The sequence below is a fragment of the Talpa europaea genome (assembly GCF_964194135.1).
Source record: "Talpa europaea genome assembly, chromosome: 7".
Taxonomy (NCBI): Eukaryota; Metazoa; Chordata; class Mammalia; order Eulipotyphla; family Talpidae; genus Talpa; species Talpa europaea.
The window spans coordinates 127678233-127822411 of NC_140074.1; the positions used below are offsets into that span (position 1 = coordinate 127678233).

The 144179-nt window shown below is 49.6% G+C and overlaps 1 protein-coding gene across 2 annotated transcripts; it reads right to left on the reverse strand.

The window, feature by feature from the left end:
* Window positions 1-65539: 65539 nt before the first annotated feature.
* Window positions 65540-115885, reverse strand: RGS9 (regulator of G protein signaling 9; the record flags this gene model as incomplete). 2 transcript variants are annotated; one of them, XM_084238904.1, is made up of 19 exons in its annotated part: window positions 65540-66035; window positions 67012-67448; window positions 75298-75415; window positions 77420-77514; window positions 78030-78168; window positions 79638-79725; window positions 81496-81611; window positions 82464-82577; window positions 83772-83833; window positions 84582-84611; window positions 92598-92660; window positions 99323-99404; window positions 101379-101455; window positions 102455-102513; window positions 102771-102822; window positions 103023-103129; window positions 104524-104574; window positions 107037-107133; window positions 115829-115885. In XM_084238904.1, 19 exons carry the CDS (start codon window positions 115883-115885, stop codon window positions 65885-65887), a joined length of 1995 nt encoding a protein of 664 aa, XP_084095030.1. In that variant the 3' UTR covers window positions 65540-65884. The 2 variants fall into 2 exon arrangements, with proteins under 2 accessions (XP_084095030.1, XP_084095029.1); XM_084238903.1 differs by having other exon boundaries at window positions 92589-92660.
* Window positions 115886-144179: the final 28294 nt, after the last annotated feature.

The following is a 144179-nucleotide window of genomic DNA, read 5'->3' on the forward strand; positions in this document are numbered from 1 at the left end:
TAGATTTATTCCCAAATATTTGACTTTTTTTGTTTCAATAACAAAAGGGATGGTCTTTTTGATTTCTTCTTCTTCAGATTTATTGTTTGTGTATAGGAAGGCTACTGACTTTTGCGTGTTGATTTTGTATCCTGTAACGTGGCCATTTTTTAAGCTACAAAAATGTGGGTGATTCTAAGAACAAAGGTGATTTTGAAGTTTTCTGCAGAAAATCCAACTGGGGCCCGACCTTCATGGAGTCAGGAGACCTGTTTAACTTCCAGCTCTTCATCTACCTGTTATGACCCCAGACAAGTCACTTCTGCAGGAGTCAACTTCCAAATGTGAACCCAGCCTATCTGTGAGGATCATGCCATAAGATTTCAAGGAGGATATTCTAGAATGTGTGATTCAACTGGAGATACACAATCCCCATCAAGAGGGGAACCAGCCTTTTCACAACCATTAATTCAAGTTCAGCTTAACTTTTTTTTGCCCATATCTCCCTGCAGAACTGATGTGCCATCTTCAGCCAACACCACAGGCCATGCTTTATCCTTCTGAAACTTCAGCTTGTAACACCTCAAGACTGAGATTTCTCCTGAATCCCCCCAGCCAGCTGCTCCAACAAGTTGCTTCAACTGCTCTTCCCTCCACCCCATAGGTCAGTAGATTGTGTGGCTGTTTAGTTTTAGGAGTGGCTAGGAATCCTTTCTAGACCCGGTCTGTACTCCATTTCAGGATTCCCATCGCTGTCTTAATAACCAACCACCTGTGTAACAATCCACTTCTCTCTACCCTTCCCCTGTCCATATTACCACCTTCTGCTTCCATATTTATTCAGGGGTGGAGTAGGGCCTCATTTCCTTTCTGGACAACTCTTCTTCACACCACCGATGTGTTTGAAAAGTGTATGAACTATTTCTCCCTTGGAGTTAACCTAGACGTAGGAACAAGTCTTATGTCCCATCCATTTCACTGTCCCCCACGTGTTGGAACCCAGCACTTACATATCTCCAAGCTTTCACTATCTAAGCAAAATAGCCCTAACATCTTTAGCCATTCTTCAATTGACTAGTTTCCAAACCTTTCACCAGCCCAACTGACATCCTCCAAATGTGCTCCAGTTTCTCCATGTCCCTCTTCAAGTGTTTCCCAGAACTGAAGGCAGCACTCCAGATGTGGTTGGCCTGAATCCATAAGATTTGTTTCTTTTGATGACTCTAAGGTTGCCTTTGCTTTTTTGGCAACTATGTCACAACAATGCCTCATATTGATTTGCAGGCAACTAAAACTCTACAGCATTTTTACCTATCATGTGCTCCTGGTAAACTATCTTTATTTGTACTGCTGATTGTTTTGGACCTATGTACATGGTCTTGCATTTGTCTATACAGAGTTCCTTCTTGTGTGGTTCAGGTCCAGTCCTAGTCTGTTGAGGTTATTCAGAATCCCAATATCAGCAGTCCCTTTGGATTTCGGTCAACAGCCAATTGGAGCTGCATGCTTTCTAGAATTTGATCCAACTCACTGATAAAAATGTTGAATAGACCAGGACCAGTGACCCAGCCCCGTGCTACTAGAAATCTTTCTAGGAGTCAGAGGTCGTACACTGATGGTCCAGTTGCCAAACATAGCTTGCCAATGTGTTTGGTTTGGCCTGCAGTGTTTTCTCCCTTTTTATTTTTTAACTTTGAGCTGGGCCAATATCTGGACTTCTAGCTTCTCCCAAAAGATTGACGCTCTCTTAATATTGAATCCACAATCCAAAATGGCAGCTGGTATGGCCAGAGCAGCTGTGTGTGGTTGAATAGACTGAGGACTACACATCCCACCTGGAGAGAGATGTATCTCTATCAGCTCCCTTTGCCAACTAGTCATAAATCCACCAAATTATATCATCTCCCAGGCCATATTGTCTTAACTGGATGTTATGAGAGATCTCGTCAAATACTATATATAAAACTCCGTTATTAGCATTCACTGCATCTCCTCGATTTACCAGATTATTAAGACAGTGGAAGATGTAATTGAGATTTAGCTTGGCCTGTTTTGATCTTGGGGATCTAGTCTAACCCTTAACCATCTCTAGAGACAATTCCCAACTTAATATGGTTCGACTTAATGATTTTTAGACTTTACAATGTTGTAAAAGTGATATGCATTCATAGAAATCATACTTCAAATTTATTTCTGATCTTTCTCCAGGCTAATGATAAGCAGTATGATGCTCTCCCGTGGTGCTGGGCAGGGACAGTGAACCCCAGCCCCCAGTTAGCCAAGTAAGAGTTCTGAGCATATTGAAGGTAGGCTAGGCTAAGCCAGGATCCTTTGTAGGTTCATTGTATTAAATGCATTTTGACTTATCAAGTTGGAATCCCATCATAAATCCCATGTTTCTTAAAAATCTTTCTCCCCTAAACTTTAGTTTCTTTCCGGTGCCTGGCTGTGGACTTGGACAGCTTTGCACGAATGAGCACCCCCTCACCCAGAACATTCACGGGTGCTTCTCTGACACGTTTGTCCATCCTTGGGGTGATGAGAGCTTGCTCCTGCCCTGTTACCCACACAGCAACTTGCATCTTGGGCCAAGTGGTCTTAACTTCCAAATCACCATGGAATTTTCTCCACCAACTTATCCTGTTGCCCAGCACTTCACAAGCCATAAGCAACACAGTGGAAAGCAAGAAAGACTTTGGGTTCAAAATCATTCTGTTAGATTGGCAGAGTATCTATTTTTATCTCGTTGGTCAGCTGAGTCAAACAGCCTTCCCGAAGTTGCACCTGAAGTCACGAGCCAACAAGGACTGGGGTGCAGGCCTCCAGATTAAAGCTTATCTTTGCATTGCAGTGACAATGAATGAGAGATGCTGAGTTTGCTTTTATGCTTCCTGCTCATTTGTGCAAAGCTGCCTGAGTCTGCAGCCAGGCACCAGAAAGAAACAAAAGTTTGGGGAAGACTTAAAGAAACATGGGAATCAAGCTCTTGTCCTTGACACTGTGTTAGATGGGTGGAGTGGTGCTACCCCCTGCCTCCCACACACTCACACTCACAGCTCAGTCAGAGGGTGGTGGAGACGGAGTGGTAAGCAGGGACTCCCCCTCCAGGCCTCCCGAGTGGCGATCACACCTTGTGGTTTGGCCCTCAAGCCCAGGCTGTTCCAGTCTGGTGAATGTCTCCACCCAGACGTTCACGCTGTGGATTCATGGCGTCTCCTGAACAAAGCCCCAAACATTTGGTTTGAGATTTGTTTCTCAAGTTACCACTTACCTAATACGCTTTGGTTCTGCCTCTCAGCAACAAGGTTGCAGAAAGGACTCCATCTCCCAAGGTCCCAGCCACAGTGCAGCTCCTGCCAGGTTCTGCCCGCACCCACAATGCCAGCCCCCCACACCAGCTGCTTGGGAGACTCAGATCTGTGCCCTTCTCAGGCTGCCCCATGGCAGAACAAGACAGGCTGTGCGTCGTTATAAAAAACCCAGACATGGAAGGATGGGGCCAATTGGCTTGCTAAAGGACTCATCCATACAGAACAAAATGAAACCACCTTGGCACAAAAGTCTGAAGTTCGTAAACACTTTCCTTCTTGTTATACCAAGTGAATTATGTTTATTGAAAAAAAAAGTTTTGAAAATGAACTAAAAATTACTTCAATTGTCATCTCTTGGATAGAATTACTCTTAATGTGCCATCTCTGCTGTGGACTTTATGTGTCCCTGCCTCCCAAACTCACATGTTGGAGCCTCACCCCCAAAGTAGTGACTGTATTTGGAGACTGGGTTTTTAGGAGGCATTAAAGTTAAATGAAATCATAAGTGTAGGTCCTAATCCAATAGGGTTGGTGACTCTCTCTCTTGTGCACCTTCCCTTCCTCCTTGTGCACCCTCTGGAGAAAGCTCATGTGAGGACACGAGGAGGGGGATGTCTACAGGCCAGGAAGAGGGTCCTTACCAGGAACAGAGATAGCTGGCACCTTGAACTTGGAATTCCAGCCTTCAGAACTATAAAAAAATAAAATAAATTTCTATTGTTTAAGTTACCTAGCCTCATAGTATGGAATTTGATATGGAAACCTAAGCAGCTTAATAATCTTGACCCTTATTTCTCTAATTTTTTTTTTTTATAGAGGCATGCTTTATTTATTTGTTTGCTGGTTTGTTTGTTTGTTTTGTTTATACATGCACTGGGTACAGTCAGAAGCGCGGGAGGGTGAGAGAATTCACCAGAGCCAGAGCGGGGAGCAGAGCAAGCAGAAGGACCGAAGTACACTGCTGAGGGGAGCAGCGGGCGGCAGGAGAGGTCTGCGCGCCATACGGGACCCTCCTCCGGTGGCCGGGGAGCAGCCGGGGATCGAACCGGCCGCGGGCAGCTTCACAACCCAGCGCTCAACCGCTGCGCCACCGGGGAGGCCCATATTTCTCTAATATTTTTATTTACTAAAATAAGAAATCTTATTTTATATATAACTATATAGTACTTTGTAAGTTGCCTTCTTAATTTTATAGTGTGAATTGTTTTTGACATCGTTCATTATTTCACATATCACGATTGTATCACATTTATTACAGTGTATTTGTTGGTGGGGATGCGCTATACATTATTTAAACACTATTCTAATTTTTGGACATTTAGTTTATTTCAAAAGCTTAGGTCTTATAAGCGATGCTCCTAGGAACATCCACATGGAGGGGGCTCTGGCCCCTGAGTGGCTACTTTCCAATCCGGAGGATGCAATTAATCCCGTGTCTCTGCCTCTTCACTTCACCTGCAATAAAAGAACTTGCCGCACGGGGTCGCTGAAACAACAAAACGTGTTAATCCAAGTAAAGCTCTTGGAACAAAGAAGGCACAGAGTACTCAATAAATAAAGAGCTGTCTCAAAGCCAAGGGGTGAACTTCGTGTTTTCCCAAGATCCATCCAGCCCAGGTGAGCTGTGCCTTATCTTCCTCAGCAGGGTGGATGCAGGTGTCTTGGAGCCAGAACATGCACAAGGCAATGACACCAGGGACCCTTACAAGAGCCACGGAGCTGTGTGCAGCCGCCTCCCACACCCTTCTGTGTTCCCAGTCAAATATTAGGTCCTTGAGAATATAAAAAATTCTCTGCCAAGAGCGGCAAACAACAAAACCACTCTGTGTATGGGAAGAAATGCAACCCAGGCGTGCTGAATTAATGAGTGTCCAAGAGACCCCAGTTGGAGAGGCTGGGCTCCCAGTTAAGCCCTATTTTCCCCTCTGTTATTAATAGCAGTTCTGTCTCTGCTGAGAAAAAAAGCTAGAGAGGGGAGAAAAGCAAGCGGCAGCCTCACTCCCTCAAAAAGAAAGGAATCCAGATTTCAAACCGCTCAGACTTATTTCTCTTTCAAAAGGCAACTTCAGAAACCAGCCCAGCCCTCCATCAAAGAGCAGAGCTGTTTGAAGTCACCCCCTCCTCCAGCCTACCTGCTGATTATTCAGGAAAATATTATATTGACATGACTCTTTAGAATAGAGAGGCTTTGTCGTGTTTGGGTACAACCTTCTGACTATCTTGCACCCACACATGATTAAAAATTTAGATGGCCAACTTTGAAACAATCAAATGCATTAGAAGCTTCTTAATGAGGCGCGATCTAAACCAAAGCCCCTCAAACTTCAGAAAAGTGCTTCTGTGGAAATTCCATTGTCTTTGATCCGGTAAAGTCACGGCGGGGTGGATTGATTTCAAGTTTATTTTTTGGCATAGTGGTCCTCCCGAAATATTGGGAGATATCTTTCTTAGCGAGATGTGGGGGAAAACAATGGTGCCGTCTCTTTCATTTATCTGCAATTTGACAGGAGTGCAGTTTATTAACTTGAAAAGAGGCAGACGTTATCTGAAGCCTGGAGACTCCGGTGGGGATGGCCTCCCTTTTGTACCAGTGGGAGTTGGCGACATTTTGAACCTGCTCACCATTAAATGCTTTCCTGAGTGGTGGGAAAGCCTTTAAAAAGGAAACGGATGCATTTATGATGTAAATTCGTTATTTTGACAGTCTTTGAAATCTGTCGTATTCACATCCAATTTAATGCCTTGCAAAAAAAAAAAAAGTCCCTTTTCTTTTAAAACACTTTAAAGTATTTTCAAAGCCATTTTCATGTAGCAAACTATTGTTAGACCTAATAGATCCTGAAAGTATTTTAGCATAGGAACTTAGAGAATTCTGTTTCAAGTCATGTCGAGTTTTAAAACATGGCAGTCTTCAAATCAGGTTGGACCAGGTATCTCGTTTTGATTAGTTAAAAGCTGCTCTTGATGTCCATGGACACAATTAGCCAGTGAACATGCCCTGACAGGTTTAGGCATCGTTCAGCCGATGGAGGTGCCTTTGGAACCACTGCGTGTGTAGTCTGTTCTGGGCACCTGAATCTTCTAGACTGTGCACATGGAGGTCTCGTGAGGGTGCTCTGGAATCTAGCTGAGCGGTGATTCTCAGACGGGAGCAGCTTGGCTCTGCTGGGGAGAGTGTCCAGTACCTGGAGACAATTTGGGCTGTTTCTGGAAAAGAGAAGCAAGCAGTGGTGTCTCAAGGGAGGAGGCAGGACTGCAGCCAAGCACCTCTGGGTGCACAGCCCAGCCTCTCCCAGGCAATATAACGGGCCCCAGAATGTCCATAGTGGTAAGGCCAGAAGCCCTGCTCTCCAGGCAGGCGGTGAGGGCTGTCCCTGCAGCTCTGTGCCTGCGTCCCTGTGCCGGGCACCAAGCTAGTGTCACCAAACCTGCAGAGTACAAGGACACGTGGGTAACTTTTTGACAAATCGAGATTCTGAGAGCCAGCGGCACACCTGCCGGAACAGCTCCTCTCGGGAGGCAGTCTGGGAATATGGCTCGTCCAGATGTTCCCCAGGTAATTCTGAAGCAGCTCAGCCACACGTGTGTGTCTGGGATCCGTCTCGCTAAACCACAGGCACCTGTTCTTTTTTAGAATCCCTGCCTTGCTCTGAATGATTAACATTTACTTTGCACGTAATTCCAACAAACCTGCCGAAGGCTTTTCTAGATCAAAACATGTGAACAGCAGAGTGATGGACAAAAAGTGACAACAAACTTTAAAAAGCAGAGGTCAGTTCCCAGAGCAGGGCCCTGGAGCAGACACCCTCCGTAGGAGAGGGACCACAGACAATAAGCAGATGAGTGAACAAGAAAACACTTGTTTTGTTGTTTCTAAAATTTGTTTTTAATTGGTTTTAATCCCCTAGAGGTAAGTGATAGGCAGGGAAAGAATGCAGGGCTCTAGGGAGGGGCTGGGAGGATGTCTTAGTTTGGAAGTTCAGGGAAGACCTCTTGACGCTGAGAGCTGAACAAGAGGACACCAGCCACTGGGAATAGCCTTCCAGGCAGACAGCACATCTAGTGCAAAGGCCCTGAGGCAAGAATGAATGAGGGATGCTCTGAGGAAGGAAAAGGAGGCCAGGGAGGCTGGGCTGTGGCACTCAGAGGGACAGTGGTGTGAAGTGAGGCCACAGAGCAGCAGCTGGCACTTTGCCCACCACGGGGAGGAGTCTGGGTCTTACTCTAAACACAAGGGAAAGCCACTGGATGGTTTTAGCGTAACAGTGACATGAGCCCACCTTTGAGCAAGTAGAGAATGGATAGCCGGGGGCAGGAGTGAGAGAGGGAGGTAACAGTGGTGGGTGGGCAGTGAACGTGGGGTGATGGTGGTGGGGTCGGGAGAAGCAGGTGGGTTCCGGCTTGGTTGGCAGAATTGCTGAAGGATTAGATGCAAACAGAGAAGAAAAGAGAGGAATCAGGGGTCGGCTCCTCGACTCTGACTTGGACAAGTTAGTTTCGAGAAGCCCCTCGAGGGAGAGGAAGCGGCCTGGAGAGAGTGCAGGGACCAGGGCGAAGTCCGAGGTGCTCTTTGTACATCCATGTAGCAAAGGCAGTGGCCGGAGAGACAGAGGTGGTAACTACGCGTTGGCAGCCTCTGCCGTTTAGACGGTCCTTAAGTCATCGCTGAGGACTGGGCAAGTCACCAACACCGAGGAGCAGCCAAGGACCAGCAGGTGGGAGGAAGCGCAGGAAGGGGCAGACAAAGCTGCTGCTGGGGAGGGTGCCAGGCACGTCCCTGGTGCATGGACCAAGGACAAAGCGCAGGGACCGCTGGGCGGGCTCTGCCTGTCTATGTAAGGGACAGTGAAGGGGCTCAGCCCCTGATAAGACTCCAGGTCAGGTCCCAGCGACTCTCTGTTCAACCAGACATTTGTTCTTCCTTGTCTGAATTAGAGGGGAGCCCTGGGAGCGGGGGAGGGTGATAGTTGGGGCCACAGAGAGTGTGTATCCACCATCACCCCAGTACAGCAGGTCTTTAAATAGCAGCATTTCATGCAGCATCATTTTGTTGTAACATTAATGGGGGGAAAAAAGGCAGCCGCTGTGTGGGTGGGCCCCCCTGGTGGGCCCCCCCCTCCGAGACTGTGTAGGTTTTCTCGGGGAGCTCCAGGTTCCATCCTCATCCCCAGATAAGTGGGGAGATACTGGTGTGACCCAGTGGCCCCAGTCTCAATGAGTGGGGGTGCCCTGCGATGGACGCGCCTCTGTCCAGTGTGGATTCCAGCCTTGCACCTCAGTAGCCAGGACCCTGAGTGGGAAGGAGCGATTTAGAAAATGGCTGCATGAATATAAATGAATGATGGCTGACTATGGCAAGAAGTCTGGGGGTGTTTTTGTGACCAGAGATATGTTGTAGGAACTGAACCTTGGTTTCCATCCATTAGCTGACGTAAAGTGGGTTTTGCAATAACATCACTTCACTTACACCCACAGTTTCCCAGAACCTGTTGATGACGAGGATGTTCTGGCCAGAAGAGGGTCTTTGGTGTAGTTCTGCTCTCCTGCGCCAAAGGCCCTGGGGTCTTACCAGAGATCCAGCTCACTGAGCCTCACCTTACGCTATTCGACTCAGAGGGTGGCTGGAGGACCCCAAAGTCTGCCCTTAGCAAGCTGTTCCGGCGATGGTCTACCCTGATGAAGTTTGAAATCCCAAATGTAGAAGAAAAATTCAACAAAACTGCAAGACATTGCAAATCTGAAGGTGGATGCACTCAGTGTCCGGCTGGGCACCCCTTGGGGTGCGGTGTGTGAAGGTCGCGAGACCTGAATTGGGGTTCATTTTGATTGCATCCAAACCTCACATTTTTCGACTCAGTCTTCAAGCCGAACAAACCTTCTCAAGGTTCACTGATCCCTATTACCGAGTGGATTTTAGCTGGGTCCACACTTCTTTATCAGTTCGCAAGACATTTTCATCTCATACGGAGGTCTTCCTGCAGCTCCACTTCAAAGTGGCAAACCCAAGAAAGTGGAGAAAGAGTTTCAGAGAGTGTTTACAGATGCCTTATCGCTTAGGGGGCGGGAGAGAGAGCAGACAGGGGACGGTGTTGGTAAGAGAACAAATTTCTCCAAAGCAGTTCAGAGCTGGCCTAATCTGCGGAGGCGATCAAACAGTAGCTTAAAAGATCTCGCCTACAAAGAGGGAAATTAACTTTTCTGGCTTGTCAGTCACCCAGGATCTAGGCTGGTGTTTCCTGATTCGTAGAATCGTCCTTCTTGGGGTGCTAATTACAGGATTCTGCAAGCAGATGTATGAGGGTGTGCAAACACGCTCACACACACGCATATCATCTCCTGTGTGGGTATTTATGTGTGTGAGTGGGTGTCGGTATAATTAAGAGAATGAAATCCCTTAAGAGGGTCACAGTGAAACCCTGATCTCCACTCCTGAGTTAAACTGGGGGCAGAATGGGGGCAGGGGATGGTTCCACCTAATTACCCATTAATTCTTTTAATTGCCTGACACCAGGAAGGGACAAACATCTTCGGCTCTTTTTCTCACCTCACCAGGGAAGATTCTGTTCTTCCCAAGCTTCTCGCAGGAGAAGGGAAATTGAATGTCCCTGAGACCTTCCAACAGAAGGCTGGCCGAGGGCCTCCCTGGTGGTGCAGGGGTTAAAGTCTCAGCACTGTCAAGCTATTGCCAGCCATGGCAGCACTAGTTCGATCCCCAGCCAGGGAGCTGACCCCTTTGGACAGTGCTCAGAATGGGCCTGAGCATCGAGTCCCATCCTAGCAGGACAAGGGGACTCCACACAGCCCACCCTGGCCCCTGCACCTGCTGCCTCCGGCCCCAGCAGCATCAGCCCTCGAGCTGGACTTTCACTATTTATTTTCCCATTCCAGAGTCTTCTCCTGGGTGTCAGAGGCGTTTGGCCTCTCCCTTGAAACTCCTGAGTAGTTTCCCGGCTTCCATTCTAACCCCCGTGACCTGGCCATCCATGGCAGCCCAGCCAGAGCCCTCTATTTACAGCAAGCATCAGAATCTGTCCAACAAAAGAAACTCCAGCCCCTGTCCACAGCTCACACGAACTCCACGCAGCCTGAGCGTATTGCTCTCCATCCACCGCCGGCCACTGCCAGGTCCTCCCACTTGCCAGGCTCAGTCCTGTCTCTTGGCCTCTTTCCTTCTGGCCTCTTCCCTTCTGGAACCCTGCACCTGGAGTTGGCCTCCCCAGCTCCTTTGGCTCTCAGTCCAATGTCACCTCCTCAGAGGGGCGTTCCAGGATGCTCCTGAGCTAAAGGGACCCTTGCCCGCTGATTCCTCTCTCTTCCCTTATGGGAGTTGCAAGAAAAATCACTTTCCTGAGCTCACATCACCTTTAGTTCAGTGGAAGCCTCTGTAATAATCATGCTTTCCCTCCACCCCCACCCCCCAAGACAGTGCACTGGAAAGCATAACCCTCCACCGACCGCCCAAGCTACGGAATGACATTGGACTGAACAAGTCAGGCTCAGCAGCCTATTCAGGGACTTGGAGCTGGAGAAAGGGAAGTCAGAGAATGAATGGGTGTTCTCTGTTTGCGTGGCAGGTGTAGGTGTGCAGGGCGCCTGCAGAGGTGGGGTCGCTGCTCTGAGAAAGACAGAAAATGAGACCACAGTGCCCTGGCTGAGGAGAGAACAGGCGCTCAATTCTGCCACTTGGACGCAGGCCAGAGTCCTTTCGATGGGACTTGAACCCCCAGTGAAGGCACAGGGGTCTGTGGTCTCAGACAGAACTGAAGACTTCCCAGGAGGACTGGGTCCTTGTCTTGATGCCTCAGCACGGGCGTGCAGAGTGGAGGGAACGGCTGAGTCCTGCTTGAGTTTTCTTGAACAATAGTTACAAGTTGGCTTTCTCCGTTCTCTTGCAGAGCTTTCCACCTAGGCCCAGAGAGAAAGACAGACAGGCAGACAGACAGCAGACTTGGGGGTGGGGGGCAGGGGGCAGTACTGGGCTGGCAGTGACTTCAGCCCTGCAGAGTCTACAGCAGACCCCTGGGAAGTGCTTGCTTCCGAGTCTAGAAAGTCTGAGATTACCCATCTGGAGGCCAACATGGTTGGATTGCAATTGACAGGAAGTCAGGACTGGAAGAAAAGGGTGGAGGTGCTTCTGCAGTAGACTAAGGAACGTCTCCTGCCTGTCCCCACCCCAAAAATGCTTAAAAGTTTGAGCACTTGCTGATGACCCAGATGGGCTTTGCTATCTGCACATGCACACTATGCCTGATCATCTGAAAACAATTTTTCCCGGAATCACTCCAAAATTCAGTCTTCTTTTAGCATTCCAGTGGGGGTGGGAGGTTTGGGGGGAGAGCAGAACAAGCCAGGCAGCAAGAAGAGAAAGCATTGAAGGCAAGAAGAAATCCTTTATTGAGACTCCCTCTTAAAGGGCATCCACTGTAATTAAAATTGCAAAGCAAATTCGCTTGGACATACAGTGCTTTCATTTGTCAAGAACGAGATTGTAATCTTTTCTCTTTCCCTGTTCAACCTATATCTGTCTGTCTCTAGCGAGAGCGAGATTGCAGATACCATACCCCTATTAGTGCCTATTTCCTATGCACAAGGACATTCTCTTACACAACCAGAGTAAATTACCAAATACAAGAAATTTCCATTAAGATAATGCTTTTATCTAATCTGCAGTGCATATACCAATTTCATCAATTATCCCAATAAAATTCTTTCAAGCAACATTTTTTCTTCTGATTCATGATCCTTCTAGACTCCAGAAAGCAAGGGTGATTTTTTACCTCTTGTTTATATATTCTCCCTGTGTTTCAAAAAAAAAAAAAATGATTTCCAACAGCATACAAGAAGGACACAAATACATAATGAATTCAGACACATATTTAAAATATCAGATGAAAGAAATGAAACAGAGGAAATAGGAGAGAAAGGAAGAAAAACTAAAACTGAGGGAGAGACAACGTTGTAAGGGACAGACCATGAAGTCCTTCGTGTTTCTTAATGGAGGTGAGCCAGGAATTGATCTTGAGCTTCCTAGCAGCCAAAGCAAAGAAGGAAATAAGATCAGAGGGAGACAGGGCTACAAAAAAAATCCCAGGTGGGAGTTTCTGTCTGGCAAGTAGCTTTATTTATTTTTTTAAATGTTAGTGTCTATAGTGTTCTTCCCAGCTTCTTCTCTCAGCTCCTTCCTCCCTGAGCTCTGTCTGAAGGAAGACAGAAACTAGGAGAAGCCCCCACCACCCTGGTATAAAACACTCAGACCCACCCTGTGGAGCTCTCCCGCTACAACTTTCTTGCCTGGCACTGCAAGAAAGCTGTAGACATTTGTCATTTTATGTGAATTGGTTGAAATTAATACTGTTTGCATTCGACAACCTCATGTCTCTTGCTTGTGTAGGGGTTCCTCAAGGTCAGGAGCCTCTGTGTTTTGTTCTCCCCTGTTCTGTAGAACCTAGAACAATCCCCAGCACCCAGTGCATGTCACTTTTCTCCACAAGTCTGCAGCCCCTCAAGGAGCCCGACCAGCATCTCTGCCCGAAGGAGGAATAACTCTCAGAGGACAGCCGGGCAGCCAGTGGACACTCGGTGACCTTGCTAACTGATGGACGTGAGGCTGGCCCAGTTGGGCCGGACACAGGCCACGTGGGCCCAGGAGGTGAGGACACATGTCTGTCTCTTCTCTGCACTCCAGTTGCACAAAAGAGCCATCTGGGCCACACCCGGCTGGAGGGGGGGCCCTGGCGCCAGTGTTCCCTGTGCCCGCCCCGCCGCCCTCCCCCCTGCGGAGCTCAGAGCCTGCACAGGCGCCACATGGCGTTAGGGCTCCAGCCTCCCCAGATGCTGGACTCCCAGGACTGCGCTGCCATCCACCGGCCCCCAGGCACCCCAGGGCCACTGGGGGAGCGTCTGACTCTGCCGTGTGCAGGTCGCCCCTCTGCAGCTGCCTCCACCTCCCTCCCTGCCCCCACTTGAGGCGGGTCCTGGTTCCTCCGGATGCAGCCAGAGCCTCCAACACATCTTTTATTAATATTAATTCTAAAAAATGTTTTCAGTGCTATTTACCATCTGTTTTTTCCCTTGGCTGAACATAATTGGAGATGAAACACGGCTGCTGGGTCCCCTGCGTTGTCTCAGAAGGAACAATGGAACAGACGATGACTGCATTTTTCTCCCCCAGCAAAACAAGCGCCAGGAAACTGCCCTTGCTGGTTTGTGAGCTGTCAGCCACGGAGGGGCCTCTCCCCAGCCTGTCAGGGTCCTGTGCATCCCGGGCCCAGAAAGCCCGCTCCAGGCCTCTCCAATTCCCTTCAGCCGAGTTCACTTCTCCCTCTGTCCTCTGCGCCACATCTGGTGCATTGATGTTCCACTAAAGTTCGCACCATCTGTAAATATAAATAGCCCGGTCTTGATTCCATTAGAGCCCCATGAATGGAACAAAAATATTCCAAACTGACTGTGTCGTGGGGCCGTGGTTGCAGCCAGGCTCTGGAGGGAGGATGGGAGGTTGGTGGAGGAAGAGAGGCTGGTGGCCTCCTCCTTCCCGTGGAGCCAGATCTTTTGGCTTCTGGCTCCCGGATCCTTCAAAACAGTGGGATGGTAGGTCATGGCCTGAAGGGACCTCCCTGAGGCTGACTCGGCAGATAAAATGCTGAGGATCCAGCAGGCTGTGATGGGTCAGTTTCACCAACACAGGATGAGACGCAGAGCCCAGACCCCCTCCCATGAGGGAAGGCATCCTGGGGCTGACCCCCAACCCAGAGGCAGCAGCCCAGAAATGCAACTCCCAGGGCAGTCTGCAGCCAGGGTCACCCCTCACCCCGGGGTGCTGCAAGCAGAGGCTGAGCTCTCACCGGACACCAGCCCTCCGGCTCTTTGTCCTGCGCTCCCATCCTCGGAATGGTGAGGAAATACGTCTCCATGCTGAAGCTGCCCAGGCTGGTACTTGGTCCTGGCAGCCTGAGCCACCGATGAGCCGTACGAGACGGGTGAGCAGGTTCTCCTGCAGTTGTCACAGGTTTTGCCTGTGTTTCCCGAGCTCCCCTGCGGTCAGCAGGCCAAACACCGGGCACGCGGGGCGGCCTCGCTGCACCTTTGCACCCTGGTGAGCTTGTGGTTCTCAAAGAGGGGACCGTAACATTAAGGCCGCGCTCCCCGCCGACCCTGGGAGCCGGTCTTTGAAGAGCAACGATCACAGCCTGTGCTTTAAGAAATTCTTGGTAATATTGGGGTCCCCTGGGGAGGCGGGATCTGTGGTTTGTCTTCACCGTGGCTGTTACTCACCAGGCCTTCCTGCTGGGCTCGGAAATAGCAGGCTGAACACTGGGAGGACTGAAAAGCAGAGAAGGGAGAGAGGTGGGAGAAAACACAGTTCATTGGCGCAGCCAGGGACCTTGGAATAAGGCAGACCAGGGCTCAAGACTTGAGTTTGCTCCTTTGGAAGTGTGTGGCGTCTGGATAGTTACTTGACCTCGCTGTGCTTTCCTTTCTTCCCGTAGAGATATCTTGAAATGTTTGTGAGGCCGCAAAATCAAAGATTATAAAGCACCCCCAGCACCCCCCAGAGGTGACTGCCATCCTGTGCCATGTGCAAACTCTGCCTCAGTGGACAGAAATAGGAGCCTCGCAGCTGCCCTGGCCCAGGAGCCCCGAGCAAGTCCCACCGTCCCCTCCCAATGCATGTCCCCAGCCAGAACCAGCTTCCTCCCAGGGAAGCCGGATCCTGGCTGTCTTTGCCCCTGCACCCCTCCCCCTGCCCCCGGGAGCCCCTTCTCTCTCGTGCATGCCAGCCCATCTCCCTCTTCTGCCCAGGAGCCCAGCCGGGTGGAACTTAATCCTCCCTTTCTATTTATTCAATGGGAGTCATTCCCCTGCACTTAAGTGGGGGTCTAATTACGAGGCCTAATTCCACATTTTCCCTGGCAGGAAGATAGCCAGCGTGTTCTTTGATCTGCAGGAATTTCACGATGGTTCAAGATGGGCTGGATTTGTGTTTCCACACTCTGATCCGTTTTATTATCCTCCTGAGGAGCCAGCTAAGCTTTTTCAAACTTGCATTTGAAGAACACCTTGCCAGGCCTCTCTGCCCTGGTTTGTTCCGCCATCACCAGGGTCACCCGCCCACATTAAACTTTGCTGTTGAAAGCCTGTGAACCCCGTGTTAGGGGCAGCAAGGCTGCGCTGGCTGCGGAACAGCACCTCACATAACCAGAGCCCCAGGGGCGCTGACCTCTCACGTGAGCGGGACCCAGCGTTTGTGTGTCTTTCCCTCTGCTGTGTCGCTGGGCATGGGGACGGAAGACTGCATTTGGGCTCAGGAGGAAGGAGCTAGAATCTGTGTTAGCCACTAGCTCCCCGCAGGCCCCCCTGAGCGTCAGCTCCCTCTCCAAGAAGGGTTGAGGGCATTTCCCATCAGCTCCAGCTGCTGCCACCGAACATCACAGCCCAGGGGCTTCTGCGGCAGAAATGGGGCTGCTGACATTCTGGAGCCCAGAAGCCCAAGGTCAAGGTGTCGGTCATCTCCTCCCTCTGTCCTCACGGGTGGTCCCTGCGTCTAATCTCTTCTGATCAGGACACCAGCCACGTGGATTTGGGCCGCCCCATGACCTCATTTTACCTTCATTACACCTTTGAAGGCCCCGACTCCAAACACAGCCGTGACCTGAGATGCAGGGGTTTAGCACTTGGTGTGAAGTTCAGGACGGTGCCATTCAAGCCCGTAACAGCCAGTGCCACCCAAGGGACATAGTCCTGTCCCATCATGCAAGAGGCAGGGCTGAAACCCAAGCTGGTGGCGGCCGAGCTTCCGTCAGGCAACCGTCTTGCTCGTCAGTGCTCATCTGCAAGTTTCCTGCTGTCCCGGGGGAGGTGAGGCCACGGTGTAAAGAAAGGGCCCCACACAGAACATTTGCTGGGGGGAAGTTGGCATTAAACTGGCAGCCTGGGCCCGAAATCCTTGTGGGTCCCTCGCTGGTGCCATGTCACCTAATGTCCCTGCTGGGCCTTGGCCGCAGGCAGGGGCCATCACGGGACCACAGTGATGATGAAGTGAGGTTGCCCAGGCAGAGTGCTTAACAGATAGCCTGGTGCATAAGGACACAGTGCCGTGACCTACTGGCAGTACTTCTGCTTATCCTTCTCGGCAAAGCAGGTGATAGGAGGCCAGGCGGGTTGGGGTGGGCGTTCATTTTTAGAGTTGGTTGTTCAGGCTATCCCTGACTTTTTCCAGGCAAATAGCTCCAATTCCTTTAACCTTGCTTCACAGAGCCCAGTTTCCTGGGCTTTGATCATTGCTGTGGCTCCTGCCTGGACACCCTCCAACTTCTCCAAGCTCTTCCAGGAGGGGTGACACAGACTCGGCCTAGCAGCCGAATGAAGAGCTGACAAGCCAGGGACCCGAAAGTGGAGATGACTTGGAGGCCAGGGCACGTCACAGGTCCTTATTGTGCAGAATCCAGTCGCTTTGAAGAAAGCAAGATGTTCTGTTGACTGCGGCCAGATGCCCCAGAGTTTCCAGAATGGGCTTTTTGGAGATGGTTCAGATTTCAAATATTCTAGTTGACTGTCTCCGTCAACCAGAAACATGGCCCAGAAGTTCTAACTTTCCTGCATCCACACAGCAGGTGCTGGAGTGCCTCGAACACACAGAAGTGACCCTGAAATGTTCACCTTGCTGGTAGGGGACAGATGTCATCCCAGTGTGGAGAGGTCACATGACGTCAGAGTGGGAGGGTCGCCCTGATTTCAAAGCCCTTTCTCAGCGTGTTGTCCCGTCTATCATGGCTTTGTTATTCAGAGGCAATCACAGGGCAGACCTAGCCTGCAGACCATAGTCCCCATTAAACCATGTCCAGTCGAGCGCCCAGCAGGAGCTCACCTGGTTGTCACTGACCAATTGAAAGCGGGTCCTGTTCTTCCTCCTAAACACAAGGTGGTCGCTTTTAGCTCTAAATATATCACCTTATAATTGTACTATTGAATTTCATCCTGTTTCTGGAGGGCCTTGTCTTCAATTTGTCACAGTTGTTTTGAATTTTATTCCTGGCTTTCTGTGTTTGAAGCACCCCCACACACACACACACAACACACACACACACACACACTCAGCGTCCTGTGAGGACGGGGTGAGCACAACCTCTATTCTTTTGTTTAAGTCACTGGCAAAGAGTCTGGGCGGCGACTCCCTGGAGGAGAAGCTCTCTCTCACGTAGCTGTCCCAGCACTGATCAAACATTAAAGAATGGCTTTTCTTTTTAGCCACTGAGATATATGTGCATTGCAGAATATTTACAAAGTGCAGATAAGCACACGAAGGACAGGAAAATAAGCTGTTGTCCCACCCTTCAGATGTAAATGCTGCCATTTGGGGTGGAGCCTTCCTGTTAAATATAAATGCATGAATCAACATGGATTAAGTGATATGCATGCATTCTGACATGCTTATTTTTTGGACCTGCTCATAGAACATGACCACAGAGTTAGCTCTTCACGCTCAGCTATAACATAGACATTCCCAAGTCAAAAGCTTTCATGTGTAATGCACACACACGCACTAAGCTCTAAGTGTTTTCCATGGACTTCCGCTCTACAAGATGCGCTCCTAAGGAAACAAGGGTAGCATTGTCCATTCTTTCAAGAAATGCCATTCACTGTTCTGAATGCTATAAGATTCTCTTTGCTGAAGGCTCTGAGAAGTCCTGCAGTAAAAAAAATTATTTTTTTCCAGCTCAACGTTCCCCAAATGTAATTCTCCATAAGATCCTGTTTCTAGAAGCACTTACAACTATTCCTCTAAAGAACATTTGTGGAAATGCTGTCATAAAGTTAAATCATGACATCAGGATGAAAAGTATTAATTTTTAGAAGACCTTCCTGTAAAATCAGGAGACCAGATTCTCCTTGGTCCTTCAGGAGCCGATGACCTTGCATGAGTTGCTTTTTTCTGACTTAGCAAAATGGTTGCATTGTCCTAATTATCCAACCTGCCAGGTTTTTCCTTTAAGTGAAAAAGAATTGAAACTAAATTAGTGTGGAATCGTGTGCTCTTGACATTGTAGGATTATTTCCTCCTGTCTCACAGAAATAGTCATCATTTACTTAACACTGAACGCATGTTGTCCTCAAAGCCCCCTCTCCTGGTCCCCTGCTGTCCCACCCCGCTCTCCTCCAGAGGACAGGTGACCGTAGCATCTTTCCAGCATGTTTCTGCTTGCTGGCCAGTGGTTTTTTTTTTTTTAAAGATTTATTTATTCATGCATACAAGAACCGGGGTACAGGCCAGATGCACGGGAGGGTGAGAGGATCCACCAGAGACAGAGTGGGGAACAGAACAGGCAGGATGACTGAAACACACTGCTGAGGGGAGCAGCGGGTGAGACAGGAGAGGTCTGCTGCACCATGTTGGACCCTTGCTGGCCAGCTGGGATCGAACTGGCTCTACAGAGGCTTCACAGCTCGGCGCTCAACTGCCTGTGCCACCAGGGGAGGCCCGCCAGTGGGTTTATTTATTTTTTATTTATTTATTTATTTATTTATTTATTTATTTATTTATTTATTTATTTTGTGGGATCCTCGCCAGTGGTCCAGGGAACGAACCAGCGCTGCAGAGGCTGCGGGCAGCTTCGCAGCCCAGTGCTCAACCACTGCGCCACCAGGGGAGGCCCCCGCCAGTGTTTTTTAAAAAGGCTTATTTGGGGGCCTCCCTGGTGGGTTTAAGTCTCAGCACTATGAAGCTATCACCAGTCACTGTGGTGTGAGTCTGATCCCCGGCCAGGGAGCTGACCCACTTGGCACAGCAGACCTCTCCTGACACGCTCGCTGCTCCCCTCAGCAGTGTATTTCAGTCAATCTGCCTGTTCTGCTCCCTACTCTGTCTCTGGTGAACCCTCTCTCACCCCCTGCACTTCTGATCTACACCCCAGTTCTTGTAGGCATAAAATAAATAAATCTTTTTTCAAAATGGACTTATTTGCCCTCTTTTTCTTTATCTGGGTGAACCTCACTTCCCACATCCCAAACTTGGGGCTCCTCAGTGATGTCATGATAGTAACGGTTCCACCCAACGTGGGCGGGCCAGCCTCTTGGGCAGCCCTGCAGATCTGCCTGGTTTTGAATAGACCTGACCCCTGATTCTGCAACTGCGCCTTTCCTTCTCCAGGGACTGTTCCTCTGAACACCTGGGCCAGCAGATCTCCACTCACCTGGAGGGACGAGGGCGCCCCCATCCCTGGCTTCCTCTCCCTGACTTTAACAGAAGCGGGCAGTAAGAGGCGCAGGGACCACGAATTCGCACCAGCCTCTGCCACCTGCCTTGTCTGCTTCATTGGAAATGCTTATGCTGTGCTGAGCGCTGGATCCATGGCAGGCACCGTCCGACTGGGCGCTCCATAAATGTCCCGATAGCTCCCGGTATCATGTCTCTCCCTTACAGATGAATCCATGAAGACGAGGTGAGGCGTTTTCCTGAAGTCACGCAGGATGCAAGCGTTACAGCTAAGATGCAAACCCAGACTCAGGCCTTCCCCCAGGGGCTACGTGCTCAACTCCCCTTCCCTCCTCCTGGCCCCTTCTCACCCCCTCCTGCCCCCCACACTCAGTCTGTGCTAGGGACGAGCTGCCTCCACCTCCCAGCTGCTCTTCCACTCTGCACACGCCCACATCTCCAGCCCTCCAGCCCGTCCACTTTGCCTTGCCTTCCCAGGCTTCACCCTGTCCCTGTCTCCCAAAGGCCCTTCCTGCTTCCTCCCCAGCAGACAAGCCCTGAGGGGCTCAAGGCATCCTGGACAAGGCGGGGGATGCAACTTGGGCAGAGCTGGAGCGAGGCCTTTCTGCATTTGCCTCTCCCTACCCGTCCTGCAGCGAGAGCCGAGGGGACCCTGAACAGCGTGGAACAGAGACACCTACTGGCTGCTCCGAACACAGAGCCCTGGAACATCCCAGAACCAGGCTGGCTCCGGAGGGACCAGGTGGACCCAGCATTTGCTTGACAGGGCTTCCTGTCTGTCGTGCACTGCCCTTTCCCCTGCTCGGCCAGGCTGGGCTGGCCCCCCAAGAAGCCCTGGGAGGACCCTGGCCTCTTTCTCTCGTCCTGGTCTGAGGATAAAAGCCAAAGGGAAGGGGCATTTTTTTTAAAGATTTATTTATTTATTATATACAAGAGCTGGGGTACAGGCCAGAGGTACAGGGGTGTGAAAGGATTTGCCAGAGACAAAGGGGAGCAGAACAGGGGGAACCACTGAAATCCACTGCTGAGGGGAACAGCGGGGAGACAGGACCCTTGTGGGTCAGCTCCCTGGCCTGGGATCGAACTCAGGCCGCTGTGGCTGCCAACAGCTTCATAGTGCTGAGACTTACCCTGGAAGGGGCAAATTTTATGGCAAAAACCAACCCTTTCACGAAGCTGCCCAAGACATGGCCGGGTTGCTGAGAGGTGGGAACAAGCCATTTATAGAGAAGTTAACCGAAGGCGGCTTTCTTGCCGGGTCAACAGTGGGAAAACGCTCAGCAGGTTGGTCTGATGTGGATAGTGCTGTTTGGCTGGGACCATCCTCCTTGGCCGGTGTGTCCCTTTGAATGGGGTTTACAGCCCCTATCTGGGGCCAGCGCCCTCTGAGGCAGAGATGAGGCTTTCCATGCTGGTTAATTGCCATCATTTACCAGTTTAAATATTGACCTACAAGGTGCCAGGGGAGGTAAAAGAGCCACTTGTTAGGAAATCACTAATCTGAAAGATAGCGCTGATGGTTTCTCAGATGTTCTGCCAAAAAGTGGGGTCACCACAGCAGCAACATACCCCCTAAGGGAAGGATATCAGATTACACATAGGTACCGGGTGAGGTGTACCCCCAAATATTTCCGAGGTGCCTGAACCCTCCTCCCATTTGATTTGTTCCTCTGAATAAGGGCTTCGTTCTCTCTTAAGTCAATCAACAAACACTCATGAATACCCAGGTGTACCATGCACAGTGTGGGGATTTAGGAAGTGGCAGGAAGCTTAAACATGATCCTCATCCATCTCCAGTGGGGGAAGCCCTGAATTTCAAAATACTCTGTATAGTTTTCTGGTGACTATAAGGCAAGTCCAAGGACTTGGCAGACTCTACAAGTAAATACAATCTAAACACATGACAAGTTAAGGAGCACAGAGGGCACTGGGAACAGCCAGAGAGCAGTTTCCCCAAGAAAATTAGATGATGGTTCCAGCTGGTTGGAGCAGTCAGGTTTTGATGATCAGCAAGGTAGCCATGGGCAGTGTAAACTCTGAAGGCTTCTCGGAGGAGGAGGGATTTAATAAGTCTTACAGATGAGTGGATAAAGAAGACATGGTATGTATATTTATACACACAGTGGAATACTATTCAGCTATTTTTATTTTCCATATTTTTAAAAGGTGAAATCCTGCCATTTGCAATGACCTGGATGGTCCTGAGGGGAATTGTGCTAAGAAGTCCGTCAGACAGGAAGACAAGCACCGTATGACGCTCTCATATGTCCCAGGTAAAGAAATAGAGTGTAGGGTAAATAGTTGTCAGGCTTTTCTGCCCTCCCACCATTTGGACTGATGATGGATCCCTGTGGCCCTGAACGCATGCCTGATGGCGGACACCTGGATTGCGTAGGTGGATACACCTGGGCTGAAACTGGGCCTATAAGGGCGGCATCAGGAGGACGGAACCAGCACCAGAGAGAGCAGAGAGCAGAAGAGAGAAAGAGAAGCAGAGACCAGAGAGAACTCCAGAGAGCCCAGAAAGAGTAAAGATTCTCTGGGGGCTGGGAGGGCTGCCAGCATCCCGCCCGGTGGCACCCCTGCCAGCTGTGCACCTGGTAAAAGCTCAATAAATCCTGAAAAAGCCACCGAGGGCTCCAGGATTCTCCTTTACCAGTCTGCTGGATCATAGAGCTCCTGCTCTGTGCCCTTCCTGGCACTACATAAAGCCAATGAATGAAGGAAAGAAAACAAAACAAACGTCTAGACTATAAGAACAGAACAGAAGAGGAGGTAGTGGAGGTAGGTAAATGGAAGGAAAGGGGTCTATTGTGGGGTGTGGATGGAGACCCAAATTCTGGTGTCAAACAGTCTATATAGGTGTTGATTTATAAGGTGTACCCTCACACCTGTGTAACATGACACCTATATAATGCTATCAACCCGCTTCGCTCTCATCTCTTCCTTCTGTAATCTTCCATGTGTGTCCCTTTGGCCATATTAACCCCTCACGGCCCTTGTCTGAGCTTTCAATGCCTATTGCACACTTGCAGTTGGAGGCCTCTCATCATGCCGTTCCAGCCAAAGGGTATATTCCCTTGCATGTCCCCTTGGAGGCAGGGAGCTGTTAGCCAATGAGCATGAAGTTCCACCGAGACCACAACGTGGTACGTAGAGTTGACCACACATTACTGAGCATGTGAAGCTTTGTTAACAGGATGGATCTCGTGCCAAGATTCTTACCACACCAAAAAACGTGGAAGGCGATGGATATGTTGTTATCTTGATCATGTTGAAAGGATCAGGCCTCTGTGTATGTCCAAACTCATTAAATTGTGTACATTCAACACATAGTCTTTCTGTACATAAATTATATTTCAGTAAAGCTGTTAAAAATGAAAAACTATTCATCCTTTAGATTTATTTGTTTATCTTTTTTTATCATGCCAGTATTTTTATTGTTAGAATCCAAATAATTATGTCTCCCAGACATCGCTTTCTTTTTTAATGATACTTTTTTTGTACTCACAAGTTTTTCTGAAAGCTGGTGTTTTCCACTTGGAGTGCATCTCCATTTGAACCAGCCACCCTGCACGTGCTCAGGATCTACCCCCACACTAGACAACCCACACCTGACAACCCTGCAGTCACATCAAGAGCACCGTTTCTCAAACTAGGGTGATTTTGTCCTCCAGGGGACATTTGGTGATATCTGGGGACAGTTTTGATTCTTCCAACAGGGGGTAGAAACTAGGAACACTGCTAATCATCCCACAAGTCACAAGCCGCCCTCACCCCCCAACAAAGAACGATCCAGCCCAAATTGTCAACAGAGGCAAGTCAGAGCTGCACAACGTGCTGGGAGGAAGTGGGTGCTCATGCCAGGCTGTCAGGGTGATGCCACTGCAGACACTCCCGCTAGAACTCAGGCCTCGCCTCAGACAGGGCAGGTTTCCAGGCGCCAGTGTCAGAACTTCCTGGTGTTTTGTGATATGGCATGGACTACACCCTGAGCCACCAAGATAAGCCAGATTGTGTTTGAAATGATTATAATCCTGCAATTACCCTCACTCCACCCCACCCAAACCTCAGCATGTGGTTGTTGTGGAGCGTGGTTCCTGTTTGGGGCAACTGCACAATGGACAACCAAGTGAACAGCAATCCCTGAATTGTGCAGTGCACAACCTATGCAACTGTACATGGAAGCCCAACCCTAGAGGCCTGTGACTCACCATCATTGCATCAGCCACTGCTAGTTTTCTTCTTGGCCATCCCATGTTTAGAAATCACAAAGAATTCAAGAAACTGATGAGTACACATGTACTAGAAGACTGTTTCGACCTGGGGCCATGACCAGGAACTGAAAGTTCTGGTGGATTTCTGTCCACGGTTCCTGCTCTTGAGATAAAGACTGTGGTCTTTTTATAAGGACACACTTTCCCTCCTTTTCACCCTACAAATGTTTACTGTAGTGCAAAATTATGAGCTCATAGGTGGGTAGGGCTAGCTCTCTGAGCAGATAAGGGCCAAAGGATCACGCTTGGTTCTACCAGCATCTCTGCAGGAAATCAAGATAAACTTAGAGCAAATTGTTTTCAGTAGAACCAGCTCCATTGATAGTAACAGGTGCTATATTTTTTTTAACTCATCATCAAAAAATAAGGATAATTCTGAGTTAGAGCAAGCGTATAAATAGCATTAGGATCATGAGTGCCTCCTCTCATCCTTCCTGGATTAGAAGTCAGCCTTCCCTGCTTTCTTCTGTACTGGGTCAGCTTTGACAAGACACTTAAGGGCTTTGTGTCTCACTTTCCTTGTTTGTAGAATTGGGATAACAATAATTCCTCCCTCAAAGGGCTGATTGCAGTGAGAATTTTAATAACTTATATGTAAAATGCTTAGAATCATGTTGGCCATATAATAAGTGTTCAGCAAATGCTGGCTTACAAATTACAGAGAACATTTGTTGTGGGTTTTGTTTTTCACCAAAGAACCGCTCAGTCTGACATGCTTATTCACATGGTGTCTCTTGAAGGGGGAGCAGGGCAGAGTATGTAGTAGCTCCTGATCTTATGTGACTGGGAAGACTGGGCTTTCCAGAAAGCAACGCCTGAAGCAAAGATGGCGGTGATGATGCTTTGTTTTCAAGGTGCAAGCCCGGGGCAGCGAGGATAAGGAACGGGGAAGGAGGTGACGAAGCATGATAACCGAGGGCACAAGTCTACACTCGACAACGATGCTGGCAGCAGGTATGTTTCTGGGCATTTCTCCAGCTTGGCTCCCAGGAGGAAATGCACTGCAGAGGAGTTCCCCAAAAAGAGAAAGAGGGGATATTTATCTTCCTAGCGCCCTCCTATATCCCATTGGTCAAATTTCCCTCCATGAAGCACTGACTCTACCGGTTGGGTCAGGTCACCTGGCAGCCATGACAGATTCCATCCCTGGAGGTGTGCGTTTCCATGTCTGGGAGGGTGGAAACCGGCTTAGAGGGAGGAAGAAGGGGGCGGTCCAGAAAAGCTGAGAAGGGTCAGGGCAAATGCAGCCAGAGAACCCACCCAGGGGATCTGCCCAGGGCGACTCAGAGAGTCAAACCCCTACATCCTTGCCCTCAAGGAACACATCGGTGATAGGGGCATCAACAGGAATCACAAGCCCCAAAATATGATGGCTTGGGAGAAGACCCCACCTGGTTTGGGGAGGTCGGAAGTGGTTTCTCTGTTTGGTCTGAAGCATCAGGGTGGGAGATGGAGTTGATAGGGCAGGGAACGGACGGACAGTCACGTTGGGGTGATGGTTTCCCAGGACTGTCATAACAAAGTACCATGAATCACAGGCAAATTCGTGGTTGTAAAGCAACAGAAATGTATTTTCTTAGCGTTCTGGAAGGCTGAAGTGGAAAACCAAGGTGACAGCAGGGCCATGCTCTTGGGAAGGGCTTCCTTGCCGTGTCCTAACTGGTCACAGGGGCAGACCACCCTGGGGGCTCCTCAGCTTGCCCACGCCATTCTGATCGCTGCCTCCACCTGCACCGGCCTTCTCCCCTGTGGGACTCTGTGTCTCTTCTTACAAGGACATTGGTCATATGGAGCAAAAGCCCATTCTAGTACTCGCACTAACTACATCCACAATCGCCTCTTTCTAAGCAAGATCTCATACTGAGGCTCTGAAAAGGACATGAATTTGGAGAGAACACTGTTCACCCCAGGACACAAGGGGAATAAATGGGCCATGGTCTGGAAGAAGAAAGACAAAGCCAGACCAAGGAAAATGGCCTGAGTGGCTCTTGAGGTCAGTAGGGTAAAGATGAGGCTGTTGACAAAGCCAGTGGGGGACCCGCTAAGAGCATTGAAAGCGGCCCCATCAGATCTGTGGTACAAAAAGCCCTTGGCCTCTGCATGGAGTGTGGTTTGATGGGGTCTGGGTAGGTCAGGTTAACCTGGGAAGGCCTCAGCATGGATTGGAGAACTGAGCTAGACCTTGACCAGGCCATGGATTAGCAGAGAAGGTGCCAGAGAAGGTGTGGTGGACATTCTAGGCGACGCAAAAGGCCTGAAGCCAGGACCAAGTGGTCTGTGGACTCCACAAACCCTCCACTTGGTTCCATTGGAGGTGCCATGGTGGATTAGGGAGCGATGCAGGGTGGCCTAGGAGCCCAGGGTGCAGGGGTGGCACAGATCCACCCACAATAGGAAGATAACCCCCTGGCCTGTGCCAGTGGCCTCTGAAGTTGGACTAGCATGTGTTGAGCCCCAATAATGTGGCCCCTGGCTCAAGTTCCCTTGAGGACCCCCACCTCTCATGCAGATTCTGGAACCTCTGCTAGTGATGGGTTTTCTGCAGCAAAGCTTCAAAGGAACTGCTCTCTGTCACCAGCGGGGCGGCTGGCATCTTCTGGTCCCTCCCGCCCCCACCCTCCATCCCCACTGTGCCATTAGCCACCGAGGTGGGAAAGCAGAGGAGAGCCGTGCCGGAGAATGCTGGGGTCAGGAACTCCGGGGAAGAATGTCAGCTATGAGAGGGCTCTGCTGGCATGGCTTAAGATGTGGGTGGCTGCAAGCTGCAGGGGATTTTAGATTAAAAGAGTTTCTGAAGACACTTCTTCAAGGTCAGTGACAGGAGGATCCAGGCGCATCTCATGCCTCCTGCCAAGAATTCCAGAGGCCAGGACCCTCTTCTGGGAGCCAAGGTTGGAGAGTTTCCCATGGGGTCCCCTGATGGGGGCAAATTCCGTCTTTACCCATATTTTTGTCCTCCAGAATCCAAAGCTGGGAGAGACCCCAGCTTGGAGTGGTAGAAACAGGCAGGCCCTGAGTCAGGGAGGCAAGATTTTTCCCTCCCTTATGAACTGTGTGATCTCAGGCAATTGGCTTAGCCTCTCTGAGCTCGATTCTTCACCTCCAAAAGTAGATATGAAATGAATGGAGGAACTGCATACATTTCCTGGCAGATATGACAGATGCTCAATGTCATTTCTCTCTTCAAAAGGAGGCTAATAGGGCAGGATTGGAGATGTGGCCCTCAGTGCCAGCTGGAGCAGACCAGTCAGATTTCATTCATTCATTCATTGGTGCTCGCATGTAACAATTACTGAGAACTACTATCTGCCAATCATTGTGATGGACATTAGGGATTCAGCAACAAACAAAACTGAGCCCTGCAGAGCTTGCCCTCTGGTGGAGGGAGAAACAGAAATAAATAAGCAGATAAATAAATATAGATTGATGATAAAAGCTAAGAAATAATAAAGCGACTCCCAGAGTCAGAGTGCTGCATACGAGGCCACACATTTTATTTCATTTCATTTCACTTTATTATGGGGTAGCAAATGGAAACATCAGGCAGGATCTCAGATCAGCTGCTCTTTAAAGAGACACAGAAGGAAGCCAGGCAGAAAGAACGATAAATACAAAGGCCTTGGGCAGAGGCAGGGAAGAGCATCCAACATGCAGAGATCAGAGGGGCATGAAGTTGGGGTGCATCGGAGAGACCAGGTCCAGGCCTTGGAGGGTCTGTCCACCACAACAAGGATTTTGGGTTTTATTCCCTTGAGTTGGCAGCCCATCCTACCAATCACCTTTTTTCATAACTAATATAAATTGGGCTCTTGCTAGGTGCCAATGGAGGGGCCACGCACTTTACCTACATCTGACTCTTACAAGAACCCCAGGCAGTGTATGACTTTGCTGGCCCCATTTTACAGACGAGGTTGCTCAGGCAGTGGGAGCCAGACTCAGCCGGTGGCCCTGACTCCCCCCTCCTTCGTTCTTAGTGACTTTGCCCACGGTGCCTCCAACGCTCAGCTGATTTCACTGTTTCGAGAGGAGGTCGTGTGAAGACAGGGATCCCTTTATAAGCCAACTAACGCCAAGGACTGACGACAGCCTCAGGAGTTTGGAAAAAGACCTGGAACACATTTGCCAACAGAGTCTCCAGAAGAATCCAGCCCTGCCAACACCTTGATTTTGGAGTTCTGCCCTCCAGAACCACAGAAAGCATGAATTCTGGTTATTTTAAGCCACCATGTTTGAGGTCATGTGTTATGGCCATCCTCGGAAGCTCATACACGTTTGTTTGTGAAGAACAATGGACCGAGCCCTGTGTTTGGTATCAAATGGCCCAGATTTGAGTCCTAGCCCTGCACCAGCAGCCATGGAGCCTCCCACAGGCCCCTTTCCTGGGGACTCTTTCTTCCTCTGTCAAACCATGTGCTGTAGCCCAGCTCCCAGTGGGGATGCAGCCCAGGCAGGGGACACCTCCAGCAGAGCTGGCAGAACTCCTACCCCTCCATAGGCTGCGCTTGGGAGGACAGAGGACAAGAGGGTGCACTGGGCCCCCCGGTGCTCATGGTAGGCCTCAGGACAGAGCTTCCAAGTGATGATTCCTGGGCCTTTGCTTCCCAACACTCTAGTATGCTGTTGGCAAAGTGACTTCTCCCTGACATCACTTCCTGACCAGGGAGTCCAGCTCCTGGGCCAGGCAGAAGTAACTATTTAGAAAACGCGTTAAGGAGCCCTGGCGCTTGGATAGTCCGTCATTACATCCCGCCAGGAGTCTGGGTGGGGGTGAGGGGTGGGGAGGCAGCCCTGTGCCAAGGCGAGTCTGGGCTTCAAAGCCAAAGAAAAGGCAATTAAGTTTATGGTGGAATTGGTCAGGAAACTGTAAACTTGGGACATTGCTCCTGTACAGTAGATTCTTTTACCACCACCTCGGAGCACATTGAACTGTCTGGGCCACGGTTCCAAAAAAAATTATCTATGAAAAATATATTTAGACTCTAGATGAGGTCATCCTGACCTCGTTGCCTCCAGCAGGTCTTCATAAACCACCAGGTCAGAGAGTGCACCTAGCGATAAACCAAGATATTGCAAGTCCTAACCTAACTCCACCCCACCCTGGATCTCACTTCCATTAAGCATCTTCCAGAGGAGACACATGAGGAGGAAACTGGAGAAGGCACAGAGCACAGCCTATCAGAGGGGGCCAGGCATAAGTTTGATCTGGCCCCCCACAATGGATTGGGCTCACCTTGGCCCCCACAGTCTCTTAGTTGGTGAAATCAAGCTTGAACAAAGAAAATGTTGCCGTGTGGGCCATGGGCCAGAGCTAAACAAGATAATTTCATAATGATAAAGAGATTAGCTAATCAGGGGAATATAACCATCCTGAACATTTATGTTCCTAATAATAGAGCTTCAGAGTACATGAAGGGTTTTGATGATGTATGTAGAGGTTACTGTAGCTGCCTTCCAAACACGTGAAATAAACATGGCAGCACTGGAAGGAAAAATGGGCGGATTACAATTTTAGTTGAAATTTTCAGTATTCCTCTCTTAATAACTGATAAGGAAAGTAGATCGAAAATCAGCAAAGATACAATAGCCTTGGACAATACTATCAACTAACTTGGCCTAGTTAACTGGATATAGTCAAATGCCCGCCAACAGGGAATGAATAAATAACTGCTGGTAGAGGCATACAGGGGCATATTATCTGTAAGTAAAAAAGAGAATGAGCTATTAATCACTCAGTGACACAGATGACTCTCGAAATAAGTATGCTGACTCAAAGAAGTGAATCAAAAGAGAATACATACTCTAGGAATCCATTACACAAACTCTAGAAAATGCAAAATAATCTATAATAACAGAAAAAAGGTCACTGTTTACTTGGGGAGAAAGTTGTGAGGAGGAGGAGGTAGAGAGTTTGACCAACAAGAACCATGAGGAAATTTTAGAAGTGAGACTCTTTCTCTTGGTTGTGGCAATAGCTTCCTGGGTCTATACGCATGTCAGAATTTGCAACATTTGGGCCTCCCTAGTGATGCAGGGGTTAAAGACAGTGCTACCAAGCTATCGCCAGCCACTGCAGCACGAGTTCAGTCCCCAGCCTGCCAGGGAGCTGACCCAAGGGTGCAGCAGACCTCTCCTGTCTCCCTGCTGCTCCCCTCAGCAGCGTATTTCAGTGGAGCTGCCTGTTCTGCTCCCCACTCTCTCTGGTGAATCCTCTCACCACCCACACTTCTGACCTATACCCCAGTTCTTGTTTGCATAAGTAAATAATTCTTTAAAAAAAAAGAATTTGCAAAATTGTACATTTTATGTATGGTTTATTACATGTCTAGTATACTTTAATAAAAACTTTTTTAAAAAAATTAAAGTTTTTACAAATGTCTTCAGCAGGCAGAGGAGAATGTCTCCACCCCACAGTCTGGTTTTAAGGTCACACAACTAGCCTGGTGCCTGGGTTTATGTGTTCTGCTCTTGAAAGAGCAGAACTTGGAAAGAGCATCTCCAGGAGCCCAAGTCAGTGCCAAGTGTCCCAGGTAAAATACCTTCCAAAGGGGCAAAATGAATGTGGAAACTTTGCAAACGACTACAAAGATTTCACTGGAACAGAGTGAATGTTAATGTCTGTTAATGTCTGGTTCAGACGGGGCTGACTGTGGGTACTCCCAGCATCTGGAGTGGCAACACCCAGTTCCCCCAAGTGTCTCTCTCCTTCCAGGATAGGGCTGAGGCCCTCCTGGGGAAATGCTTTGACATAATCAGCATTTAGGCATTCGTGGACATATTTGGCACACCTCAGGAAGGTCTGGGCCATCCGAGAGGGGAATCAATCAGTCTGTAGGAGTTTGGTCAAAGGGTGCCAGGCTCAGCCACAGGCCCTGAAGACCTGGGCTGAGTTCTGGGCACAGCAGGCTGGCTGGGCTTTGGCCCTGCTGCACTGCGGGGAGGAAAATATTATTTTGGGTGAAGCAAATCGCCCCACTAGACACCCAAGCCCTGCACTCTCAGTGATGGACCATGCTCACCCCCAGACCAGGAGTCTGCAAACTACTAACTGCAGGCCAGATCCAACCCGCTGCCTGCTGTTGTGACAAAGTGGATGGGAACACAGACACCCATTCATGTGGGATGGCATCCCCCCAAGGCTGCAGAGTTGGAGAGTTGTGTGACTGGGATGCAATTTCCTTGTACTTTTCTGGGGTTTTTTGCTTTTTTTTTTTTTTTTTTAAAGATAAAACCTAACACTTCAAAGGCTTCTCAGACATCTTCCCTGCCTCCTCTGCTGATAGGGACACTGTAGGGTAAATGATTTTCAGGTTTTTCTGCCTTCCCACCATTAGGATTGCATGCCTGATGGGGGGCACCTGTATTTTGCTACCTTGTTATATTAAGTTGTATTGTTTATTTCTGTGGGCCCTGGCAGTATTGATATACTCGCCAAGAGGAGCTGAGAACAGGAGAGAGAAGGGGAGAAAGAAGGCAGAGCCCAGGAAAGAATGAAGATTGGGGGGTGGGGGGGCGGGAGGCCGAGGCCAGCACCCCTGCCTGCGTGTACCTGGTTGCCACACTACCTGTAAAAGCTCCATAAAAGCCTGAGAAAGCCATGGAGGGCTCCAGGACGTTCCCTTACCTGTCTGGTCTGCTCGAATCATAGAGAACCAGCTCTGTGCCTTCCTGGCACTACAGACACCTAGGTGGGCACCAACCCCAGACATCTCCCCTGCTCTGCACAGCAGCACATCCAGCTGCCCTGGGGAAGTCTGAGATTCTCTTGCTCTGGGACAGGTGAGTCCCCGTCACCAGCCCAAGAAGGCCGTGGGGCCAGGCTCTCCAGAGAGGGCGGCCGCCAGCACACTCCTGCCCAGCACAGCTGCCGGGCCTCTGGAGAGAAGGTCAGCAGGGAGGAGAGGCCGGCGCCTGTCTGACATGCCCCCAGCCGCGGAGCAGAGCTCTCCGGGGGGAAGCCAACAGGACAGTGGAAGCAGGTGTGGAGAGGCTTTTACGAGCTGCAGGCCGGCGACGGGGCTGCCTCGCTCCCCGGCCCCCGAGGGTCGCCTCTATTTTCACAGGTGGCGCGTGCTGCAGGGCGCAGAGGCCTCCGTCAGACCACCTGCTGGCTGCGTGACCTTTGGCAAAGCATTTCATCGGCCTGAGCCTGGTTCCCGGGGCGGGTGGGCACGCTCGGACCTCGGGGCGGCCTGAGAACCCACCAAGGTGCTCCTCTGCCCCCCGCCCCCAGCTCCCTGTCCTGCAGCGCCCTGCACGCCCTCATCTCCGGCCGCGCAGGTAGTGGGTGCTGCAGAGGGCGGCTCCAAAGACTGGCCATAACCTTCCAGACCCAAGGGGCCTCCTCCCGCGAGGGTGGTCTGGGTGAGGTTACCAACACCTGCTCGGGCCTGGGGGAGCGCATCTGTGTAAACCTGCCCCCCGGTGCCCAGGCCTGTGCGCGTGTTGAATGAAGCTGTCTCCAGACACCCCACTGCTCAGCGGCTTCCACATGAAATGGAGCGCGCGGTGGGGCCAGGGCAGAGCTGATTATTGTGACAAGCTGGTCCGCGGACAGATCCTGGAGCGACCACCACACATTTGTCAGGATGGAACCTTCTGTGTGCAAAGCGGGGAAGGAATGAGGCCCCTGAAGAAGCAGGACACAGAGGCGCGCACCGGCCTTCCAGAGCCCCAGACTACCTCCTCCTGGCCTCCAGCAGGACTGCGCCGCCAGGGAGCTGCAGGGCCCCCTGTCTGGGGGTGTCCCAGAACTGACCACCCTCAGGGCATCTGGAAAAGAAATATTCAGCGCCCTGCGGGGCTGGTGGATTGTGGTTCTCAGGCCAAATCTGGAGATGAGGTGACCCAAGTGCTGGAGCTGGGGAGAAGGTATGTGGGGGTGCAGGGGGGGTGCTGGAGGGAGGGGGGTGCAGGAGAGACAGGAAAAATGACTTGATGCTTTCATGTTAGGCAACGCAGACATCTTGGTCTTCTTTTTTTTTTTTTTTAAAGATGTATTTATTTATTTATACAAGCACTGGGTACAGTTAGAAGCGCGGGAGGGTGAGAGAATTCACCAGAGCCAGAGCGGGGAGCAGAGCAGGCAGAAGGACCGAAGTACACTGCTGAGGGGAGCAGCGGGCGGCAGGAGAGGTCTGCGCGCCATGTGGAGCCTCACCCAGCGGCCGGGGATCGAACCAGCGCTGCAGAGGCTGCGGGCAGCTTCGCAGCCCAGCGCTCAACCTCTGCGCCACCAGCGGAGGCCCTGACATCTTGGTCTTCTTAAGAAAGCTCTCGTTGACCCTCTTAACCAAAACAGAAGTTGAAACCTGAAAAGGAAAAGATAATGTAGTTGTGGAGGTTTTCAAAATTAAATAAAGGGCAAGAGCAAGAGATAAAATAAAGTGGTTGGCTCTGGGCTGCGTCTTCTCTCTCAATCCAGTCAGCTCCTCTGTGGAAGGACACTCACTTTCCACTTTCTGAACATGGTTGAATTGGCAAATGACACTTTGTTGAAAATATTAAAACCTAGAGGTCACACCAGACCCAGCTTGAAAGCAAGAAGACATTCTTTCGTCTTCGCACAAGTGCATATTTGGAATTGTAAATGCAAATTCTTTGGAGACAGACTTGCCTTCCTGGCCGGCAAGTACAGACAGAACATTTGAAAGCAGGTCTCGCTTTAATTTTTGACAAGTGTTAGGAAGAGATACTCCTCGCAGCTTGAGAGAGAAGGAGAATGAAAACCAGCTTTCAGGTCAGAGTATGTGGTGGGCGGGTGAAGAGAGGGGGCCTGCCTTCTGGAAGGTACCATCTGACAGTTTCCGCCTCTCTGAGGCCTCTCTCTGATGTTAAGGAGGGGGTGTCGGGGTGGTCACTAGGGGACGTCAGTGGCATCACTGTGGCTCATGCAATTGTACGGGTACCTGGGAACCCAGCAAACGATCTGAATTTTTCCAAGGGAGGAGAGGCAGCAACAATGAAAATTCATTCCCAATCTTAAAGCCCAGCTGTGTTCTTGTAAGGCTCCTGGGGAGTTGGCCTCCGGTGAAATCTAGGCCTGAGGGATTTGCTGTGATCAGATTCCCTTCCTGGTAGGACTTGGGTGAGGGCTCATGGGTGTGCAACTTGCCTCTTCAGCTGGCGTTCCCCTGCTCATATCTGTCCTGTATAAACTGAGCTCTGGCCTCCCTTCCCCGAGAAAATGAAAAAAAAAGAACAGCAAAGTATTAGCGCTGACTGGGGTGCACCACACAGCTGGGCCATCACACTACATCTTCAGAGACCCAAGTTACAGACAAGGAAACCGAGGCTGAGAAGGGACAGGAGACCGCCCAGAGTCCTCTAAGGAACAGAAGGTGGAAACAAGATTCAGCACAACTCAGTCTCGCTTGGAAGCTCAAGTCTTTCTACTGTACCAAGCCACCTACACATGTAAGAGAAAACAAGGGGATTCCCATGCCCAGAGGAAAGGCACAGAGAAGTGAAGAAATGACTCCAAAACATGCATGTCATCTGGTTGGCCCCGTCACTGCGGGCATATGACCTCGTGCTCAAGCCCCACTTACATTTCATGCCCAGAGACTGCCCTAATGTGGCCAAGAGAAATTGGTCTTGATGCCTCCTAAACTTTCATTCTCCTCTCTCTTTTTTTTTTAAAGATTTATTTATTTATACAAGAGCTGGGATACAAGCCAGAGGCGCTGGGGGGTGAGAGGATTCACCAGAGACAGAGTGGGGAACAGAACAGGTGGATCTACTGAAGCACACTGCTGAGGGGAGCAGCAGGTGAGACAGGTGAGGTCTGCTGCGCCATTTGGGTCAGCTCCCTGGCCAGGCATTAAGCTCAAGCCATCAAGATCGCGATGGTAGCCCCAAGACTTAACCCCTAGACCACCAGGGAGACCCTCATTCTCCTCTCTTAATCCATGCCCCAAAATCATCCCCCTGGGCTTTTTTAAAAAATTGAGATATAATTATACAATCCAGTGGTTTGTATAAAAGTATACAATCCAGTGGTTTTCAGTATATTCACAAAGCTGTGCAGACATTACTACGATGTAATTCCAGAATATTTTTTTTGTCATCCCTAAAAGAAATCTGGTTCCCACTAGCAGTCACTCGCTGCCCTGTCCTCAACCCTCTGTCCTTGGAAACCACTAATTTTTCTGTCTCTAAGGGTTTGCCTATTCTGGACTTTTATACAAATGGAGTCATCTAATGTGTGGCCTGGTGTGTGGGACTTCTTTCGCCTAGTGCAATGTTCTTAAAGTTCATTCTCTGTTGTACCATGTATCAGTTCTTTGTCTCTTTTGTCGTGGAAGAATATTCCACTGTAGAAATACTTCTTATTCTTTTATCCATTAACGGACGTGAGGGATGTTTCCAACTTGCAGTCATTATGAATAATCCTGCTATGAATATTCATGTATACATTTTTGTGTAGATATTTGTTTTCAATTCTCTTGGGTATGCACCTCAAAGTGGAATTGCTGAATCCTTTGACAGCTCTACATTTAACTTTATGAGGAAAACTACCAAATTTTTCCCAAAGCTATTGCAACATTGTCCATTCCCATCAGCGATGTGCAGGACTTACAGTTTCTCGCCATCTTTGACAGCATTTGTTATTGTCCCTCTTTTTATTACAGCTACTCAGTGGGTGTGAAATGGCATCCACTGTGGATTTTACTTGATATTGAGCAATGACTTCATATTGAGCAACACATAATTACTGGCCATTTGCAAATCTCCTTCGGAGAAATGTCTGTTCAAATCCTTTGCCCATTTTTTATGTGTCTTTTTAATTTTAAGTTGCAAGAGCTCTGGATACAAGTCCCTTATTGGTTTATGACTTGCAAATATTTTCTCCCACTCCGTGGATTATCTTTTCACTTTCTCAGTAGTGATCTTCTGAAGCATTTAATCTTGATGAAATCCAGTCGATCAATTTTTTTGGTTGTTTATGTCTTTGGTATCATGAACATTCTCATCTATATTTTACTGCAAAAGTTTTAGCTCTTTTATGTAGCTCTTTGATCATTTGGGGGTAATTTTTGTGTATGGTGTGAGGTAGGATTCCAACTTCATTCTTAGGCAGGTGGCTATCAAGTTGTCCAAATACCCTTTTTTGGAGGGGGCTAGTCTCTCCCCCATTGAATTGTCTTGGCACATTTGTTTAAAATCAAATCCTCTCCAGTTGGCTGGATAAAACCCAGGGAAGCCAGACAGTGTTGTGCTTGGTCCAAACCGGTAAATAAAAACAGCCGCTAGGCGGTGTATCCACAAGGGACCCTCTTGGGAACCCTCCTGGCACCAGAGGGGGTGAATCTTGACACCTCACTGCCCTCCTGATCATGAACCCTTTCAGGCATTGGATTTGCCTGCATCTTTAAAAAACAGATAGAAAGAAGGAGAAAACAGATGCCAAGATTCAGGCATTTGTGTCTCATTTATGTCTTGTATTTTTAGTGTAAAAACTACCCACCTCCACCCCCTTCCATCCTTCCTCTGCGCCCCCCCCCCTTCTGCCCACAGCCTTTTCCCGCCTGTGAGCTGGGCTGAGTCAGTGTCCCTGTCCTGCCCCTGTGGTCTCTGGACCCCGGCAGCCTGCAGAGCAGTCGGGGCCGACTCCATTCCACTCCACCCCCTGGGCAGCTCCTTGGCAGAGATTCGAAACGTTTCTATTTAAATGACATTTGAACAAACGCAGAGGGGTTCAGTGGCACTTCAATCAAATTCCGTGGGATCCAGTTGGGAGCCGCGTCCCTGTGGGCAGTGCGCATGGAGTTCCCTCTGTTTTCTGATTTGAATTGCTTTGTTCTTGTTCCAGGAAGGGGGAAACAGGGGGATGCATTTGGCCTAAAATGAAACATTTCCCTTTTAAGTCAAAAACTTGATCATGGCTTGGAGGAGAGGGTTTAAGCTCCATAATCCCTGGTCCTGAGCAAAGCTGCAACACGGCTGCAGTTTCCTTCCTGGAGGAGAAAAGTCAGGGGAGCAGCTAGCGGTGCCCTCCACCTAACTCCTCGGATGCCCCTGCCCCCAGAAAGGGCCCTGGGAAGAGACTGGGCACTATTCCTTTCCCAGGCTATGCAGCTGGGAGCTGAGTTTCCATTGTTGGGGGACAAAATCACATGGGCAGCTATACTGGGCTCCCCAGCTCTCTCTTCCATTTTCCCTGCCTGTGTGGACCCCCCCATAGCACCCATACTCCCACCAGCTGCCCCAGAGCCTGCACAGTCTGTCCCGGGGCTCCCTTCTTTCCTGTCCACCCGCCTCCAGGCGTCACCGAGCCATGAAGAGGGAGCCAGGTTTTTGTACAAACCCCTCAAGCTCCTCAGGTTTGGCTTTTCTCATCCCAAACATTAGAAAACTGGACAGGTAACGCTCGAAGTGAGCCAGTTTGAAAATTATTTGAATCAATTCGTCGTAGATCTTGAGGTACATGAGCAAGTATTCAAGTTCGCCTTTTTGTTTCGTTGACGGATAAGAGGACATCTGGCTGAGCCAAGCTTGACCTCCAGGGAAGACGATCTGACAAATTGGACCTTCCCCGGGTGCCTCCAGCCCTCTGTCTCACAAGGCCTGTGCCAGTTCTTTATACTCAATAGATATTTGTTAATTAATAGACACATGTAGAGTTGGGTGGACAGATGGACACTCTATCAGACTAACAAATGTTCTCTATCTTGCCCAGAACTTGAGATCATGATAAAAATGACCAAGAGCAGGTGTCGGGAACTCAGCAAAATCCCAGCACCAGCATCTCAATTTTCCTTAGTTATGCACATTCCAATTAGCAAAAGCTTCGTTTCTTGCAGGTCCAGGCTGGCCTTTAATTTGTCCATTCCAGGCAAGGGGGCCGCTACCTACATAGAGATTTGATGTCCTAGGACACTTCAGTCTTTTTTTTTTTCCCAAGGAGAGAATTGCAAACTTCTGATTCTGTTGCTCCATGTCAGGATTGATGAAGGAGATTCACTTTTATTTTTTTTTTATTTATACAAGCACTGGGTACAGTCAGAAGCGCAGGATGGTGAGAGAATTCACCAGAGCCAGGGCGGGGAACAGAACAGGCAGACTGACGAAGCACAGTGCTGATGGGAGCAGCAAGTGTGGCAGGAGAGGTCTGTGCGCCATGTGGGACACTCGCCGGCTGCCGGGGATTGAACCAGCACTGCAGATACTGCGGGCAGCTTTGCAGCCCAGCGCTCAACTGCTGCGCCACCAGGGGAGGCCCAAGGAGATTCACTTTTGATTGCGAATGCTGAGAACGGGACCATCACACCGTGAGGAAGCCCAAGTCCCCCCTATGGACAGAAACTGAGGCCTACACAAGAGCCAGAACCAACCTGTCACCATATGGCTAGGTCACCTAGAAATTGACTCCTCCAGCCCCAGCTGAGTCAACCCAGCTGAGGTCACATGGAACAGAAAACAACTATCTCCTCCAAGCCCTACCGAAATTGCAAATTCATAAGCAAAATAGATGGTTCTGTTGCTTTAAGCCACTAAGTTGTGGTGTGGCTTGTTCCCCAGCAGTAGAAGGAACTTAACAGGAATGGAGACTAGAAGCCTGATTTACTGCAGATCCATCACTCACTGCCTCTCACAGCCCCTGAGGATGGTGATAGATTAGACATTACTTGGTGTATGGGGGAACCAGAACATGTGGGAGTTATTTGGTGTGTCCTTCTAACCAGCTGTGTATCTCCATAAAAGATAATCCACATTGCTAGACCTCCCACGTGCCTCTGAACAGGCAAATATGTGTCCCAGTTCACCTCCTATTGCAAATATAAGTTACAGAATGCATGAGAGAGAGAAAATTCTCCATCAACGGGACATGGATACTGACTTGGGTGCCCTTCAAATAGACTGTTTCAGGACCTGTAGTCTTTCAGGAGGTGCATCAACACAGGGCACGGGTTTGCTATTTTTTTTTAATTAATTTATTTTATGCAAACACTGGGTACAGTCAGAAGCACGGGAGGGTGAGAGAATTCACCAGAGTCAGAGCGGGGAGCTGAACAGGCAGACAGACGGAGTACACTGCTGAGGGGAGCAGCGGGTGTAGCAGGAGAGGTCTGCGCGCCATGTGGGACATCTCGCCGGTGGCTGGGGATTGAACCGGCGCTGCAGCCCAGCTTTGCAGCCCAGCACTCAACCACTGCGCCACCGGGGAGGCCCGGGTTTGCTATTTAATAGCAAATATCATGGTCAAAGATTTCAATCAGTATCCTTAAATCTGAGTCAGCATTAATATCAGAACTTGAAGAAACCCAGAGTTTCTGCCAAAATGGAAGCAGACTCGGATAATGAGTTCAAGGCAAAAACACATGTAAGACCCTACCCTAGGCTGACCCCAAGCCAGATTCCAGGCTCTGTTCCACCCCTACGATACTGGGCTCTGATTTCACTGGACTTTTAATGTTTCCCAAATACCTCTGTGATTCTGCTTTGACCATCTCTGAAGGATTTCCTGCTTTCTTCCCTGTCTTTCTCCAGCACATCCACTTATTCTGCATGAGTCACCCCAGTAGTTTCTTCCCCAAGGTGCCCTTCATGATTCTTTCTACTTTGAGCACCCACCTCTCTTTCCTGCTGGCATTGAGATGTGCTGCGCTCCCAGTTACAGGGTGCCTGGCAGCGACCAAAGTCATCTGATGATCTTACTAACAAGAAGTCCAGGGTTAGGTAGTTCTGGGGTTGGCACAGCAGTTCAACAAGCACCTCAAGAAATTTGGCTCTTTCTTTCTTTGTATATAGACGATAAAACGCAGCATTTGGCTTTTCATCCTTGGCCTTGTCCAAGTATAGCTGTCTCCACTCCAAATGCCACATCTATACACAATCGTTCTCAAGTCAGGAAAAAGCTGCCAAATTCTTCCCAGGCCTTTCCAAGTGCCACATTGGCCAGATTTAGTCAATCCCTAGAAGTGAGGATTATACTTGGCTTGGTCCAATTATGGTCTGTCTCTTGAGACTAGGAGGGACCCACCTCTCCTGAAAAGGTCACAAGAGAATCATTTTGTCTGTTGTCACGTCATAGGATTTTTAGTCATATATACATGATCACCTTCCCCGCTAGATTGAGTTTTTCAAGAAGAACCACATTTTATTTATCCCTCTGTCCACACTACCATATCCAGAGTCTGACTCTTTGAAGGAACCCAATAAACATTGCCTAAGTGGAGACCAAGTTCCTTTTGTAGTCCTCCCATGTTCCTCCTCTCCCCAAAATCCCTTAGGAATCCAGTCTTCTTGCTTACTCTTGCCTATTCAGGGGGAGCCTCTGAGTATCTGAGGTACCTAGGTAAATAGTTTTTTCCTCCCCAACATTACTCCCTATCCTCAATGTCTTATTAAAGACCCCAATTCCATGATCACTGAGGTGAACACATTTGATAAAATGGTCTAATCATGGACGTCCCCATCCATAGTAAGGAATGGGATCCAAGAGTTAACAGCAACCATAGTCACTTCCTGAGAGAAGGAGCTTCCCCTCCCAGAGAAAATCAGTGACAAGGACAGAAGTGAGAGTCTATGTGCAAAATCCTTGGATTTCTGACTCTGAGGTCCTCAGAACTGTCTGCTATCTGCCCAGGATCCTTCAAATCACAACCCACTTTCACTTAACATGGTCGAGTTGGTTTCTGTCACTTGCAACCAAGAACCCTAAGTAATACAGCTCCCTCTCTAGGGCTGGGCTCCTCACCAGTGCTGGGTTCTTTGAAAGTTAGCTTTGTTCATTGGAGTATCTAGAAGAGTGCCTGACTCATTGTAAGTGTTCAATAAGTATTTATGGGATGAATTAATGAGTATGACAGAGATGAGTTCAAATGCCATCTTTTATGATGGCAAATTTATGAGATGTAAATTACAGGAACCACTGAAATGTTTTAGTCTTCAATCTCTTCCTCTTCAAGATGAAATCATGCACTCTGTTTCTCTCTTGTAATTGTTGTTAGAAACAAGATAAATATATGTGAAATGACTCTAGGTCTACAATTATTCCCCAAGCCACAAAAATCATCTCTGCAAGGTCTTTCTCCCAGTGGAGCCAGTGGATTAAATTGGCCTCTTAGAGAGGTATCTATGTGCCTCTGAGCTGCCATGCCCACCACCCCTTTCCAAACTAAGTGATCAGAAATGGTCCCCGTGCTGTGTTGTGCTTTGGACCACTTGACGCTGACACAGCCACTGATGTGAGCCGCCATCTTGGCTGCCACTGGCAAGAGTTTTGTTTATCAAGAGTACCCCACAGTGCTGTCCAACCAGATTCTCTCACTGAAAAGTAAGGGGGGGAAGGGAGGGAGAAGAGCATATTTAGTAGGGTAGAGGCAGCCATTGAAAGACACAGAGAGAAAAGACCATAGAAGCCTTAACATGGCAGAATCTGGAAAGTAGGAAGAAAGTAATTCTAATGCCACTTTGTCATTAGCAGCAGAAACCTACCAGCCACATAGATAACTGCCTTCTGTTCAGAGAGCAATAATTTAACCAAGTAACTCTTCTGGATGACTAGAGTTGTTACTGAAATGCCCTACTCTTGAACTATCCTAGCATTGAAATATGATAACTTCTACTGTAGTATAAGAAATTCCCATTCTGTGTGGATCATGGTTATGGGGCTGCTAAGCCATATCTAGATTCCTTGTGTACCTTTATGAGAAATCCCATTAACGATGGGAACCTGAATGTACTCCATTCCATACAACTTACGAGAACCTATTATACACTGTAATCCTCTCCATCTAACAAGAACATCTTTGGGATGGGTAGCTCAAAAGAAAGAATGATGTCATCATTTCAAGTATCAATAAAAGACCAGTGGGTGCACACATTTTGAGCAAGAAAACAAAAGTCATTTCTCAACCTACTAAACATAGAGCTTCCATATGATCCAGCAATTCCACTCCTAGGTATTTACCCAAAGGACACAGAAACATCAATTCCAAAGAACACCTGCACCCCTATGTTTATAGCAGCACTATTTACAATAGCTAAGCTTTGGAAACAGCCCAAATGCCCAAAAATAGATGACTGGATCAAGAAGATGTGGTACATATACCCCATGGACTATTACTCAGCATTCAAAGAAGATAAATACATGCAATTTGCAGCAACATGGATGGAGCTGGAAGGGATCATGCTTAGCAAAATAAGCCAAAAAGAAAAAGAAAAATACCAGATGATCTCACTCATAGCAGGAATCTAGAAAACTTAAATAAAAGACCAGGAAAAAGAATAACTATAAGAAAGTAAAAATCAAAATCAACAAACAACTATGAACCAGAGACACTCTATGAGGGGGGGGCGGGGAAAGGAGGGCTTGGGGTCAAAATAAGGGGGTTGTAATTGTATGGGGAATATAAAAATAAAATTTAAATAAAAAAAAAAGAAAACAAAAGTCATACCACACAGAACACAGTGTCAGCACAACCCACAGAATCAGAATTCTGCCATGGACTATAGAGATTTTTTTATGCAGCCCACTCTGCAAAAGACTTAAACAGGCTTCACCCAAAAAGAGGTATCCAGATGCCAGCGAACATGTGAAAAGACATTCAGGTACTCAACACTAAAACCACTGAAAGAGAAAGTACTAGGTGTTAGAAACAGAGCAAATGCAGAGTCTTAGACACTCTGAATGATATAACTGGAACAACCTCTTTGGAGAAACAGCTGATGTTACCCACCAAAGCAGAACATATACATACCCTGGGACGAGCGACTACACTTCTAGGTACATGTGCCAAAGAAATGCATGCAAAGGGTCACCAAACAGCATGAAAAAGCAACAAGCGCCCATCAGCAAGAGAAGCCCACTACATGTACTCACACATGATAGAGTCCCTCAATGTGACTGTGGAATCTGGAATGTTGTATGTCAATGCACAAGAATACATTTTATGTAAACATCATGGTCAATCTCGTAACATGCTGTTCAATCCATTTATATAATGTTCAAGTCCATCTCTGTAAAGTCAAAAACAGGGAAAGTTAATCTAAGATATTAGAAGTCACAGTGGTCGTTACCTTTATCCAGGGAGAAGCCTCTGGAAGAGAGCACAAGGGGGCCTCCTGGGTTCTAGAAAGATGTTTGTTTTTTTATTATTATTAAATTTATTTCTTTATTTTCTCCATAATTGTTCATTTCATACAGCATTTGATTTCTCCCCTCAGGTGTCGCCCCTGTAATTCTCCGACCACCGTAGCACCCGTGATCCATCACCACAGTCCCCTGTGTTCTTCCCTCCTTTTTTGTGACCCCTCCTCCTGCCCCTCCCCTGCTGTTTGCCTCCAATCCATGGCCAGCTTGCAAGTTTTGTCTTAGAAAAATCTGTTTCTTGATCTGTGAGCTGGTCACCCGGGCGTGTTCACTTTGCAAAAATTCATCAAGCCCCACCCCGGTTCACCGTGTGGGATTCTCCACTTACGTCAAACTGCCATAAAATTGTACCTTTAAAAAAAGACTGCCTGGTTCAGAAATTAGAGAGTAGATCAATGTGGATGTGATTCATGTCCCTTTGTCTTTTAATAACAGTTCGATCCTTTCAAAAGCGATTCTTTCATTGTTACATCAGCCTAACTCAACCTGGCAAGTTTTCCTTCCACTGAACAGACAGCTGTGTCCCCAGACCCCATGCTGGCCAGCTCTTTGTGCAGACTCTCTGTTTCTTGGCAAAGCCAGCTCTGCTCAGCACCTGTGCTCTCTTGGACTCTCTACTCCATCCCAGATGCTTGGCTAATTTTGTGTTTAGTGAAAAAACTTCCCCTGATGGACAGTGGAATGAGGTAGAAAGAACACAGACAGGTAAGCCTGCACTTGCTACACATTTCTGCAATTGAGGTCAGTGACTTAGCTTCCCTGGGCTTCCAGTGTCTTGTCTGTATAATGTGTCATGGCAGTGTCTCCCCCACAGGGCAGCTGGGAGGCATGAATGGGATAATAGGAAGTGGCCAGCCCTGTGCCTGGCATCTAGGGCTTCCCAAGTAAATGTAAGCTATTGCTGTTGTTAACAGGAAAAGGATCTGAAATCATCTTTTTTCTAATTTCAAAATTAATGATTTATTGCAAAAAGCAAAACCAGGCAATCACCAAGAAGCAGCAGCAATGACTCCCTGACAACCACTGGATCATAACTTGCCATGTGTCCTTGGCCTCCTGTCCTGTGATGGGTGGGAGGCATAAAACCCATTCCACAGCTTCAGTGGGAAGAGGTGGACTTTCTTTCCTCTAGCTCAGCTTAATTTTTGTTATTAGCCCACCTTCCGCTGCAGGCAGGAATGAATCAGACGGTTCAATCTGAAGTTGGCCCTTCTTTCCCTGAAGCTGTGGCCAAATCCCCATGGGGGTGGAGGACAGGAGAAAAAAGTGGAGCTGATCACAGGAGGAGTCTGGAGCAGGCGGTAGTTCCCTGGACCTAGGCATCCATCCACCCATCCATCCAGCTTGCTGCCCATGGCCCCTCATTTCCATCCACAGGCCCTGCGGGTCCTGTGCCATCATCTCACGGGCCCCCTGTAGCATGGGTGGCAAGGGCAAGCCTGGGGACCATCTCAGGATCTTCTGCACCCAGCATTCCCTCTCTGGGGTCAAGATCCCTCAAGAATTGACCTCCCCAATAGCTAGGATGTGAAAACTACCTAAATGTCCACAGACCTTTAGAGCAAGGTGTGGTTATCCATACTATGGGAGGCTGTTCAGCCGCAAGGAAAGAGGAAATGTTGCCATTTTCAGTAAAGTGGAAGGAGTTCAAGGGAAGTCTGTGTGCTAAAGCAAGCAGAATGACCTAGACTGGACATTTACATAGCAGACGAGGCCACAAAGCAAAATACCTATAAAAACTAGTGGACACAAATAAACTAACTGAGACATAAAACCCGCTGAGGTGAAGAGGGAAGAGGGAGGGAGAAGGGGGTTAAGGGGTGGTGAGGGAGAGCAGTAAAAACTAGAAAAGAGGGAACAGACATTATACCGACGATGACACACAGATGGTAAATAAACACATGAAAAACTGTTCAAAAAAATAATCGACCTCAGCTCCCCTGGGGTCTGGGAACCCCTAAGTGCCTCCACTCTGGACAAGCCCCAGCAGAAGAGGCCTGGGACTTTTTCTCGGCTGCCCCCACCCCACCCCTTGCATCTAAGGCCTAGGGATCTCTTGCACTCTGCAACGTACCTCCACCCCACCCCGTCACCCCCAGAGGCTCTGGGGTGTGGCTGGGGAAAAGTTTATCCATCCTGCCTTCTGTTTCTCAACTCTGAGACTTTTTTGTTTTTTAAGTCCCAAACCCTGACGACTCTCCTTTTCCACTGCCTTCCAGCTCACTTTCCACTTTTTAACTGCTTTCTACTCCACTTCCCCTCCCTACCCTTCCCTGAGGCAGTAAGCACAAATGAGCTGAACTTTAATACAGAGGAGCGTGGGTTGGTCCGGAGGAGATTCCACAAAGGGTAGAAGGAAATGCAGATACAAAAATCTCCCTTTATATTTTAAAAACATTGTCTACCCCCACCTACACACACACACACACACACACACACACACACACACACACACGAAGCTTTGTACCTCTATTTTCCCCTTAACAACATTCTATGAGTCCATCCCTGTATCATTTTTATTGCCATTATTTTGGCATTTTTATTGACTGCGTACTATGCCATTGAATGGAGGAGAGACAGCATTTTACTTTATTGTACCCAGTGTTGGAGAAACAGATTATTTCCAAATCTATGTGACTCAAATGTTGCAATGAACGCCCCAGGGGTGTGCTACTCACAGGCTGTGTGTCATAGGCACGCTAAGCTGGGTTTCTTGATTAGTCAAACATTAGCAAACGTCACAGAATTGTTGAAAGAATGAAAGGAGATCATGTCTGTAAGGATGGAAAGCACTTAGCAAATACTAACCAAGGGAGGAGGAGGAGCGGATGATGATGACGGCGACAGCAGTGACAATACGACATCTTACAAACCCAGACAAAAACAAAACTTGATTTGGATGATGTGCACATTTTCTAAAGTCTTCTGATTAATAATTCCATCTCCCCTCCGTAGTTCCCTGCCCTCAACCCCTTTGCCAGGCGGGTGCCCCTACCTTCCAGCTATTGTGCATGGCGACTGCGAAGAACTCATAATTGCACTTACCTGGAGAATTGCCCTTGACCTGTGGGAGCCACCTGCCTGGGAAGTCCCTGAAAGGTTAGCCTGGCCAGGTACAGCTGGCCCAGGACAGCCTGCAGCCAGTGACTGACTGGGACAGGGTACAGAGTCCAGCCCCCTCACCTCAAGGTGGGACGACCCCTGGTACTGTTCCTGCCCCATATTCCCCTGGGGTCCTGCAGGTGACACTTCAGCCACACCTTCACCAGACTCCTTCCCCTACCCTGCTCTGCACTTCCACAGAGGTTTTCCTCCTAAGAGCCTCCCTCAATGAATTAGTCACCTGCATGAGAATCCCCCCATGCAAATCCACCTTAAGACACACTCTGATAGGGCCTCCCTGGTGGCCGCAGTGGTTGAGCGCTGGGTTGTGAAGCTGCCCACAGCCTCTGCAGCTCCGGTTGATACCCAGACCGCGGTCGAGGGTCCCACATGGCGTGCAGACCTCTCCTGCCGCCCGCTGCTCCCCTCAGCAGTGTACTTCGGTCCTTCTGCCTGTTCTGTTCCCCGCTCTGGCTCTGGTGAATTCTCTCACCCTCCCGCACTTCTGACTGTACCCAGTGCTTGTATAAATAAATAAATAAATCTTAAAAAAAAAAAAGTTTAAAAAAAAAAAGACACACTGATAGCTGTCAGGTGGCCAGATGGGAGGTCTTTGGGGTTTATCTAATGTCGCTCTTTATAAAACTACCCAAGCCCAGAGGGGTGTATGCAAGAGATACTCTCACCCAGCAAGCCAGTGGGGTCCCAGCGGGGTCCAGTGGGGGAGCAGGGGGGTGCAGTGACTGAGCAGCCAGTGCTGAGGGAGGGTGCTGAGCTTCACAAGGTGAGGAAGCCAGGAAACAGAACCGGGGGGCTTCTGCAGGTGAACCAGAGCCATAGAGACAAAGTTCAGAATGGAGTCAAGGTAAAAAGTGAGCCTTCTGACCCAGTTCACGTGCACCCGCTGAAAAAGCCACCCCACCCCCCCACCCCCCGACGCACACATGGTCAAAAAATAATAATAAAACACCCAGCACTGCCCTTGGCTTGATAAGCCCATATCTTTAATCTCTTTCTTTCCCTCTTTTTTCCCCCTTGATGACTGAAGTACCCACTCTGTGAGGCCTTCTGCTCAACCCACACTGGTAATAGTGACAAGACTTTGATGTCCTCCTCATTCAACAGAATGTTGTTTAGTTCAAAGTGAAGAACAGAGGCAATTCTTTGCTTTTAAATTATTAGCTCCCTAAGTCTTCCATAATGATATAGTTTGACTGAAGTGTGCAGTTTATTAACTACATAAAGACGACATTATCAGAGCGGAGAAGCCGCAGCGAGTTTTGCCTTTCAGCCCAAGCAGCAGGGGTTCCAGCTACTTTGATCTCCATCAATGCTACATGTCTTTGTGAGATAGAGAGAGAGCTGAAATTATCTTTGGCATGGCAGCGGCATCAATTATTCAAGCTCTTTTCCTTATGAATTAAAGTGTTCTTCTACTTCTACCCCACTTGTGGGTTAGGCTTTTTTTTCTTTTATTGTTGTTTTTCCAATCAGGAAAGGCCGTCGGAATAAATCTCCGCGCATTCACTTATCATACTCCAGCTGACCTTTGAAAACCCACATCGACTACCCCTCCTCCTCTTTAATTGCTCTCCCCACCCTCACTCCCTGCCCTGCTCTTCTCCGAGGTGACCCCAAGGACTATTTAGAGAAAAGGAGGGCATTGTTTCTCTTTGGCTTCGTGCCAGAATGGTCAACAGAGGCCAGTGAAGTAGCCCCTTGACAAGATGTGTCGGGCTGAAATGTAACAGAATGGAGACATCCGCAGACCTCAGAGGCCCGCCTGGCTGACCTCGGTTGGCTCACTGTGCCTCCGAGGGGGAGTTTGACTATCAAAACTCCCCTAGTGATCAAGACCCTGGCCTCCCTAATATGCCCACCCTTCAGGGTGGTGATTTTCAAGCTGCAGACTGAGATCTGTGAGTGGGTCATCAATGCATTTTACAGATCATGTCTAGTAGGATAGGACAGGACAGGACAGGACAGGACAGGACAGGACAGGACAGGACAGGAGAGACAAGAAGAGAAGAGAAGAGAATCTCAGCGTGCATTTGATATATTGGGGTGTTATTTCTTGTGACCTTTGTTTCAGATGTAAAGTCTCCATATATCATCATCACCCCCTCTCCCACAGAGACCTTGAGACAAGGATTTGAGGGTAAGTAGGTTATTTTCCAAAAGCACGGTGAGGTAGTCCGGGAAGTGGAACCAAAAGGGAGGAACGCCAATGGATAGCAGATTAATGGCTGGGCTACCACCGTGGGGCACCAGAGTTCCATGCCTCTGGGGGCCCTGTGACAGGTGCTGGGGAACATGCTTCAGAGTCGTCCTGCCCAGAATGGGAATGATAGAGCACTGGTCCACAAACACCCAGCCTCTGCTGGTCAGGGACTTGTCAGGGCATTAGCCACACACACAGACCAAGTAAGGCCTCATAGCTTGTGGATACTTGCGGGCAGAGGTGGGCAGCTGTCAGCTTGCAGAAGAGCTGTCTGTAGTGACGTGGGGGTAGACCATGGGGATGTAGATGAAACACCCACAATGTCTGCTCCACTATTTAAGATGAACTGTGATCATGGATGAGAGTGACAAGAGTTTGAACGTCCCTACTCTAACAGATAGAAGTAGGAGAGGCATCACACACTCCACTGAAATATTCTTTAACCCTTCTAGACTTTTCTTATTAAGTGCATGTACTAACTGACTACATTTGCCTTATGAGTTAGAACATTGGCCCAACATAAGACCATGAAGGTCAAAGAGTCCAGCACAGTGATTAGTCTAAAATGGCCACTCAACTAAGTGTGAGATGAGTTGGAAGCCACAGTTTATGAGCCACAGGGGGTCACTGAGCATCTGTTAAGTGCTCTAGTGACTCTGTACTAGGTACTGTGGGGAATCAGCTTTGAGGTCCTGATGATCCAATTGGAAGACCAAGCTAAGCAAAATTGGTAACTAGGAAACAGCACACAGCCAGTCAGTCACCATGTCAGAAACTAGGACTCATCCTAGTGTGGTGACTAGTTTTACATGTCACTTTGGCTGGGCTACAGTGCATGGTATTTGGACAAATGTGATTGTTATGGCATGTCTGTGAGGGTGTTTGTGGATGAGATTGACATATATATTGGTGGACTCTGAGAAAACCGGTTTGCCTGCCTAATGTGAATGGGCCTCATCCAATCAGTTGAAGACCTTAATAAAGCAAAACTCACTTCCTCCAAGCAAGAAGGAAATGTACCAGCAGACAGCTATTAGACCCAAAGTGTAGTTCTTCCCTGAATCTCCATCTTTCTTCCCCCATTGGATATTGGAAACTCACCAAGGCTCCACCATCATGCAAGTCAATTCCTTAAAATCACACTCAGTATGTCTGTCTGTCTGTCTATGTCAACTATTGACCCATCTCCTATTGGTTCTGTTTCTCTAGAGAATCAGATTAGATAATCCCTTTTCACTCATTTTCATTCTCTCAAAGGATGGTCACCAAACTCTTTGGTGTCATATCCCTAAAACCCATCCTTCTTTTCCACCCAGCTTATCTTATCCACATGCCAGAAGCTACAGGGCAGAGGAGGAGGGCCACAAAGTCTTCTAGAGAAGACACTGCTTGAGATGAGTCTTGGAAACATGGCCAAGTGTTGAACAGGCAGGATGGGAGAAGAACATGAGCAAATTTCTGGAAGACGTGGCATGAGAGATTTAGAGAACACAGCAGTTATGTGTTCTCTAAACAGATGGGAGACCATGAGAGGAGAACAGGAAGACAAAATCTGGAGCAGTGGGCAGGGACCAGCATGGGGTTCCTTAAATGTCATTTCAAGGAGTTTGGGCTTTTCCTGTAGTCAATGTAGAACCATAAAAGGATTTTGACTAAGGGATTAGTATGCTCCAGACTATGTTTTTAAAAACTCATGCTGGAGGCAGTGTGGAGAATGGATTGGGAAGACTGGAGACAAGGAACCCAGGGGAAGGCAGTAATCTCTGCAAGAAATGACTATAATTTCAACAAAGGTCAAGACAAATGGGGTCAGCTTGCAGACAAGCTGTCTGTAGTGACGTGGGGATAGACCATGGGGATGCAGGAAAAGCACTGTTTTCATTGTTAATACCCAAGTAGATGAAATGGGTGCTCGCATACTCTGCTGAGACTATTTTCCTAGGAGGCAAATGATCAGCAGATAGCTAGAGTCTTAGAACTGTTCTTCCCATTTGACCAAGAAATTCAATCGCTGAGAACTTTTTGTAAGAGACACCTCTAAAAGTGAAAAATTACAAATATCCCAAGTAGTCAACAAAATAGAATTAGTTAAATAATTTGTGCTCTATTCCTCCAATCTCATTATTTACAATTACATTATTTGTAACGTGATGTTGGGATGAATACTGTCATGGGAGAATTTTTTTTTAAAGATTCTTTTATTTATTTATTTATTTATTTATTTATTTATTTATTTATTTAATTTATACAAGCACTGGGTACAGTCAGAAGCACGGGAGGGTGAGAGAATTCACTAGAGTGGGGAGCAGAACAGGCAGACTGAAGAAGTACACTGCTGAGGGGAGCAGCAGGTATGGCAGGAGAGGTCTGCGCACCATGTGGGACCCTCACCAGTGGCCAGGGATCGAACCAGCGCTGCAGAGGCTGCGGGCATCTTTGCAGCCCAGTGCTCAACTGCTACGCCACCGGGGAGGCCCCATGAGAGAATGTTTATGACAAGTTAAGTGGAAAAAACAGGTATTAAGCTGAATGAGGTCTCTATGGGAACTCTGTGCTGTCTTTGTAACTTTTCTATAAATCCAAAACTGTTCTCAAATTTTAAAAGTTCATCTAAATATCTTTAAATTAGGATATTTACAGTATCCTAATTTTTATTTGAGACACACACCTAGAACATACTTGAAAGTGATCACAATAACTATCTCTGGGTGGTGAAATTGGGGGGGGGGTACTTTCTACTTTTACTTCTCTATATTTCCTATCATTTCTACAATGAATACATACTGTTTTTATAATTAAAGAAATAAATAAGGTTTGTCTTAGATTTCTTTAATGGAAGCTTAGCAAAGAGTGAGAGGAGAAAGACTAGTGGCTAGAGGAAAATAGTGCCAAAAGATGGTTTCACATTTTATTTCAGTCTTTATTCTGATTATAAAAAGAATATGTGCCAATTATGTAGAAAATCTAAACATGACAAAGTGGATTTTAAAAAAAATAGTAACCACACATAATCTTATTTCTCTGAAATGATCGCTGGAGAGTGAATGTGTGGGCCTCCACTAAGTGTCCCCCATCTCTGAAGCTCTTCTGTGGGGTTCAGTGTGGTCTTGCTTCTGCACCTGTGATTCTTTTTGAAGGCCTGGCCCTCCAGTGACTGGAGCTGCTTTGCCCAAATGTGCACAGAGGTAGGGTGGCTGGGTGAAAAAGTATAAAACTGCATGAGGCATGACTCACACTCCACAGTCCCCTTATGAGAAGAGACAGAAGCTTCTCTCTGCTGTACTCACCACATCTTCTTCCACTTCCCTCTCCCACTTCACCTACTCCCTCATAAGTTTCTCCTAGAAGCACTTTTGTAGAAGTCCCTTGCTTATGAAGCCTCATCTCAGGTTCTGCTTTTAGGAAACTCACTTGTGACATTGCTATTGATGCTTTAATGCATCACCTTCCTTTTTTTTTTTTTCTTTCTACGAGTGTAACAGCTGTTGTAGAGTTCTGACACACTTACTTTATAAGATTTAGCTCTGCTCTTCCCAGGAGCCAGTACTGAGAAAGTCAGGATTGGCCACATGGTTCATAGCATCCATGGCATTTTAAAAAAATCACAACTGAGGTGAGTTTCTGGCACTAAGTGCAAAGAATACTTGTCCTGTGATTTGTAGAGAACCACCTTCTCAACAACTTCCTGCAACGATCCAAGTAATGAATTCCATAAGCCAATGGACAGGTGCCAGGGTGATGTGGTTGCTGGAAAGAATTCTTTGATGCTCTGATAAAATATGAAGATTAAATTCAGTATTTAATCAGGGATTGCACAAGCAAATGCCTACAGGGGCAAGGTGGGCAGTGTAAATCAGGCACCAGTAAGGAAAAAAGAAATTAGAGGGTACATTTCCCATCAAAGGGAGCCACCTCTCAGCTCTAAGCAAGATTGGTCATGTGGGAATGTGAGGACCTGGAATCTTTAATATTTGTATTATTTTTATAAGGATGTCCTCTAAAGCTGCATCTCGATTCCTGTCTCCTCTCCCAGGGACCCATTTTCAAACTCAACATCTTGGATTTATCTCCCCCAAAACTACTTCCTCCTTCCTGGTTTCCATCGAGTGGCATCTCCATCAGTTAACACAACAGATTCGCAGTCTCCGGCATCTTTGACTTTGCCCTCACCATTCTTTGTATATCAGGTCCTGGTCCGTGCAACTCCTCTAACTGGTCTTTCCTTTCCCGTTCTACTGCTGTCGCTCTAGCGCAGTCCAGTGGGGATTTCAAGTTTACTGTTGCTTGACTTCTTAGACCATCTAAACCCTGGCCCCTGATTCCTTTTTTCTAAAGTGTGATTCTGATTCAGCTCAAAAGGCTTCCATGCTCCCCATTGCCTATCAAATTAAGTCTGTTCTCAGCTCAGCTCTGACATCAACCTAGGATTCCAATGTTATCTCCTACCATCCCTTGAAGACATTGGATTCCTTTTCATTCACTAGGATGTGTGCACGCCTAGCTCTCTGCAGCACTGTTTACAACAGCCAGGGATGGAAGCAGCCTAAGTGCCCAATGACAGATGAGTGTTTTAGATGGTGTTGTATATATCACAACACCTGGAATATTACTCAGGTACAAAAAAATGATGAAATTTTGCCATTTGCAGCAACAGGGTTGGAACTGGAGATAACACTAAGTGAAATAAGTCAAAAGAAGAAAGAAAAGAAGACATATTGGATGATTTCTCTCATATATGGAATATAAAGAAACAACATGAAAGAACAGAATGAACTAAACAAAACAAACCCTAGAAATCTGAGTGCAGAATTGAGGCTACAAGAGCAAAACACCAGGGGGTTGGGGAGCAAAGGGGAAAGAGAACCCAGGGTACTATGGTGCGTAGAAGGTGGGCGTGGTGTGGTAACATACATCTGAGGAGGTGTGATCCTGCACCGCTAAGCCATATACAGTGATATAAACTAATGTTACCTCAATTAAAAATAATATAATTAGGGCCTCCCTGGTGGCGCAAAGGATTAAGCAAGGCACTATGAAGCTATCCACAGCCTCTGCAGCACAAGTTCGATCCCCGGCCAGGGAGGTACCCACATGGTGCAGCAGACCTCTCCTGACTCGCCCGCTGCTCCCCTCAGCAGTGTACTTCAGTCAGTCTGCCTGTTCTGCTCCCCACTCTGTCTCTGGTGAATCCTCTCACCCCCCCATCTCTGGCCTGTACACCAGCTCTTATATGCATAAACAAATCTTTAAAAAATAATAATATATTTAAAAAGAAGAAGAAGAATCTGGATAGCATCCCCTCTCTAGTCTCTCATCACCTGTATTTTCCTCCAACTGGAACGCTTTCCTTTTCCTCTTGCTGGCATTTATGGTTCAACATAAACTTACCTGTGGAAACCCAGCCACACCAGCAAGGCAATTCTCCTGCCTGTGAAACTCCATTTCCTCAAGCCTGTTGGTCTCCTTCTGCCTTGTCTTATTTCAATGCATGTGTTAACGCCCAGACATCTTGGAAAGTCCATGAGGGCTGAACCTTGCAAGCCATTCTTGCATTCCCTCAGCACCAACCACACAGTAAGTCCTCAAAAATGGGTGCTGAATGAATTCTTATATTATTATCACTGAAGCTTGCCAGGCTAGGCCCCATCCATTGGTAAACCATTGTCTCCCTCAGCCCTGCTACTAAAAGCACACCCAGAGCCTCTCATTTGCACTTTCCTCTCAAGTGGAGCAGTGCATATGCGTCCCCTCATTACAGACCCATCTCACTGCTTCTCTTCAGATCAGAGATCTCTTGCCCTGAGGGTTTCAAGCCAACTCCCTCAGACTCGTCTCAGGGCTCAGTCGACTTCTGAGGGCCTGTTCTGTCTTCCTATCCCCAGTTCACTGCTTCTGGGACAATCCCCAGGCCCAGGGGCAAAGCCAAAGCTTGACCCCAAGGCAAAGTCCCCTCTGAACCAGCTCAAGAGCAAAAGAAACCCTGCCTTAGCCAAGATCAAAGCCCCGTGTAGCCGATCACCCGTGGCCTAATGCCACGCTGCTATGGCAACATGAATTTTAAGCAGTCATCAGCAGAACCTGCCTCTTCTATTTCAACAACCCGGGAGCCAGCCTCTCTCTCGGGGTAAGACTCCCTACAATGAGGGACTGGGGTGTGCCTGAGGGATCTGAGTCATTTTCTGGGGTCAGGACAGCCTGACCGAGTAACTGACATTCTGAGGATGGGCCAGATGTGTCTGCTGAGGCCTCCAAAGATTGAATGCATTGCTGGGGCAGGTGTGGAGGCAACTTTAGAACCCCAGGAAGGAAGCAGCAAACGTCTCTTCACTTCTCTTCACTTCTCTGCCAGCAAGATCCCGGGGTCTTCTGTATCTTTTGCATCTAGACCAAGATAACTGACATGGTATGAAGTCCTGACAATGCCACCATCCCTCAGGGAGCTAAATCACCTACTGAGATGACACAAAGTATATTGTAATGTAGGTCATAATAAAGATTCCCTCACTTCCTGTTAAACTTCACACTGGGACCACGATGATGCCCACACCGTGCAAATCAACAAACTCCCAAAGCCCATGGAGGTGGGGGTGCCCCAGAGGACAGGCAGGAAGACTCATGGCCAGGGGTCTCTGTGATTGTCCCCAGTGTCCCATCCTCCTGGGGTGAGGGATGTGCAGGCTCCTAAAGCTCCCAACATACTCATTCTCATTGTTGCCCCGGCTTCTAGAAGAACATGCTGAGCCCCAGATGGTCTCGCTGCTGTGTGGACAATGTGATGGCATCAGTGTTGGTTCTGCCTAGAATGGAAGAAAATAATTACCCTCAGGCAACTGCGTGGTAGAAATGTAAGTTAGTAGCAGCTGGTAAAAAGGCAACTTGGGGGCCTTCCCCGGTGGCGCAGCAGTTGAGCCCTGGGCTGAGAAGCTGCCCGCAGCCTCTGTAGCGCCAGTTCTATCCCTGGCCACAGGTTAGGGTCCCACATGGCACGCAGACCTCTCCTGCCATGCCTGCTACTCCCCTCAGCAGTGTGCATCATCAGTCTGCCTGTTCTGCTTCCCGCTCCGGCTCTGATGAATTCTCTCATCCTCCCGCACTTCTGACTGTACCCAGTGCTTGTATAAATAAATTAAAAAAATGGCAACTTGGCATGATGGATTGGTCGTAGAAATATGCACACTCTTGAACCTAGGGATTCCTTTCTCGTCTCTCTCCTAGCAAAGTGTGCAGAGAAGCACGTACCCGGATGTTCATTGCAGCACTGCCTGTTTTGAAGCAAACTGGAAACATCTAAAGGTGAATAATCAAACCATGACATAAATGCCTTCATGTTCCTAGAAGCGTCGGGACAAAGCAGCATGGACCGGAGGGCCAAAGCAACTGAATTTCTCACAGCTCCAGAGGCCTGAAGTCCAAGATGAAGGTGTATGCTGGCAGGCTCTTCCTGAAGGCTCCTGGATTCTTCCTGGCCTCCTCCTCTTTCTGGTCACCCTGGAAATTCTCCGTGTTCCTTCATTTATCACAACATCACTCCAACCTCTGTCCCCACCTTCACGAGGCCTCTCCTCTCCCATGTCTCTGTAAAATCTCCAGGGATTTTACTTTTAAGACATAAAAACTTAGATCAACAACTGCTGTGAAGTTCATCAACTTGTCATCCTATTTCAACAAGAATTCTAGAGATGTATGAAAGTTGTAAATGTGAAGTCGTAAAAAAAAATTCATAATGTAAGCCTTAATATATAAAGTGGTCTGCCTGAGCATTTGCTGTGTGATTGGGAGATTTTTATCTTAGTGGATGATCTTCAACAACCCAAACCCCAACCTAAAAGTGGCCCTGGGCTCCTAAGGAGGATGAGGCTGGAGGCAAAGCGTCTGTCTCTGGACATTCCCGTGGTTCCCTGAACTCCTGTGGCTCGGTCTTTGTTAATGTGTGCCTCAGTTTCCCCATCTGTAACCTGGATCAGGAAAGGGGAGGGTGGTGACCCCTACCTCACAGGCTTTTGCAGGGATTAATGTGTGCTATGAATGAAGGGCAAGTCAAGCTCAGTGTCTTGAACTTGAGCTCAGTCCTGCTGCACAGGGCTTTGGATTTAGTTTTGTGAGTAAATAAAGTTGTCTTTGATGGTGAAAGAAGAAAAAGAAGTACTCTACTGAAATTTATGGAGATGAGAGTCATGCACCACACACATAAAATTCAATCGGTGTGGCACGGTGACAGAGGTCTCGCCCTCCAGTCATCCAGAGGCTTGGCTGAAAATCCCAGGTGTGCTGTGTCTCTGCAATGCTTCAAATTCCCCTTGCCTTGAAGCCAAAGGAGGAGAGAACATCCAGGATGAGCGCAAGGTGGGGGCGCTCTGCAAGGAAAGCAGAGAACTCTGTAATCTGGTCTTTCTAATATCTAATTAGTAAACTACAAAATGGAAGCTAATGATGGGTCAAGGGCTGGGACCCTACTGGGCATGAAGCATGCTCAGAATAGGCAGTCCTGTTTCCCCTGGATCTCTGTAACTGGACCCCAGAGATATTTGATGCTTGCTTCTTATGGAGGTGAATGTCTATCCGTGCCTTCTCATTTCATGTGAATTATATCTCATAATGTTATTTTGTGTTTTGTTGAAAGTAACTGTTCTGAGATTATTCTTGTATGTTTCTAGTCTTCCCTACTACATGTTCTTCAAGGAAACTAGAGCTTTCTGAGTTTTAGCCCAACATACACACACACACACACACACACACACAAATTCTGGGGTCTACAACTTTCTTGAGGCTCCTTTTTGCTTCAAGACCACCTCAGACATAAAAATAGCAAATATGCAGTAAACATTCACCAGGTACCAGTCACCGATCTGAGCTTTCACACAAATTATCTCGTCATGATCACACTTTTCCTAGGAGGCAGGTATTGCCCTGATCCCACTTTTTATGGATGAGAGAATTGAGGTTTGCAAAGCCTTACTAAAATGCTCAAGATAACTCAACTAGGAAATAATAGAACCTGGATTTGACCTCAGGCAGTGTGCTCTGAGCTGTCATGCTCTGTATGTGCTCCTGATTCTGTTTAAAATTATGCTTCCCAACTAAACTGTAATTTCTTGAGAGCAGAACCTAATTTTATTCATGACAGCATACCAAATGCCTAATAGGTCTTCCATAAAACTTGGATGGATGGGTGGAGGATGGATAGATGGATGGATGGATGGATGGGTGGGTGGATGGATTGATGGATGGATAGATGGGTGGGTGGGTAGATGGAGATAGATATTGTAGATTTGTTTGTACATTTAGCATAGAGAGTGAAGAGTTACTTCAAGGCAGGGCCAAAGCCAAAATCAACTTTCTCATTCACCAAGGAGTGTAAATCTTGCTGCCTCCAATAACCACAACTTGTGTGATGCCTACAGTTCCAAGTCTGAAGATGTATTTCCTTGAACCAAAGTCTCCTTAAATGGAGATACAATGGAGAGGGAGGGAGGGATGAGTAGGATAGATAGACAGGCAGGCAGACAGACAGACAGACAACTGTGTTGTAATAGAAAAGAACACACACACTCACACACACACATATATAATAGAAGCTGTCAAAAGGGAAAGCAAAGAGAATACAGTGGAGGGAGGAACATAGTCAAAGAAACAATGGGAGAGGATTTTGAGAATAGAAACAATACATAAGTCCTCACATTGAAGGAGCAGGTGGCAGGAAGGCCACACCCCGACACATCCACACCTAGACACATTGCAGGACACGTGGGCAACCCTCAAGACAAAGACCTGCTCCTGGAAGCAAAATGGAGAACAAAACCTATTTACATCAATAGCAATTGGCATTTTCATCAACAACAGTACTTGGCAGAAAACAATGAAATAATATCTGAAGTGCAGAGGGGAAAAAACTCTCAGACTATCATTAGTTATTCAGGTAAGCAATCATTTAATAGTAGTGATGACAACAGTAATAGGATATCAATAGCAATGAGGATAAAATAAAGATATTTACAGGCAAAAACCCATTTCATTTCTCAAAGCCATCAGTGAAAGAATCACTACAGGATGCACTTCAGCACAAAAAAAATGGACTCAGAAGGAAGAAGGGGCATCCTAGGGTCAATGGTGAGCAAAGAGTTGGGTAAAAATATAGTTCAAGCTATCTAAGCATTGACTGCTGATTATTGACTATAATACATAATCATAGCATTCGTAATGACTCATCATTTATTTACAACCGTAATGAAACTAATAATATTAATAACAAAGGTTGGCAAACTTCAACCATGGAGCTAAATCTGGTCAGAAACCTGTTTTCATACAGCCCTTATGGTAAAAATGGCTTTTACATTTTTTTATTGTGGTAAAATATACAAGACATAAAACTGACCGTTTTAACAATTCTTAAATATATAGTTTTTGGTAGCACTTAGCACATTTACCTTGCTCTGAAACTACTACCGCCTACCATTTCCAGAACTTCTTTCATTTTCTCAAACCAAACCTCTGTACTCATTAAATAGTAACTCCATATTTCCCCCTCCCTCAGCCCCTGGAAACCACTGTCCTACTTTCTATTTCTATGAACTTAACTGCTCTGTCTATGAAGTTTATTGCTCCAGGTCCCTCATATAAGCAGAATCATACAGTTTTTGTTCTTTTGTGTCTGGTCTGTTTCACTTAGCATAATGTCTTCAAGGTTCATCTATGTTGCATCATATACTTTCTAGGGCCAAGTAATATTCCAGCGTGCGTATATACCACAGTTTGTTTATCCATCTATTCATTGACAGACACTTGATATGCTTCTACCTGAGTGTGTGGTACCTATTCAAGACCCTGCTTTCAATTCTTTGGGGTAAATGCCAAGAAATTGAATAGCTGGATCATGGGGTAACATTTTTGTTTTACTTTTGAGTTGCCACAATACTGTCCTCTATAGAGGCTGTGGTATTTTACATTCCCATTATCAATGCACAAGGTTTTTAATTTCTCCACATCTTCACCAACACTTATTTTCTGATTTTTTAAATGTTAACCATCCTAATTGGTGTTAAAATGCATCTTACTTTGGTTTTTATTTTAATTTACCCAACAATTAGTGGTGTTGAATACCTTTTCATCTCCTTATTGTCTATTTGTCTATTTTCTTTGGGTCTATTCATTTATAGAAATGTCTATTCAAATCCTTTGCCCATTTTTTGCTCAGGTGGTAGGGTTTTTTGCTGTTGAATTGCGGGAACTCATTATACAACCTGGATATTAACCCCTTAACATGCATATCATAGATTTTATATTTTTAGGCTTTTTTTAAAGATTTATTTATTTATGCATACAAGAGCTGGGGTACAGGCCAGAAATGTGGGAAGTGAGAGGATTCACCAGAGACAGAGTGGGGAACAGAACAGGCAGACTGACCGAAATACACTGCTGAGGGGAGCAGCGGATGAGAGAGGAGAGATCTGCCTCGCCATGTGGGTTGCTCCCTGGCCAGCCGGGGATCGAAGTCGTGCTGCAGAGGCTGCATATTGCTTCATAGTGTGGTGCTTAATTCCTTGAGCTACCAGGGAGGCCCCAGATTTTATATTCTTAATGTTTTTTAAAAGAAGAATGTGTGACAGAGATAGATTGTAGCTTACAAGGTATAAAATATTTACTAACTGTCCATTTACTGAAAAAAAATGCTGACATGAAAGATGAGAATGGTTGAGGTGAGGAAAATAGAGATACTGTTTTGTTTCATGTTTAAGCAGCGAAAGTAATTAGCGCAAAATGTTAACAGGAGTCAATTCTGGGTGACGTGTATACAGATCTTTGCTCTATCATTCATTGTATTTTCTCTTTGTTTTTAATTCCAAAATTTAAATCTATAGAGCACAAACAAAAAATGAAGCGCATCAGACATCTGCTAGTTTTTCTGGCAGGTGTAAGTGGGGATATCACATCTGCAAAATTAAGGTACATGCTGTCCCTATATTGAGACTTAAATGTAAATATTGAGGATTAAATGGGAATACAGATCAAGGAGGGACTCTTTGAGGGGTTTTGGGGGGGGGGGGAAAGTCTGTATCTCAGCCTTCTGGGCCAATAGGGAAAAGAAAAAACAATTAGGATAATTAATTTAGCTACTTTCTATGTGATTTTTCTGGAGGTGTTTGGAAAAATTAAAAAACATGAGGACAAAGCCTGCAGGCCAGACCCTGTTCCTTTGCTGGCCCAACCTGGCTGTCCAATGAGGGAAGTTCCTCTCCCCAGCGCCTCTCCCTTAGGGAGAGGCTCTGAGTTCCTAAGAGGACAGCCCAGCCCTCTCTCTTTGGGGATCCGTGAGCCTGGGACTCCCTCTTCTGGTGAAATGTGAGGAGGAGACAGTGCCTGGAGCGGAAGAGGTCTGTGGCGCCCCTTGTCCCTCACACTCCTTGCTTGCCCTCTGAGCTCCCAGGACCCCTGGGGTACTTGGCCGCTATAGGCTCTGTAAAGACCCTTGTGCTTCTCTCTCCTGGCAGCGACCCAGGGGGAAGCACTGTCTCCTTCAGGCTGAAAGAATCCATGGCTTCAAATGGGCCACCAAGGGACCCTCCCCAGAGGCTGGAGGCACAGGGGCCTTAGGAGGGCTCTGCAGAACTTGCTCTGCTTGCAGCCTTACAACAGAAGGAAAACAAGCACATCCCCAAAACATTGACTGACATAATGGGATGCTAGAGGGGACTCTTGCTGTCTCCATTTCTATAGTGACCCCAGAGGCTGGGAACAAGACGGTGGATGCCAACCACTGGCCAGTCCACCTGAGGTGCTGGGCATATGGGCAGGACCAACAGAAGCGCTGGGGCAAAGGCCATTCCTGCAAACTCGCTGTAGGGTAAGTAAAAAGTATCAGGCTTTTCCGCCCTCCCACCATTAGATTAAATGCATGCCTGATGGCAGACACCTGGCGGAGGGTGTGGGCATGTGTATGTGGGATTCACCTGGGCTGCGACAGGGCTTTTAAGGGTGACGTCGCGGAAACAGAACTACAAAGAGAGAACCAGAGCAGAAGGGACCAAGAGCAGAAGCAGCAGAGCAGCAGAGGCCATGAGAGAACGCCGGAGATCCCAAAAAGAGTGAAGATTCGCCGGGGGTTAGGAGGCCTGCCAGCCTCCCAGGCCCCCGGCACCCCTGCCTGCCATGTACCTGGTAAACTCAACAAAAGCCTGAAAAAGCCACTGAGGGCTCCAGGACTCTCCTTTACCCATCTGCTCAGGTCATAGAGATCCTGCTCTGTGCCATCCTGCCGGTACACTCGCCCTTTGGGGAAAGGGGTGCTTTGCCCTCTCTGAAGCTGAGAGAGAATTCATGGGACCCCTGAGAGGACTTCACTTGCACACAGAATGCGAGGGAAAGAAACAGGAGAGCTGAGAACAGGTGAGTCCGCGCAGCAGAGAGGTGGGAAAGAGGGCAGGGCTGCCCATGGACAAGGACACTGGGGGGTGACGGCTGTACAGGGGAGCCAGGCTGGGGTTAGTTTTTGTTTTATAAATGAATAGCAGGGCCTCCCCTGGTGGTGAAGCGGTTGATCACTGGGCTGCGAAGCTGCCCACAGCATCTGCAGCACAGGTTCGATCCCCGGCCACCAGTGGGGGTTCCATATGGCGTGCAGACCTCTCCTGCCGCCCGCTGCTCCCCTCAGCAGTGTATTTTGTCTGTCTGCCTGTTCTGTCCCCCGCTCTGGCTCTGGTGAATTCTCTTACCCTCCCGCACTTCTGACTGTACCCAGTGCTTGTATAAATAAATAAATAAATCTTTTTAAAAAAATGAATAGCAAATCATAACACTTAATTTTAAGAAGTAGAAAGTTGAGGATGCGTCCTCAACTGAGAAGTGGACTGATGGATGCTCAGTGGCCAAGATAAAACCTGTGCAACTAACTGGGGGCATTTGAGGTCCCTGTGGCCCTGGAAGCTGAAGCCAGAAGCCCCTCATATCTAGGGGGAAAAAAAATCATCTAATTGAGAACAAGCATGGAGTCCAGGAGCACATAAGGGTTACGTGTCAGTCCATTAAGAACTTCCTGTTTCTCCCTTCGGTCCTCCAGGAACCACAGGCTGCAGGATGAGAGGGGCAAGAGAAGAAGAGTAAAGCAGGAAAAGGAGAAGAAACAGAGCCCCTCTTCCCAACCACAGCCCCACTAGGAGGTCCAGGACAGAAGAAAGGACAGAGCTTTCCTCTGGATAAAGGTCTGAGTTTTGTTCCTTACCCCAACCTTTGAACTGCTTGCATACAGAGCTGGATTGAGATTATTCTTCTTAACAGTGCTTGGAGGGTCTATTATCTGTAGGTTGGGAGGGGGGAGTTATGGAAGCTGCCAGAGCTGTCCTCTAGGGTTAAAGGATTAATTCAAGGTATGAGCTTCAAGGGAGAATTGAAGGAGTAGGAAGGAGGTAGGGATGCAAAGTTGTTGTTTTTTTCCATACCCTGTAAAGATCTGAACAGACAAATGGCTACATATGCACCACCTCATTTGCTTTATCTTCAAATAACACTATAAAGAGGGTTTATCCCCCAATTCACAGATGAGGAATGCAAGGAGCTATCCCAGGCTGGAAAGGGCCAGGGGGTCACTCGCTTCCTGCAACCTCACATTCCTCAGTGACCCACAGAAGCAACTTCCCCAGCTGTGACTGATGGAGCTCCATGAGCATCAGCAGAGCTGCAGGTGGAAGTCAGCTCTACTCCCAGGGCCTCTCGTGGTCCTTAGCACCCAGCAGGTACTCAGTCTGAGTGACTGAAAAGTAGCCCAAGCATGGACTGGAGCTTACCTGCATTTTATAGATATTTACCAAATGTTTGGCCAAACAAAAACTAATCAACCACTCCTCCATTCTCCCCTTTTCCATACTTTCCATTCCTCACCTCTCATGTGGGACAGACTAAGTGGCCACCAATATTCATTCTCCCATCTTCCTCCCTAGTGTTAGAACCTCCAGGTGGTTATTCACAAGTTGATGTAACTAGAGACTACATTTCCCAGCCTCCTTTGCAGGTAGGTGTGGTCATATGACCAGAGCAGACCTCTAAGAGGGGAGTAGAAATAACACCTAAGTCCAAATTATGAACTTAACAAACTGTCTTCCTATCACTTCTTTTCCCCGTGTTTTGGAGGAACACAGACATGGGGGTAAAGAACCAGTTTCAATCACTTCCCCAGTCTAGACATTAGAATCACCTGGGAGAGTCTTTTAAAATCCCTCCAGAAATTCTGATGTGATTGGACTGGATGTGTCCTGGGCATTAGGATCTTCCACGTGGATTCTAATATCCAGACGAGACGGAGAATCTTCTTAGCAGTGACCAGGGGATGAGTGGAGCAACAAGATTCAAAAGGTGCTGGTCCCTGGATTCTCTTTCTTCTTGGAGTTCACTTGCCCTGGAGTGTCCCTTCCTGGGACAGTTATGTGATGGAGACAGAAACTCCTTTGTGTTTGACTCTTCCTTCGGGGGGCTGTTTTTCTTTTTTTTTTTAAGATTTATTTATGCATACAAAAACGGGGGTACAGGCCAGAGGTGCAGGGGGAGAGAGGATTCACCAGAAACAGAATAGGGAACAGAACAAGCAGAGTGACCGAAATACACTGCTGAGGGGAGCAGAGGGCGAGACAGGAGAGGTCTGCTGCACCATGTGGTTTGCTCCCTGGCCGGGGATCAAACTCATGCTGCAGTGGCTGCAGATTGCTTCATAGGTTGTGTCTTAACCCCTTGGGCCACCAGGGAGGCCCGGGGGGGCTGTTTTTCACAACACTCCACCTTGGACCCTACCTAACTGAACCAGTGAACCCTGCAGTCCTCCATCTTTAATGTTGGGGATCCACATGGGTTTGGTGTCTCTTTAGGACCCCAGGGGCTCAGGAGTGGAGCCCCAGAAGCAGTGGTATTGGGAGTCCAGTCTGGAGATGCTCCTTATTTCCCACACACGGGCCAGTGGCAGATGATGGGTATAGATTATTTGGGCTTTCATCTCATTTTAGACCAGGTTTGCAAATGAAGACATCAAATTAATTAGCCCACTTGCCTTCCAAGGAAGGTCTGGCTTGCATCACTTACTCTGAGAGGCGTCTCCTTACCCCTAGAAGTGAGACTCTTGTAAGCCCAAGACAGTGGACTCTGGAGACACTGAATGAGGTGTTTTTTCTACACTGAAGTCCCTGTGGTCTCTCTGCAGGGTCAGCAATGCCAGGTCTGGGCCCCACATCTCCCCATTATGAGTCTTTAGAAAGTGCAGAGAAACAACAGCAGCCCCAGCATTTAAGGGCTAACTAAGGTCAGTTGTTCGGGGTTAAAGGCAACTGAGGGGGCTTTTATCTACTGATTGAATTCTGATGAAACAAAAATCTATGACAAGGGGCATGTTCCAAGCAGCACAGAATGTGACCTGTCGCCTCTGCTGCAGGGTTTCCCCACAGTGGTGCTGGTTTTTTGGGCCAGAAAACCTTCCATTGTGAACTGGGAGGCTGCACCTTGTAGGATGTTTAGCAACATCTCTGGCCTCTACCACCCTCCTCTATAGCACACCCCCCACCCACCCACCCCTTTCTTATCAACCAGAAATCTCTGCTGACTCTGCTCAGCATCCCCTGGGGGCAAAGCTGTCCCCTGGAAGAGAACTGAGGTTCTAGAAGCAAGGGGTCTCGCCCACAGCTCCAATCCAGGGCTAGCAGTACCTGGCACATAGCAGGCTCCATACATACTCATTGAGTAAGTAACTGGAAGAAGAGATGGGGGGTGTGAGTGTGCACTGAAGCCCAAGGTGTCAGGAGTGGCCACTGGTGGATGCCGTGGACATGAAAATGCACACCCAGACCTCCTGTGCAAGGGGTGTGTGGATTGAGGGCCACCAGCACATCCAGACCCGTTGCTCCCAGCCAATGACCTTGCATTGCGGGATACCAATGTAGAGCATATCCCATAAGCCACGGGGTCCCTACAAGGGTGGCTTTGGCTCAAGGATACCCCAGTGACATGACTAAGACTTTCTTGGAATTATGCTGCCTCTGAGCTTGTCCTTGCCCACTCCCCCATCCCCAGAGCTCAGCCCTGCCCGTGGTCTAAATCTCTCACCCCTTCTTCTGCTGCTACACTTCCTCTTTCACGGGTATTTCCCCCAATAAATCCCTTGCCTGTCTAACCCCATCTTGGTGGCTGCTTCTTGATGGACCTGAACACACCCGGTATTCTAGAAGGAAGTCTTTCCCCAGCACCCCCTTCCTGTGTGACGCCACAATCTGGGGTGCCCCACTGGTGAGCTCTGTGGATAAAAGCATGACGCACAAACCAGTTTAGACATGGAGGGAGATCTTTAAAGTAACTCAATGTCCCTTTGTCCAGAAAATCAAAGAAGACATGAGTTTAGCTCACAAAAAAAAAAAATAGCTCATGAATAACTAATAAAACCAGACACAGCTAACATTCCATTCCTGGAGACTCTGACAAGTTCGCCTTTTATCGGTTTTAAGGCAGCAAGTAAAGTGCTTGGATGCACATGCCTTTCTTCTGCCCAAGGGGAGGAAGCAGCAGGGGAGGCGGGGAGCCCAGCCAGAGCTTCCCCATCACCCACCCTGCTTGTCCCTCCGGCTGGTCTCTCCCGAATATAATCTCAATGCACTTTGGTTCAAGAGCAAGCGCGTCTGGCGTCCCTCCGTGGAGTCTGACGGGAGCAACTCCCGTCGGGCTAGTTCAGCCAGCCTTCCCCTGGGCCAGGGTCTCCCAGGGGCAGATGACCTCCTTCTCTGTGCCCTGCTCGCCCGACTCTCCTGCACCGGCATCCTCTGGGTCCACCAGGCAGGTGCCGCTCTCCATAGGCACATCCATTTTGATCTGGAAAAAGCTTCAAGCACAAAAAGAAAGCACGTAGTATGGGGGCGGGAGGACCCCAAATTCCCACCTAAACTGGAGAGAGTGACACCCAGACATTTTTGCCAAGAGCTGTGTGTGCAGCCCCCGGGCCTGGAGGACACTCCTGTTTTCCTGCTGAATGAAGGATCATTTGAAAGGCGCATTATTTTCATTTTTGAGGGGCTTACGTTTTTCTGGTTTTGGTGAATTCAGGATGTTCCTATTGAACCAGGACTGAATTTTCAATCCCTTTGAACTGCCTTCAGATGAATCAGTGGCCTCTAAGAAAGAGGCTCCAGGCCCACAGGCGAGGCAGGGCAACGGCCGCAAAGCTAGAACATTCCCTCACCGGGGGCCAGTTGGGAAGAATCAATAGACATGCCTGGATTCTGAGGGCCTGCTGTGAACCCAGAGGGCTGCCTCAGGAAACCTGGCTTCTGGGGTTCAGGTTTGCAGCACCACCCAAAATGGACTCAAGGGGGCAACCTCTTGGCTGATGGTGACACTGTTGTTTTCCCAGAAACCACTTCAAGAAAACCATCCCCACAAATCCCTCTGAGAGTTTGTGTTGGTGAGTGTTGAAGGGGTGGGGGGCAGATCACCAAAGATAGGGAGGGGGACTGGAGATCCCAAAACCACGCCCTATGCACCCCACCACCATTGGTTCTCACTGTGACCAGTGGCCTTTCCTGGCCTTTAAAAATGCAGTAGATGTCTTAGACCTTCTTGAGATGGGGCAGGGTGGGAAGGAAAAACATATCAAGGGGGAAAAAATGGGAAAGAACTCACACCGTCTCCTTTACCAGCAGACGGAGGTGGGAGGGTGGGGGCTGTCTGGAAGCTGTCCAGCGGCCAGGGGGGTCAGAAGGCCCCTTTGCGGAATTGCTGGCCCAGAATCCTCCATTCCCCAGCCCCCAGCTCTAGCACCCACATTCCGCAGCAGCCCCACCCCCACCCCGGGTCCTTACTTGGGGACTCTCCTGGACTTCAGCCGTGGCAGCTGCTGGCCCACTTCCCCCAGGGGCTGCACCTTCCCGTGGGCCACAGCGGGGCACTTGGGCGACAGCCGGGCAAAGACCGGGGAGGCTAAGCAGCCTCGTCTCAGAAACCTGCTGAAGGACAGAGCCATGCGCGCCTTGGGGGCGCCCCGGGCCTGGCTGCTCTCGGTGAAGCAGGGTCCCCGCTGGCCCCCACCGGCCTCATCCTTCTGCTCGGAGCCCTCCAAGGCCACTCTGATAGGCGAGGGGCACACGGTGCTGCTGGGCCTCCGGATGAAGCGGGCGGGTGAGGGGAAGGGCCTGCGGGGCGAGCGGCAGGAGGGGGACAGTGGGATGGAAGGGGAGGGGGGCACGCAGGTCCCGGTGTACACGGTCAGGTGGGGGCTGGGGGCGGTGTGCTGGCCCGGCTGCAGAGAGAGAGAGAGCTCAGGTGAGTGGTGAGGCAGGACCGCAGGGCGAGCACAGGCCTGCTCTGGCTGTCCCCTGGTACGTCATCAGGAAAGGTGCCCAGAGCCACTGTGACTATGGCACAGCCACACAGGGGCCTCCTGCCAAGGGGCCGGCCTGGCCCGCGTCCTGGGCACCATCCCCAGAGCTGGGAAGTTTCAGCCAAAGACACAAAATGACCGTCTTCCAGGCCTGAGTTGCTGGATGTGGCTGGCTGAATTTTCAGTCACCCCAAACGCCAGCCCCCGCCCCATGCCACACCCCCACACCCCTTCTCTACCTTGGGTTCCCAGCAGAAGAAATGGAGACACTTCTCCCAGAGTGTAAATGTGGCAGGAGGCCCAGCTTGGGCCTTGCTGAGTCTCCCAAGCCCAAGACCGCCCACCTTGTCCTGAAATCCAGCCTGTGACCACACTGACCTTGACTGACCTTGGCTAACACCTGGGGACGACCTAGCTCCATCATGGTCCTGAGCCACCTGCCGGCCCGGCAGGGGTGGCCAGGAGGAAAGGCCGCTTGTGGGACATGGACAAGCCACGAGAAGGAAACGGGAAATCCCGGGCCAGGACGTCTCTCCATGGAGAAAGGAGAAGCAGCCCAACCCCCTGGGCCTGGGAGCTGCCTGGGCACGGGGGTGGAGGAGCCTGGGACAGCTTTAAGTGAACAGAAGAAAATTCTAGCTGGGAGTTCCGGGAGGAGCTCTGCTTCTGCAAGGGCCCATCGGCCGGGGTCTGTCTCCCAAAGGCCTGTGTGGCCTGCACCGCGTCGGAGCCCAGCGTGAGTGGAGCTGGGGTAGTACTGGTCCCTGCAGGCAACGGGACCCTCTGGGACAGTGAGGCCAACAAGGTTTCCAAGGGAGGATTGGAAATGTCTTCTGGAAGAGCGGGAACAAGCCTCTCTGAAGCTGCCGCCATCTTGGGTGTCCCCTGCTTAGAGGCTCCCACCTGCCCCGGGGCCTGGGCCCTGCCCTGCTCCAGGTCACCTGGGTGTGTCACCCACCACAGGGGAAGCACAGCAGCAAGCAAGGCTGGCCTTTGGAGGACAAGGAAAGAGGCCACAGAGGGCTGGCCTGGAGCTAGGGGGTGCAGGGGTTTCTCCACTCTCGCCCACCAGCTACCTGACGTCCTAGCAAGATGCCATTTTGAAAGAGCAGCTCAAAGCCACTAATTCCTCTGCTCAGACACCCACAGCCCACAAAGCAGAACCAAGCCCAGTCTGGGCCCCAATGCATCTACTTCCCAAGCCACTCCAGGTTCACCCCAACAACACTGCTGGGAATAATGAGGGGCTCTGAAGTTTGGGGGCCACCAGCTGCAGGTGTCCGTGTGGTCTCACAGTCAGCACCACCCAGGTGGTCTTTGTCTGCAGACAAAGATCCTGTCCCACCCCGTACCCACTGAAGAGGGGTCTCAGGTGGGGAAAGCATCTAGCCAGCACCAAGTTTGGGGTGCCCAGCACTGCACTTCTAGGGCCCTCCCACAGGGACACATGTCTCCACATAGGACAGTCCGCAGAGAAGAGCAACAATGGCGGGTAGGGGAGCCCTGGGGTTTGGGAGAAATCAGGAAGAGATGAGGATGATAGGAACTTAAAGCAAGGAGAATTTCTCCTTTGTTGGCTGTAAAGCTGGAGGAGGCCAAGTGGCAAGGAATTTGGGGAGCTTCTAGAAGCTGAGAGCAGCCCTCCTTGAACAGCCAGCAAAGCCTGGGGCTGTGAGCATCACGGGGAGAAACTGAAGCCTCCAGAATGATCTGAGTGAACTTGGAAGCAGATTCTTCAAGAGCCTCCAAGTAAGAACACAGGTGGCCAAGTGAACCTGGCAGGGCGGGGGCGGGGGGGCTCCCTGAGTGGTGACCCGGCTGAGCATCACCTGCAAGAAATGGTGGCTGCTGGTGCTAAGCTGTTCTGTGGCAACAGGTAACTAGTACGGTGACTAAGAATCTGAACCCAGGTCCGTGCAGCCTAAAAGCCCAGCTTGTCTGGCTGATCAGTGTTGCCTTCCCCTTCCCGAGGGGCTTCAATTAGACTTGAGGCTGTGGACAGTGAGACCCCAAATACCAAAACCAGGAGATGGGATTTGTTAAGAGAGTTGGAGGCATCCAAGTTCTCCCCCTTCAACAAGTTGACTGAGAAAACGCACACCCCCAATGCGTTCCCTTGAACCCCACTTCCTCAGCATTTGTGCTACACACCTGTAGAAATCCCCACTGACAGGTAAGAAAACTGAGGCTTGTGTTGCTGATGCACCTTGACCGAGATGGAGGAGACACTCCATCACCTCCCACCCAGTGCTGTGGCTCCCTGCACCTCCCACATGCACCTCTCTGTCCTTCTTCTCCCAACTCCCTTCTTCCAGAACCTTCTCTTTTCCAGGACGAATGACAGGGCAGGACAGGTAAGGGCGGTGAGGCTGCCCTGTGTCACTTACCTGGCCCAAGCAGCTCTTGTCTTCTAGCCCAGTGGGTCCTGACTCTCCGCACTGGATGGCTTTCTGCCCCTCCCCGTGCCCAGGGATCCTCTCCCAGAGGCCTGGGCTCACCCCTGCGATGGCAGCCCTTCCTGCCCATGGCACTCCACCACTGGGGCAGGCGGCAAAGCAGCGGCATGCATGACAAGTGACAAAGAAAAGTGACACGATAGAGACACGGTGAAGGAGAATTGGGTTCGGTGCTGCTTTATTACGTGTAGGAAGCAAGCAAAGGGGGCGAGGAGCATGAAATGGAACAGGTACATTGACAGGAGGACACGATCACAGGTGTTTCCACGGAAGGCAAAGCAGATGGCGCACAGATGCGATTCACTTTCTGTCCTGAGACTCGGAGGGAGCCCAGGGGCCACCTGAACTCCCACTTCCTGGGAGCAGGACGGGGAGAAGAGGGTCTCATTCAAGTTCAGCATGCAGGTGTGCAGCGCCCCCTCCAGTGATCTCTCCCACCAGCCATATCATCTGGCCCAGCCCACACCAGATGTTCCCATTTTGAAGAGACCTTTACTTCACCCCTGAAATTCAGGTCTGACCGGTCACTGCTGCACCTCCCCCTGCAGTGACCTTTAGGGTTAACCGTCCCTAGGTCTGGCTGGGCAACCAGCGCGCAGGGGGGGAACAGCATAACACCCTGAAGCAGAGGAAGTGCAGCGGAAGTTCCCTGAAAAGGCAGAAGCTTATCAAAAGATAACGACCACCAGGAACCACTACAAGAATGCTAAAAATCTTATCCTGTCTTTCTAGAACTACAAACTTTAATCCCTTATTTGTCTTTCTAAACTTCCTTCTTTCTTCTATAATGGTCATTGCTTGTTATGTAGATCTCCTCCCTGATGGTGATAGACTGAGCCCATGAGCAAGCTGATTTCATTGATATTCATTGTCCCTGTGCCTTTGGAAAACATATATATATTGGTCACAAACTCAAAGAAAATTACACTCAGATTTTCACTCTTGAAGTGTGTCTGTTTGTCTTTTCTTTCACCGACGCCCTGACCACCCTGCACGCTTCTCTCAACCCTGAGGTGGCCTCATCGTCTACTGCTGTGCTGGTCCGCGGCAGGTCACTATGCTCTGCTGCTAAGCCCCCTCCTGGGAGCTGCACGAACAGGACACGACACCAATACCCAGCGCTTCCCCCCACCCCCCTAATATATCCTAGTGGTCCCTGGAGAGCTGGGAGGGGCTTCATGCAAGACTGAGAGATGCAGAGGAGGAAAATAATTGGACAGCCACGCCCAAAATGTACCTTGGGAAATGCTTAAAAGAATAAAGAATCACTGGACAACACCGACAGATGGAAGAAAGCACGTGCTTACTCTCAGACCTTGACACTCTAGGGGTGGTGGTGATAGTGAGCATGACAGTGGTGAAGATGGTGGTGGTGGTGATGGTGATGATGTGGAGGAGCATAGTGGCGGTGGTGACAGTGATGGTGGTGATGATCATGGTGCTGGTGATGCTGATTGTGATAATGACAGTGATGATGGGGGTCTGGGTAATGATGATAGCGATGATGGTAACGGTTCTGATAAGAGCAGCTGGCATTTATTGAGCATTTATTAGATGCCTAACAGAGTGCTAAGTGCTTACTTGCATGTTACTGTCCCTGGTCCTTGAATTTCCACTTAATCCTCACAACTTAATCCTCTCTAAAAGCCAGGCTGGAAAATGAAATTCTACAAGGGAAATTCTAGTACCTTATAGCAGACCTTATAGCATATGCACTCTCTAGCATAAGAGACCTCCCGCTATGGGTAGAGGGGCTCAAGCTGCCTCAGAGCTTGCCTAAGAGAGAATATCCTAATGATTTAAATGTAGCCAACTCCTGTCCAAGTGAATACAATTGTTGATGCAGTTTGAGATTCAAATGGGCCCCGGGGCTGGGGTGGGGGGGTGCCACTTAGTAGAGTCTGGCAGCGGACACTCTTACAAAATCTCAAAACTGGGTAGACACCGGCAGCAACTTGACTACTAACCACGGAGATTTCCTGGTGGATTCCAGGGTTGGGGAGCAGAACATGAGCAGACACTTAGGATGGGACTGAAATGTTGATGCTTGGAGCTGAGATAATAGTGAAGCCAAGCAAATATATGAAGTCCCAGATCCTCCAAAAAAAATAGAGACCAGGGCCTCCCCTGGTGGCGCAGAGATTGAGCACTGGGCTGCGAGGCTGCCCACAGCCTCTGCAGTGCCAGTTCATTCCCCAGCCGCCGGCGAGGGTCCCACAAAAAAAAAAAAAAAAAATAGAGACCATCCAGGGTGGGTGGTCCAGGCTGGTCATTGATCATAATCATGTTCACCTACCAATTAACCCAGCACCCCTCTGCTTTGTCTTCTCCTGATCCTCCCAGCCTCGCGATCCTTGCATGTCCTCACAAAGCAACATGTGGCTTCCCACCCTGTTGTTTAATTGTCTTTCCTGCTGGGCTGGAAGCTTTCCAACCTGTCTTTCTCCCACCCATGATCCTAGCACCTGGCATGATGCCCAGAGCACCTGGTAGACTCTTGGGGGATGAGAGACTTGGGAAGCAGACACATCTCACATGTGGGGACCAGGATGGTGAATGGTTGAGTCTAAGGTAAACATGACATAGTCTGTGCCCCATAGAGTTCATGGTGAATTCAACATCCTGCCATCCCTACCGCCATTTTGCTAGCTCTGTAATCTCAGCTCATATGGGGTAGCTAGAAAAGATAGCAAATATCTCTGATTTCACGCTTCTCAAACTTTCCCACAAAAGTAGGACAAACAGCAGGAGAGCCGGGTAAACATGCTTTCCCAGGAGTCTGAGGGCAAAGCTTCAACCTGCCACTGCCAAGCATGAAATGTCTTTGAAGTCTCAAATTTTATCTTAAAAAATTCATGTATATTTTGCATTCTAATTCATAATATATTCATGATTATTTTAATGTGAAATTTTAAACCACCTAACTTTCTTCCCATTCCAAATCTTCAAGTAAAGTTGCTGCCCCCGGCTGGGTACCCTCCTGGAATTAAACAAAATCTGTTTGAAGAAGCTGGGATCTGGTCCCAAGGCCTCATTTCTCAAGTCAGGAGGGAACAAGGTTAAGTGACTCACTCAGGACCATATGACTAGTGGTAGAACCACATCCAGAGTCCAAGAAACCGTCTCCAAACCCAGGGCTTCTCTTCATTCATTCTTTTACCCACTTGTGCAATACACGTTTATGCAGCACTTGCTAGGCCTCAGGTATTAGGCTCCAAGTGGTAAGTAAGAGAGACATGGTCCCTCCCGTCATGTCATTCAATTTACAATGACTCTACCTGAAATTTCTACCTGGAGTTCCCAGGTAGGACCTCAACATTCTTCAAAAGAAAGAAGAACAAAGTTGCTCTTTCAGAATATAAACTAGCCTATGATTAGGGAAAGTCGGGAGAGTAATGGAATCATTTTGTTAACATAAAACCAAGAGCCACAGACTCTTTCCAAGGGCCTACTAGACCTTGTGCACACCTGGCCCCGCCCACCTCACAAACCTCATCTTATACCACTTGCCCTTGTCCAGCAGGATCCATTCACCGCCTTTCAGTTCACTCCAAGCCATTCCTGCCACAGGGACTGTGCCCATGCAGGCTCCTCTCCCCGCAGAGGCCTGCTGCCTAGCCCATATTCTTGGTCTGACCAACTCTTTCTTACGCCACTGCTTCTCTGTCACCACCTTACAGAGGCCTCCTTAACTCACATGCCTTCCATCCTCCCTGTCACGGCACCATATCCATTTGCCATGGAACGCATTCAGAATTTGTACCACCTGTGACTGTTGTCAATGGCAGTGTGGCCCCAATGGCTCACCCCACCCTGCCAAAAGACTTTGAAATTTCTCTCACTCAAGAGCTAGAGTCCATTTCTCCACCCCTGACCCCAGACTGCATTTGGGACCCCAGTTGGGTGAGCTGAAAGAGACCAGGTGCGGTTCCAGCTACATCTCCAGAGCCCTCTGCATCACTCACGCCCTTGCGGTTCTGCCATCCCCATAGGATCGCGCCAAACTAGCTGTTGGAGGATGAGAGATGAGAGGCTGGTGAAGCAGAGCACAGAAGCATTCCACTCGACCCGGCCTGGGCACCGAACATCAAGCCCAGACAGAGTGAGTCCCTCCAAGGTCAACAGAGCCACACAGACGAGAAAGAAACAGAGTTGGAAGTCGCTCTAGTTTTGTGGTCATTATACAGCAACAGCTACCTGAGAGTTGCAGTTGATTTCACTACTTTTTGGTGAGTCCCAGACCGTAAGCTTCACAAGACAGGGAGCATGTCTATTATATTCACCAGTGCCGGGCACGCAGTAGGCACGCAGTCAACGTGTGGAACGAGTCTTTTTGTTGTACAAGAGCTCTGGCTCACTCACCAACTCACTCTCCCTGCTTTGTACTCTAACCTAAGGGCACAAGGCAAACTTAACTTCAAGTATTACCTTCTAGGCCTCCCAAGGCAAGGGGTGACCTGTCCTCTGCGCCACCCCTGACCTACTACGGAGGGAAGCACAACATCTGGACTGTACCCAGGAGCCTTCTCTCTGATTCTCACTCATCTCGAAAATGTAACAGACATCTACCATCCCTCCTCCCGCGAAGGAAGACATCAGCACCTTCAACTTCATCCACAAGACAGCAAAGACCGTTTCCACTCCCTGCCCTGGAAGTCACAGGCTGCAATCCTTCTGCCCTACAAGCTGCTCTTCCCCGGCATGCAACAGGGCATGGGGAGACCACAGAAGGAGGAAGCCCAGCTACCCCCTATAATTGTGACCAATAAATGATCTAGTTGGCTGTTTCCAGGCAAGTGTAGCAGGCATCCGGCAGGTGTCCACGTATATAGGGGATCCTTGTAGGGGCACCTGCTTTAGAAGCAGGGGCTGAATTGCAGCGATGGGATGAGGAACTTCCTAAAGTGATTTGAAACAAATGTGCATGGAAGCACCATGCCTGAGGCGGGTGGGGGTGGGAGAGCCTTCTCTAATGTCCGAAAGCAAACGTTGGTACCGAGGAACCTGGTTTTCACTATGCAAAACCCCCACTATGAGAACCCCCAGAGCTACTCCACCAGGCAACCTCTGCCCTCCACTGCTGACCCTGACAGTCGCCCTAATTGCTGCAGAACTAGGAAGCCCACCATGCAGAGTCAAAGGGACATGGGGTGAGACTGACTAACGGGGCTTGGACTCAGCCAGACGCCGACCCTGCCCCTCTTGGTTCAGCTTTCCCAAATGCATGCCCCCGCCCCTCCCCCGGGGGTGCAGATTTATTTAGGAGACAGCTCTTTTCTGAGTTGGCTCCTACGGTCCAGCTTGCTCATGACCTGGGTGATGTCCACTGTGTTGGCTGCTTCCCGGGCCTTGGCTTCTTCTTCCAGCTGCCTCAGGATGACGGGGCTGGGGCTGGAGCGCAGGTGACGCCGCATGAACGGGAGGCTGGAGCTGGAAGGAAGGACCGGGCAGAGGTTGGCAGAAGGCACATGCTCTCGGCCCTGGCAGGAGAAGGGGCTGGGAGGACAGAATCTGGGCTTGTTCCGATTGCCCAGCAAACCTCCACGGGGGTCCTCACAGAGTGTGAGCTCTCAGGGGACCAGAGTGCGTCTCTGCTGTGGTCACACAATGTTATGTTAGACATAAAGGAAGCTGCTTGGTTGGTGACATTCCAGATTCAGCTTCTACAGAGCTTAGAAATCAGTTTGTCATCTTAACTCCCTATAGGCTCTTCCTGAAATGAAGCAGGGTTTGGACACTAGAAACTGGAAGGTTCTGACCTCACAGGAGAGTCCAGCATTTGTTTTCCAAAGCCAAAGTTCTGGCAGGAAGGAGAGGGCAGGCCCGTGCAAGAGGGCTGGCCTGGAGGGGCAGAGAAAGCCCATAGGGCAGAAGAGGGACAGGAGCTGGTGGCACCACAGGACCAGCTGGAGCCTTCCAGAGAAGCTCACAGTGGATTCTCTCATCTGAGGCCATGGGGCCAGGACAAAGCTCCATGTGAAATGAGGTGGAGCCCCACTCCCTGCAGGCCTGGAAACAAGCATTGCAGCAGAAGTGGACTTGAAACCTAGGGCCCCGCCCCCCAACAAATGTCTGGGCTACTAAGCACCTAGAACTCTTCCAGCCGCTTCAGGGAGGAGGAGAGCCCTCCCTACTTCTGTCTGGGAATCTGTGCCTGAAACTGGGTCTCCAACCTGCCTTGTGAAGAAGGAGGCTTAGGGCTTGATTTCACTTAGTCTAGAAAAATTAAGTTTTCAACCTTTTATACATTGTCTTACACGTCGAGTCAGGAAGCAAGCAAGCCCACTGTGATCCTCACAGATTTACAGGCTGAGCTTCATCTGCTAAAAAGCAATGAAGATGGACCCCCCCCAAAATTCATATTATTTAGTAAATTAATAAAATTTTATTTAATTTTTTTTTAAAGCATGCACACTTGTGTGCTTGCTCCCGGCAGCAGGGACGGCATTATTCGACCACAGTACCTCACATGGAAGCCAAGCACTAGGGTTAGTGCCCCCAAGCCCCAGATGATTTCTCAGGCCCCCCAACTTGCCTCTGGAGAGTCTCCAAGGCTCTTCTTCCTCCCCACTGCTCTCTGCAGAACTTCTGAACTATTACAGCCCTTAAAGGGCTTAAAGTGACTTAAAGGAGATGCTTTCAAGTCCCAGGACACTGACCTCCCTTCCTTGCCGGTAAACCTCAAAGGATGGCCCCACAAATATCTCCTTTCTCTCCTTTCCACAACAGGGACATTAGCCTCCAGACCGAAACCAAGCTGGTTATTTTTTTTAAGCTCCTTTAATAAAGCCTCCGATGCAAACACCCCTCTTTTGAATTGACCGAAGGTGCTAGAAAGGAGCCCAGCATGGGCTGAGCTGGAAAACAGGGGACACTGACCTACCCCAATGGCTCAGACGTGTGCCGGCACCAGGACAACCTCCATGCAGATGTCCAAGCTGCCCTTTGGTGACTATATTCGGAAACTTTGATGACTGCAGAGTTTCCCCCCTCCCCAAAAAGAGTTCAATTGGCCCCTCAGAACTGGATTTCATTCTTTGCTGAAGGATAACCATCTACCATTGGGGAGAGTCTGCTATTCTCTTGAGGTTTCTGGAGTCTACGAGGACACGTGGATGTAGCTAAATGAATCCCCACACGTCAGCGTGCAGCTGGAGAAAAGCAGCAGTTAAAAGCCAGTGAGATGGTGCTTCTCTCTGTGATAAAGGTAACGATCAGTCTGAGAATCGAAACTCTTTCAAACCAGCATGAGGGAAGCAAAGTACTCTAGCAGTAATTACTAAGGAGACCTTGCTGGGGGGATTTCAGGGCATTTATGGAGCCAAAAAGGCAATCACACCCTCAGAAACACTTCCCAGTCCCCAATATCCTCATCAGGCAAATATCTCAAGAGAGACCCTTGCTCACTCTCTGCGCCCAGCAATCCCAGACCACCCCACTTGCCTTCTCTTGGAGGTTTCCTGAGGCTCGATGGCTTTGGCCAACATTTCCTTATAGATTGGCGATTTTAAATAGCGAGCATAAGAATCCTGGTGGGAACAAGGGGAAAACAGTGATGATGCAAGAGACAGTGTCAACCCCAGTGAATTCCCTGATGGATCCCAAGGGCTCCCCTACCACCCCAGCAGCAGCAGCAGCAGCAGGAGCAGCAGACCTGCAGAGTGAAGGAAGATGCTTCCTCGTCTGAAAGGCGCTTTGGAAAGCCACAGTCCCCAAGCATGGTCCCCTGCCAGCTGCATCAATTTCACCTGGAATTTGCCAGAAATACCACTCTCGGGCCCACCCCAGTCCTACTTTGTCAGGAAATTTGGGGGTGGGACAGTCTGAGCCTTCTCAAGGTCCTGTGGCCACTCTGGACAGAGAAGCTGGTCTATACCCCCTCCTATGCCTCACCCCCCCCCCACCACACACACACATTAAAATTCACCCCTGGGTTCTTGGTGAAGCAAGCATGAGACAAGAAGCACCCCCGCACCCAAGCACTCCCACCCACTACCTTCTTCCAAGAGAAGGGTCCCCGCGGACCCTCCGCACCCGCCCACACCTTCTTCATGAGCATGTAGATGTGGGTCTGCGCCGCGTCCAGCACGTAGCGGTGTGGGTGCCGCAGCCCCTTGACAGTGATGTCCATGGTCTTGCCGTCGATGTTTATCCACCGCCTCGCCCCGGGGGCCAGGAATAGTCTGTGGGGAGGAAATGTTAGCATGAGTAGCTAAGCCGAGTCAGTGAATGAAAAGCTCACATCTGCTTGGGGGAGGGGCTGGCGTGCGGTGAAAGCCCTTTTTTAGGACACACTGAAGAGTTTCCACAGTTGGCAGGCAACCTCTGAAGCAAGAAAGCTGCTCGCCGGTGCTGGAAGATGAGTATTTACTTTGGTGTTTCCTCCCGAGGAGACAGAGCAGAGGACAGGCAGTGACCCCAGCTTGGGGGGGTCCTCTGACTTCACTCTTCTCACCCCTTAATTTCCCTGGAGCCCATCTGGAACCAGGCTCAGCCACCTCCAAAGTGGTGCTTGGGAGCTCTAGATGGGGTCTCCACGTGTTTGGGGGTGAACCTCCCCGGCTGAGTTTGGAGGCAGCCCACGATCCCAGCACGGTGGTCTGAAGACCAGGGCGCCCTGGCCAGTGGCCCCAGGGGGAGCCCTCTCTCAGCCACGCCTCCTGAGTCCCACGGCCCCATTGGGGCTTCGGACACTCGAGCTCTTCCCGACATTTCCCGACTGAATTGTGCTCACTCAGATATTTTGCCCAACTCCTGAGCTGTGCTTTCAAATTCTGGAATTCTGCTTCAGGTCCCATAGCTGGGGAGCCTGGAGAGGAGGGCACTAACAGAAAGATGGAGGTGAGTCTCCTGGCTGTAGATTTGGGGGCTCACAAGATGCCCGCCCGCCAGGGTCGGGTTCTAGGAACCAGTGTGGGTCTGAACCCGAAGGGCTGGACCTCAGAGCCCTGAGGGGTGTCCACCATGGCCGGTGCCCACAGAGGGAGCAGCAGGGATGCAACCACCACCGCAGGCGGGAGCAGCTCCAGGCTGGGCAGGGCAGGGGTGCAGACTGCAGCAGCCCTGGGATCCCATCACAAATTCACCCTTCTGTTTGGAGCTTGGCCCCTGGAGAGGTGATTTGGGGACAGACGGCTGCACTGTGCAAATGGGAGGCAGAGCCACTCCGTGAAAACAGGAGCCAGGCCCAGCGTCAGCGCCAGCTGGGCTGACGGTCTTCCTGGGGGACCCTCGGAGAACCTCCCCGCCTGTCATGGTCTGCAATTCTGTAAGATGCTTCCGGGGAGAGGTTTCCCATCTCTCTGTTTTCTTTCTTCTCTCTCGGCTCTTTCTAACTCACACACCCCTCAGGAGACCTAAGGGGCTTAAGTCACAGACAAAACACTTTGCACGGTAATTGGGGGCAGCTTGGTTTTTAACTCCCAGGCACGCTCCCGCGGGCATGTGCATCAGTCACGTGCTCCCCAGACATTCCTCAGAGGAGCCCGCAGAGCAGTGGTGAGTATTTATAGCTTGGTGGACAGAGCAGCGATGACAGTGACATGTGGGGTGCAGGGCGCCCTCCCCCTAGTCTATCTCCACCTCAAATGCCAGGGGGTGACCAGCAGGGGGTCGGAGGGGAGGCTTCTCAGACAATCTGGCTAATCCTCACTTGTAAATCTCCTCGGCTTTCTCCTTGACCTTGGACTGATCTCCATACTTCAGATCTTCACAGGCTTCCCAGAATCCCAGATTCTCCCCTGCACAGGGGGGCAGGGGTCCACACAGATGAAAGCCAGCCAGGAAGCAAGTCGGGGAAGAGAAAAGAAAAGCGTCTGCTGAGAATGAGCTCCTGTGTAGTGAATACCCCCATCCCCTACAGAGGACCCCAGGTACAGGTGAGCCTGGACAGACACTCCTGGGGGGTGGGGGCAGGGGAGCCACACTGTCTCACCTCCCACGCCCGGGGTCATGGGCAACCCGGGAACCTCTCCTTCGTGCTCTTGGGAAGGAACTGCTTGCACCCAGCATGTCCCCAGCCAGGGGGTTCCCCATATTATATATGATTTGATTTATATGAAATGTCCTGAATAAGCAAATCCATGAAAGTAGATTAAGTGGTTGCCTAGGGCTGGTGTTGGGGGAGGCCAAAGGAAGGGGGTTTGGGGGGAGTGATCTGGGGAGCAGAGGAAGACAGAATAGGGAATGATTTCTAATGGGCAGAGGGTTTCTTTTTGAAGTGGTGAAATGTTCTGGATTTATAGAGTGGGGCTGGATGCATACTTCTGTGAAGATGCTAAAACCACTGAAGTGCATGCTCTCCAAGAGGAAATGTTAAGCATGCGAATTATATATCAATAATAAATTAATTAATTAAGTGACCCATACCTGAAACCTGAGGAATCTCACAAGGAGATACCAATAACACTCTTTTAACAGCACAGGGAAACCTTTTTTGATGGGTTCTCACTGTTACTAAGTGACGTGGGGTCCGCGCAGGCATAGTTTGTCATTTTACCACTAGATGGCACCCCAGCCGCTTACTCGCCAGGAGCTTCTGGCCGAGGCTCAGAGGGCTCCCCTTTTCTGTCTGTATTTCCTGGGTTCACCATAGCATGGCAATTAGCCTTGAGTAGAGTGAAGGGTTTTCATAAATCCATATTATAGTGTAATGTGCTGCAACAGGCACTCACACAAGCTGATGGCATGTCCAGAGAGACTAGTTTCAGGAGTAATGTGGGACTTGAGGCCCAAATGTAACACTCCCAGACCTCAGATACGGTAAGGAAGTGATAAACCTCATGAGAGTAAATATTTCGATGAAGGGGTGACACCAATTTAATGCTCAGCCTAATGGATTTGGTCCTAAGTAGGCCTTTGGTTTTTCCAAACGTTTCTGGAAGCAGTATAGTAACATTACAGGTGCTTACCCTGAGGAGGGATACAAAGTGTAACCCCAAAGACCCTTAACACTCCAAGGGAATGGGCCATCCTGGTGGTGCAAGGGGTTAAGTGTCAGCACTACGAAGCTACCCGCAGCCACTGCAGCACAAGTTCGATCCCCCGCCAGGGAAGTGACCCACATGGCGCCCAGACCTCTCCTGACTCGCCCGCTGCTCCCCTCAGCAGTGTATTTCAGTCAGTCTGCCTGTTCTGTTCCCCACTCTGTCTCTGGTGAATCCTCTCACCCCTTCCCCCACCCCGCACACACCTCTGGCCTACACCCCAGCTCTTACATGCATAAGTAAATAAATAATCTTTAAAAAAATAAGACCCCAAGGGAAGCTGACCCGGAGCCAAGGCCCAGGTTGTCCATAAAAACAACACATTAAAGAATCCCTGGGGAACATTCAAAACCCCCAGAGATTCCACCCCAAACCAATTAGAAAGGCACCTCAGGATGGGATCGAGGCAAATGTGTTAAAACATCCCCAGAGAATTCGAATGTGCCGCCTGGGGAGAGAAGCAGCACCCAGCTGAAGGAAATCAAGCAAAAAAGCCAAGCTTTGCTAGAAAACTTAAAGACCCACCACTGAATTCTTTCTTCAGAAAGTACTGGAAGCTCTGTCGACCCTTGGGGTCTCGAATCAACTCACTGAAGTTGAATGCCCACCGCTCCACCCGCATCTTGGTGGGGACCTCCACCCTGCAAGGACAGAGGTGTAAGTTATCAAATGCTCAGTGTGAAGGGGGGCCGTGCCCAGGACTCTGCCCAGACATCACCACCCTCCCCACCCTTGCACCCATGCACAGGCCAAGCAGTCACTTGCTGGAAAAACGCAGCTTTGGCCAGTACCCCGGACTTGACCTCCAGGGTTCAGCCTTCCCAGCGGAGGGGGAGGCCCACAGTGCAGCCTCACACTTCCACAGGCTCCCTCAGCCTTCAGGGCAAAGAACACCAATGTCCCCATGGAGACCACCCAGCAGAGGTCAGGCCGCCCAGCAGAGGTCAGGCCGCCACACCCGGCCAGGCGGGGATTCAGCATATCCCGGTGATGTGCTGTGGCCACTGCTGCCTACCACACAGGCGCCCCTCTGGAGTACACATGGACACGCACCCCTCGCCCCACACCATTTATCATCTGTGCAGCGACCCCAGCACCTCTTCTCCGATGCAAGCCCACCCCTCTTTCCCTCCTCCTTGTTCCCAAAGGTCTCCCTGAGCCCAAGTAGGACATTCGAGCTTCGCTGGCTGAGCTCTAACATTCTAGGGAATCACAAAACTCAAGGGTTTTTCTCTCATTCCTCTGGAATCCCCCCATAATCCAACACAGACCCTGGAAGCAAAGGTTTCCAAGCCCACAGCATTACGCCAGCTACATGTTGTAGCTGCAGCATGAGCAGGGCCTGAGGTTCAGCTCCAGGGGCTCAGGACCAGCCAAGCCAGGATATGAAGCCCGGGCAACAGCGCCAGGACACCAAAAACGGAGAAGGGTATGGCACGGGGCTCCTAGCTCAAAAGTCATTCTTTTAAAGCTCCAGCAGACAGAACACATACAATTTGGCATTCAGGTCCCAGAACTGGGTGTCATCGGAGATCCAGGGGTTACTGGGGAGGCAGCCTGACATGAGGGCGTCGTTGGAAGAAAACTGCTCGCTGTATTTGACGATCCTGAAAAGCAAATGCAAAACCAGCTCCTAGAAGTCCCACGCCCAAGACATGAAATCAATACTCAGGTTGGCTGACCAGCTGCCCTGCTTTTCCTATATTGACTCAATTACACACGTGTCACTGTCTTCCTAGAAAACTCAACCCTCAAGACTGCTGGGTATCTGACGAGCTCTGTCCCGGTTCTACTTGTGAAACGAAACATCTCCCAGTCCAATCGTTTGGTTCCTTAGCTTTGTGAAAATACAGCCGCCTTACATTTTTCAAGATCCCAAACCAACTCCGTCTGCCCCCGTTCTGGGGCCCAACCCAGAAGCACCAGGTTGCAGGGACTCCCTGGGGTTCTGTTGTCAACGGTGAGCCCTGCCCTCTGTCAGGCTAATGCCTGTGTCTGGAACTCAGACCCATTATTCAAGACCTGTGGTCTCACTGAGTGAGGGGTGACTCTGCAAGACTTCAGTCCATCTAGTCGAGTTGGAGCATCTGAGCCAACACGTTTCCCAGTATTGCGGCAGTTTGGAAAAACCTGCCACGCCCCACCCCCCACTGGGGAGCGGTACTCACAGGATACTCAAGGTCCCACCACCATGGGACAGGGCCCCTGAGACAGTTCAGAGCCCGAGAGTGAGCTGGGCAGAGCCCACACCTCTTCATTTCCCCCAAGGCCTTCTTAATCTCCCATCAGATCTTTGCAGAAGGGAAGGAAAAAAGCCAACCCACAAGCCCAAGCAGGACTGGCGTCAAAACTATAGTAAAAAGGCACTGAGAACAGTAAAAATTGAAAAGTGGGTCTAAGGAGTTTCCAGCAGCCTTGAGTCTCCTTCAAGTTCCTTCCTATTTAGTTCCATGAAACCAGGTTTCTCAAACATCAGAGTACACTTATCTGAGAACAATCTGTATCGTTATAACCCAAAGCGACACTCACAGAGCACACGCACTCTCGGTGTGATCCGGGCTTAGCAGCGACAGAAAGAGGTCCCTGGAGAACGTGAGTGAGGTCAGGGCACATTTTCATGGGCAGGAGGGATTTTTGCAAATTAGGGACTTGGGGAAGATACCAAAAGATATCTGAAGGTTTTTACAAGAGGTTACGGTGACCCCTAACCAGCTTGGAAGAGAGACACTGCACAAAACAAAGCATCTCTCTTGCCTCATTATTGCTTAGCCCTCACCAAGACCAATAAACAGGGACCATACCCTCCAAGGGACACAGAAGACTTCACGGTGGACCTCATTAAAGCCTGTTGGTAATACATGATCTGGAAGAGAGAGAATTGTTAGAAAAATCCAGTTCCCTGCCCTGCTGTGTCAGCAGCTGACACTCACATCTGCCCTCCAGAACCACACCCGTCCCACACCCTCGAGCCAGCCACCCAGGACAAAAGGACTGAGTCACCGTGGACAGGTGACCCCAAACGCCAAATTAGGAGCCTCCTCTCTCGTTATAACCCAAGGCAATGCTCATGGAGCACACGTGCTCTCATCTGTGATCCAGGCTCAGCTAACTCACATGTGTTAGTATGGAAAAGGCACCATTGAAAACAGTAAGTTCTAAGCAGCATTAAAACTAGACCCAGGAACAGATGCTTGGCTTTCCCTCATGCACCTCTGGCTGACAGAAGCAGGTCTAACTTCATAGCCAACACTTCCCAGGACTCAGTCTTGGGTCCTGTATACAAGATTTGCCACCTGGAAGATTCTGAAGGGCCCTGGTTCTGGAGGAGCAAGGATCAGCTGGTGATGCAGATACGCTGAAACCTTTGCTCCCCCATTTCTCAGTTCTGTGGCTTCTGAGGATGTTTCCTACCCCAGCTCTCCGCATAAGACCCACTCAGATCAAACAAAAGATGCTTTGTCGTTCTGTGCCTCCGTTCATTCTCGGAAACAATTGTTTGGAGGTTCCACGTGGCTTTCATTTCATTACCGAGTGCAGAGCAGAAAGCCAAAGCACATAGAATCTGTTCAGGATTTGAAATCAAATTTTGCTGGAATTGGGAGACTAATTACCTCTTTTTTAACAGCGGTGATTGTTTGTTTCTGTAAAACAAAGAAGCAAAACCATCAAACAGGGGCCATTAAATGACAGTTCCAATACCCACTTGAAAAATAAAAATCCTTCCCCAGGAGGGAACTGGTCGCCTTTTCTTACTTAAAAGCAGACTCTCCCCACCTCCACCACCTCCACCCTATTCTACCCAGCCACTGGAGAATTAGGCCAAGTAAGAGCTGGGATGAGGGAAGAGTGTGATTTACCACTGTAACTTTACCTTGCCCTCCTAAAAGCCAAGGTAAATTAAGGACTGCATGTGGGGTTGGTCCCAAGCTACCATAGTTGTAGCAACAGAGCCACCGGAGATGGACTCTGAGGTTTAAAAATGGGAAAACACACAAGATGCAACTTGAGTGTTTCTTTTCTCACGAGAGAGTTCTAAAGGAGCCGGGATATTCGTTCCTCAGGTATGCATAACAATTTGACCAATACCACAAGTGAAAAAAGAAAAGCCACATAATCAAAAACAAAACACACAATTAACAAACTTAAGACCAGCACCCACTGAAAGCTGAGGCTCAGCATGGAGACATAATTTGGAAGATCCTATCAGGACCCAACCTTTCACTGAGGCTGCAGAGCTTCATCCTGGGGGTCAGCTGGATGGACTCATCCAGGACTCATAAAGGACTCATACAGTCCTTTCTCTGGACTGTATGAGTTACAGCAGAGAAAGGCTGGCTGCAAGAGGGACTCCATGTTAGAGTCTTAGAAACTCCTGGAAACCGTCTCCTGAAATCTTCTACACTCTGACAAATTGGGTACAGTTAGCCTTCCTGTCTCAGTTTTCTGAGGTTTGGTTGTGTTAGTGGCTACCTGGTGCTGACTCTTATACTTTAAGCTGAGCATTTTAACTCTTAGCTGCAAATATCTACGCTGCTTCATGCAACCAAGTCTTCCCTTGAAATAGAGTCAGAAGTCCCTGGAAGATGTGATTTCCCTTAGCCAGTTAGTAAAACAGTGCTGGCCCAGAGTCACTGACAAGGAAAGAAGGTGGGTCTGATCTGGAAGGGCCACATTCTCTTGCCTTTCTAATTCAAAGCAAAATTTACTCGCTTGCTTCTACATAATTGCTTTTCACCGGAAACCTTTTTGGCTGGGTGGGGAAGTAGAGAGCATTATCTCAGAAAGGTAAAGCCCAGGTGGGTGTCTCTGCTTTGCACTCACACACACTCCTCCTTCCTATCACGCATCGCGGTTGTAATTATATCTTTGTTTGCATGACTCTGTTTAATGTACATATCACCCACAAAGAACCAGGAAGAGCAGGAAGGCCATATCTACCCTCCCAGCTTAATGTCTGGTGGAAAGTAGCTGCTTAACAAATAGCAAATAAATGATAATCCCAGTGTGCTCAGTGGCCCAGAAAGATGGAGATATATATTCTAAGTTTAATAGATTATTTTTCCACTTAAAAATTTAAAACACTCCCCCAAAGGATCCAAATTGTTTTGGCAACACACTGATATCCTGCTCCTGTTCTCTCCAAACACAGGACAGGTTTTTAGAAGATGCACGTTTCAGGTCAAAAAGGGCCTTGGGGCCAGAGTGCATTTGCAGTCAGATACTGCAGTGAGATTCTCCTGTTAGATGCTGAAGCTGATTATTAAGAATGGTATCTGCTGATCTACGTCCTCTGCTCAAAGAGGAAGCTGGACTTCAGTGTAATAATAACCACCTAGTGCAAAGCAATTTACACCTCCCTGAGCCCTTACAACGTTTAAAAGAAGGAGGGTTTATTATTCCACTTTTCAACTGAGCAAACCTAGGCTCTGAGAGGTTCTGGACAATTTTCTCAGCATCTCTTTTTTGGTAATTGGTCAAGATTCAAACCTAGAACTGCCCTTTACAGTGATCCATGAGAAAGAGAAAATAGCCTGCTCTCTTCTTCAATTCCTCCCTTGCCCTGGAGCTGTGAAGCCACAGGATGAAAAGACTCTGCCCAGTCGCTTCATGTAAAAATAAAACAAAAAAGAGAACTAAATCCCTATCACAAGATGAAACACAAACACAGGAAGCACTCTTTAATTAATGTTGATGATGGTAAAACAAACTCCCAGCTATAAGATAAATAAGATCTGAGGAGCTAATGCGCAGCATGTGACTATAATTAACCACACTGTATCATACACTTGAAAATTGCTAAGAAACTACATCTTAAATGTTATCACCAAACACACACACACACACAAAGAGACACACGCACGTCATAATTATGTGAGGGGAAGGAGGAGCTAATTGTGATAATCATTTTGCAAAATATGCAAATATCTGATCATCATATTAATATTACACACCGTAAACTTCCGTAAGTTATATGCCAATAATATCTCACTAAAACTGGCGGTGGGGAATCATTAATGATGTAAAGATCCTAATCATGCTGTACCCCTCCCTCCCTGCTCAGAAGATACTGTCATTTCAAGTACCAGAACCCAAAATGTAAATTCCTGTCAGCCATTGCTTTGTGGACACTTCCTGTCAGCCACTGTTTTGTGGCCACTTTCTATCATCCACTGTTCCGTGGCCACTTCCTGTCAGCCACTGTCCCATGACCACTTCCTGTCAGTCACTGTCCCGTGGCCACTTCCTGTCAGCCAATGTTCTGTGGCCACTTCCTGTCAGTCACTGTCCCGTGGCCATTTCCTTGCAGCCATTGTTCTGTGGACAATTTCTATCATCTACTGTTCTGTGTCCACTTCCTGCCAGCCATTGTTCTCTATGGCCAGTAAGACTCCTGCAGGGATGAACACAGATGAAATGAGCCAGATTCTTAGTCCTGATGTTCTCTACACCCCAAGGGAGCTATCCTTACAAGTCAGTCACCCACACATTCATTTCTAGTCGACCTAGCATGGTCTGACTTTGGCCTAATATGTTCGTCTCTGGGGCCATTTTCTCAATAATAAGGGTTTACAATTTTTTATATTTTTATTCACTTCATCTGATTTATTACCTTTGTAGGGTTCTGAATTGATGGTATGGTTTACTGTGGCTTTCTGATCCCCAGAACTTAGCAGCCACCTTTTGGGAATCAGACAGCAGTGGGTTCACTTGAAACTGAGGCTTTCCTACCTCACCTTAGATTGTCTGCATGGATTTTCAGCATTAATTTCTAGCTTTGAAAATAGATGCCCCTCGTCCAGCTTCCTCTAGATTGATATGCTGAGGATCTGTGACCTTATAGGGGTTTGTGTCTATCAGGGTGTTGGTGGAGAGGCTTCTAGACTTTTCTAAAAGACAAAGAGCGAATTTAATCAAGAGGGGGATGGGGGAGAGGTGAGGATGGTTCAGGAAAGAGGCTGCACTCTGGTATCAGACTCAAGTCCCTGTCCTGCTTCTGGCGCCCACACAGCTTTGGATGAGTTATTAAGCCTCCAAAAGCCTCTGTTTTCTCCTTTATAAAAGGGAATAGGGAAAAAGGAGGGTTGAATGAGATAATAGACACAGGCAACCAGCACAGCAGAGACTCAGCACACACTGGCTGTTGATTTGGGCTCGTATACTCTCCTGAGAATAACAGCGTTAACCCTCATCACAGAATAAGGTAGATGCCCCTGCAATCTTTAAAACTATACTAGCAACAAGAAAAGCTGTTCACTGTTTACCTGAAATTCAAATTTAACTGGTCATCCTGTTTTTATTTGCTAAATCTCCGAAACTTACTATCAATATTATTATTGCTTTGTCAAACGTGATAAGAAACATTGATTTAAAGAAAATCAAAGTTATTAAAAATTCCATGATCACACATACTTCTAAGCAATTAAAAAAAAAACACCTTATAAGAAAATAAGGAAACATTTTCACCCAGGAGTTCATGCACAAATCCTTTGCATTCCCAGCCTTTCATTCCTCCTGGCGTGAAGTCACTTCTTAAGCCCACATCCTTGGCTGCAGAGGGATGCCCTGCCTGAGGATCCTCAAATTCCCTGCATTCCTGGAATACTGTCTTATTTTTTTTCCACTTGCAGAGTTGTCCAAATAGGGACACACTGAGAGCTTGTTTACACAGCTCCGTGGCCAGCTTGTCAGCCTGAAGCCCGGATCCGGCCACAGACAATTGTCAGGGCAGGCGGGGTCACGGGGTACACTGCAGGCGGGAGCGAAGGAGCCAGGGAGAGAGGCAAGGCCCTGGGCTCAGGCAGCCAGGCAGGCACCTGCGCAGACACAGCAAGGGGCCGGCAAGCCAGGAGCAAAATGCAGATGGGGAGAGCCGTGAGAAGTGGGGGATCACAGACACTGAGGGTCAAAAGGGGATATCTGGAACTGAAGTGGTTAATGCGAAGCAGACAGGAAAAGAGAAAGGCGAGGCTGTCCATGGAGACAAGAGTTCAAGGCTGTGACCATCTGATGTAGTATCTGTCCTGCCAGGTACTTCCTGCTCAGGGGAAGGGGAAGGCAGCCCTGACTGCAAGCTGTAGGACCCGGTGCAAAACGAAATGCAGGATCCTTGTCCTGACAGATATACGCATACGTGCATATATTAAACATACATTGCAATGGAATACATGTAAAATACTGTGAGATAATATGTACATATAGTAAACCAAGTGGGGTCCCGACTGACCGTAGGGAGGACCCTGGGCCAGCATATAAATCATCTGCCCAAGAACCTGGCCTTGCAGCAGGACCAAAGGGCAGGGCTAGGGGCAGGTAGGGGGATAAGGGTGTCAGGGAAAGGCAAGAGCTATAGAACAAAAGGGGAGACCTAGATTTGATCCTGGCTGGGCCAGCATGGGCAAACTGCTAAATGTCTGCCTCTATTTTGTCATGAAAAATGGAACTGCTGTTCCTTCTTTATCAAATCCCTTGAGAATTTAATGAAATCCCACACACATCCAGAAGCCATGACACAGACATCAGGCCCCACAGTGGACGTGGAGCGGGTTGGACTCCAGTCAGCCAAGGGTCAAATCCCTGCTTCGCCATGTCCCAGTGTGTCTTGGCGAAGTGGCCCAGTTTCCTTGCCTGTCCTCTCACCTCTGAAACTGAACTGGTAACGAGACACACTGCCTCCTCAGGTTGTGAGTCATCCCTGAGCCGGGACCTGGGGGAGCCCTCAGCCCCACGCCAGGCCCCAAGCCCTTAGAGTCACCCCTTCCCCGCCAGCACCAGTCACCAGGGGGCCACAAGAAAACCGTCCCCACTCAGAGGGTCCGTGGAGGGAAGCCCTCACTGAGGCCCCCCAGGCTCTGCAGAGCACAGAAACTAACATGTGGGGCCGTGTTTCTGTCTTTCACCCCAAGACCAGTGTGCAGACCAGCACCAACTGGGCTGCTCAGGGCAGCTGTCTATAGGGCTAGGCAAGGAGGGCGCGACGGGCGTCTCATGTAAGGGCAGAAGAAAAAATTGACTAGAAAACTGATGGCCCCCAAAACAGGGTCGAAGATCCATGGGGCCACAAAAATTCTCTCCCTCAATGTTTGGGGGAGTGTCCACACTGGCGACCATTCCAGACACTTGGAGACATGTCACAAATGAACTCATTTAACCCTCCAGGGAAGGAGTGATCATCATCCCCAAGTCTTATTAGATGAGGAGACTAAACCTTCGAATGGCTCCAGGGCTGGTCCCAGGCCACACACCCAGGGAGCAGCAGAGCTGGGGCTCACCCCCAAGCTAGCCCCCCTCAGCATGCCCGGCTGAACTCCGTCACTGAATGACCATGTAACCCTGTCGGGATCGAGGGAGGAAGGGCCAGCTCTGGGTACCACAGCCCACAGCCAGGCCAGGGGCTGGCTGCCACTCCGCTTCTACTTCAAAGGTCAAATGCTCCCTGAATTAAAGGGAAAGCAGGGGGACTCTGTCCACTTGGCACCCCGTATGCCTCCAGATAATGGAACCGAGAAAGGTTTCTCTGGGGGTGGCCCCGACCCCCAACACCAGGCCTGTTCCTCCTAAGACGGGGCAGCCACACTGGCCAGAGACCCTCAGCCTGAGGCACTGGGTCACCCAGGGCCCGGGACTCTGCTGACGGAGCCTCCTTTCTGACACTCGATGCTGCTTGTGTCTTTGGGGTTTTTTGCCTGCGTTTCAAGAGAACAGATCTCGTTTCCAGTTACTAATGCTCAGAAATGGCATATTCTCTCTGCAAGCTAGCTCTGCTCCGAACAGAGACAAAACTAGGAAACCCTTGTACTCCCAAGGCCTCATGAAGATACTTCATGTTCTGGGCCCCTCTCCCCTCAGGGCAGATAAACACAGCAAAAGAAGGGGTGTTTGTGGGAAACGCTTGAGGCTGATAACACAGCCCCTGCCTGCCTTCCCAAACCGCTGTGTGTGCGAGGCGCTGGGGTGGGGGCAGGGCCGCAGGGGCCAGTTGGCATGAAATGACAGCTCTTTGTTCTTCTTGATATTCCACAGTGACCCAGGTGCACAGATCGGAGAAAGAGAGCTGGTGGGAGAAAAAGAGACAGAGAAGATGAGGGTAAACCAGAGAGAAGCACCCCGTGGCCAACACCAGCAGGGCGGAGACAGCCCCTGCCTCACACACACTGAGGGCACCGCCAGTATCTGGCAGGAAAGGATTTTGAGATCCAAAGGCAAGCTCCCTGCCTCTCCCTGAGATGAAGTTAAAGTACACACACACACACACACACGCACACACACATGCATACACACATGCACGTGCACACACATACACACATGTGCGCGCACCCACACAAACACACGTGTGCGCACACGCACGAGCACACACGCACACACGCACACACGTGCGTGTAATCCTGGCTGGCTGGGGGCAGACTGAGCGGTGTGCTTTCCACCTCGACCCTCCCCTCCTCCAGAGAAGCTTCCAGAGCTGCCAGTTATCCTTAAAAAAGGCAAATCTTCTACCAGGGTTCAGTGCTTTCCCTGATGATTTTGTTTCCATGGAGACAGAACCTACCAGGCCTCGGCAATTACCTGTTCTCTGAGGCAGGGAGCGTGGAGAAGGCTGGGAAGCTGACGGTGCCAGGTGTGGGTCAAAGGTAAGGTCACCGTGTGCTGGGGACAAGGTACCTCAGGATGTCCCCCCAGGACGCCCTCTGGCACTGGGGGGGGGGGGTGGGGTGTACCCACTGACATCTTGAGTTCCAGGTCCAAATGAGCCAAAGTTCACACACATCACAGAGCTGCCTCGCCTTGTTTTTCCTGCTCCCTCTGCCTTCTCCTGCCTCTTGCTCCTCCCTCTTTGCCCACTTGGGCCTGAAGGCTTGAAGAGGACAGAGAGAGCCCCAAGCCCTCCCTGACCAAAGACAGCATTCAACAGGAGGCAGCGAAGTCTCTCAGACTAGTTAATATGAGCTTCAGGCTGGTTTAGTGGGATCAGTGAGTCTCCACCGGGCAGTCCTGTCCCCCCGGGGTACACTGGACAATGGGCGGACTCAGCACATCGGACTGGGAGGCCAGCAGGAAAGGCAAAGATCCTAGGCCGAGGCCATGGCTGCTCCCCGACACCCCACAGGAAGCCCTAACCTGGACACTCATGACCGACGTTTCTTTAAATAAAAAACCCCACAGGAAATTGAAATCGGTCATCCGTCGTGAATGGCGGCCTATTGAGGGACAGGGTCCTCATCAAAGAAGTTTTTAAACAAAACTTAAAAAAAAAAAGGTGGAGATTGTTTGTAAGATTCCCACCCCACTGACATGTGAAATTCCAGGGGGAGTAAGGTCTAAAGCCAACTCTGATTCCAGGGTGTTGAGCCTGCAGCTTCTAGTCGCCAGGGGCCTGGGAACTGGCTGAAAATGGGCAGAATGTCTGTGCATTTGGATAGAAGGGTTCATAGCTGGCAGCAGATTTTCAAAGGCTTTTCTGTGGTTCAGAAAAGTCTACAAACCCGCTGTCTGGTCGCAGGGCTGTGCTCTGCAGTCTCTCCATGCTCAGGCCCCAGGCCATGGCCTCCCCGCTCTGACCCTCACACCATCTGCAGCCTCAGAGCCCAACCCAGGCCTGCCCACAGTCTGCAGCAGACACCCACCTGGTTTACCTGAACTTCATTCGGATTGGTCACGCGATCCAGGCCATAGTCCAGCACATTGTTCATCCCTGGCTGGATGGAATAAAAATAACATAAGGATCGCTCCAAGGAGATTCTGATTAGTTTTAGAAGTTGACAATTATTAGATTGAGCTGAGAAGGGCTTGTGGCCCAGCCCACATGGGCCTATGAGGGTAAATAGAGGGGCTGCATAAGCTGGTGAGTTGTACTGGGGCTGTTCTACTATCATGGCATCCAGGAACAGAACATGGTGGAATGGATAGATGGGTAGATGGGTGGATGGATGGATGGATGGGTGGGTGGATGGATGGGTGGGTGGGTGGATGGATGGGTGGGTGGATGGATGGATGGGTGGGTGGATGGATGGATGGATGGAGCCCTATAAGAGCTCACTAAGATTAGTACATGTGATTCCTGCCTCCTTCCCACTGGGGGAATGCTTTAAAGAATCCAGACATCAATCAGCATGTCTTTTCAAAACTGGAGGAACCTCCTAGTTGTGAGGAAGATCTTGGAAGTACTTCCCTCTCTGCAGGCACTCTCCCTTCTGAGAACTAGCAATAAGCCCCCTACCTGTCAGGCTCTGGCGAAGATTTAACAAGATGGGGTGTAAGGTTCTCAGCACAAGTCCATGGCTGAGCCAGGGGCAGTACCACTCTAAGGTCATGTATGCAAAGGCCTGACTCAAACCTGTGTCTTAGTTTTCATCAGTTCCTTTCTCCACTGGATCACTTAACTCTAGATGCTCTCTTGTTTCCTGGAGGCCAATAATAAGGGTTTCCTGCTTCCCTCTGAGCTGGTTGGGTGCCAGGCACCCATCAGTCACTCAACACCCGTGACTAATCAGGCTGACTGCCCCAAAGCAGAGGCAGGGAGCACCCGGTTTTAGTCTCATCAATAGAATCCACCACATTTTTAGCTCAGCAGTAAGGCTGCCAAATAAAACATAGGACACCCAGTTTGAAATTTGAATTTCAGATGAACAACAAGTGATTTTGATACACAATCTTATATAAAAATATACTCCATATGTTTCAGTATAAATACACAATAAGTATAAAAAATATTGAGACGTAAATCATTGACTGCTTATCTGATATTCAGATTAACTTGGCACGCGGTTGTATTTGCTGAGTCTGGCATCCCCGTTCATCAGGCTACTGGGGGCAACCACTGGACATACAGTGGGCGAGAAGGGGAGAAATAGAAAGTAAGTAGGGAGGAGAACAAGGCAAAGAGGCTAACATGTCCTCGCCCTGGTGGTTACACGTGGACCTCGAGCTGCAGATGTTTGTCGGGCGCTTACGAGCACAGGCATGCACTTGCCCTGGGGACCCGCAGTGAGGGTCACAGGGACGCCTCAGGCATTCCCAGCAACCATCTCCAGGCATTCCAGCCTCCTGGGGAAGCAGCCACTTGTCAGTTAACCCCGCAGATGACAAGAGGCGCCAAGAGACAATAGAGAAGCCGGAACCAGTGCTAGTGGGACCCTGCTGAGCGTGGAGGAGCCTGCACTGGGTAGGGGGTGGGGGGGTGGGAGGTCTAGAAATTGCCTCCCCCCCACACAGAGTGACCGAAGACATCACACACACATTCACACTCACACCATCACACATTTGCACACTCACCCTTCACCTCACACCACCTTAGACTCAAAGATACACCCTTGGCTTACACACTCTCACACTTAGAACTCACACCCTCACCTCACAGGCAGGAATGCACAACTTCCTTACATACAGTCACATGTGTTTGCACACTCATGTATTTGCACACTTACATTCATTGATGCACACTCTCACCTACATGCACACACATACTCATGCATACACACCCTCACACTTAGAATTTACTCATTCACATGATCACATGCTTGCATACACAGGCTGTGACACACACTCTTTGACTCACATACACACCCTCATGCTTGCTTGTATATCCTCACACAACTCACACTCGCACACACTCACACACAAGAATATACTCATATCTACACTCATACATATATCCACGCTCACATGTTGGCACACACATGTTCACATAAACTCACATGCATGCACACCCAGGCCACACCCAAGGAGCCTTGACAGGCTGGCCGGCTGCCCTTGCACAGGCTTGCACTGGCTCTGCAGCTTCAGTGCACAGATCCTGAGCTCCTCCAATTCTTCCCTTTGAACTTGACCCCCACTGATAAATCCAGTGCTCAGCAGTGCACCCACATAACCATGTTGCCACAGGGTTCTCAGAGCTGTAACCAGCCCCAGGCTTCATTACTCTGCCATCCTGCCAGTGCCAGCCCCTCCTGACTCTGCACCCACAGAACAACCAGGATATCCCCCTGGCTGCCCAGCACCAGGCATCACCTCTCAGGACCCCAGTGGCCTCAGTCATTCCCTGCAAGCTGGGGTCCCTTCTCAGAGCCCCGCCTTCAGAACTCCCCCTAGAGCTGCCTGTGTGGGGACATGGTCCCCTGCCCCAGGCTCTATTCATTCACTCCTTCATCAAGTGGCATCAAGTCTTTGGTCTCTTGGGCCTCCCTGGTGGCGCAGGGATTAAAGTCTCAGCACTATGAAGCTATCACCAGCCACTGCAGCACAAATTCGATCCCGGGCCAGGGAGCTACCCACATGGCGCGGCAGACCTCTCCTGTCTCCCTGCTGCTCCCCTCAGCAGTGATTTCAGTCAATCTGCCTGTTCTGTTCCCCACTCTGTCTCTGGTGAATCCTCTCACCCCCCTGCACCTCTGGCCTACACCCCAGCTCTTGTAGGCATAAATTAAAAAAAAAATAAGTCTTAAAAAAAAAAAGGCTTGGTCCTTGGGACAGTCACCAGAGTCACTGCAGATAGTTTCTGGCTCGCAAGTGGGTGGCTCGCAAGAAGATAGATAAGCAGAGCTGATTGTGTGCGCTAGTAGCAGCCAGCAGTATCCCTGCGGCCGGTGGCAGCAGATAAGGAGGCACACAGGTGCGTTCAGCCCGGCATCACCAGGACGCCCGCAAGCAGCCCCCGCCGTGGACGGGGGAGTGACTGCCTGGACAGATGCCCCAGCTCCACCCCTTGGGCTTCAGCCAAAGTGGCAGTTTGCTATGCTCCGTAATTCAGATGAGGAAAGGCCCTTCCGTGTCCCCCCACCCACAGCTCCAGGAAGCCATTCCCAGAACCAGCCCTCCAGAGCAGGGCACCGCCCGGTGAGCTCTGTCCTTCTCCCCCCTAGCATGTCAGTCAGACCCTCTCGGTGCATGTGACAGAAAACAAACAATAAATGAAACACCAGATGGTTTCCTAAACAAAGGAAAGCGGGGAAGAGATGGAGAGACGTGGGCTGAAACAGGGAGGTGAGTTCAAATGGAAGGGTCAGAGAAGGGGACCCCAAGCAGGTCTCGGCTTCAGTATCACTTCCAGTGAAAGGTGCTCCCAGACGCCCATGCGACGGGCCCTGCTCTCCGAGCTGTCCCTGTGTTGTGCACGTCACACATCCAGGTGTGCCATAGCCTCGGTCTCCGTCTCTCCACCAGGCATCGGGAGCTTCCTGTGGGCCAGGACCACATCTGTCTTGGCTCATTGTCCCGGTGCCTAGTAAGTGTCTGGCGAAGACCGTGTGTGGACCATGAACATTGCACTTGTTTGAATCTGGATCAGAGCAGATGAAGTTTTCCATCCTGCTTTTGTGACATCATCTTATATGCTGGGCGATTTCCTTGCGTCAATAAATGGCTTTGGAAGATATTATTTTAGCAGTTTCACAACATCCCACCCTGTGGGTAGATTTTCATTTGTCTTGCTATTCTCCATTTTAGACATTCAGCCCAACCTCATCAGGAAGCGGAAGGCCGCCATCTCTCCCCGCCCCCGGCACAGGCGGACCTGGAACGTGTCTGCATTTGTGGTTGAAACAAGGTCCATGGAGCTTGACATTTGGTAAGTGACAATTTCACTCAAGCCTACACCGCCCAAGGCAGCCTGCCCCAGACCAGGGCTGAGCAGAGGGCCAATTCCTTGGCGACACAGAAGCCCCAGAGAGGGGCAGCAAAGTCACACGGGAGCCCCACAGTTGCATTTCTAAAGGCGCCGTGTCTCCTTCTGTCCATTTACACAACTAGCTGTTGTCTGCATCCTGCCCAGATCTGTGTTTGGTTCCCTTTGGGTAAGAAATGGAAGTGGTGTGTGGTTTTCCTTCTTGTGGGACGCTGGGTCACACTGAGCTCAGCACGGGAACTGGCTGCTGTCAGAGCCCTCCCCACCACCACCGCTGACCTTGGCCTCTGCCATGGCCATGATCGACTGTCATCCCTTCCCCTCCCTTAAATCCACCATCCCTGGCTGTGCCCCCAGCACTGGGGGCTTATCGCTGGGGGAGCACTGCTCACCTGAGTGATGGCTATGGCTATTTGGATTTTAATATCCCTTGAGCTGAGAGGAGGCACCATCCCTGGGTGCTCCCTCCAGAGCAGCGTCATGTCAGATAACAGGGATTCACACCCAAGCACTGCGCAAGGTGCCACCACTTTCTGGGCCTCGGTCTCCCCATCTGAGCAGTGGGACAATGATTCACCGCCACCAGGTGAAGTACATGAACTTGCAGAGAGCTTACACCACACTCAGTGTCACTCCCAGTGGCGTGGTATGCCCAGCCCCGAGCCCCACAGCTGGCAGAGTCTGGCCCCATGCAGGTTCCATGGACTCATGAACAGACATGTAGACAGGAGCTCAGGGACGCAGGCCTGTCCCTGCTCCAGCATGGGGAACGTTCTGTCCACAGATGGGCTGCCTGGCTGGCTGTCCTCCCACAGAACCGACAGTTTGTTTGGGTCTCCTGGAGACAGTCCCGAAGATCCTGGGCTCCCTGGCCCATCAGTCAGATTGTGCAGATTCCAGGACAGCTGACGTCACACGGGATGCTCTTCCGGCAGCACGAGCCCCTCACCTCCCAGGCCGCCGAGGGCTGAGTGCTCTAAGGCAGGACCGCAGGCTCCAGATGCACTCAGCCTCATCTTTGACAAACTGTCCAGTTCTGACTTCTGGCAGCACCAGTGAGATTAGGGGTGAAGAGCAGTTTAGCAGCCGAGGAGTTTTACAATTGCTACCAAAGCCTCCTTCTGAGCCTTGGGCCTGCAGTGCTCACAAAGCCCCAGGCACATGGGGAAAAGAGCTTAACTGCGTTAAGACACAGCCGTAGGAGAGGAGGGAGGCCCTATGACCCGTGGGCCCCTATCAGTGTCAGATTAGCCAACTGTCAACAACCCTGAGCCTCAGCTTATCAGCAAAATGGGGGTAAAAATTCTGCCTTCCACACAGAGGTACAGGTGAAATGAGACAGGAAATGTGGGAGGAGGCAGAATCAGGTCGACCCTGAAGATAACAATGGCAGAGCTGGGGATGGGAGTAAGGAAGTGGGGTAGTAAGGGACTGGGTGGGGGGGTGGCCTGGCCATGAGGGAATTAGGAATCACAGGGACATGCTGTCACGTTTATGTCCTCTGAGTCACACTGGCCACCACCGTCGCTCAGCCATTTCCCTGCTATGGGGGCTGAGAGCTCACGCCAAAGAACTTGGGTCACCGCTTCTTTTCCCACCTAGTTGAGGGGCAGAGGGCAGAAAGGGACTTGGCAGGTCATGTGTGCAGCAGTCTTGACCACTTTGCAAAGTGCGCCGTCACACTGGCACACCCACCCTGCAACCCTCCCACTACCTGCAACCCGGAAGACACGGTCCATCCTTCAAGGAGCAGGATTCCCTTGTCCCAGGGCTGCTGGGCACCAGGGCATCTTGCCAGATGGGTGGCTTTCTGCTTTGTTCCCTCCTCCTCACTAGTCTCCCCATTAGGAAGAGATGACCCCATGCAGGCTGAATAATGAAATACTGCTGAGCTGCCGAGGAACAGGCATGAGCTTGGGGCTCTCTCCCCAGCACCCCGTGCTCAGTCATCACCCTTCACCCAGCCCCCTAGGTTCCCATGTGGGCAACTGGTTTGTCTACAGGAGTCCTGGAAAGAAGCAAAATCAGGCAAACTTCTTGGGCATCCACCCCCGGACCTTATCTTCGACGAGACACCCAAACTGATGCACAGAGAGAACATCTTCACTTTCCAGGATCCCTTCACCTGGTCTCCACCCTGATCTGTAGCCAGCACATGGGTCAGACACACGAGGAAACTGAGGCAGCAGAGCTAACCACAGTGGGGGAAGATTCTACAGCACTAATGGACAAGCCTAGAGCCCTCTGCAGAGACAGTCTGGGAGCTAGAGACACTGGCGCTGTGAGCAAGAGGCTCAGTGCCCAAACTCCTCGCCTCCTCCCAGCTCAGCAGGGGCACTGGGTCCAGAAGAGGAGGGGAGGGCCAGCTGGCACCGGGCCTGGATCTGGCGATGCAATTTCAGTGCTCTACAGCATTTTGTTTTTCTGCTTTGGCGCCTGTGTTCTTTTTTTCTTCTTCTTATATTCCTTTTCCAAAGCACACTGAACAAACCAACAAAAAGTCCTACCCTCCTGAAGGCAAACTCACCCAGGTCCCCCCCTTAGGATTCTGCACCTCTTAACCTCAGCAAGGGCTCACCCAGGGCCCAGGAGACCAATATGCTTCCTCTTCCAAGCAAGCAGGGTGGGGGGCAGCCCTCCTGCTGATTCAATTCTAGCTCCAGAGGGAATGAGCCAGGGAAAGGTGTGGTGATACAGGAGGAGGGAGAGGAGGGAGGTACCAAGCCGGAGGATACTCACAGGGCACCGGTGCACCAGCCAGTACGCCTTCTCCTGGCAATCCAGGGCATACCTGTCTGCCTTGTTCCTTTCCTTTCCAGTCCTGAAAGACCAAAAGCCAAGTCAGAGACCAGTGACCTGCTCTGCAATGCATCTGATTCCTGATGACCTCTGGGGTTGCTTTCATCATGATAAAAACATAAAAAAACATAATAAAAACATCACACAGATGTGCCAGGTGCCCAGAGTACTTTCACCTGCATGAACTTATTCCATCCTCCTGGTGACCTTTTCTCATGTCACAGTCCAGGAGACTGATGTCCAGGAGACTGACATACAGGAGACTGACACAAAGAGAGGCTCAATGCCCTATGGAGGGCCCCCCCCTCAGCAGGCGCCAGAAGTGGGACCTGAGCTGGCTATCTGACCCCAGAGCCCAGCTCGCCCAAAGAGCCAGAGGCAGTGTGGGGTGCAATCGCCCTCCCCTACCAGCCTAGAATCGAGTCGACTCTATCAACTTCACCACTGGAGCCATGACACCCTGCTTCTTCCTTTCTCCCTGCTTTTAGCATGGAACATTATTGTTCAGACCCTATTTAAACGAGGCCAGAGGCCAGAAAGAGTCCACGCATGCATACATCTGCAGGACCCATCGTCCCCCACAGGAGATGCTGCTGTTTCTCCCTCCAGGGAAACTAGGAGGCGAGGGGTCCCACAGAGGTTATTTAGGAGGCTTGTTAGCCTTGGATTCAGGAAGAGCACAGGGGGCTCAGCATGACAATGCACTATCCAGTCTGGCCTTTTTCTGCTGTTTGTTTCTGTGCAGACCCTAATTTGTTGTTGCAACAGCCAACTGCTTGTGCTCAAGGTCGACAACCAACCTCATCACCCTGTGGCCCAGCAGGCACCAATCAAGACCAGAGCTCACAGCCCTAATCTCAGCCCCACTCTGTCATGCCAGCCATTCATGCCAACTCAGGGGCTTTGCTGAGCCTGACTTTTTACTGTCAAAGGCTATTTAATGTCCCTGGCATGGCTCGCCCTGTCCCATTATGGGTAGGAAATGATGCTGGCTTCCTTTCACAGGAACCAGGTAGCGTTAATGATCGTGCACGGGCGCCACTGAACACCATTTCCACGGCGACCTGCGCGCGAGCTCGGTAATCCTCCCTTCCCCACAGCGTGGGATGACGCACTTGTCCTCTCTGAGACACACTCAGTGCATTTATTTGCCGGCTAATGTACTGTGAATAACATAATAACATCCAGAGAGCCAAATGGGGGCACGCCGCCATTCCAGCGGGGTGGTTTGCCAACCTCCTCTGGAAATTAAATATAAACACTGTTGTTTATACTGTTGTTTCAACTTCCCCTTGGCAACCTAACTGCATTTTCCACCAGGTTAACTACCCCGTGGCTCGGGAAGATGGGCCACGGGTGGCCTGCGGCACAGCGGAATGTCCATAACATGACAGCCTTGATAATAGAGTCCATCGCTAACTTACTCCAAAGGTCTTGCTGAAATTATTCCACTTTGTTCTATTATGATTTTTTTTTTTAAGCAACAGAATGACTTAATCATTCATTCATGTATCTCTTGATCCCCCACTGGGCATATATAGGTGAACCAAAAAGACTGTTCTGAACAAAATGTTTATGTTCCCCCAAAATTCCTAAGTTGAACTTGGCTCCAGCTAAAGGAACTGCATCAAGATGACACCCCTCCTGCCTCCAGATTCTGGTTCCACCTCCATAGGACACCCTTCCCCACGCCTTGCCTCACCTCTCTATCCACCATCACCACCATATGATTTAATTAACATGGATAAATCACCTGGATACCTTGTAGGAAGCATCCAGGCTTGAGGTTGTTCCTGCAGCTCCTTCTGCAAAACCCAGGGTATAGTCCCACCTCATGGTTCCATTACGGCTGTTTGTTTATCTGCCTGCCCCACAAAGCTGTGTCTTTTTATTCCCTTTGCCCAGTCCCGTGTTTGACACAAAAATGCTCAATAAAGGTTCATGTTAACAAAAGAAGGGAGAGAGGGACGGATGACAAGCATGAGCTCTCACTCACCTGTACTGCTCCTTGGCCTGCATAATGACAAAGTCCCACTTGTAGTTAATCTTTTGGTTCAAGAAATTGTAATTTTCCTAGAGAAGGACAACAAAGTGAGACTTTGAGCCCCTTGACATCAGTTAGGGCAGAATCCCTAAGAGGGTGAGGGCATGGCCCCTCACCCTGTGCCACAACCACAGACCCAGCAGAGGTTTCACTCCAGTTTGGCAAGGGCCTGCGTTTGAGTAGCACTGGATTCTCAAAGAGACTTCAGGACAAAGCTACAACTTGGTTTGAGTTTTCTTTAATACTGTTATCACAAATATGATGAGTAAGGGGAGATAAAGTGGAAATGAAAATGGAAATTCAATATTTAACAATGGAGCATCACAAAGCCACAGAGATAAGCCCAATACTACTGTGATGTTTGTTCTTCTAAAAACATGCTCGCTAAGAGTAAAAACACATGGAGAGAAAAGGGAGAGGATACTGTGGTGGAGGACTGTGGGTACCCAGACCCACAGTGAGGGTGGTGTGGTCACATGCATCTGAAGAGGTGTGAACCTGTACCTCTGAATCACATACAGTATTTTAAACCAATGTTACCCCAATTAAACACATAGCCACACACACAGCAAGGCTATTGCTATTTGCCAAGAAATATAACTTTTTGAGGGCTAGGGTGCATACTTGGAGAAATATGACTCATTCAAGCCAAAACAAAAGCCTATAATATGGTTTTTCCATCACATACTCAAGCTCAAATCTGTTAGTCATGTGATATGCATCATCATGCATGTTAATTAAATCATAATGTTTGGGGATGGCAAAAGGGAGGTGGTGGCCACTGTGTCCCCAATAGTCACTGAGGTGAGGGCTTAAATTACTACAGTAGAAACTGAAGCTACATGGAGGGAAGAATTTGCTTCAGCAAGCTGCTAAGTAGATGGATGGATGGATGGATGGATGGATGGATGGATGGATGGATGGATGATGAGGGTACACTTAATGTAATAATGGGGGGAACAGGAAAAAAACCTCAAGACCATATCCCACTGAATTATAATAAGTTATACTTGAAAATATCTCTGTACCTTTTCATATTCTTCTAAAATCCCTTTCTTCTTGATATTTCGCTTGGCTAGATAGATGGCTAGAAAATAAAACAATGACATTTTCTATCATCATCATATTTCAAAGCCATACTTGCAGCCTCTCTCTATGCACAAGGCTGCTATGCTGTTTGATGGAGGGAACACTCAGCAGATGCGGTCCCCTCCCCCAGGGACACTCCCAATACAGATGTAAACCGACATAAAGGTCACATTAAGACAAATGCTACCGAAGTACATCAAGTAAATAAACAGCCTGTTAAGTGCTATGAAAGGCAGACATGGAGGGGAGTTTTACCATAGTCTGTATCTTCAGCCGGCCACTGCTGGGTGGGCCAGAAGTAGGGCGTCTACAAAAAAAAACAGGAAACCTTACTCAAACAATGAGCTGAGACACCCTAGATTCCCAGTCCTGTGACTAAAGACATAAAACTACCTTGGACCCTGTACTGTTTCCAAATTCCTGGTCTATGAGAATATAAAGGCAACCAATTATCTTTTCAGATAAGATGTACCCATATTAACAGTCAAGGTCAAGGTCAAGACTCACCTGAAATCGGTAGAGGCTGCTATCAGGCTTGAGAACCAGATTCTTAGGGTCTTGCAGTGGATAAATGTAGCCATACTTGACAATAAAGTTGCCCAAGTTCTGTGCCTCTGGGGAGAATCAGTTGAGACATGAAGTTAAAAGTAGGGGCCTAACCCTTACATAGCACCCCAACACTGGAAGAGATGCCCCATCCTAAGAGCTCTTTGTGCAAAGAGTGAGGACACTGGTTCCCGAACTGAGCTATGGACAAGTATGAGCTGGGGAGTGTGTTGAAAGGAAGATCCCCAGCCCAGCAGGCTGAAATGCTAAGTCAGTAAATCCAGAAGGAAACCAGCCAACCCAGATGTTGATGGGTGTCAGCCGTCATCCCCTACAGGTGTTTAGGAGTAGCAGTGGAGAAATACTGGAAACATTTATTCCCTTTGGGACTGGAGAAGTTTCCAGGGCAAGGGAGAAATGTTCTGTGTGACCAACAGGCATCCTCAAGCAAAGAGAGAAAGGAAACGGAGGACATGTTTGTTATCAACTTCTATCCCCAAACAACTCTGCCTACTGACCTCATCCAGATCCTTCAGCTTCTCTGCACCTCACTTTAATTCCCACCCGCCCCCAGTTTCTTAGAACCTAGTCTTATTTGTGAATTTGCATCCATTAAAGGAAAATCTTTCTGGTTCTTCCTCAGAAGCACCAATGAAAGCAGGTGTCTTTCCCTCATGGAGAGAGAATTCCATCCCTCCAGGCCACCCTGCCAAGGACCCAATCCACATGCCTTCCCATAGCTCAATCTCCAAGGCTTGGCAAGACTTTGCCCTCACCCTTCTCTTCATGTCCACTCCCTCCACCATAGACCAGGCCCTCACTCTACCAATCGCCTATTTTCGGACAAAAGGCCTGGTTCTGCGCCAACCCATCCTCCTTCAAATTGCTACTAAACAGTCTGGCTTTAATATCAATTATCAGTCGCACTGCTGTGCTCAAAATCCCTCTGGCTTCCTATTGCCTTTCTTCCAGGCAAAACTTGGGAGCTACAAATATACCTGGTGCATCCCCAACTTCACGCTGCCCCCAATACTCAGGTAGAGTCATTTCTCTTGCTGGCTGTCACTCCATTTCTGGCTCATTCCATTTCTACCACCTTTACTTGCATCCCCTTCTGGGAAGACAGACTCTCCAAGTTCCCCTTCCCATTAACAAGAGTGCATCTTTCCAGACCAAGTATGTGTATGCCTCCCCCTCCAAGAAGTCCTTCTTGAGTGACTCTTCCCCAGTTACCCGTGTAATTTACATGCTCTCAATATTTTGTTTGAAACAATGATGGATTTTGTCCTTCAATTATCGTGCTTTCCATTTTGATAATGGTTGGTTTATGCAGGGAAGCTTTTGTTTCTCCAATTTAAGTGTCAGTTTCTCAGAGACTCAAGCTAGTCCTCCACTTCATATCTACCCTCCAGAGATTCTCGTGGTGCAGTCCTTGGTAACTGGGTGCCGGACGAGCGCTCACCCAGATTGGAGACCCAAAGCCGCTGGACAATCCATTGGAGAACATCACTTCCTGCAAAACAGAGGTATTTAGCCATCATCAGCCCAAACTCTGGGCTCCACGCCCCTCCATCCCGCTGCTCAGCTGGCTCCTCCCTGCTCAGCAATGACCTCATCTTTTCTGCTTGAAATTTCCAGGGACTCCCCCCTACACACACACACACACCCATACTCTCTCTCTCTCTCTCTCTCTCTCTCTTTCTCTCTCTCTCTCTCTCTCTCTCTCTCTCTCTCTCAGTCCAAACTCTGCAGCCAGTAATTCAGGCCAGCCGTGATGTGACTCAAGCCAGGTTTCTAGCTAAACCTCCCTAAACAGCCTCCATCTTCACTTCTCTGGTGGAACTCATTTTCTTACTTTACAATCATTTGTGCATGAGTTATTATTATTCATCAGCTGAAAAGTAAACACCTTGCATGTTAACAGTGAAAAAACAAAACCAGATGCAAGCTGGCCTTGGGGTTCTGGATGGAGCCTGGACACGGGGGAATAACATTGAATACAGAGGAGGGAGATGTGAGAAGGCTCGAGGGTGGGGGGTGGTTCCTATGCACCCCCATACTCCTGGTCAGAACCCAAGGAGTCAGAGGATTCCAAATTCAAATCTGGCCTTTCAGATCTTGTAAAGGTACTTTTGTCAAACTAGGAGGATGGGGCATATTTTGCAGGTGGATTGATAACTTCCAACAATGGAATGCGGGCTCCATTTGCACTTTCACCCACACAAGACCTAGAAAGAATGCAGAGTAAAGACAGGCATGAAAAAAAAGCAGGAGAGGCAGACAGGATCAAGAGCAGAATAGAATGTGCCCCCTCTCCCACCCATCTCTCAAGGATTCAGATTTATCTAACGACAAATGTACGCCAAGCTCAACCACCAAGAAGCTGTGCACCTGCTCCCAACCTGGACCTCCCTGGAGGAGGCAGGCAGCAGGATCGCAGAAGAAACACAAGGTGTCCTGGAACCAAGCACTCCGACTCTAGCTCATCTTGCAAACACCATGACCACATTCACCAGCAACTTCAGCCTACGTTACAAAGGCCATGCTGCATGGAACCAGCCCACAAACTGGCCCACAAAATACACCAAGAAGGAGAATCAGGACCCGCCTCTGTCCTTATGGCTGGACTACTGAAAATGCTGCCTCCCTCCTCAGAGGTGGAGCGGGAGCACAGCCGCTGCTTCCCTCCACAGAGGGTGTGCATGGCCCATCCCACACTCTCTGGGCTTAATTGCCTGCCCACAGCATGGCTGAGGATGGACAACCTGTAGCTCTTCCTTCCTTCCACGCCCCATCTACACGCCGTCTGTTATTGCTGTCGATGGATTCTCTACTATTGCTCTTAGCTTTATTTCTCCCTGATGGGCTGTTCAAAAGCAACATTTTTCATCTAAAATCTGACTTAAAATCCTAGTACTGGGTGTTTTAGACTTTCCACCCCAAGACTTTTTAAATGCTATAGAGTGGTATGCAGGCCAAAAGACACCCAGGCAGCCAGCAGACGGATGGATGCTCTCCACCAAGGAGCGAAGGCTTTCGCATCCACTTGACTGCTTCCTGAAATAGATCAAATGAGATTATGGCGTACCACGTGATCTGTGCTGACAACGACACAAGCCGCTCAGCTCCCACATCAGCCACCCTCATCCCAAGAAGTCCTGGGTCTGAGGAGTTGATGGCAATTATCCAATTTGCTTTTATTAGAGCTGATGCCACAGGGCAGGGCTTCTCCCTCTGGTCTGATCCAATAGCCGCTGAACCTGCCTGTGCAGGAGGAACAAGGAAAGATATGGCCTGGTGGGCAGCCTGGCCCCAAGAGTGCCATGTGCAAGGAAGGGAAGCAGCTCACACACACAGGCAGTGAACAAGAGCTGGAGGTCATAGCCAGGTTCAAACCCAAGTTCACTGGGAGCTTACTGCAGGTTCTGTGGAGTTAGTGACATGGAGACAAGTTGCTGAAGCTCTTTGCATCTCATGGTCCTATCTGCAGAAAGGGGATGGTCCTGTCCATCACTGATTTTACACTGGGGGGCTGACTGAAACCAGGGAGGAAACTGCCAGCAGCCACGGCTCATAAAAAAATCCACTGGGGATTCCACTTGCACAGCGCTACCTCATTTAATTCCTGCACTCACTCTCTAGGACAGGGGTTGCTATTCTTGATTTTAAAATCAAGAAGCCAGAGCCACATAGCTAGGAAAAAGCATCCCAAAAATGCAATCCCAGCTTTGTCCAGTGCCCTTGGCCAATACAAGACCACGACTGATTCAGGCATTTGATCAACTTGTATTAAACCTCCACCCTGGCCCACAGCTATGCCAAGCAATGGGGTTACCTAGAGGAGCAGGTGGAGCTATCTGTGTGCCGATAAAACTTTACTGAGAAAAAGTACTGAGGGCCAAATTTGGTCCATGAGTTCTAATTTGCCGACCCCTATGTGTGGTCTCTTCCAGACCAGGACTCAAGATACATCACCTGTCATGGCGTGAGGGACACTGGTGACTAAGACCTTCTGGTTCTGCATCCGGACCCCCGTCTCTGGGTTCTGCATGTCCTTCACCAGCGCTTCAATCTGCAAGATAGAACCCAGGAAAGCTTACTAACTGGACCATTTCAAAAGTTGAGCCAAAGTGCTCCCTTTTGAGACCCGAGGAATCAAACGATGCAGAGGTGAACACAAGCGGCATACAGCCCAGATGGGCACTGAGTGATATGTGCAAAAGAGCTAATACGAGCTATGCACACACCAGCACACTCCCTCCATGGGAAACCACGGAGTGATCCACTCTGACTTGGAGATTCTGCAGAGGCTTTTAGGAGAAGAGGAAGCTTAACAGAAAAGGATTTTGCTGCATAGAAAGGGAGAAAACAGCACCAGCAAAGGCATGGGAGGGAGACCAGTGGCAAGAGGGACAGAAATCAAGATATCAGAGCAAGATGAGGCTGGAACAGCAGGTGGAGACCAGATCACCACAGGCCCCAAATGCCGCTCTCAGAGAGTAGATTTATTCCAGCAGCTATTTCTAGACAGGTGCATAATCTGGTCTACATTTTGGAAATGTGGCCCATGCCAGAGAAAAACAGATATAAGTTCAACCAGGTAAGATAAAAACAGGAAAATTGTTTAAAACTATTGCAATCTTTCAAGCAAGAAATGACAGGGCTTCCACCCTGGCTGGGTCTACCGTTGTGTCTACTCTCAGCAGGGCAGCTGGAGATGATTTTGGGACATGGTACTCCTCTGCTCAACCCCTGCAAGAGGGTAGTGCCATGCTATGCACAGAGCATCTACTAACTAGTTTTGCCGACCGGATCAGGCGGGAGGAAATAGCGACTATACCAACTGTCAAAGAACCAGAGAAGAGGGCCTCCCCGGTGGCGCAGCGGTTGAGCGCTGGGTTGCGAAGCTGCCCGCAGCCTCTGCAGCGCCGGTTTGATCCCCGGCCTCTGGGTGAGGGTCCCACATGGCACGCAGACCTCTCCTGCTGCCCGCTGCTCCCCTCAGCAGTGTATTTCTTCAGTCTGCCTGCTCTCCTCCCCGCTCTGGCTCTGGTGAATTCTCTCACCCTCCCGCAACTTCTGACTGTACCCAGTGCTTGTATAAATAAATAAATAAATCTTTAAAAAAAAAAAAAAAAAGAACCAGAGAAGAGGATGGCTCTGATGATCCAAAAAAGAGGATGTACAGAGGGGAACAGGATCTTCCTAGATGGTGAGGAAGGAGCTGGAATCCAGCGACGGCAGGAGAGAACCCCGGGGCTCTGGACACTGGAAAGTGAAGACATTGAGACTGGACCCCTGGCACCTGGGGAGAGAAGCTGGGAAACCATAGCGGGGTTCTTCAAAGAATTAAAAGTAGAACAACCAGATGATCCAGCAGCCCACTTCTGCATAAGTATCAAAAAGAATTGAAATGAGAATCTTGCAGTATATTCACAACCACCAAGATGGCCACGGACAGATGAATAGATAAGAAAACGCAGCACACACCTGCCGTGGAGACTCAGCTTTCAAAGGGAGACTCTGTAAAATGGGGCACATGAACGAGCCCAGAGGCCAGGATAACCGGAAGAAGCCAGTCACAGAAGGGACATGTGACCCCACATATGTGAGATGTCTACAACACGCAAAATCATGGAAGCCAGGGTGGAATGGGGTGACCCAGGCAGGGGGTGAGTGGGAGCTTGGGGAGTTGCTAGTCAAACGCCTTAATGAAGTCTCATTCCAGGAAAATGAGTAAGTTCTAGAGCTCTGCTGTGTGACATTGTACCCACAGTAAGCAACGCTGTACATAGGCATTTAAGAGGGTGGATTCTCACCCTGTTACCACAAACAAAGTGTTTAAAAGAGAAAGAGAGAAACCGGCCCGGGTGCGCTGCAGGAGTAGGATGTTGCAGGGCAGAGCCAAATCCGGATATGCCCCACCTGCCCCCTACCCCCTCGGCCAGTTTGCTCCTGCAGCTGGGGGTCTCCCCCTTGCCAAAGAGGGAAGAGGGGCAGGACCATGTCCTAAGTCAACAGTGAGGGCTGGGGGGTTCCTGTTTCCAGCCCTGGTGCTAAACCAGCATTTGCAGCTGAAGCGCAAGCTGAAGGAATGGCCAAGATCGGGTGCACCTTCCAGGCTGCTCCAGGCCCAGTGCCAGCCCCTCAGCCAGAGCACCAGACCCCCCCCCCAGTGTCCAGGCAGCACCCAGGGCTCCTGGGGCAAGACTGACTTTGAGCTTCATGTGCACGGACACTTTCTTGGCTCACACAATCACTATGGAACAGAAACTATTCATTTCTGCTCCACTGGGACGTGAGGTCTTGACCTCCTGTAATGTCAGGGCCAGGCAGGATCTCAGGCTCAGCTGACAGCCCACAAGGACCAAAAAGCTGACCCCAGGGGGTAAAGGAGAGGACATAGGAGGCATGGGCTTCAAGGGTCACTCCTTCCAGAATTTTCAACTAACCATAAACCACAGATTTTTTTTTTACTGAGCTAACATTAGTTTGCAACACTGTATGAGTTTCTCACCTCAGAAACTGTGTATATCACTCCACCCCCACCCACCAAATGTCCTGTCTCCAGCCTCCACCCACCCATGGGACCTTCTCCACCCATGCCCCTTCCTTCCCTTCTGGGAACCTGCCCCCTGCCAGGCTGTAAGCATTTGTAGCCGCTTTTGTTTTGTTTGTTCATTTGGCTTTTACGTTTTACTATATACCACGAGCCTGTGAAATTGTAGTCTTTATTTCTCTCCTACTGACTCCACTTAGTGTCATACCCTCAAGGTCCAGCCCTGTTGCTGACAGCGGCAGGAGTTCACCTTTTCAGAGCTGAGTAGTATTCCACTGTGTGGACTGGACCACAGCTTCCTGGCCCTCTCAGCTGGCGCCAGGCCCTGGGGCTGTGCCCATTCTTGGCTGTTGTAAACACCTGCGATGAACCCAGGGGGCACATGTCTTTCTTAATTCAAGTTTTCATATTTTTCGGGTAAACACCCAGAAGTGGGATGACTGGATGATAAAGTCGTTCTGTTTTAAACTTTATGAGTTTCCGCCACCGCTTTCCACAGCGGCTTCACCAGCTCCATCCCCACCGCCATTTTCCACACCCTCCAACGTGACTGCTTTGACTTTTTGGGAATGGCCATTCTAAGCGGTGCGGTGAAATCTCCGGTGGTTGTGATTTGCATTTCCCTCGAGATGCACGGCGTCCAGCACCTTGTCATGTGGCTGCAGCCCATCTGTGTGCCTTTTTGGGTGAAATGCCGACTTAACTCCTCTGTCCCACAGATGTCTGTACTCCCCAAGAAGGGCCTGCTTTTCTGCTGGGAGGGTCCAGGCAGGCTTCCTCACCCCAGACTTATTCCAAAAGGTTTCTTCAATAAAAAGCAGCGTTTCCAGACATTGGAAAAGCAATAGAAAGCCTCGCAAGTTAGGAGCCTGAGTTTCCCGGATAGAAAATCAACGGATTTGATTCCTTCCCTTCAGATTAAAAAAAAAAAAAACCTACTTATAAAGAGTTTGAAAATAACTTTCAGAGGAGGAATAATGAGAGTTATTTTTAAAACGCCACGAGGGGAGTCAGAGTTCTGACTCCTTCACAGGTGTCACCCTCACAGACAGACAGCCTTGGTGAGAGGCGGGAAAGTCACACGGACCTCCAGAACATTCCAAGGGAACTCGGCCCATTGGGATCGCGACCAGTCCTACTCACAACTTCCTTCAGACAAATTCTTCGGAGGGGGTCTCCCCAGACACCCCAAAAGAAAGGACAGGATTCTGGCTGGTGGACTGTCTGAGGAGGCTGTCAGGGGCTGCATTGTGCCCCCTGCAAAATTCACATGTTGAAGACCTAATCCCAGTACCTCACTCAGAATGGGATTGTATTTGGAGAGGGAGCCTATAAAGAGGTAGTTAAGTGAAAATGAAGTCATGGGGCTGGACCCTAATCCAGCATGACCGATGTCCTCATGGGAGGGCCACCCGGAGGGAAGACCACATGAGCACTCGGGGAGAAGACAGTGTCCTCCAGCTCAGGAGAAAGGCGCAGAAGGAACCAGCCCTGCAGACACCCTGAGCCTGGATTCCCCAGCCTCCGGAGTTGCGAGGACAGAACCCTCTGCGGTTTGAAGTGCCCAGCCCGTGGTGCTTTGCCATGGCAATCCGAGCTGAGGGTGTAGACGCTGGCTTCTGTCTTGTCCCAAAGCAGTGAGGACAGCACCTGCGAGCGAGAAGCCCCTGCCTTTTTGCTCCAAAGAGCTGCCAACTCTCACCTCCTCCTCATGCCCCGTGGGTGTCCTCGGAGGTGACAGAGAGGAACGGCCATCCCCACCTGCAAATGTCAGCGCCCCTCCTAACCACACTCAGCCTCCCGGGGAGGCGCGACTCCTCCCCAGGGCAGCATTACCCAGACACCCTGACCTCATGTTGGGGGCAGGTGGGCGGGGGTATCGACCCCACATGTTCGCCCTCAGATGCCACCGCATCTCAGTGTGACTGAAGGCGTGCCAGGGAACCCCAACATTATGGAGGAGCAGAAATGATGGCTTTGACGGCCTCGACGGCCCACCCTCTCCTCCCACAGGCTCCTCGCATTAGAGCTGTCACTCATAGCGCGATTCAGGGCTGGAATTTTCCTTTAAGCTAAAGAAGGCTGGGGGTGGGGGGTGGGAGGGGCGATGATAAGCAGCACTGTTTTAGCCAAAGATGGGGAAAGTGACCCAGTGACCTCTGTTTTGCTAATGGACGGCAAGATGCTCACACAGAGGCCACCACCTACAGGCATCCTGCTGTCCCACAGTCCCTTGAGAGGGCCGTACCCTCATTGGTGCTGAGGATCGTGGTTTTCTCCAAACCTGCTCTGCGCACCCTGGTCAAAAGCACAGGAAGCCTTGCAGGTGACCCCAGCCAACACTTGTTGACTCTGATCTTGACTCTGAGTGCCTCCTCTCTGTCTTCTGAACCCCATTTGTGGGGCATCTAGCACCCCCTGGACTGTCAGGTTCTTCTCCCAACTTCTCCCTTACACCCCACGTCTCCAGCCTACAGCACGACTTCCAGGCTTCCACCATGGCACTGCTGACATTTGTGGCTGGATCATTCTAGAGTGAGAGGGATGCCCTCCTGGAGCTTAGCAGATGCCAACGCCCCCAATCCAGCTGTGACAAACCACTGTCTCCAGACATGGTCAAACCTTTCCAGACACTTCCATTGGGCCTACACCTGCAAATGACCTAAGAAGTTTCTGTAAAAACACCTGGCTCCACCCCCACACACAATTATTAAATTACCTCTTAAGTAAAGCAGAAAGCTTGGAGGATGGGGACTTGACATTGTACTTTGTGAAGGGCAGAGAAGCAGCCCCACCTGCCATCAGGATCATCTTTCCGGCAAGCAACTAACTCCTTTTATTCACCCCTGATTTTAAAAGAGCAAACGGCATCTCGCTGAGCTCAGTGTCAAACTCAGCGTGACACGCAAAGCCTCCACTTGGGGGCCCTTCTTCACTCCACTGGCCTTTCTGTGTGTCAACCTCCTGCCACTCCAGGCCCGCGAGCCCCCACCCCGTCTGCCCCCATGAAGCTCCCAGCATGCAGTTTCACACTCCAGTCCTTTGTACGTGCCTAGAATGCCACTCATCTCGTCCTCCTGGCAAAAGAATCTACCCGTGCTCCTATCTCCCCTCAGTGGTAACACCCCCCTCAAAACCTATCCAGACTCACACACACAGCAAAAATCACCGCTCCCTCTGCCCTTTGCATCTGTGTAAATTCCCTCGAACAACGCCTACAGCAACCTCTGTCTGTCTCTCCCTGCTAGACACCAAGTCCCCAGATGAGAGGGATCGAGTGTTAAGCCCCAGGCAGCCTCCAGCACCAGGCTAGCCAGGCACTTGCACAGAAGTACCAGGCGTGTTTGGGGGTGAAATAAAAGAATGATCAGAGCAAGAGGCCAGGCTTTGTCATGGTCTTCCCATAGTCCTGTATCTGCACTCCCTTCCCAAGTAAAAGAAGATGCCAGAAGCCACACAGGGAAGCCACTAGCAGAAGGCTCCACGTGGCACCAAGAAAAGCAGCCCCTGGGCCTCCCTGGTGGCACAAGGGATTCTCAGCACTATGAAGCTGTCCGCAGCCACTGCAGCATGAGTTCCATCCCTGGCCAGGGAGGTGACCCACAAGGTACAGCAGACCTCCCCTGTCTCACCCACTGCTCTCCTCAGTTAGACCCTCCCCCTGGAGCCCCTGCCTGCTTTTCCAGCCTCCCGCTTCACTTGAACTTCCAACTCCATCCATACTCAACAGCACGCCCTCACCCCCCAAACCTCCCAGGGTACTGCGCCTTAGCACATGCCATTCCCTCTGCCTGGAACATCCTTCCCTTTCTCTCCACTGGCATCGCCTCTCATCCTCACAGGTACACATGCCCCAGACACATCTCGCCAGACCCTCCCGGGCCTCTGCTCTGCCCTACAGCACAGGAAAGCTCAAAGCATTGCAAACCACTCAAATGCAGGTGATGGACAGGCCAGCATCTTCTCTCATTGCGCCCCTTGGGGGCTGTGTGACTAGGACAAGTTACTCAACCTCTCTGAGCTTCAGCTCCCTTTCTGTAAAATGATTTATGGTTTACTGGTTTATGGGATAGATGAGAGCCTGTGTGCAGGGGCCCCGCTGGGACAGAATTCACTGTATAGTCAGCAAGAGCACCTGATCTTTGCATTTGAGTGCTTGTTCCTTTGTTCTGCGACCCCCGGCTCAGCTCATGGTTGAGGGCCCCTGGCATGGCTCTCGAGACCACGTGTGCAGACCTTTATTGCTTTTCCTGCTCGAAAAGGAAGACATGAGAACACACAGGCAGGCCCTACCCACAGGGCCAGGGCAGGGGTGGTGCAGGGGGTACAGAGTCTGCAGGTAGAGAAGGCTCTGCTGGGGGGGGGGGGGTGGAGAACCTGGGAGGACAGGAGTCTGGGGAAAAGGGGGAAAGTCTCCCCCAGTGGAGGAACCTGAGGTCTGGGCCTCCTAGAAGGTGAGGACATGGTTGAGGCCGGCCCCCACACAGCAGCGCTGTGGCTGCCTTGTGGGGTTTTCCTGGAAGGCTGTGCAAAAGGCGGGTGTAAGGTTAAGCCAGAGGGATGGGCCAGAGCATGATCCACAGTGGCCTGGCTGAGAAGTTTGGACTTTTCTGTGGGTGTGGGAAGCCGGCGGAGATGCTGGTTGCGGAGATCAGTGTTGGTCTGGGGAAGAAAGTCGTGTGTTTATAAAGGATATTGCGGAGGAAGGCGGGCAGGGGGGAGGCGGGGAGGCTGGAGTGAAGAGGGAAATCTGGGGAAAGGAGGGCATGCTGGGGTGAGGAGGGAATTCTGGGTAGAGGAGTGGGAGGCTGGGCGTGGACGGGAGGCAGGGGTCAGGAGGGGACGGCGGAGGAGGAGAGGAGATTGTGGTGAAGAGGAGATGGCGTGGAGGAGTCGGTTCTGGGTGAAGGAGTAGGAGGCTGGGGTGCAGGAGGGGGAAGCCAGGGTGCAGGAAGGGACACTGGGAGAGGGGTGGGAGGCTAGAGACAGACGCCAGTCAAAAGGCCAAGATAAAAACAGGAAAATCTGCCAAATAACACTCATGACGGAAAAGAATGTCTGAGATTCAGAAAACAAACAGAAGCTCTCCAGAAGGTTACCCTCTGACACCCCCAGCCCGTGTCTTGTTTGGGAGGAGCGGCTATCCCAGGCTGGGCGCTGGAAGAAGACCAGAGGCTCGGGCATCTTCTGCTGGGAGGCACTGGTGTCTACACCACAGGCCCTTCTGGGGAAGACAACTTTCCTCCCCCTCTGCTTCACGCCTCCGCCACCTGGACTGTTGTCCCCAGGTATCCACTCTTCCTTGAGGCAGGTGGACAGAGTAACCAACTGTCCACGTTTTCACTAGGAAAGCCCTGGGCCCATCAAGACAGGTGGCACTGGGCCCCGGGGGCTCAGGGTATGCTCTGCTTGTCACAAGGCATTTGGCTAATTCCACTCAAGGAGATAAGTCTAAGAAGGTGGCCTTATGAGAAGCAGCCACAGATGGGACGAAAGTGACCAGGGATCCAGGATCTCATGTCTGTCCATCTCTTTCAACACTGGTTATCTCAAAAGACCAGAACAAGATGAGCCACTTTGCCCCCAAACATAGAACCACACAGATGCACTCACCCCCACACCTCCACCATGGCCTGTGACAGCCTTGCATAGGCTTCTGAAGAAAAAGCTTCCGACTTCTGCCCCCATTACAGAGACCAGAGATACACAGGTACCCACACCGAAAGAGGAACCCAGGGTGCTGCAAGCGGGGTGTCCCTTTATCCTACAAATCACACCATTTTCACGGTCTGTGTGTACACGCTCACTCACACACTGCATCTTGGGATTCGAAAAACGACCGAAATGTTCACTTAACATCTGGGTGTCTTATAAGAATACCAGGAGACTGTCTCCAATCTGACACCGCCGGCTGCATTGTCCTCTGATACCTTCCTCTCAGAGTAACAGGTTGTTTTCAGCCTCCAGCAGCCCGTGGCTTCAGATTCCCTACCCAAACAGGTTACAAGGAAATCCAATCACTAGAGTCTTTAAAAGATACACACACCCCACAGCCCATAAGTCGTTTATAACAGCAGGCAGCACCGAGAGAGCCCAAGGGATGCCCTCCACTCCTGCCCACACCCCAGCACCGCCAGCATCTCCTCCCACACTTGCCAGAGTTGGCCCCTGCGCGCCTCCAGGGCCAGGCGGGCCGGACCGCGCTCACCTTCTGCAGAAATGCCATCCTCGGCCTGTACTGCTGGCCTTGGTGTCGGATTGTCATCGTGGACCCTGGACCAGTTCAGAACCAGAACACGAACGAGAGCGAGAAGGGAAGGCCCCCCCCACACACGCTCAGAGCCAGCTTGGCCCGCACGCGCCCCGGCTTGGAAAGGGAGCCCGCTGGATGGGGCGCTGCTGCCTGCGGCGCCCCTTTACTCGCGCTGGGCACACCCCTGGGAGAGCAGCTGGAATCCGCGCCGGCCAATCAGCGAGCCGCGCCGCGGGCTCATTAGCATGCGCTGCGCTGGCGCCCACCTGCCGCCAGGGGGCGGCGTCCGGCCCCGCCGGGACCCCAGGGAGCCTCAGGTGAACGCCCCCGAGTTCTGGACTTGCAAGGGCGGGCGGCGCTGCAGAGAGACCAGGCCGCCCCCCTCATAAGGACGGTGGGAAAACGCGGGCTTTCCCGTGCCAGCTTGCCAGTAGCCAGCGAGCCATCTGGCCAAGTTCCTGATAATCTCTAAGCTTCGATTTCCTTATCTGAAAAGTAAAAATAAAAAAGGGGATTAAAAACACGCAGGAGGTGAATTGCTCTATCACGTCGCGGGGAAGTATGTGACACAGGTCTTGGCCCTCAGCAAATGTTCAGAAATGTTTGGGGGCAGAGGGAGGTAGGGGAATTGGTGCGATGTTGGTTTAAGAAAGTAAAGATGAAAAGCGTCTCCTACCTGGCCCAGGTGCCTTGTCCAGGCAAATTGCATTTCATGTCTCTGGCCCTTCATATTTTCATCTCTAGGATATGAAGGATGAAGCTGCCAAGTAATTTTCTATACAGACTGGATGGCTATCAATTGTAGCAGAGCACATGTTTAAATTAGAAAAGAACAAGGAGGAATTTGCTTCTGTAAGGCACAACTAATGTCTCTTCCAAGCAGTTCTTACCCATATTTTTGGCCACACGTGCCTGTAAGCATCTCAGGAAACACATCGTGTTTGCAAATAATTTGCAAACAATTGCATTTTGCAAATGCGTTTGCAAACAATTTCAAGAGGGTCTGAGCTGGTCCCCTCAAGCCTTTTTGTGGGCTCCTAACTCAAAGCCCTCACGCACCCACTTTAGAGGGGTCTGGACCCTGCAGCTGTCCGTTTGTGCAAGAGACCATTCAGAGAAAAGCCAAGCAAATGAGGCCATCAAGAAGCATCTCCTGGTGGGAGCTAAGACCCAAGGAAAGTGCTGGACTGTGTTCCATTTCATGGCGGTCTCTTGGCCCTTGTGTTATACAGAACACACCTGGCATATTCTGGAGTGGATGCGCTGTGGGGTACCTTCAAGCTGCAACATTCCTTAACTCTAAACCCTAAGCAGAGAGGAACTAAGTGACTTTCCTAAGAATGAAGTTGAGAAAATTTATTCAGAGGAAAAGGCAGAAATGCAAGGGCCTCTGTTCACTATGAGGACAGGAGCAGTCCCAAAGTGTCGTATCTCCTCCCACCCAATCCTCTCTCAGGCCCTGCTCTCCACCCACCCACACTCCGTGGGGCCCACCCTCAACTCCACGGATAGGGATGTCGGGCATGGGACCCAGGAGCCCGCCAGGTTCACAGGGTGGCCGCGCCATGGATGTGAAAGCTGATGAGCCTGATGTCAGATTATCACTTCCACAAACCTCAGTGTGAGCCGGGCAGATGGAAACCCAGGGCCAGAGGAAGCACAGGCCACATGCAAGGGGAAATTACGAGGAAGCAGAAATGAAAGCTGAGCAGAAGAAGCAGGAAAAGAGAAGCAAAAAATCTAAGCCCCGAGAGAGCACAGGGATCCCCAGAGTTCTCTAGGCTCCTGGCCTTGCCAGGGCCAAGTGCTGCTTTACAAACCCGCCCACATACAGATAGTTACAGACTGTATGATTTCATTCTGTGCGGAAGATAAACAAAGTAAATGAACTAAAACAAAAACTAACTCTTAGACTATAAGAACCAAATAGTGATTATCAGAAGAACCGGGAAGTGGCTATAAATTGGATGAAAGGGATCTGTTACGGGGTAAAGGATGGAAATCGGTCATTGGTGACAATCCTAATATCATATGTTTTGCAACCAAAAGGGCCTAACCTTTAATGTGTTAAAAGTTCAGTGATAGGGCCTCCCCGGTGGTGCAGCGGTTGAGCGCCGGGCTGCGAAGCTGCCCGCGGCCTCTGCGGCGCCGGTTCGATCCCCAGCCGCTGGGTGAGGGTCCCGCATGGCGCGCAGACCTCTCCTGCCACCTGCTGCTCCCCTCAGCAGTGTATTTCGTCGGTCTGTCTGTTCTGTTCCCTACTCTGGCTCTGGTGAATTCTCTCGCCCTCCCGCGCTTCTGACTGTACCCAGTGCTTGTATAAATTAATTAATAAATCTTTAAAAAAAAAAAAAGTTCAGTGATAGCTTCCTGAAGAATCGATCTAACTCACCTATTCATTAAAACAACTAACATAGTGAGCCAAGTCTTGTGCTAGAGTTAGTTCAGAGCGGAATATGACCCTGGAACCCCCAGGTTCTCAAGGAACCCCCAGGTCAATGCAGGAGAAGTTACATAGGATGGAGAGCCAGTCAACACAACACAGGACTTAACAGAGGGGCACCTTATTGAAACTGAGTGGAAGAAATCAGGGAGACTTCCTGGAAGAGGAGTCTTAAAGGAGGTTAAGAAGAGTTATCAGGGACAAAGGAGAAAATGCCGGTATGTCCTGGAGCACAGCAAGATAAGACTCAGAGGCAAAGATGGAGATGGCCTGAGGGTGATGACAAGGAAATTGATGTGACAGAAGCAGGCAGGGAGTAGCCAGTGACTTTGGTGGTGAGGTTTGGAGAGTATGGGTCAGGCATTAAATGGAAAGGGGCATAGGAACTTTCGGTAATGACAGAAACACTCTTTATCTTCATGGGAGTGGTGGTTACCCAGGTAAATAAGATTAGCAAAATGCCAACTGTACTCTCACCACCAAAATATGGCATTATATGTGAATTCTTCATCCATACACTCACAAAAGGATGGACCCCAAAAAGCAAAGATTATGTTGCATTATGGCAGAGGCGCATAGCACTAAAATGAAATCCTCCTGTAACCGGGCCAGGTCAATGGCCTCCTCATCAGCAGGAGGGTGTGATTCAGAACCTAAACTGGGTCAGGCTGTGTGAACACTACATGGTGCAATCAACGTGGGCTGGACCTTGCCCTGAGGTGCAGAGATGTGGTCATCCACATGGCAGTGCCCTCTCACACCAAAGGCAAAGGTCTCCTCCCAGTATAACATCCCAACACCCTGGTCAACTCAGTCCATGGTGCTAAGTGCTGAGGATAAAGCTTGTAAAGCCAAGCTCAGCTCCCTTGAACCCTCTTTCCAGACTGGGAGGGGAGATGGCATCTTAAACTGCTCATTCCATGATGATGGATGTTCTGACCACTTCCAGCACAGGCTTCAGGCCAGGGCTGCTTACAGGGGGGGCAGGGTGAACCACGGAGGGACATCGAGACTCCAGGGAAAAGTCCCCATGGAAAGCCACAGCTGTCACCTGGGCCCAAAGGGCTGGAAAGCCGGGGTCCAGGGGAAGGACATGCCCACTGTCTCCTCCTGGCTCCACCTCTTGTTGGTAACTGCCATGTTCCAGACCAGGAACAATGGTCTGCCTGGAGCAGAAGCCAGAGGGGAATAGAGCCCTGGGGATATAATCCGTGAGGGTGGGAGGCACAGGAGGAGTCAGTGGGTGTTAAAGGAACAGCACAGGGAGTCATAGGTCAGCAATGTTGTGCCCAGCAGGCAGGTCTCAGAACTGATGCTGTCACCAAGCTCCTCGGACAGTGTGGGAACAGCACCTCCAGAACCTGCAGGGACAGCTCCGTCCCTGCGGCAGAAATTACGTTGAATTCACCCCACACCCTTCTGCTCCAATCTTTGCCTTCTCTGTCCTCTTCCTCCAGGAAGAGGACCCTCACTGATTATATCCCCAGGGCTCTGTCCCCCTCTGGCTTCTGTGGCCTGGGCTCCAGCCCTTGTTTGCATTTCCTGGAATTCTACCTTGTCTGAATTTGTTACAAGTATGCACTGCATTTGCAATTCTAAAATAATCGTTAGAGTAGGGGAATCCTCTATATCTGTCTTTGTGGTTTCCATTAAAGAGACAGTTGCACGTGGAAACTAGTTCTGGCAGGGACAGCAGAGGGCCTTCTCCTGAAGGCAGTGAGCATCCTGGGCAGTTGACAAAATTGCTCTGTCAGGCACGTAGGTCCTCAGTTAAGCCCTAAGGGAACTGTAGGCAGGACATACTCACCCTTCTCCCTGCACTTTCTCTTTCTCCATAGAAGCTATTTTAGACCTTCGGAAGCTGACCTCTCCTGGTGGCCTGGGCTATTTGATTTTGGAGAAAGGAAGAGGAAAAAGAGGGGAAGGTGGAACTTTCTGGAAGATTTCCTAACTCCATCCAGGGATTTTCAGAAATAATTTTGACCTAGTGGGAACCACTAGCTACCTCCAACAAGTCCAGTCAGATCATAAAAACTCCACTCTTCAGATCTTTTCTGTCCTAAATTAAATGGGTTAGATGCATCTGGAGATGAGACTTTTCACAAGTGTTTCAGAGAGACCAGGAGAATAGAAGAAACTCACAGCTCCCAGTCTCCACCCTCCTCCCCACTCCGGAAGGTTCCTTCTGTCCACCTACAGGTTGGGGCTGCTGAATGACAGCTGTCATTTTTTTAAAGGGTGTTGTTATTGAGCACTATAGAGAATGTGGAAATACAGTCTTGAAAGATGACATTATGGGAAAGGGTATTCTGCTGACATGGTTTTGGCTTTGGTTTAAGCTGGTACTGGGCTTAGGGGAATGTGAAGTCTTGTGTTCTGCGAGAAAAGCAAACACTGGACATCTATACCAGGGATGATTTGGTCACGTAAAATATTTTCAAAAAACAGAATAAATACTGTCGTGGTGGTGTAACAGGGTGGTCCCCAGGAAAGGGGGAGGTTCCCTGCCCCACCCAAGGGAGGGTGGAGCTGAGCAGGAAGAGGAGAAGCTGCAGAAGAGACTGCAGAAGAGGAAGGAAGCAGGATGGAGCCAGGAGACACGTCAAGAAACTGCGCTTGCCTTTTGGTCGTGGACTGGGTGACACAGATGTGGGTGAGACCCGTGGGGAGGTGACAATGGCAGCTTTTATCTTGATGTTGATTTTGCTCTTTTCCTTCCAGACTTGTCTGGTTGTTTCTGATGCTTTTCTGGTCCCCACTGGAAGATGCTTTAGACTTGTGGCAGGCTTTGGGGCCTTGCTCTGCACCATTCCCATATGGATGGACTTTTACCCACGAGGGGATGGGTAACTTTGGGTGCTTCATTTAGAAACTAGACTCTTTGCCTTACCTGTATTGTTTCCTAGTTTTATTAAAGTTCCTTCCCATTAAAGTCTCATATGTTTTGTGTTGATGTGGCGGATGGCAGAACCCATTTAGAATAGGCAGGTTTGCGGGGTTTGGGCTGCCCCTCTCCCTGTCCTATAACAGTGGGGCTCTGAGGATAAGAGGGAGGGGGGAAATGTGTAAAGTAAAAGCTAATAAAAATGAGAGCAATGGCAATATAAAGAATGTGGTAGGCAGATGAAAAAAGGAAGGCAGGAAGAAATAAAAATATTTTAGTAGTAGGAAAAATATAAATATTTTACACAAATTTAAAATTAAAGAAGTGTGTTCTGTTCCTTACTCTAACAGGTTGGGTGTCTTCAAAGCCTTATTGAGGTTTCTGGAACCAGTCTTGTGAGATGCCAGTGAACTATGTTGCTTTGTCTTTTCTCGCTCTGTGATATATATTTTATGTATATTCATAGATATCATGTATATTCATAGATATGCTCATACATATTCATTTATGCATTAAGTGTAACTATATATGTATAGTCACGTCACCTGAATCTTGAAAAAGCTAGAGCTGGTTTTGCTTTTCCCCTCTTCCTTTATCTTTGTAAGACAGCCCTTTTGAGTTCACTTCAAGATACAACATTTGTCTACAAATTTTACAAAACCAAATTAGTTTTGCAAAAAAATACAGACCCTTAAAGATGAAAAAAAGATGTAAGAATTATATAAAATAAAATATTTAAATTTAATAAACAAACAAACAAATAAATAAATAAATATACAGACCCTTAGAGGAGGAAGGAACAGAACAGAGAATGAACAGGGACTTTCTTCTCCAGGTGATGAAAATGCTCTGGAGTCGGATAGTGGTGCTATGGCTCTGCCTTGTGGATAAACTAAAATCACTGACTCATACATTCTAAAATGTATGTTAATTACAATAGAGAAAGTAAGATTCAGAAAATTATTTGTTCCCGGGTATTCCTATTAGAACATCCCTCCCTTTCTCAAAAACCTTGAGGGTCCCAGTTGCTTCCCTTCTGAAATCCAGTCTTTCATAGTTTGGACCCATCTGATTTTTTTAACCATAGCTGCATTTATTCTCAACATGAAGTCTCTTCCCTCACCAGACCTCACATCTGCTTTATTTCCCGCATGCGATGTGTCTTCTGCTTTCAGGTCCTGTCTTTTTGTTCTCCTGAAAATCCCTTCATCCATGTATGTGACATGTTAATGGCGCCTGTCCGTGCTGCCAGGGCTGCTCCCCTCTCCTCGCCCCTCCAGCACTGAGTCTGAGCCACACACACGGCATTCCCCACTCACAGCTTCAGTTGTATGTCATGAAGCACATCCCCCAACCCAGAAGCTGCCCCAAGGACAAGGGCAAGGGAACCCTGTGGCTTGTAAGCAGTGGGTTCTGGGTTTGGGTTTGGCAGGAGGTAGATGTGATTTGTGCATTGACAGTTTCTGTGGGGTAAATATTCCTCCTGAAGTGACACCACGGACCCCAGAGTCACTGGACAGAAGTGGGGAGACCTGCACACTGCGGGCTCTCTTAGGCAGGTACAAGTGGGCTCAGCACCACTGTCTGCCCAATATCTTTAGCCTCTCATTCCAGCTCGACTCCACCCACCTCCCCTTGCCCCATCATCCTCCCTGTACAGTGCTTGCTCCCTCTGCTATCCCCTCAAGAGTGCTCCTCAAAAACACAGTCCTTTCTGTTCTCCTAGAACATTCTAGAATGTTCTACTAGATCTATGTCCTGAGCGCAAGTGGCCTCTTATCTCAAATTATCACCCCCATTATAGTGGTGGTTGCTTTGCTTGGGTGTCCTCACCCTCAATTCCAGGTTGGCACTGGGAGTCCCTAGCATTCCAGGACCACTCCTAAGCCACTACTCTGCCACTTCTGTGTTAAACCCTTCCTCCTCTGAGGCTCCCACACCCATCTCCACAACCCACCTTTTGGTGCTCATTTGTCTTATCCAGAAGTCCCCCCAGAAGTTGAGCACCTCCTCCTCTTGCCGTTATCCTGAGTGAGCCCCCTCTGCACTTTGCATGTATGTGTGAATTTTTTGCACAAGAGTATTGGGCTTTTGAGGTGGTATTTGATACCATGAATGTGGATTGGATCTCCATGAAGGCAATGGTCATTGCTCCTGCCAGTCTCCAGCGGAAGAGATGTGTTCTAAGGCAGAAAAAGAAAGCATTAATTCAGAGAGTAGACCTACCTGCCACTTGCTAGTTACCTATCTGGCAGGTAGAGTTTACCTAGCAGTCTGTTCCTGGAACTATCTCCCTCCCAGAGGAGTACAAGTTCAGGGCTAGGAAGAAATGGCACCTGTAACCCCCAGGGATCAAACCATCTGGGCTAAGAAAATTGTTCTAGCTTCCTGTGGTTCTTTCCATTTCCCTTTGACTTTTTCTCTAGAGTTTATAATTTCATTAGCTGTTCTAATGCTCTCTGCTCTGTGTTAGGGGGTTTTCTGCTTTGTTTAACAAATCTTTCCTGAGTATCGTTTCTGGGTCTGTGTTAAACACCCATGGTAGAAAGGTGAATAAGACATGGACCAGCCTTCAGGGTATTTCCAGTAGGAAAGGAAGATACAAAATATAATTCTGGGGGACCTCCCTGGTGGCACAAGGGGTTAAGATGCAAACTATGAAGCTGTCCACAGCCTCTGCAGCATGAGTTCGATACCTTGGCCAGCCAGGGAGCTACCCATATGGCGCAGCAGACCTCTCCTGTCTTGTCCGCTGCTCCCCTCAGCAGTGTGTTTCAGTCAGTCTGCCTGTTCTGTTCCTCACTCTGTCTCTGGTGAATCCTCTCATCCCCCGCATCTCTGGCCTGTACCCCAGCTCTTGTATGCATAAATAAATAAATCTTTTTAAAAAGACAAAATACAACTCTGGAATAAAGCAATGGGTAATATTGGAGTATGTAGAGACAAAATGAAAGTTAAAGAAAGGTGGTGAGAGGCATGGAGGTAGGAAAGGATAATGATAATACAAAACAGACCTCATGTCCCCACTTAGTACACCTGGTTGTCACTACAACCCAAAGAGACCGATGTCTATTACAAATATTCCTGTTTAACAAATGAGTGATTTGAACTCAATTTACCAACAAGGATAAATCACAAGCTGAAGTTCACGCATCTATTAAGCGTCAGGTTGAGGGCTGGGACCTCAGCACTCTGGCCTCTGACATCATACTTGCCTCCACTCATGCTGGGGTGTTGTGGCTGGCCCGGCTAGTCCTCCCAGGAGATAAACTCAGACCCAGCTATGTTCCCACAGAAAAAAATCATCATATTAAACTCAGAAAGAAGAAAGCATTCCATTGGGCCAGCAAAATCCACAGCGGACCATTGTACAATGACTTTAGAAATGTACTTTTCACTCTCCAGGATTATTTGCTAGGATGAATTATCCGCAGATGGTGTCTCATGGGTCAGAACGTAAATACATTAAATTTTTTTTTTATATAGAAAGTCAAGTAGCTTTTCAAGAGCATGCACACATTTACCATCTGTTTGCCCAGAATGAACTAGATTCACTACACTCTTATTTGTGTTGGGTGCTATTACAGTTTAAACAAGTCTAATTTTACTAGATTCTGTATTTATATCCGCATAGGTTTCCCTTTCTCTTTTTAAAGAAAAAAAAAATCTGTTTAAGAGACTATATAGGGCCTCCCTGGTGGCCAAGGGGTTAAGTACCGCACTGGGAAGCAATCTGCAGCCTCTGCAGCACCAGTTCCATCCCCAGCTGGCCAGGGAGCAGCCCACATGGCGCAGCAGACCTCTCCTGACTTGCCTGCTGCTCCCCTCAACAGTGTGTTTCAGTCAGTCTGCCTGTTCTGTTCCCCATTCTGTCTCTGGTGAGTCCTCTCACCCCCCGCATCTCTGGCCTGTACCCCAGCTCTTGTATGCATAAACAAATCTTTTTTAAAAAAATTTTAAGAAGATACTATATAGAAGTTGGTTAACATGCCCCTCGCCCACCCACACCCCCAACCCCAACAAATGCGTCTTTTGGGGCCCCAGGGATGAGAGAAGAACAGGGGACGAAAGGGTCTCGTTCAGAGAAAGAGACAAAACCCCAGGTCCAGCCCCAAACTGGGGTTCGCGTTCTACAGGCACATACTTCCAATGTAAACATTGCGTATTTAAGATCATTTCAGTTGCATGACTGCATACGAGCTAGACTTCATTTCAGTTAAAATGCATGCCCACCAACACTAATTGTTAACAAGATGAAGAAAATGATGAATTTGGGGTGCCCTATGGCATTCCTATTCATTTTGTTTTGTTTAGTTTTTTAATCGTAATGAGAGCTATTTCCGACGCTGCTGGTGCTACTGCCAGGTGTGCACAGGTACGAACGGGTTGGCACAGGGACCCTGGAGCCCCCGGCGCGCTCCGCCCCAGCTCGGGCTGGTCTTCCCTTTGCAGCGCCGCAAACCCCCGGACCATAGAGGTACGGGTCCTCCAAACTGCTAGAGAGGAAACGCAGGAGGCGGACTTCCGGCGGCCCACTTCCGGCTCCGCCCCGCCGCGGAAAGCGGGGCGTTTGGCGTGCGCGGCTTGATGTTCCGGACTCGTGGTGGGTGTGCGCGGCCCCGAAGCCTGCCCGGGGTCCCTGTGCGGCGGAACCCGCGCGCCGCGGGACTGGGGCGGGGAGGAAGGCTTCACCGGGCGGACACCTTGGAGCCTGGGGCGCGGGTCCCCCCCCTTCCCCTCGGTGCTCGTGCCTGGGCTTCGCCGCGCGAGTCGAAGCTGGGGCCAGTTTGCCCTTCCCTGGCGGCCGCCGGCGCGTAGGATGTGGGGGTGACGGCGCAAGTGAAAAATAAGTAATTTAGGGTCCGTGTTCGGGTATTTGAGGGGACGGCGAGCTTGTCCGTCTGAAAGCAGCCGGGGGCAAACCCCGCGCGCTGGTGTTTGTTGTGGCCACACAGTGGGGAGAGGGGCTGGGCCCGCCGGGGCGCCGCCATCCGGGGGCGGGGCGCGGGGTGGGGGGACCCCAAGGCTCCGGGAGGGGGCCCCAGTGCCCACCCGCCGGAGAGAAGCGCGAAGGCGCACTCGGATTCTGTTCCAGGGCGGGGAGGGGGCACTCCAGACCTGCAAACCTTCCTGCTCTGAATAGGTTCTGCCGTCCCCCGCATCAACACAAAACATACGGGACTTTAGTGGGAAGGAACTTTAATACAGTTAGGAAACAATACAGGGAAGGCAAAGAATCTGGTTTCTAAATCAAGCACCCAAAGTGACCCGTCCCCTCGTGGGTAAAAGTCCACCCAAGCAGGATTGGCCCAGAGCCAGGCCCCAAAGCCTGCCCCAAGTCTAAAGCATCTTCCGGAGGGAACCCACAGAAAAGGGTCAGAAACAACCAGACAAGACTGGAGGGAAAAGAGCAAAATCAAGATAAAATCTGCCATTGTCACCTCCCCACGGGTCTCTCACCCACATCTGTGTCACCCAGTCCATGACCAAAAGGCAAGCGTGGTTTCTTCACGTGTCACTCTGCCCCAGGTGCCTCCTCCAGGTCTCCTTCTGGCTCCATCCTGCTTCCTTCCTTCCTCAGTCTCCTCTGCAGCTTCTTTTCTCCCTGCTCAGCTCCATCCTCCTTTGAGTGGGGTAGGAAACCTGGAACCTCCAGCTTTCTTGGGGACCCCCCCTGTTAAAATTCTACGGAGGAGAAATGCACTCTGGCGTTGTTAGGTCACTTGCAGAGTACTGGCCTGGGTTTTTTTATTTTCTAGGGCAGCCACTTAACAGCTTAATCTTCGTGTCCTCAGTTTTCAAATAAGGCTGATGTCTGCAGTCCTGTCCCTAGTGGGATGAGGCAGTGAAACAGGTTCTTATGTAAAACGTATTTCCTCTGACACTAGGATGAGACTGTGTTGGAGAATTATTTCATATAAGGAGCATTTTACCATGTGATAATAAAGGGAAAGTGGAAGATAAGCAAATAAGTTTGGGATTTGAACTCTGGACTCTCAACACAGTTACAATAAAATGTTAAGTTGTTCAGAGAAGCCCTGTAGTAAGGGAACGAGTGTAACTTTGTTTAGCCTGATGTTTCTCAAGTGCATGGACCAGAGAAACGTTTGAGTAACATCTTATTAATATCTCTCCATTCCGGGTTTTTCCCAGAGCACATTTTTGGGAAATGCTGACGTAAGAGATCATTTACCTTGTCACAGACCTGCTCAAAAGGCACTCTTACTTCTCAAAAGATATTTCAGAACTGCTTTTTGAAAATCATCTGAGTGGATCTCAGGAAGGATAGCTTAAGTTTTATAGACATTGGAGAAAAAGGTTCATAATAAAGTGCTACAGGTCCTATAACTTTGGAAAAGGAAGTGAACCTTCCTTGTCCTTCCTCCTGCATACATTATGGATAGGAGATAAGCTCTCAATATCATTGAACAAACAGTAATACATTTCTAAAATGATGGGAATAATTATTTGGGAAAAATGTGAATTTTTCCAAATGGAAATTCTACAGTTCACAGTTAAATAACAAACAGGAAATTTGTCCATGGGCTTCTAGAAGGATCTGATTTTTTCCACTAAGTAGAGTATAGCTAAAAACTAAGGTTTTTAAATGGAACATGCAAACTTTATTTAATGTAACAGGGAAAATCAAATAGGCATTAAAATTAAGAGAAAAACTGACTAGAAGAAATTTTGTCTTAAACATCTTACAGTGACTTTGTAGTCACATTTAAGCTCTTGCTGTGAAGAATACAGTTCATCAACAGGTGCGAATGAACTTCTCATATTTGTCAAGTATTTGTTCAATACTATTTTGTATACACATACATATTAAATTTGAAAAAGGGCCTCCTTGATAGCCTAGGGGTTAAGTCTCAGTTCTGTCATCACTGTGGCCTGAATGTGATCCCTGGCCAGGAAGCTGACCCACATACAGCTCAGCAGACCTCTGTCTCACCTGGTGCTCCCCTTTGCAGTGTATTTCAGTAAATCCACCTGTTCTGTTCCTCACTCTGTCTCTGGTGCATCCTCTCACCACTACCCTCCCCCCCACCTCTGGTCTAAACCCCAGTTCTATGCAAAAAATAAATACATCTTTTAAAAAAATTGAAAAAGATTGACCCTCAGACAGCCTTCATTTTTGGTTGATATTTTGGAAGATGTCATCTAATGTGAGTAATGTGTGGTTCTGGCTCAGGAATCATGTAACAAACCCACCTAGGTTTGCCTGGACACCAGGTCTCCTCCACTCCTCTTCAGACATCATGTGGGGATGGGGTACTTGTATGGAAAGTTCTTTAGGTAACACAATGTGCTAATATTCTTAGTCCTGGTTGAGCTACTAGTCTAAGTAGTAAATCTGCTTGTGAGCCAAACTCTGATCTCATTTTCATTTTTGTCTTATCCTTGGAAACATTGTATTTTCTTCTAGGGTTTTCACTACAACTCTGCCAATTCCTTTACAAGTCCAACATTACCCATTCATAGATCTTGTGCATGAAGAAGCTGTTCCTTCTAGAAGAGTCTCAAATATGTATCCCAAGTACATGTCCTAAGCCGATGGAAAGAGAATCTGCAGACCCTCCACACCCAGCGAAATCTAAACTATAGGTAAGAGACAACAACTGCTTGAGAGGAGAGTTTTCGCAAAAGATTCTCAAATATGAACACAGAGAACTCTATTCCATCCAGTTGGAAAGGGAAGTAAGGAGCAAACTTCTCCCTAGGGAAGGATCCCCTAGACCACTTTGACTCATTGTCATCCAGTCTCCCCAAAGCTTTGCCTGCACATCTCCTTCTTGTGAGAACACCTTTTTTTTTTTTTTTGAAGATTTATTTATGGGTGCAGGCGAGAGGTGCAGGGGGGAGAGGATTCACCAGGGACAGAGCAGGGAACAGAACAGGCAGAAGGACCGAAATACACTGCTGAGGGGAGCAGTGGGCAAGACAGGAGAGGTCTGCCGTACCGTGTGGGTAGCTCCCTGGCTGGCCAGGAATCAAACAGGTGCTGCAGAGTCTGCGGACAGCTTCACAGCGCTGCGCTCAACCGCCTGCGCCACGGGGGAGGCCCAAGAACACCATTGTTACGCAGAGACAGATGTTCAGCAGGGTGTAAAATGTGTGGTTTCAACATCTTAACATACAAAGGATACTAAAGTCACGCTGCCAGACAGTCCATTTTGTTTGCAGTGGCCTCCATCTCAGGGCTTGCCATGTCCAGCCATTAGTGTGTAACTTTTTAACATCCTCCTTCCCTTTCTGCAGGCCTCAGACTAAGCCCCATCATCTCTCCCATTCTTTTGGGCCTCAGGCTTGTTGAATTGAGTTTGTGGTGCACAGACGTCACAGTTCCTCCAAGCCTGTGGCCCTTTGTTTATTCTGTGTGTTTCCCTACCAGCATCAGGACAACCCACGAGTCAGCATTGCTAATAATGTTCACATAGAAATAAGTTCCTCTCATCCACGCCTCCCTGTCTCCAGAGGCGGCCTCTGTCCTAGCTTTGGTTTTCTGTTTGATCACGTATATTCCTATCTAGACAACATACCATGTAATTTAACTTCTTGAAAAATTAAAAGGGGCTCTTAATGGCATTTTGTCTTCTAGGATTAGCGTTTTTTCACACAACTGTATGCTCCAATATGAATCCAGACAGTGACAGTGTAGCTACAGCTCATTCATGGTCACCGCTTGTACATTATCCCATCTTCCCCAGCACCATTTCCCAACCGTCCATTGTTTTGGTTTCAGACCCTTCCCTCATCCAATTGAAGACAAAAATTTCTTGGGCACTTTTGGTGCTCAATTTTCTTCTTTATTCATCAAGCACTATTGAACCATAGTAGGCAGAGGATTAACAAAGCCATTTCTGAATGAGCTAACCCTCATATTAACTATTGCTAAGTAACACATTTTCACAAAACACAATATGTAGTGGCTTGGCACAGCAAACATACACCATCTCACAGTTTCCAGTGGGCCGGGGACTTGGCGACAGCTGGGTGGCTCTGGCTCGGGGTCACTGGAGATTTTCTCTGAAGGCTGCAGTCCTTGGAGGCTGGGGTGGCCTGGAGGATCCACTCCCAGAGGGTGTACTCCCATGGCTGCTGGCAGGCAGCCCCGTTCCTCTCCACCAGAACCTCCACAGCTGGAGTGTCCTCACTACATGACCCCGATCCCCCCGCCCCCAGGCAAATGATCCAAGAGAACAAGGCAGAAGCCATAACATCTCATATGACCTAACCTCAGAAGACACACATTGTCTCCCTGTTAGCCTCACAGTTGCACAGGGCAGCCCATTCAGTATGAGAGGGCAGGACTGCAGCTGAGAGATCACCTGTCATCTTGGAGCTGGCTCCATCCACATGGACCTCATCTCCGTCCAGAGAAAAAGTTAGTGTTAGGGACTGTGTTGAAAGGAATGCCTGGCTGAACTGCTGGTCATGTGTTTCCTGTGCTAGATCCTTCTAAGGCGACGGGTGACAAATGTGACTGAGGAAGGTCTTGTAAACCTAAATATTTAGATGAGTCACATGAGAAAACCCTCTGGGTGGTGATGTAACTGAGACTTGTGCTGGCTGAGGAATTACAAGTATGAGTGAGATGCAGACCCTCCTTATGGTGAGCACGGTATGGCAGTGTGGCTGAGGGAAGACTCCAGAGCCCTGAAATGCGCGACACCTGTGTACAGGCTACTCGGGACCCAGGGCAGGTCAGGTGGGGTCTGCAAGGCCTCCTCCAGGTTCAGTGATGTGCTCATGAGACACAGGGCTTGGCATGCCGTGGTCCCTGTGGCCATCACTTGCTACCGAGGCCGGGAAAGGCCACTAGGGACAAGCTCCCAAACCCTCCCACCCCCTGCCCCGCACTGGACCCCTACAGGACACACTTGATCCTCTAGCAACGAGTTGTGATGATGCATGTGAAATGTTCTCGGCCAGGGAAGCTGATCAGACTCTTGTCCCTGGCTTTCGCTGGGGTCTGGTCCTTAGGCTCCTCTGCCTAGCACCGACCAAGATTCCAGATCCCAAAAAGAAAGAGGTGCTCAATATAAACCATACTTCCCACAAACAGGTCAGCATGGGGAGCCACTTGTAGAGGGCTTGGAAGCCCAAGGAAAGGGTTAACCTCACAAGCAGGCTTTTTCTAAGACAGCTGTCTCAGGCTGCTCTGTTGACTCTCTGCACAGTGGAAAAGTTGACTGGAGAGATGGAAGCTTTGGAAAGACTTTAAAGAAAGATAATGTCCGGGGTACACCTTGAAAGCTAACGAGATAATTATCAGCCTGCAAAGAGGAGGGGGAGGGGAGTTAGGCACGGGCAGCTTTGTCAGCAAAGACAAAGACTGAGGGTGGGGAAGACGCCATACATCTGGAGCAGTGGGAGTGGCTGGCGCGAGGGCACTGCCGTGACAGGGAAGGTTCGTGGGTCCTCGAGGGTGGAGTGTGCCCTGCAAGACAGGGCAGGGGTCAGCTAGGGGGCTACAGGTGGAGAGGATTCCAGGCAGAAGGAACAGCATATGCAAAGGCAAGTGGCACCCTCAGGGAACTGCAGATATTTGGTCCAGCTGGAGGCTGGAGTAAGCAGTGCTCCTGGCGAGGGGCCTGAGGCCTGACATGGCTTTCAGCTTTGTTTTTCTACTAAGTAAACAAGTGTATTACAGCAGCGTTTTTCATAATGCTGGTGGTAACCAGTTAGTGGGCCCTGAAATAAGTGGGTGCAGCCAGCCTGTGTTAATGGAACATAATGGGCTGGATTGGAGCACTTCACATGTAAGTGCATGCGTCAGAAGTGTTCTTTCAGAAAAGCTTGGTTTCCATTTTATGTGTCTGTGCTGGATCACAACTGGAAATGCATTTCTTGTAACTTTCAAAACATGATGGCAGCTGAACTCTTCTTTCTTTTTTTTTTTTTTTTAAAGATTTTATTTTATTATTTATTTCTTTATTTATACAAGCACTGGGTACAGTCAGAAGCGCAGGAGGGTGAGAGAATTCACCAGAGCCAGAGCGGGGAGCAGAGCAGGCAGAAGGACCGAAGTACACCGCTGAGGGGAGCAGCGGGCGGCAGGAGGGGTCTGCGCGCCATGTGGGACCCTCCTCTGGTGGCCGGGGAGCAGCCGGGGATCGAACCGGCGCTGCAGAGGCTGCGGGCAGCTTCGCAACCCAGCGCTCAACCGCTGCACCACCGGGGAGGCCCTGAACCTTTCTTCCATTGGCACGAGAAGGAGAGTACCACCTTCAATACTCTGTTTCTCTCAGCTCCTGTCAAGGCATCAAAAGTACTGTGATAGAGAAGTTGCTTGGTAACTTAGCGAGACTAAGTCATTCTGGTTGGGCTGGGTCCTGCCCAGGCCTGGGAGCAGACACTCCTGATGGCACAGCTCCCCAGGGCACAGGAGCTCAAAGGAACAGAGATGGTTGGGATGTCCAGGAAGACTTCCTGGAGGACATAGATTTTGAAGGGAGCACCTGATGTGACCAAGTAGAAAGGACCACTGGCCCAGGTGCACTGCAGGAGAAGGATGCTGCAGGGCAGAGCCAAATCCAGATACACCCCACCTGCCCCCTCCCCCTCGGCCAGTCTGCTCCTGCAGCTGGGGTCTCCCCCTTGCCAAAGAGGGAAGAGGGACAGAACCATGTCCTAAGTCAACACTGAGGGCTGGGGGGTTCCTATTTCCAGCCCTGGTGTGAAACCAGCATTTGCAGCTGAAGCACAAGCTGGAGGAATGGCCAAGATTGGGTGCACCTTCCAGGCTGCTCCAGGCCCAGTGCCAGCCCCTTGGCTAGAGCGCCAAATTCCCCGGTGCCCAGGCAGCACCCAGGGCTCCTGGGGCAAGACTAACTTTGAGCTTCATGTGCACGGACACTTTCTTGGCTCACACAATCGCTCTGGAACAGAAACTATTCATTTCTGTTCCACTGGGACGTGAGTTCCTTGACCTTCTGTAATGTCAGGGCCAGGCAGGATCTCAGGCTCAGCTGACAGCCCACAAGGAGCAAAGAGCTGACCCCCCACAAGGAGCAAAGAGCTGACCCCAGGGGGTGAAGGAGGGAGCTGGGTGGTGGTCCCACTTCTGAACATGGCCAGGAGACGCCGCAGCTGCAAGAGCCACCCCTAGTAACAACCAGCTGTCCCTTCTTCAACACACAAACACGTTTACACACATAGACAAATGTACATATGCACTCATAATACACAAGACACACACAAACATATACACATGCATATGTGCCAGGCTGGTACCCTCATCTCTCATGTCCAGCCTCCAGAACTGTGCAAAAGAAATGTCTGGTGTATGTAAGAGGTCAGTCTGCGGGGGTTTGTCAGCGCTGCTCTCACAGACTAAGGCGACTTTCCATTAGGATAACTTTCCTCTGACCTTTCCCCATGGAAATTCACTGGGACTCCCTTAAGCTTTCATAGATCTAAAGTGCAAAAAATATGGGGTCACAGAGAAATGATCTTGGCCGTCTCTTTGTCTTTAGGGGAAACCCTGGCCACCAACACAACAGAAGGCTGACCTGGATTTTCAAGTGTTCTGCATGGGGGGTGCTCCCACAGTTTCTCCAGGTCACACTCATCTCTGTTCTGTATGCATCCCCCGGAGGGATCCGCTTTCATCAGCCACCATGAGGACTCCCTGACATTTCCCCACCCCAAAACCCCCATCACACACACACACTCCAGCTGCTTCTGGCTTTCCCAGAATCCCAACTCCACCACTATTTCCTTAGGCCATAAACAAATGCTGTAAGGAAGAGGTCATCGTGGGCCTGTCTGACTCTACCGCAGGCCTAGTGTTTCCCCTCTCAGAGTTCAGCGAACTTGGGATGACACGAAGCTTTGCAAAGAACCAGACAGAGCCAAAAAGTATCGGACAAGGCTGGTCCACCCAGGCTCGCTGTGGCCATTGCCTTCCATGAGCTCTCAGGGAGTGGAGTTTTCCTATAAACGGGGCTCAGAGTGGGCTCCCTGGGGACAGCAGGAATCGTGCAGAGATGTAAACAGCTGTCCCAAACCACCTCCCCTCCAGGGCCCCAGTCCTCACTGCAGGATGCATTGCAGTCCAAATGCCCACCTCCCCTTCCCCTGAGTGCTGTTCAGCCTCAAAGGTGCCCTCGTTTTTCTTACTTTCTCAATAACCACTGAGAACCTGCCCTGTGGAAACAGAACTGCCTTTTGGTATCTACCATCCGGCTTCAACCGACAACTGGTAAGCCAGAGCTCCACAGTCAAATTCCTGTCTCAAAGTGCAGGTGGGAAGATTGGTCCCAGGAGATGCTAGAAGGTGCTTGGGGAGGGAGTAGGGGAAGAAAGGAGGACCACAAGGGCTACTTCGTAAGCAGGTTGCCCCTGGGGTCCTCTGGAGTGTCGGCCTACTGGGAGCCTCTGGTAGTAGCAGAGTGGAACAGACCTGCCTCAGAACAGACCTGCCCCCAAGGGCGGGAAGTCCAGTATTTATCTAGCAACTTGCTTTTGCTGTTCGCTGCAGCCTGATCCTGGGGTCTTTCACTTCCTGGCACGCTGGCCACACAAGTGCAGTCACTTTACTAGGGCCAGAGAAAAGCCCCAGGCAAGGAGGCTGGGAGGTTGCAGAAGTCTTTGAACTTGGGCAGCATGCAGGGAGCTTCAGATAGCTTCTCCCTCCAGCCTTGCCATTGATCGTGAGTGTGGCTCATCTAGGAAGTAGATGTGGGGACTAAGGTCCCCAGGCAGCCCACACTCCCTGTGGCTGGGCAGCCTTTGGATGGGGTACACAGTGTTGAGGGTGGGCCAGTGCCTGCTTCAGTCACCAGGCATTGAGATAAGTTTTAACTTTTAAATAGTGCACCTCAGATCCAGGCTTGACGACACACGGGCACTGTGTTGTTCATAGGTGAGGGTCTTGTTACCTTTCGTGCCTCAGAGCTGGGTGGCCTGGATGAACTGCAGCCTGTGCACCGTTGCCGGATTTGTGGGCCCTTCACCCAACAATCAGCCCAAGGAGAGCTGAGTGTTCAGGACCAAGAGGCTATGGTTATCACGACACAGGAATCATAACAGCAGGCAGCACCGAGAGAGCCCAAGGGATGCCCTCCACTCCTGCCCACACCCCAGCACCGCCAGCATCTCCTCCCACACTTGCCAGAGTTGGCCCCTGCGCGCCTCCAGGGCCAGGCGGGCGGGACCGCGCTCACCTTCTGCAGAAATGCCATCCTCGGCCTGTACTGCTGGCCTTGGTGTCGGATTGTCATCGTGGACCCTGGACCAGTTCAGAACCAGAACACGAACGAGAGCGAGAAGGGAAGGCCCCCCCCACACACGCTCAGAGCCAGCTTGGCCCGCACGCGCCCCGGCTTGGAAAGGGAGCCCGCTGGATGGGGCGCTGCTGCCTGCGGCGCCCCTTTACTCGCGCTGGGCACACCCCTGGGAGAGCAGCTGGAATCCGCGCCGGCCAATCAGCGAGCCGCGCCGCGGGCTCATTAGCATGCGCTGCGCTGGCGCCCACCTGCCGCCAGGGGGCGGCGTCCGGCCCCGCCGGGACCCCAGGGAGCCTCAGGTGAACGCCCCCAAGCCAGGACCCGGGAGTGGGGGGCTCTGTAGTGGAGCGCGAGTCTGGAGCGCAAGCACACCTGTGAGCAGTCTGTCACCCGCTTTGGATCCCTGACTAACTTGCCACCAACTCGCTGGGTGGTCCTGAGCAAGTCACGCGTCTAAGTGTCAGTTTCATCATGGAACTGGAGAAAAGCAAGTAGGTGGGTGGAAAATGGCACCTTTCTGTCAAATGCTGCGAGGTCGAAATGAATAACCGAAACAGCTGGCAGGAATAGAATGCTGCTCCCCTGCGGGGGTTAGGGGGTGGCTGGCTCTGAACGCCAGCTTTGCCACCTGGTCTGGAATCTCATGCAAGTTTTGGATCCTCACTGGACTTCATTCCCCACCTGATCAGCGACGATCATGCTCCCTATTCGTGGGTTATTTGGGTTCTGTTTTGGTTTTTAAGATCACGCAGCTAACGCATGTAGAAGTGCGACTGTGATTGGGATATATAGTGACTGTCTGATGAACCATAGTTCTTCTTATGTCTCTTGAAACTCTTTATTAAAAATCACCATGCCTAGTGGTTCTGTCATAGACATAGCCTAAGATATGTATATCGCCTCAGAATAATATGAGCATGCTTAAGAGTGGCTACATGGAGCTGTGTGACTTTGAGCAAGTTGCTTAACTCCTCTGTGCTTCAGTTTCTCTAAAACCGGGGTGGTGCAATGACTGCCTGCCTGCCTCATAGAGTTTGTTAAAGGGAGATAAAGGGGTAAATGATTCAATAGATACCACTTGTTACTATCGTTAATATTGGTATCATTGAGATAGTGTGAAAGCAAGAGCAAAAACGTGGAATAACTAATAGTCTCAACTTGACAGTTCCTTCCCTTGATCTCTATTTCTTCATCTATGAAAGAAGGAGAAACAGAACTAACCAATCTCTGGCAGACTGAGATCTCTCAGGTCCAACACTTCTCTGGATGGGGACAGGCTCGGTTCACATTTCTGGAGCTGCCAGCCAGTGGCAGAGGAAGCTGAGGTGGGAAGAGGGCGGGGGTGTTCGCCATAAGCGGTGTGCTCCATGAATTACTCTTCCGTGGTTCCCATCCCACTGGAAGAGCCAAACTCCTGCCAAGCTGCCCAGACATCTTAGCTCTGAGTTAAAGCCATGGAATAACAGTTTCAGAAACCAAATACTGGGTCTGGTTGACTCATAGGGAAATGACTTGGCCCAGAACCCTGAGCTGTAGCTTCCAGCCCCAGCAAGATCACTGCCATGGCAGATGGCAGCCGGGAAGCCACTCGTTCATTCATCCAGGTTTTTAAGTTCATTGGAATAGGCTAAGCAAAATAATTTCAACATCGTTTTAAATGTGTGTGTGTGTGTGTGTGTGTGTGGTTGTTTCCCTGTTCTCTTATTTTGTTGATTTGACTTTTTTCCTTGTCAAAATAACTAGGCCAGGTTGTGATTTATCTATTATAATAAAATAGTGTGTGTTTACTTGAGAATCAGGTTTTATTTAAAAGTTAGTACTTTTGGAGCATCTAGTCTTCGAATACTTACGCTGTTTCAATTAGCTAACAGATGTGAGTGGGCTCTGTAAATGAGGGAAAAAAACTAGGTTGAGAGAGTGACCGCCTGCATCACTTTGCACCTAGTGCTCTGAAGTAGTTTGTCGTATGTCCTCCTGCAGTCTCGAAAGTCACTGTGTTTATATGAAAAATCACAGTCACCTTAATTGCATGCTCATTTCCTGTTCTAAAATTATCTGATCAAGGGCTTTCATTTGCTGGATAAAGGAGCTGTCATGGGGTGGTGGAAAGAGACTAGTACTCAGGACACGCGGACTCTCATCCCAATTGTATGCCTGTCTGACCACTGGAAGGACTTGTGGGGAGGCAGCTCACCTCTCCATGTCTCAGTCCCTGGTCTGAGTTGTTCAGGGTTTTCCAAAGTTTGCTCTATGAGCCCCAACTCTCATAGTTGTGGCTGGGGGTCTTATTAAAATGCAGATTCTGAGTCTGAGGATAGGGGGAAGCTGAGATTCTGCTTTTGTAACAGGCTCCCAGTTGATGCCCAGGTTCACCACAATCTGAGTAGCAAAGGTCTAAAAAGACCTGTTTTGCAGTTTTCTAGAAGTGGTGAGGGGTTATAGTGAAATATATACAGAAGTTCAAGTGCTTAATACATTTCAAAAAGATTGTTTACTCTGGGGTTCCCCAAAGGCTTCCAGAGAGAATAATTTGAGTAATTCAGAAGACAAGACTTTCAGAACAGAAAAAGGTTTTTATATTATAAACAGATGCAACGAAAGCAAGAGGGCAACTGGTTTTCCCACACTCTGCTCAACCCCTCTTCCAGACAAATATTAGATGAAGTCATTTAGCACTTGCCATACTTAAACCTCCCTGCAAGAGAAACAGTGTCACCCACAGCTCCCTCCACATCCACATCCCACCTGGCTCATATTTTGAATTTGCGACTTGACCCAGGACTAATTGCATCACAAACTCTGCAGTACCTAACGAGGCACACAATCCAGAGACTGGCCAACAGGCTGTAACCTGGCCAAGGTACAGTGATGAAGAGGACCAACCAGATCATCACCCTTAGATGTAGTCACTAAAGTCACCTGGTAGAGTTGGCCAAAACTGAAAAGATTCCAAGTTGGAATCAAGCCCATGATGGAGGGAGACAAACTCTGAGCATTTGTGGAGCCCAGGGAAGAAACCAAAAGGGCACAGCAAGGACCTCCCTGGTGGTGCAGAGGTTAAAGTCTCAGCCTTATCAAGCTATCACCAGCCACTGTGACAAGAGTTTGATCCCTGGCCAGGGAGCTAATCCACATGGCATAGCCAACCTCTCCTCTCTTGCCCTCAGCTCCCCTCCCTCGGGAATGTTTTCCAATAGATCCAGTACCCCAATTGCTCTTAGCAATGCAAATAGAGGCCACTGGGGACTCTCATTGGGTCTCAAAGAGCAAATTGTATCATCATCAGATACTTTATCCTGGAGGCAACAGGCTATAGAGTAGGGATGTGATGGAAACAAACTATAGTTGTGAAGCAAGAAGTTTGGTGGGGGTGGGGGTGAACTTTGCCTCTTCCTTCCAGGAAGCCTAAAGCAAATTTGCGCTCAATTTGTAGCACTAATAGGATTTGAATGCCATCATATCTTCATTCTGTCCAACCTCTCCCCACCCACCCTGGTCTTGACTCCATAATTAATTTGTTTTCCTTCTGATTTTTAATTTATAGTTTACCATAATATATTATGCATCTCCTGTATGCCTCATTAGCTCAATTGTGGAAAGAGACACAGTATGAATAAATAAATAGATCAGATGAGAATTCACTTCAGCCTATCTGTGTCCGGGGAATTGAAGTCCTCCTTAAGAAGCTGTGCAGATAGAGATTTTCTTGTCACAGGAGTCACCAAAACAGCATAATGACTTGGATGTCATCACAACAGTGATGACACAGTGTTTACATCCTCAAGAGAAGATGATAAACGGAAGGATGACTAATACAATAGCAGATGGCATCTCCTCCCAAAGTCCTTCCCTGGCTGAGTTTGGTCCTATGTCTTTCCAGAGCTGATCGACTGCCTCTGAATCAGCGTCTCCGGGCTAAATGTGCGTGTCAAGTTTCCATCTATTATCAAAAGTCATTATAAGAAGTCATGTGGATTTCTTTTGGGGGGTTGGGGGGCGTGGGAAGGAGTTGGGGGAGGGGAAGAATTGATTTAATCCAAAAGATTGTATCTGCTCTGTCTTGCTCTCCTGTATCATGGGGGGGGGGGGGGGGGAGTCAGAGGTTACTACCAAGGAAAGCATAGTCTTCCCTAACCAGACAAAACAAGTGCCACAGTGAATAGGTTTCCCTGATGGAGAGAGATGTTTCTTTTTCATCTTGACCCATAGAACACTTTAAACCTGGCGTTAGGGTCCCTTCCGGCAATGGAAACGAACACTTGATTTCTCATTTTTTTCTCCATTCTTTCTTCCTCTTTGATCTCATTTGTCATCGGTTTATTGTCTGGGATTTTCTCTTTTGGTAAACCACAACAACTATTTTTATAATGATTTGGGATATAAATTCCTTTTGAATGATGAGTGGGGGATGACTAGAATTGGACAAGGTCAGAGAGAAAGGGAAAAGTTAAGCAATCTCGACAGTCTTCAAGATAAGCAACTATATATTCATTAAAATGACTTTTTGAAATCACCTTGTTTTGTTTTAGACCAAGATACCTGCTAGAGAATAGTGTGGTGAACATATATTCACTGTCGATAAATATAACCATCTCCTTATAAGACAGTGACTAGAGCGTCTCTGTCCTGCACTGATGGGCTCTGCTCAAAAGCAAGAATGTCATTTCTGCCAGCCTGGGACTCCTCACTCCTACCTGCATCTCCACCATTGCCAGGTGAGGGGGTGAGGGAGGAATGTGGACGGGTGTCAGGTCCTCAGAGATCTCACAGAGAATGACCAGACCTAAGCCCCCCTCGCCACCCTAAGTGTTAGAAAACATTTCCCCTCCATCCTTTCTATTCTAAGGAATGGAGCTCTGTAGTGAGGCCAAAGCAGAAATCTACCAGGAATGATCAAAGGCAAATATAGCAGGACAGCACCTCAGGAGATACAAACTCCCGTAAGCCAGTCAAGGGCTTCTGCTTAATAATCATCACGTCTTTGCTTTCGCAAGTTTCCTTTTCCATTATAAGCATACATGCTCACTTTGAAAATTTAGAAATAGAGAAAAATATATACTGTTTAATCTGGGAAAAGAAGCCTGGGCACATTGACACTGGATACTTGAAAGGGGCCTTCTGGGAGCCTGGAGAACAGATTCCGGTGCTAATTCTGCTTTAGCAACTCGGGCAAGGGACTTAGCCCTGAAGATTTATTTTCGCTTGTAAAAGGAAAAGGCTGGGCCAGCATCACAGAACAGTTAAACAGGCAGATGCAGCGGCCCCACCCGCTGGGCTTCCATTCCCAGGCCTGTCACTCATGAGTTGTTTGAGCCTGAGTTAATTTCCCAGCCTGTCCATAGCTCCTGTTTCCTCTGCAAAGGAACATGACGATAGCATCTCTCACATACTGATGATTCGGTGAATGTTGGCTCCTGTTGTCTTCAGCACAGCTCAGCCTGCCTCCCCAGCCACATCTCCTGCTGAGAGCTCCTGGGCGCACAGCATCCCCATGACCTCACAGATGTCATCCGGGATCTCGCCTCGAGATGTCCAAAACTGAGTGAATAATCCCTAAGCACCTCCAACCTGTGCTTCCTTACTATTCCCATAAATCATACCACAATCTCCACGTTCATTGCCATAAATCCCAACTAGCCCACTAGCTCCACCCCACCAACCTGGGTGTTGCTCACACACCTCCTCTCCCTTCCCAGATCCGACCGTCATCACGTTGTGTGGGTTTCATCTCTTGGCGATTATCTGATACATCCCCACAGCCACCAGCTAAATCCAAACTACGCTTCTCTTGTTCAAAGGGGACCCACTGCCCCTCATCTCCTTCCCACCTCCATTCACTATTCCCACTATGGCCGGACAGTTTTGTTTAAGTCAATATTTGGACAGTTCACTTCTGTTGACAAGACTTCTGTTGTCTACCCCAGGTCTTAGGGGAAAGTCCACATGCATTAAGGCCTACAAAACCCCTCAGCTCTGTCCCATGTCTCCCCTGCCTCTGTCTACATCTTTATCCACCCTCCCTAAACCACATTTCCATTTTTCTCCTTTCCATGTCCACATCAATCAACTGCTTTCTCCCTTAGAACGGTCACAAATGCTGCTGGAGGACACCCACCTTCCTAGCATATCTACGGGTTGCTGAGCCCACACACCTTTCCATTCACAACATCCTACGAGGAAGCTATAATTATAATCCCCAATTGACAGATGGGAAAACTGAGTCAAAGAGACTTTAAATGCGTGCCTGGGTCAGGCAGCCATGAACGCTAAATGGCAGGGCTGGGACTTCCCCCCCAGGCAGGCTGATTCTAGAGCCCAAGCTCCAAATCCTGCCCTGGGCTGCTGTGGCCCAAATGGATACACCTGTGACCCTGACGCTCTCCCCTAGGCTTTTGGTGTCCCTGCTGAGCTTGGGCTCAGCCTTCTCAGGCTCCTAGTTTTCCCTCTGCCTCCACTAGGTCCCATCTTTCCTGAGAAACAGATGTGGGGCCAGGGCAAGTGTCCTTCTGCGACTTCCCAGCGTTCCCAGCCTGTGGCTTTCGGGTCCTGATTTTCCTGGGAACAGCAAGGCCTGGACGCATTCAGGAAGATGACTGGTCCAGCATACACAAAGGAAATGAAAACACAAGCACCTGCGAGGGCTGAGGGTAACATCCCCTAGTTTCGCTTTCTTTATTTAGACTGGGAGTTTCAAATTCCATCCCCTTGCTCACGTTTCTCTTTGCTCCCATGTGGCTCTTAAGACCGCTTCTCTCTCCCTCCCTCGCATCTCTCTCTCTTTCCCCAGTAACATTAGCTTTCATCTTGGAGATAGTTGCTGTGCCCTGTCGCCTTCCCCCTCTGTTCTTTGGTAGGCAACCCTTGCATGTTCAAAGCCAAGGTTGCCCTGCAAACACTGTGTTTTTAACCCAAACCTAGAGAATGTATCATCCTCAGAATTGCTAGCATCCCTTCCTCAAAGATCTTCTGTGACAGCCAGCTGCCTCCCAAATGAAGACCTGGTCCCTCATCCTGGCTTTCCAAGACTGCTCCAATCTAGTCTGATTTTCCAGTTATTGCTGCCCCCACTCTCTAACACCCTCTTAAGTCATTTCAGGCCACTCACTTTCTTCCTGGCAGGGGCGGGCAGAACATGTTTCTGGCTCCGGCCTCCCGCCTGCTTGAACCCCCTCCTCCACCTCCATGACAGTTGGTACAGAACCCCCTCCGGAACCTCTCCCTGCACCCCAGTCTGAGCCCTGCTTCCTTCCTCTTCCTCTGCAGCGAGTTCTGTGCCTGCTTGTCACAGTCACTGCTCCCAGGCTGCAGGCAGCACTGCTCTGACAGCAGGCGTCCCCAGGGTTACAGGGACTCTGGAGGACTTCTGCACTGCACACTTCTCCACTCACCTGCTCCCTGTCTGTGGTGTCTGCAGTGTCCAGGAACCGCCCCCCCCAAACAAATTCCCCTCATCCTCCCACAAGGTTCACTCGCTGCGGGCTCTGCCCCAAGTCACTCAGCAACCTTAGCCACCTCCCTAGCACACCAACCCTCCTCCATGCCCCAGACAGTGAGCCTTGGCTGCTCCTAGCTTCCTGGGCCATCCCCACTCGGATGCTGAAGCCCTGCTCCTCCGAGGTCACGCCACCCCGCTGTCCTCCTTCCCCCAGGTTGTAGCCAAGATACGTCACCAATATGCAGTCTTCTGTCCCCACCCTGAGTGACTTCAGGGTCCCCCTGAGGGACTCATCAGGTTTCCCAACCCACAAATCCCCCAGGGACACACCCCGGACCTTATCTTCACCCAGAAACCTGCAGCCTTCAAAACTCGGATTTCAGCTCCCTGCCAGTGAGTGGCTTCCAGCCCCTCCACTTCTGTCCCCGCCACCCCCACTCCTCAAGTGCCCGGAAATGCCAGGTCCCTCCCTCAGTGACCCTGTTTGGGTATTTTGTTACCAAAGTCCCGGAAAACTTAGACAACTGGGCGAGGAGGATCCAAGCCCGAGCAGGACTTTGATACCTCCTTGCTGTGCACCTGGGGTCTTGGACTATCCCCTGAGGACATGGTCTCCCCGAGATGCTGAGCACCTTCTGGCCCTCACTGACTTAAACTGTGTTCCCACTAGCATCCTGGTGGTGGGTGAGGCAAGGCTCATACACACAGAGAGATGTGAGGCTGCACCCCAAAATGTAGACAGTGGTGTCAGTCAGTGGTAAGTCAAAACAATTCTCCTTAAAAAAATAATTACAAAAGGAACTTGTTACCAAAGTCTCAACAGAATTAGCCACAGAGAGCAAATTACCATGTGAAAAAAAAAACTGTTTATCTAGAAATTCTGTTGCTAGATTCATTTTTATTTATTTTGGTGAAATAAAATTAGCAGGCATTGTCTTGTAAAAGCAAAATAAAATAAAAATAATAAAAATAAAATTGTGCTCCCAACTGATGATCCTATTTCCAGAGGTCCGTGACATGTGTTACCCCAAGAACCAAGAATGTGTGTCCAGTATATTCAAATCCCCCTTCCAATCCCAAAGGGGGTGGGGGAGGCTGAGCGCACCCGTAGGCTTCCAGTGCTGTGGCCTGAGTCTGGGAGCAGGGGTCCTACAGATCTGGGGCTTTCACCCTCTGACACACAGGGTCTCAGGCCATAGTCAAAACAGCCAAGTTTTAGGATCTTCTGGTGGGTTCTGCTGGCAGAACCTGTGGTGACTCCTGGCCCCAAGGAGAGCAGCAGGCTGGGCTCAAGAGCCTGTGCTTGC